At 45.2% G+C, this 109,293-nt stretch overlaps 1 protein-coding gene and 1 long non-coding RNA gene across 3 annotated transcripts; one reads left to right on the forward strand and one right to left on the reverse strand.

The window, feature by feature from the left end:
- Positions 1 to 5,359: 5,359 nt before the first annotated feature.
- On the forward strand, positions 5,360 to 8,681 carry LOC134346530 (uncharacterized). Its single transcript, XR_010017943.1, has 3 exons — positions 5,360 to 5,462; positions 6,512 to 6,534; positions 6,631 to 8,681. It is a non-coding gene; the product is annotated as an uncharacterized LOC134346530 (long non-coding RNA).
- A 197-nt stretch (positions 8,682 to 8,878) lies between these two features.
- On the reverse strand, positions 8,879 to 87,673 carry LOC134346520 (E3 ubiquitin-protein ligase TRIM39-like). Of its 2 annotated transcripts, XM_063047929.1 has the most exons (12): positions 86,923 to 87,673; positions 86,689 to 86,784; positions 82,661 to 82,894; positions 81,589 to 81,611; positions 81,383 to 81,501; positions 35,241 to 35,755; positions 35,029 to 35,124; positions 34,398 to 34,631; positions 32,320 to 32,342; positions 32,114 to 32,232; positions 22,536 to 23,097; positions 8,879 to 20,671 (listed from the first exon to the last, which is right to left on the reverse strand). In XM_063047929.1, exons 1-11 carry the CDS (start codon positions 87,331 to 87,333, stop codon positions 22,565 to 22,567), a joined length of 2,403 nt encoding a protein of 800 aa, XP_062903999.1. In that variant the 5' UTR covers positions 87,334 to 87,673; the 3' UTR covers positions 8,879 to 20,671; positions 22,536 to 22,564. The 2 variants fall into 2 exon arrangements, with proteins under 2 accessions (XP_062903999.1, XP_062903998.1); XM_063047928.1 differs by lacking the exon at positions 8,879 to 20,671 and having other exon boundaries at positions 21,342 to 23,097.
- Between the last annotated feature and the right edge of the window lie 21,620 nt (positions 87,674 to 109,293).

Consider the following 109,293-nt stretch of genomic DNA (forward strand, 5'->3'; position numbering starts at 1 on the left):
AGTGAACTTTGACAGTGTCAATAGTATCGGGGACAACCCGGGCTACACAGGGCATAAACAAACAAACCAACAGAGCATCCGACCCACAGCGCACAATGTGAATCACACACCAATCCCACAATCAGTGTCAAATTCATGCTTTTCTAAGACAACACTAACCCACAATGTCCACTGCTATTCACATTACACAAACAGACAATGCCAAAAGATACACCGTTATTAAAGTCAAATAAGGCAAACAACAGATGCAAGGCTTTACCAGGAGTTGGACAAATCGTACTCTGACCATGCAATACCTCAATTAATCTGGTCACTGAATTTAAAAGAACCATCAAGAGAATCACTGTTTGGAAGTCTAAGCAAAACCAGTAGGCTTAATAGCAGTAAATGTAATATTTTAGGATTTGCGGAAAACATAAGGACTATGGGGTATCCACCACTAAATAATAATAATAATCAGCATTAGTCTCGGCCCAAATTTAAAAAAAGAATCAACTGCATTCACCATTGATGTTTTCAGAGAAGCACAATCTGTCTGTTGTCGTGATTGGTGGCGAAAGCATCAGTAATTTTCTGGATGTCAAGTGCCTGGTCCTCCGGCTGTCTATGGCCAACAGGGCCAAGTTGCTGTTCCGAGCATCGCCGCTGCTATTCTTTAGGTAGTTTCTGGGGTGTCTGAGGCAAGGGAAACTCCGTTTGCATGAGGCAGATGTCACAGGTAGAGTCAGTGATATGCAGATTAGTTTGTATAAATCTATTAATGCATCGCGGTAGGGTCTCATTAGAACTAGAAATTCCACTGTGTCATTCATTGTCTGTCCTTGCTTTTGTTTTGTTTCCAGCAGACGCCGAACCCGATGTAGCTCTGCAGTCGGGTTCACTTCAGTCACTCCGTAGTATTAGGCCACTGGCCAAAGACAATTGTTGTCTAGGAAGAGCTTGTGTTTGGGACTCAATGCTGAGAATCCAGTCAGAACACCCCCTATCTCAATTGAGAACCGTCTTTTCATTTCAGTCAGAAGTCTGTCTGTAACCGGATAGAAACAGTGCTTGCGAAGGTCATCAGAGGATGTGACAGGTGTACGTTCAGTTTGGGCCTCAACAGCAAAATCAAGTAGGAAGTAGGGTGGCTGGGCCTGTCTCCTTTCATGTGGTCTGCTCTGTATACCGGCCTTGACGCACAGGTCACTGCAGGTACAGCAGGCAGTGAAGAAAGCTAATGGCATATTGGCCTTCATAACAAGGGGAGTTGAGTATAGGAGCAAAGAGGTCCTTCTGAAGTTGTACAGGGCCCTGGTGAGACCACACCTGGAGTATGGTGTGCAGTTTTGGTCTCCAAATTTGAGGAAGGACATTCTTGCTATTGAGGGAGTGCGACATAGGTTCACGAGGTTAATTCCCAGGGTGGCGGGACTGTCAGATGTTGAAAGATTGGATACACTGGAATTTAGAAGGACGAGAGGGGATCTGATTGAAACATACAAGATTTTTAAGGGATTGGACACGCTAGAGGCAGGAAACATGTTCCCAATGTTGGGGGAGTCCAGAACCAGAGGCCACAATTTAAGAATAAGGGTAGGCCATTTAGAACGGAGTTGAGGAAAAACTTTTTCACCCAGAGAGTTGTGGATCTGTGGAATGCTCTGCCTCCGAAGGCAGTGGAGGCCAATTCTCGGGATGCTTCCAAGAAAGAGTTAGATAGAGCTCTTAAAGTCAAGGGATATGAGGAGAAGGCAGGAACGGGGTACTGATTGTGGATGATCAGCCATGATCACAGTGAATGGCAGTGCTGGCTCAAAGGGCCGAATGGCCTACTCCTGCACCTATTGTCTATTGTCCCTAGCTCTTGTCTGAATTTCACTCCATGATTCCTCTCCCCGTTTTGCTGAGAGTGCATCGATAACAGACTGAGCCAAGTCCACAGCGGATGAAAGCTCCAAACTGAGAGATTGTAGCTGGTCTGATATGAACTTGGTGACTCGGAATAAATCCTCAAACAGAGTGAGAAGTAAAGCAAACTGCTCGCCAATCAGTCCATTTACAGCTCTGACCTCCGTTTTCTTCCATGCATTTGGTTGACCCATAATATCCTGTAGTGTAGCTAGAATGGCAGGGAGTGATTTCCCTGTAGCCCACAAGCTGTATACTGCCATGCCCAGCATGTATCTGACAATTTCTTCAACTCCACAGGCTGTGCAGTTGATTCCAGTTTTCTCTGTTTCTTCATGAAAGGATCGTGGGCAACAGAGTTTGAAAAGAAGTTGTAAAGCAGCTGCACAGTTTCAAAAAACTCACCCGCTTGTTGTACATTGCTCACAACATCCACTAAAACAAGGTTAAGTCTGTGAGCATGGCAGTGTGTATATAATGCCTGTGGGACCGCTTTCCTGAACCTCTCTTGCACCGCTTTATTGCACCCGGGCATCACTGCCACCCCGTTATAACACTGACCTATACACACGTTCGTATCAATAACACACTGGGCGAGTGTCTGTTCAATGCTTTTAAGAAGCGACTCTGCGTCCAACCCTTCTGCTGGAGTGAAGTGCAAGAATTCTTCAAGCACTGTTTCATTATTCAAAAACCACACCACCACTGATACTTGCTCCTTTTTACTCAAGTCTTTACTTTCACCCACCATGATGGCAAAATGTCCAGCCTCCTTGATTTCTGCACTTATTTGACGTCTGACCATATCTGCCTTAATACCCATAATTTCATTTGGATATCATGATGGGTGTTTTTTGCATTTCCAGGATTGTCCTCTATTTTTTTAGCTACAGTCTTATCAAACTGTCCATTACACTGAGCAACTCAATAAAGTTTCCCCTATCGCCAGATCCATCATCCTCCTGGTGTTCTCGCTGGGCAATGCCTTGGCACGCGGTATAGCATAGAGACTCAACGTCTGCTCTCATATACTCACGATTTTCTTGGACAATCTTTGCATGTCCTTTACCAAGCATATTTCCCAATCTTGAACCGTCTTGCTTTCTCAATCTGAATTCGGCCCATGCCTCCATAGCAAACTTATGAGCTGCACTTACATGGTGGGTTTTGAAAGCTGTTGTAGCTTTCCGCCAACTGCGGTAACTGGTGACAGTGAAGCTCAGAATGGAACCCATGTCCTCCACACAGGAAATGCCTGTATGCGAAGCAGAATGTAGTATCTTTCGTGATCGAATATTCCAGCCAGGAGTACAGGTCAAACCAGCCGCGAATAAAACTCCTATGCTGATTGCCGAACTGTTGCTAGCAGCGAAGCGTACTTTTTCAATGCTAGCCGACCGGGTTCTTCCTCAGGCTGCTGGCTAACATCGCTGACAGTATTCCCACTCGCACTAAGAGCAGCTTCATCCACGTTCTCTTCTGAATCCCGCTCCATTTCTTGTTCCTTTACTTCGCCCTCACACTCCTTCGATGAACTGCTGTCGTCCTCATCCCCACTTACTCCTTTCTGCATGTCACTTTCAATTACGACATGCTGAGGCTGAGACACCACTGATTCCTCTGGATGGGGTCGTTTTCTCACTAAAAAGCGATCCATTTTTCATGTCGCCAAAATAATGCACGTTCCAGGCCGATGCCAGCTTGTGAAAGCACAATGTGTGTGTGTGACATCTGTTAGACGTGCGAGACCATGGATCTGCACCTGGATCCTGCACAATGTATGTATACTATCAATCTCTCGCATGAGTGAGAGTGAGTGACATCATCACCTTAAGTGATCTTAGGTCAGCTTAACTGATCTGAGTGAGGACAGCAACGGCAAGACATTGACAACGAACGAATAAGCAGAAGTGTAGAGTGGATCTGACCTTAGACCAGCACAGACTTTATAACTTTATTGCTGTTTCACTCGGGAGAAGATGGCGGCACGACGACAGCGCTCACGGCCTCTCCGGTGATGAATATCTGTTATCTGTCAAGTAGGGGGCCGTGCACAATCCTGATTTGATGGGAGACAGACGTGAGTGCATAGCGGAACATCTGGAAAACTTCTGAAATACCTGCTTTGCTACCGCTGCTACTGTGTGGTAACCGGAATCTCCGGAGCGGAAGGCCCCGAAATCCTCGGCTTTGTGTGTTTCAGCGGCCGGGGAGAAGTCAAAGGCGCTCTGCAGAGGATGGCACTCCGGAGGCTGTATCGGAGAGGTTGCTCGGAAGCTCGGAGTTTTCGGACAGATGGACTCAGGGTTGGCTGGGGTCGGCTGCTTCCAAGGTATCGGCAAGTTGATGGTGTCTGGAGGTTTATGGCAGGGAGTTTCTCCCTTTTGCCGCCTGCTATCGGGGACTCGGGAGTCGATCAACTCGGAACTTTGAGTCTATATTTTTACTGTGCCTGTGGACTGTTCTTCATCAAATTATGGTATTGTTTTGCACTGCTGTAACTATATGGTATAATTATGTGGTTTTGTCAGTGTTAGTCTTTGGTCTGTCTTGTTTTCTGTGGTATCACGCTGGAGAAACATTGTATTATTTCTTAATGCATGTATGCATTTCTTAATGCAAAAGAGGACTGAGTGTTCTCATAATCCAGACCAACTGAAGAAACAAGCTGTATTCAAAACTATACAGAGAAAGCAGCTGCAATTTGTATGTCAAATTTCAGTTAATTTCTTGGTGGTGCTATTGTAATTTCTGCTGGTGCTATAGCACCAGCTCGCACCACCTCAGCGCCGCCACTGTTATTGTCTGATTCCTTCACTCTCTGCTTCCCAGGACCGGGTTAAATCTGCATTCGAATCACTCACAGAAAAGAAATCCGACTTCGAGGAAATGGAGCGGCAACAGAAAGAGAAGATTTCCGGAGTACGGATGAGGATTTCCTGGGCAGAATTTCCAATATTGTTGTGTAGTTTTGTTCCCTTTAATGCAGAATAGCAGGGTAATGCAGCTCCAGTGGCCTGGGTTCGATCCTGACCTCTGCTGCTGTCTGCGTAGAGTTTGCATGTTCTACTTGAGAATATGGTGGGCCAACAATGCCAAGAAATCCAGAATGAATGTTTAATTTGCTACTGCAATTAACCCTGTGAAGGTGGGTGGTCTGTGAATCAGGTGGGAACTGAAGGATCAGTGTGGAAGAATGGGTTTCAAGGAAAGTGAGGGAATGGGATTGAAGCTCTGAGAAACAGCATAAAATCATTGGGCTGAATGGTCACCTTCCATGTCATAAACAAGTACTTTACAGCCAAATAATAAACTAGTCTCTCCTTTCGTTTGTCAGGAACAGTCACACAGTATTCAGTCCCACATCACATCCCAGTTTGATGAACTGTGCCAGATTCTCACTGAGAAAGAGCAGCGCTTACTCAGAGATCTCAGGGAAGAGGTGGAGAGGGTTCTGAATCCAATGAAGAACAATCTTCGAGAGATTCAAGAGAATTTAAATTCTATCCAGAAGGAAATCTCCAAGTTACAGGAACAGATGGATCAACATCAGATGGATCTTGTTCCTCAAGGTGAGAGATCTCAGTTAAGTTCTGTAAAAGTGCACAGTGTTAAATGATGTATTTAAAATCAAAGTGGTATTTACAAATACTGTAGTTGTAATCTGATTTTTATTATAATTGTAAATTGATTTAAACCTGACATGCTTTGACTGTTCAGGGCTGTTGTCCCCAAACTGGCCTCCCACAACATCTGTACGTCACAGGACAGTCTGCAACCTTCTCGGGAGTGAGTTACTCTGATCAGAGCACTGAGCTGGTGATCGTTTCTGCGATTCCCACAAATAATATCCCCGATACTCAGAGTAACATCCAGCTACTGTGAGTGTGTCTGGTGCGGTGGGTGTGAGGGTCTCTCTGTTAATCAGTGGGAACTGAGATTGAATTGCAGAATGTGACCCACACGTCAGATTTACCATCAAGATAGGTTTGTATCAGATTTGTTGTTTTAGAAAAAATTGCACTATCTGTTTTCCTTTACAGATATATTCTTCATTGGATTATATCCCATTTTACATCACAGTCAGGTCTTTCAGTCCAGTCCCTCCTAACAATTTCCCTGTTTCACAAGCCTCCTCCCACCGACTCACCACACCCAGCAACAGTGACCCCAACTCCATGGTCCCTCCTGTGTTTATCCAGCTTCCCCATTACATTCAATCTCTGCTGTTGCACGTTAACCACTCTTGTGACAGTGAGTTCCACGCGCTCTTCACTACATTTCCAGCAGAGATACGCTCTCCACCCACACCCAATCCAATCCACCACAAATACTAAATTCCATTATCTGATCCTCCCCAACATCATACCAGATAAAAATGCACAGCCTGCCCAGTCTTTCCCATCAGTTCCATCCTGTCAGTTATGGGATAATTTTCATAAACATTCCTTGAACTTTCTCCCAGATTCTGTGTCCCTTGTTGCTCTGTTCTGTTTCTCCGTGTGTGTCAGTGACAGTGAGCTGGGAAATGGGAATTTTCAGCAGCTTGTAATAACCTGGGCCAAATTCCTGCTGTTGGGATGCAGTCAGTCAACTGTTATCTGTGTTTTATTTATTTCAGGAGGAAATTCATCGCAAGAGGAGGTAGGACATGGTCTTTACTGAAACACGGTGTGGATTTGTGAAATAGTTCAAATATCACTGGTGTTCAGTTTATAACCAGCTGTGTAATATTTACAGGATTAGTGAAGATGAACAACTGCTGTCAGTGACACATGGCACCCTACCTGTTGAAAAATTCGATCACCCCTTTTTGCTGAACACCATGTTGAGAGATATGTTTGATACAATTAAGCGAGGTAAACAATTACAGTTTCCTTTCTCCTTGTTTGTGAACAATTTTACGTGATACTTACTTGCAAAGACTGTCTGTAACTCTGGGTGAAGGCATCACTGTCACATGGTCAGCCGGAGATGTCCGACCCCTGAACACACCAGCAAAGGGGCACGATACAACCAATACACAGGACTGTTATATAATCCATTGAATCCTGAACCAATCCACACCGCACAAACACACCAAGATATCGCTGGGAAATAAAATCTGGCATCCGTTGGGTGATCAGTATTGTCAGAAAAATACTCCCGAATCTTTCAGAGAAGGAAATCTGCACCATTCACCCTGTCTGACCTGTCCGTGACTGCAGACTCTGATTGACTCAGGTCTGCCCCTGCTGGACTCGCGAGTCTCACTATTATCAAACCCCCACATTGAAACATTGTCAGACTGAGTCCGGACACACCAACCACCATTGACCTCGGTCAAGATTTCATCTCGGGAGAAGCTCAGACATCATAACCAGCCTGGCAAAGCTCCCTCACATACATACACAGAACTATTGGCAGATTATGGTCAAAGCCTCAATAATGAGTCCAAGTGAGAGGAGGAAGTACCTCATGACCTGCCCATCTCTTCCCGCTATTTCCCCACCTCCTTCCATTTATTCCAAGGTCTATTGTCCTCTCCTGTCAGATACCTTCTTCTTTAGACTTTCGTCTCTTCCACCAATCCCATCTCAGTTTCTTATATCATTTCCTATCATCCCCGTCCCCCCTCCATCTGCCTTCTCCCTCATCTGGACTCACTGATCGCCCTTCAGCTTTGCCTCATCCCCCTCCCTCACCACCTTATTCTTCATCCTGTTGCCTTGCTTTCCAGTCTGGGTGAAGGGTCTCAGCCCAAAGTGTTCATTTCCCTCCGTAAACTTTTCGTGACTCAAGGTGGTCTGGCATTTTGTGTGTGTGTGTGTGTGGTTGGCAAGATTCCGGTTGTGAATGAACCCAGTGACTGAGACTCCAGAGCCACCAGGATAGAGAGTTCCAAAGATTCACACCCCTCTGCGCGAAGAAAGTTCTCCTCTTCTCAATCCGAATTGACATGTTTCTTATTCTGAGTGTCTGAGCCCGGTCCTAGACTCTTCAGCGTAGGGAAACATTCTCCCTGCATCCAGCCCGTAGAGCCTTGTTAAAAATCTATAACTTTCCATGGAATTAATCTACAGTGCCTATAAAAAGTCTCCAACCCCCTTGGAAGTGTTCATGCTTTATAGTTTTACCCCACTGAATTAAAGGAGAATTAATTTGGGGTTTTTGATACCGATTAACAGAATATAAGCCTCTTCATGTCAAAATGAAAACAAATCTCTACAAAGTGATTTCAATTAATTACAAATATAAAACAGAAAATAATTGATTGCATAAGTATTCAAGTCAGTATTTAGTAGATGCACCTTTGGCAGCAATTACAGCCTTGAGTCTGTGTGGATAAGTATCTATCAGTTTTGCACATCTGAAACTGAAAATTTTCCCCATTCTTTACAAAACTGCTCGTGCTCTGTCAGACTGCATGGGGATAGTGAGTGAACAGCCCTTTTCGAGTCCAGCCACACATTGCCAATTGGATTGAGGTCTGGACTCTAACTTGGCCACTCCAGGACATTCACTTTGCTGTTTTTAAGCCATTCCTGTGAGCTTTTGCTTTATGCTTGGGGTCATTTTCTTGCTGGAAAACAAATCTTCTTTCAAGTCGCAGTTCTCTCACAGACTGCATCAATTCCTCAATTCCCCGTCACCTCCACCTCCCAGTAATGTCTCCCCGATGTGAATCCCTCCGATTCCCGCACACAACCCCAGTCTGTGAACCTCTTCCCGGTGTCAGGGAGATTCCACTGGGTCCCGGTCCATCTCACACTCTTCCGATCCTCAGACAACTCGGGCCGCGGATGCGCCGTTTCCACATCCACAGTGACAGAGACTGGGGTGGGTTGGGAGGGGTGAAGCAAAGAATTAGCGTCCCCGAAAATCGGGGGGGAGACTCGGGCCGTGCGGTCCCAAGACCGGGGGTGGGGATGGGGGCGGAGGGAGAGCCCGCTGGGACTCAGGTACAGTCTTTGTCCCCCATTACTTCCTGACCAGTATAATTTTCCAGTGGTCCACTATCAACTCTCACCTCCCTTTTATTTATATACCTGAAAAAACTTTTAGTTTGCGATCATGTTTCATCTTTTCCCATCTTATGGCTTTTTGGATTTTAAAAACATCCGAATCATCCAACTTACCACTCACTTTTGTTACCTTACATGCCCTTTCCTTGGCTTTTATGCAGTCCTTAACTTCCCTTGTCTGCCACGGTTGGCTCGCCCTGCTATCTGAGAACTACTTCTGTGGGACATATCTCTCCTGCGCCTTCTCCCCATTACTGTTGATGCCATGTCCAAGCAAGATCCTGTCAAGCTCTGCCTTAAATACCCCCAAGGATCTGTCCTCCACAGCTGCCTGTGGTAATAAATTCCACAAATTCCCCACCCTTTGGCTAAAGAAATCAGAATCAGGTTTATTATCACCGGGGTGGGTTGTGAAATTTGTTTGTTCACAGTGGCTCTGTTTTAAATGGGCGCCGTTCTATCTGAGGCTGTGCCCTCTTAGCCTTGACTCTCTCACCATGGGAAACATCCTTTCCACATCAACTCTGTCTGAGCCGTTCAACATATGAAAGGTTTCAATGTCATCCCGCCCCACCATACTTCTAAATTCCAGCAAGTACAGACCCAGAGCTATCAAATGTTCCTCAGATGATAACCCTTTCGTTCACGGAGTCATCCTTGTGAACTTGCTTTGGACTTTCTCCAATGGCAGCATATCTTTTCTAAGATGAGGGGCCAAAACCTGTTCACATTATTCAAGGTGAGGCCTCACCAGTGCCTTATAAAGCCTCAGCATCACATCCCTGTTCTTGTATTCTAGACCACTTCAAATGAATGCTAACATTGCATTTGCCCTCCTCACCATCGACTCTGCCTGCAAGTTAACCTGTAGGGTGTTCTGCAAAATGACTCCCATCTCAGATGCAAGACTTGCATCTCATATTTTTGGATTTTCTCCCCTTTTAGAAACTAGTCTGCACATTTATTTCTACTACCAAAATGTATGACAATGCATTTCCCACCATTGTATTTCATTTGCCACTTTCTTCCCCCATTCTCCTAATCTGTCCAAGTCCTTCTGCAGCCTGTCCTCAACACTACCTGCCCCTCCACTGATCTTGAAATAAGTAATGAACTCACCTGCTTACCTTGCCTCCACCTGTTCTCGCTGAAGCCCTGTTGAGCCAAAGCCTTTCCACTCTGACTCAAGACTACACCAACGACGACCGCTCTGGTGATGAACACTCTGCTGGGCGGGACCTCTCTTTTATAGAGACTGGGATTCTAAAGCTCTTCGCCGGACCTGTGTGGGACGGCTTCTGTTGTGTCTGTTCAATACTAACATCAAATAATATTCAGAACTGAAGTTCACGAAGGTACGTTCACAGCCACGAAGCCAGTCACAGCTCTTCCAGCAGCCTGTTACTTGCAGGCCACAGTCTCAATTCAGCATAATGACAAGTTAACCTAGAGGAGCAGTGAGCTGAACAATGGCCCGTCCCTCGCCTCTGGCCCAGACACGTTGATTGTGATTTTCATCCAATTTATTGCCTCGTCTTGAATGCAAACCAATTCAATCTTTTTTAAGCATTTCTTCGGCGGTTGAACGGGGCATGACTACGCAAGTGCATGAACGTCGGACCATGAGGCAACGGGAGAGTTAAAAAGTGAGCAGATTAACTGAGCAGGTGTCGTCGCAGCGGGAGACCGAGTAGGAAGGCTTTGGCTCGACAGGCTTTGGCGAGCAGAGGCTGAGGACGAGCTTCACTCCAAGTGAGGTAAGGCCAGGTAAGTTCCTTTAATTAATTTAATTCCCTTAAGAGTAGGTAATGGAGGCAGCAGTTAGGGCAGTTGAGTGCTCCGTTTGCAGTATGTGGGAAGTCGGGGTGAGCACAATTGTCCCTGATGACTACACATGTAAAAGGTGCATCCAGCTGCAGCTCCTGACAAACCGAGTTAGGGAACTGGAGCTGGAGCTGGATGAACTTCAGATCATTCGGGAGGCAGAGGCAGAAATAAACAGGAGCTACAGGGAGATAGTCACCCCTAAGAGTCAAGAGACAGGTAGCTGCGTGACTGCCAGAAGAGAGAAGGGGAATAGACAGAATGAGCAGAGCACCCCTGTGGACGTTCCCACCAATAATAAGTATATCATTTTGGATACTGTTGATGGGGACGACCTACCAGGGACAAGTTGCAGTGGTTGCGTCTCTGGCACCGAGACTGGGCCCTCAGCTCAGAAGGGAAGGAGGGAAAAGAGGAGAGCAGTAGTGATAGGGGATTCAATAGTTAGGGGGACAGATAAGAAGTTCTGTGGAAGGGTTCGAGAATCCCGGATGGTCTGTTGCCTCCCCGGTGCCAAGGTCTGCGATATCTCGGATCGAGTTCTCAGTATTCTCAAGAGGGAGGGTGAGCAGCCGGATGTGGTGGTCCACGTAGGGACCAATGACGTGGGTAGGAGGTCCTGAAAGGTGAGTTCAGGGAGTTAGGTACTAAGTTCAAGGACAGGACCTCCAGGATAGCAATCTCAGGATTGCTACCAATGCCACGTGCAGGCGGGTTTGGAAATAGTAAGATAGCACAGAACAACACGTGGCTGAAGACATGGTGCAGGAGGGAGGGCCTCAGATTTATAGATAATTGGTTGGACTTCAGGCGAGACGAGGCGAGAGTTACCGGCAAGACAAGGCAAGGCTTCAGGCAATGCAACGCGAGACAAGAACTTCAAGGCAAGGCGAGAGCTACCGGCAAGACGAGGCAAGGCTTCAGGCAAGGAAACAGAAGGCAGGGGAAGGGATATGAGGAGTAAGGACAAGAACAATCCAGCACCCCGCCCTGGTCTCTGGAGGTATTTATGCAGCCAGCCCCAATGAGAAAGAGCTGTCTCAATTAGTGCTCAAACAGGAACAGAAACAGGGTAGACAGGAAAACCTGGAGTAAGGGTCGATGGATCGGACCATGATCCGGAATGCGGACTTCATGGATTGGACCATGACACCAGGACCTTCAAGAAAAGCTGCCTCAAAAAGGGGACATCAATCACCCACGACCCCCATCACCCAGGACATGCCCACTTCTCCTTGGTACCATCAGGGTTGAGGTACAGGAGCCTGAAGACACACACTCAACAATTCAAGAATAGCTTCTTCCTCTCTGTCATCAGATTTCTGAATGGGTATCAAACCCATGAACACTACCTCACTGTTTCTTTTTCTTCTTTTTTTCACTACTTATTTTTTAAAAACTTTATTTTCAAAATTTTCAAAAAAAAAAGATCAATGAAAACATACCAGCTCACACATGTATAAAAAAGAAATAAGCAAAAAAATAAGACATAACATTAGAGGGATGCCTATTGTACAAAGTGCTCAGAAATACTAAACATTAAATCTCAAATGAGGGCCGTGAGAAATCAGCTGGGGGAAAGTTGCTCATCCGCCGCCGGCCTCATCCAGGTAGGCAAGAAATGGATCCCAGATAGCCAAAAACTTTTTAATTGAATTGGTTCTCAAGAACCTAAGTTTCTCCATCTGTAGGACTGAGATAATATCAGCCATCCATCTCCGAAAGGAAGGGGGAGAAGGTGATTTCCATTCCATCAAGATAAGTCTTTTGGCAACAATCATCCCCAGCATAAGAAACTGTTGTATGGCTGCAGGGAAACAAATTGTCATGGTCCGGACCGTGAAGTCCGCATACCAGTTCATGGTCCGGTCCGTGGATTCAGGACTCCGGGTCTTCCAGCTGTCCTTGTCATGGTCTGGATCGGGGGTCCCTTTAAATTTACTTTGTTTATGTTACGATCCGGATCGTTGACTCCCTGTTTCCCTTTGGTTCACTGTTTTCCCGTGTCCCTCAGACTTGGTGATTGGAGGCAATTTACTCTTGGCTGAACCGGTAGTTTATTGTCCCTGGTTTCAGTCGTTCAGCGCGTAAGTGTTTGCAATGTCACCAAAGGTACGGCATGCCAATGTCATCTGGCTGGAGCAAGCCTAGTCTCCGCCCGAAGCGAGTGCCGGTAATTCACCTTTCTTCACCGGAGCAACCCTGTCAGGTTACCTCGCCAAAGCGAGCCTGGTTGCTCTCCTGGTTTCAAACTATAAACTCAATTTAATGAACCTCACAAGATGTATCTTGCATTTGGATCCACCCTTGCTCCCAATGACCACCCCCCCCCCATTGTGACAGTCCCTTGTTGGAGTTAATCATAGACACCTGATTCCCATCTTGGGGCTTGGAATATAAATAGCCTTGGGGTTGAGTGTGAGCTGCTGGTTTGTTTTGCCAAGATCCCTTGGGAGCAACCTGCTGGTGGAAGGTTAGAGCAGCCAATTGCCATCTTTAGGCCATGTTGGGGGACCATCCCCTCATGGACCCTAGCTGTCGGTAGTCGGAGCTGTCTTTGCGGTATGAATTCGGCTGTTTCCTGGGCCAGCTGAATGGTTGCCAGCCACTCCGAGCTAGGTAGGGATCTGCTGTTTCCGTAGCCAGCTGAGGTTGCTGGCCGAACTGAGACTCGGTGCTTCCCCGGAGCAGAGATAGAACTGTCTGTCGTTCTTTGGTGTTTGTCTCTTCTTGTCCTTGCCTCCGTGTGGTAAGCCAGGCTGTTTTGCCGTTGCCCTGCGGGGAGATCTGTCTTGTCTAGAACTCGCCTCTGTTGGGTAAGTCCGGCCGTTCTGCTGTTACCTGAAGGAGGGACCTGTCCCACCTTGCTGTGGAGATGAAGTTGAGACCCGGCTTGTCTTAGGATGAGTCACGGCTCTATGTCTATGTTCTGTCCTGTCTCATGTTGGTGTCGTGTTAAAGATGAGTCCCGGCTCGTCGAAGGATAAGTCCCGGCTCTATGTTGATGTTGGGTTCCCAGTCTGTCTCAGAGCTCCAAGAACCCAAGCCTCAAAGATCCCGCAGCCAAGTTCCAGGACCCCAAGCCTCGAGGATCCCGCAGCCAAGCTCCAAGAACCCTAGCCTCGAGGATCCCAAGGCAAGCTCCAAGAACCCAAGCCTCAAGGATCCCAAGTCAAGCTTCAAGGACCCGAGCCTCGAGGATCCCAAGTCAAGCTCCAAGGACCCGAGCCTTGAGGATCCCAAGCCAAGCTTCAAGAACCCGAGCCTCGAGGATCCCAAGCCAAGCTCCAAGAACCCGAGCCTCGAGGATCCCAAGCCTCCAAGCTCACGACCCAAGGCTCCAGCCTGCAGCCAAGCTCAAGACCCAAGATCCCAGCCTGCAGCCAATCTCAAGACCCAAGACCCAAGCCTGCAGCCAGTCTCAAGACCCAAGACCCCAGCCTCAAGCCTCAAGACCCCAGCCTGTCTCCAAGTTCAGGCCTCTAGACCCCAGCCATGTCCTGTCCTGCAGCCATGTCATGTCTTTGCCTGGTTCTGGGGTCCGAGCCCGAGGCAAGACCCAGGTTCTGGGTCCTTGTCCAGTCTCAGGCTCGGAGTCGAAGCCTTAGTCCATGGTTTCTCGTCCTGGTCCCGCTTTCCCTAGCCTAAGTCTGCACTCTTGTCCCTGCTCCTGGTCTGAATCCTGTCACGTCCCTACTCCAGTCAAGTCCTGTTCCTTGTACTTCAGTGTTTGTGTCTCGAATTTGGATCCGTTCCCAGCACTCCACTGTAACACAAATAGTAGATTGCGAGCAGCCAAATATAGCGAGACCAGCTTCCAAGGGGAAGGATCTTTTATAGGCCTTTGAGTACCAGTCGAATATTTTGGACCAAAATCCAGTCAGTAATGGGTAAAACCAAAAGGTGTGTGACAACGTGGCTTCCATCCCTTGGCATCTATCACACATTGGCGAGACAGAAGGGTAAATCCTGTGCAATCTAAGTTTAGAGTAATGGAGACGGTGGACAACTTTAAACTGGATCAGTTGGTGCCTGCGGTTAACAGAGCAAGTCTGTGTCATAGGCTTATCCCAGGCAGCTTCAGATAATTCAGTACCCAACTCTTCCTCTAGGTGTTTCTAATCTTCACAGTCGATGCTACAGTGCAATTATCAAATAAATGTACAAACTTAGAAACGAGATGCCTGGAGTCAGGAGGGTTCTTTAAAATATCAAAAAAACATATGTATCCCTGGAAGGATTTCAAAATTACAAATCTTAAATTGAATGTAGTGTCTAATTTGCAAATAACGAAAACAAGTGCAAATGGGGCAGCTCAAATTTCTCTTTCAGCAGACTAAATGTTGCAAACCGTCCCTCTATGCACAGGTCTTCAATAGAAACTAGACCCTTCTCCCTCCAAGCTTTGGATGTTTTATCTGACCATGAGGGTAGAAAGGAGTGATTCAAACAGATTGGTGTTTGTACAGAGGTCTCTGGTAAATTCAGAACGCTCCTAATCTGATTTAGAATTCTGACGGAATTTTTCAAAACAAACCTCAAACTTCTTGAAGTCCCAGGCCTCTCTAACTTGGAGAACAGCATGGCTGGCAAGGAGGAATTGACAACAGAGTTGAACACCATACATAGCCACAAGGGAGCCCCAGGGGCTAGGTTATTCGGAGCCCCCTGTTGCCAAAAAATTAAAGCCCTAGCATTGACAGCCCAATAATAGTGTCTAAATACAGGTAATCCCAGTCCTCCTTCAGACTTGGGCTTTTGTAAATGAATTTTTGAAATCCTGTGAATCTTATAATTCCAGATATAAGACAATATTATGGAGTCCAACTCTTTAAAGAAGGCTGATGTGAGAAAAATGGGGAGATTTTGAGAAAGATAGAGAAACCTAGGAAGGGAAACAATTTTAATTGAATTTATACGACCAATCATGGATAGAGGTAGGGTTTTCCAACTTTCTATATTCTGTTTAAGTTTTGAAATAAACTCCGCGAATTTTAATTTGAATATTAATTTAGGATCTTTGGAGATTGCCAAACCAAGATTAGTAAAGTGATCTTTAACTACTTTGAACGGGGCACTTTCCAAAAAACCCCGCATGTAGTTGTTGGAGAGGGGCACAAAGTCACTTTTTGTCCAATTGGTTGAGCATCCCTATAGTCTGCCAAAAGAGGTGATTAAATCTAAAAGAAGAGGGACTGACTTTTCTGAGTTTTGTAAGTAGAGTATCACATCATCAGCATATAAACTAATAACTGTTTCAATACCTGCCACTTTCAAACCCACAATATTTGGGTGACTTCTTATTTTTAGGGCAAGGGGCTCTACCGCGATGGAAAAAAGGGCCAGCGAGAGAGGGCACCCCTGCTGGACGGAACGGTGTAGGGGAAACAGAGTTGAATTGTCATCATTAGTTATAATAGAACACAATTGGGCTGGCGTATATCAGTTTTACCCAAGATACAAATGACTCACCGAACCCAAACCTGTAACAGTGTTATAATCAAACATGTAAGGCCACTCAATCTGGTCAAAAGCCTTTTGTGCATCAAGGGATAAAATTGCTGCCCCAGTAGCTTTCCCATGATCAGCATATATAGTATTAAGGAGGCATCTGACTTTGGGAAAAGAGAACCTACCTGGGACAAATCCTGTCTGATCAGGATGAATGATAGATGACAAATAATTATTTAGTCAGTTAGCCAGCATTTTAGTAATCACCTTCCTATCAAAATTCTGGAGTGCAATGGGCCTATAGCTGGCCGGGTCTGTTTGCTCTTTACCTTTCTTCAAAATGAGGGAAATGTTAGCCTCGTACAATGTCCTAGGCAAGGCTTTATCTCTCTTAGAGCAAGATATCATTCTGAGGAGAAGTGGGGCAAGGATATCACAGAATTTCTTATAAAATTCACAGCCAAATCCATCCGGCCCAGCAGCCTTGCCAGACGGAAATGACTTAATTGCAGAAGTTATTTCTTCCAATGTGAAGTCAGAATCTAAGTCCTCCCTAGCAGCATCACTAAGTCTGGGCATTACAAGAGAATCAAAGAAGTCATTCAAGTCAGATTGAGTGGCATTGCATTTAGAGGTGTAGAGTTCGCTGTAAAATTCTTTAAAACAGTCATTTATCTCCTTGGGGTTAGTTAACAGGGTACCCGGCCTCGATCTAATGCAATGAATTGACCTTAGGGCCTGGGCGCCCCTGAGCTGCCGTGCCAGGTGCCCCCAAGGCTTGTCCCCCATTTCGAAATTCTTTTGTCTTTATTTTAAGAGGAGGTTATATATCTGACTACCCAAGATACTACTTACTCATACTTAAACTTTATTATTTTATAATCTTCAGAGGGTTTCGAAGCCTGGTATGTCGCTTCGAGGGTTGGGAGAGTATTCTCAATCTCTAATAATCGCCCTTCTCTCTCCCTCTTAGCAGCAGATTCATATGAAATTATATACCCACAAATTACAACTATTAATGTCTCCCAGAGTGTGGAATCTGACACCTCACCATTATCGTTAATTTCTATAAAATCTTTTAATCTGGTGGTTATAATATACTATAAATTTCTCATCGGCGAGTAGGGAGGGGTTAAAATGCCAGGAATAGATTCATTTGGAAAGGGAGAGATTCAGGGACATTGTCAAGGGGCTATGGTCAGAAATGAATCTATTATGATATTTTGTATTGGTAACACGAGATATTAAATGAGAATCAACCAAAAAACAGTCTATTCTACTATAAGATTTGTGAACTTGAGAATAATAAGAATAGTCCTTGTCGGTGGGACGTTGAACTCGCCAAGTATCTACTAAATTCCTAGATCTAATCAAATTATTTAGGACCTGCACTGACAAGATATTTGAGGGCGGGCGGGAGGACAATCTATCTAAATATGGGTCCAGGTAGCAATTCAAATCACTGCCGATTATTATATTTGAATTACTGGCATCCAGAAGTAAATCAAAAGCTTTCCTAAAAAAAATTTGCCTCGTCTGTGTTTGGACCATAAATATTAAGGAAGGTTAGCGGAAACAAATTAATGGTGCCAGAGATCATAATAAACCTGCCGAGAGGAGCTGTGGTCATGGAAGTGAGCTGAAATGGAATATTTTTCCTAAAGAGGATAGCCACACCACGGGCATGAGATGCAAATGGTGACTGGTAAACCTACGATATCCAGCTAGACCTCAATCTGCGTTGCTCAGTTACTTTGATAGGGGTTTCCTGTAGAAAATTCACATCTGCAAATAGAGATTTCAGATATCTAAAAACTTTATCCCTCTTAACAACATGACCAAGGCCCTTAACATTCCACGAGACTATTGTAATATCTTTACCAGCCCCCCCCCAGCTCTTTTCTACAGCCTCTGCATATGAGAATTAAAAAGAGATTATTAGAGTTGAGCACAAACATAGTAAACGATGCAGAATGGCTGGCAGCCTCATAAAAACACAACATACACAAAAAATAACATGTTAGCTTCAAGCTGGCTATTTTGTCTCATTAGCTCTGAATACTTAACTTCAAGCTCTTGCACGTGTGTTTCAAGGTCACTGGCGGTTAGTTCTTGATTAGCCACACGGGCTGGCAAGTCAGCCTGGGAGGCCACAAGCGCCTCTAACTTGGTCTCAAAAACATCAAAGCGGTCGTTAATGCCACGCAGAACTGACTGAGAAATCTCCTGACTTAGTTCATTGCACATGGTGTAAGTTTTATCCGGTGGTATCTCAGACGCGGAGAAGTGCTTTACCGACCCATTGTTAGCATTAACTTCGATAGTTTCGCAGTCGGCGGTCTTGGCTCTATTTGCCTTTGGCATTGTCAAACTTTTCCAGACACTTAGAGGAAATGGTATACTTGGTGTGCGTTTGTCCAGTGTTACGTACCCCGTAACTGGGTTGCCAAACCAGCAGAAATGGATCACTCAGTTGGAGTCTGGAGTACTCGAACTAAGAAAGTTTTATTAAAGAAACAAGCAACACAGTAATCGAAAGGATAATAAATGCAACAATTCAACAATGATAACCACACATGTGCACAGAATTAAGATAACAGCATCAATCAAGCTCTATCGTTGTCTAGGGGTAAATGACCAATTTCAAAATGACTCAAAGTTCAGTCCAGTTTGTAGTTCAGTTCGCAGTAATCGTTGCCATGGCGATGGACAAGGTGGGGGAAGAGAGACAGAATAGGAACAACTGATCATTCAGAACACTGCTTCACTCACAGACCAGCGGGATGGCTCACAGACAGCTTTTGGGCAGGTCCTCGGTGATGTCACCTGAGGTCACCGACTGTGACCCCTCCTCCAGATGCGGTCGATCCTCTGCAGTGAACCCGGCACCCAGGCAAGGGCGGACACACACCGGGTTCCCGCTGATCGTACCTTTCCACCCTTGTCGTTGTCCGGTACTTCTCACCCACTCGTGAGAAGCGCACCGCTTCCAGGGTCTCGTTACCTCGGGTGGCGTGTGTCTTAGCGAACCTGTCCCTTTTTATCCCCCTGCTGGGATATCGCCTGTCCATCACTTCAAACAGTTCAGGGTTCAAAGGGGGGAGCCGCTCCAGACAGCTCTTCCTCCCACATCCCTTCATTACACATCTCCAGACGCTGCTCCATTGTTCCTTATCTCTCCTTCCCCTGAGGGCAGGTGGCAGACCAACTGCTGATGCCACTGATGCTAGCCCAGGCCAGCAAACATCTTAATTTTATGTGTATTCTCGTAACACCAGTTACCAAGTAGAAAAACTTTAAAGGAACTGCTCTTGGCTCTCGCGCAGGAGGACTTAAACCTAAAAAAAAACAAATACTGGAGCGTGTGGAGGCAACCGACAGGGAGTTCACGGACAGTATGACCCTGCTGACGACGAACATTGAAAAACTGACTCACTCTGTCGCATTAATAAGGCACCTTGTTAAATGTATAAAATGTCTGCATCAGTGTTGTCTTGTATTTCCATACAATGTTACATTAGGCTGTTACACGTCTATTGTCAGAGAAGTACTTGCATAAATAGGTAAACCACCTTCATACAAGCAAGGACAGAAAACAGGGCAAAGGGAGTATACTTATTTATTCAGTAAGCTATGGGTCAAAGTATTTGGTGAGTACATTTCTAACCCTTCTGGCTTCAGTCTCGTTGCCGTCTGTTCTGAAATTGTTAGGTGGTGGCGTTCAAGAAAACAATGAACATCAGTTCCGGCACATCATGACAGAGTTTTTAAATAGTCAAAAAAGCTCACTTTACAATTTAACTCTCACGCCGTTCACACCGACTGCGCGTTATAACAGCTTGTGCAGTACGAAGCAGAAGCAGAAAAAGCATTGTTGTTCTGGTGTTGGCATGACAGCGTTTTTAAATCTCTCCGTTTACCCCGTACACACTACAACGGATATTAGGCATTTTCAGATTTATTCACTCTGGAGACCGTTTCTGAAAATCTCCGTTTTTGGGGGATGAAAACTCTGTTTCAGTGTGGACAGAAGGTCAAAACGAAGAGAAAAAGCTTTGTTTTCAAAATTATCCGGAGTAGTGTGGACGTACCATTAGTTCAGACATACACTGTCGGCCTACAAATGAATAAAACACGGTATAATAGTAATTTTATCAAGGCCTCGGAGAGGAGCACTGACCAAACTCGTCTAATCCATACGCATGCGCACTAGCGCCCCCTTCGCTACTTATTTAATTTTATATATTTATATACTTCTCACTGTAATTCAGATTGTATTATCGTGTATTGCAATGTTGAGTGCATAGCAACAAATTTCACGACATATGCCGGTGATATCAAACCTGATTTCGATTCTGATTCTGATTTTCATCCAATTTATTGCCTCATCCTGAATGCAAAACAATCCAAACTTTTTGACCAACCTCCAATTCGAGACCTTGCAAAAGTTCATGTAGACAACATTCACTGTCTTGCCTTCATTAATTTTCTTTGTAAACTTCCTGAAAAAAAACCCACAAGATTGATTAGACATGACTTACCACGCACAAAGCCATGCTAACTATCCCTAATCAGTCCGACTTCCGAATACTTGCATATCCAGTTCCTTAGAATATGGGTACTTTCCCAGTACTGATGTCAGACTCACCGCCCTATATTTTCCTCATTTATTTTCAGAGCATTCCTAAATAACAGAACAGCATTTGCTATCTCCACAATAGGTCTATGGTGGAAGCGAGCTCATTGTCTCTCCATTCGGTGTGAATCACCTGGACAATACAAATACTTATGTCAGGATGCTGGTTATTGACCACAGCTCCACGTTTCACACCATCATTCCAACAGTTCTGATCAAAAAAGCTCCAGAAACTGGGCCTCTTCTCTCCCTCTGCAATTGAATCTCAACTCCCAAACTGGAAGACCACAATCTGTGTGGAATGGAAACAACGTCTCCACCTCACTGACAATCAACACTGGTGCACCTCAGGGATGTGTGCTTTGCCCTCTGTTCTACAGACTCTACAGCCCCTGACAATGGCTACTCTCTCTACAGCCCCTGACAATGGCTACTCTCTCTACAGCCCCTGACAATGGCTACTCTCTCTACAGCCCCTGACAATGGCTACTCTCTCTACAGCCCCTGACAATGGCTACTCTCTCTACAGCCCCTGACAATGGCTACTCTCTCTACAGCCCCTGACAATGGCTACTCTCTCTACAGCCCCTGACAATGGCTACTCTCTCTACAGCCCCTGACAATGGCTACTCTCTCTACAGCCCCTGACAATGGCTACTCTCTCTACAGCCCCTGACAATGGCTAGGCAAGGCTCAAATGCCATCTATAAATTTGCAGCTAATACGATTGTTGGCAGAATTTCAGACGGTGATGACAGGGCGTACAGGAGTGAGATATACCAGCTCATTGAGTGGTGATGCAGCGACAACCTTGCACTCAACATCAGTAAAACCAAAGAACCGATTGTGATCTTCAGAAAGGGTAAGACGAGGGAAGACACACCAGTCCTCATAGAGGGATCAGAAGTGGAGACAGTGAGCAATTACAAGTTCCTGTTTGTCAATATCTCTGAGGATCAGCCTGGACCCAATGTATCGATGCAGCTACGAAGAAGGCACTGTAGTGGTTATATTTCATTAGGAGGTTGAGAAGAGTTGGTACGTCACCAAACACACTTGAAAATTTCTGCAGGTGTATTGTGGAGAGCATTCACACTGCCTGCATCACTGCTACTACACAAGATAGAAATAAGCTGCACAGGGTTATAAACTTAGTCAGCTCCATCATCCAGGTCATGCCTTGTTCTCATTGTTACCATCAGGAAGGAGTTACAGAAACTCAACAATTAAGCAACAGCTTCTTCCCCTCAGCCAAACGATTTCTGAATGAACATTGAATAAACGACCACTAGCTCACTACTTTTTATTCCAGTTTTGCACTAATTATTTAATTTTACTTTTTAATATATATAATTACCAGAATTAGGTTTTTTCTCTATCATTATGTATTCCATTGCTCTGCTGGCGCAAAGTCAACAAATGTCACGACTTCTGCTGGTTATATTAAACCTCATTCTGAGCCACATTCAACATGTCCCACCTCCCGGAGGTTCAGCTTGACTTCCTTCTACCAGTCAGCACCCCCGCCACTTGTCCCTATTCTCCCGGCTCAGTGCCGGTGGACTGCAGGAGCCGGGGAGCTCAGGTCCCGCCGCCCGCGGCTGCTGCTGAATCCGCAGTGTTTCCGTTCCGATGACGGATTCGGTGAATGAGTGAAAATTTTAATGGATCGATAATTCTCAAACTCTGTTTATTTCACTCTCCGCACATTTATATTTACACTGACTTACTCCTGTCGCCGGACCCGGACCCGACCTGTTTACAGTCCCGGAGCGGAACCGGAGCAGATTCTCAGCCACTGGTTTTCATCCCAAGTCCAAAACAAAGGATAAAGTTTCCCCGTGAATTCACTCCCAGTGAAGGTGTGGAGATGGGACTTGGTCTCCGCGTTGTAGAATGAAACTGTTCCGGACTCGTAACTGAGATAAACTCCCACCCTCCCGGGGATGGGACCGGCGAAGAGACGGTCTTCAGGGCGGGTGAGAATCCACATCTCGTCATCACGCCGTGCGATGCTCCAGAATCCGGTCTCCGGACTCGGTGTGACCCGTGTCTTCCTCTCCACAGACTCTGCGGCGACTCCCAGATCCCACCACCGATTCCCCGTCACCTCCACCTCCCAGTAATGTCTCCCCGATGTGAATCCCTCCGATCCCAGCACACAACGCGAGACAGTGAACCTCTTCCCGGTGTCAGGGAGATTCCTCCGGGTCCAGGTCCATCTCACACTCTTCCGATCCTCAGACACCTCGAGCGCCGGATGCACCGTCTCCACATCCAGGGTGACAGAGACTGGGGGGAGAAGCAGAGAATTAGAGAGTCCCCGAGGATCGGGGTGAGACTTGGACACTCGCTGGGCCTCAGGCACAGTCGGGTGGCCGACAGTAATCGTACACGAGGTTTTACCCGACTAGAACGGATGGACAACTAGTATCTTCCCGATCAACACACATCAAAGTTGCTGGTGAACGCAACAGGCCAGGTAGCATCTCTAGGAAGAGGTACAGTCGACGTTTCGGGCCGAGACCCTTCCTAGTCCTGACGAAGGGTCTCGGCCCGAGACGTCGAATGTACCTCTTCCTAGAGATGCTGCCTGGCCCGCTGTGTTCACCAGCAACTTTGATGTGTGTTGCTTGAATTTCCAGCCTTTGCAGAATTCCTCGTGTTTGAGTATCTTCCTGAGGTTTTCCCTCTGGGATAAAGAACGGAGTTTTCCCGATCAACATACACAAAATTTTGTAGGAACTTAACAGATCCAGCAGCATGTGTGGAGGGATGTGGCCGGCCCCGATTCAAGTCTAGATCTTTCCTCAAGAATGGAAGGAAAGGGGGGGGGGGGCGGGATGACCAGTAAAAACTGGTGTGGGTAGGCGCTGGGACAACAACTGGATCCAGATGGGGATGGGGGGAGTGAATACTGGAGGGGTTTGAACAGGAGGTCAGAGAGCCTCTTTGGCCCAACACTTTTGTACCAACCAACTTGCTTTAATGACCGAGTCCCATTTGCTTGGCATCATACTGGTTTGTGCGAGGTCATTACAACTTGCATCCACTTTTGGAGTTTAGAGTTAAATTCCAGTGCTGTCTGGAAGGAGTTTTCTACATTCCGCACTTCCCCCGTGACTGCGTGGGTTTCCCCCAGATGTTCTGGTTTCCTACAAAGGTGTACCGGTTACTAGGTTAATTGATTATTGTAAATTTTCTTGTGATGAGGCTAATGATAAATACTTGAGTTGCTCTACCCACCTCTGCAGCTTCTTCTGGCAACTTCTTCAGTTCCAGAGAGAAGGTCCCAGCCTGTCCCGCCTCTCCTTATAACCCAAGCTCTCCAGCTTCAGTAACATCCTTGTAAATCTGTATACACCCTCTCCAGGTGAATTACATCTCTCTTATAGCAAGATGACCAGAACTGTACACACTGCTCCAAATGTGGCCGGACCAACGTCTTGTACACACGGAACAGGAAGTCCCAGCTCCTGTACTCAGTATTCTGACCGATAAAGGTAAGCACTGTAAACTGTGTCACGGTTTTGAAGGAACGATGTACCTGTGCCACTTGGTCTCTCCATTGGACAACATTCTCCAGAGTGGTACAATTGCTGTGTAAGTCCTGTCCTGGTTTGTTTTCCCAAAATACAACACCCCACATTTCCCTGAATTAAACTTCTCCTGCCATTCCTCGGCCCACGGGCCCAGTTGATCAAGGGCCCGTTGTAAACTTAGATAATCCTCTTCACTGTCCACTGTACCACGAATTTTAGTGTCATTCATAAACCTACCAAATATGTCACCTACATTCTCATCCAAATTATTCAAATGAATGACAAACAACTGCGGACCCAGCAGCAATGCCTGCAGGTCACAGGCCTCCAGTCCACTGTGTTTAAGATTCACTTGGATGGTCAATTCAATAGACAAGGCACAGAAGGAGTGTCACCTAATTTCAGCCAATGGGATGAGTGTAGATGGTCAGCACACAGGTGATGGGTTGAAAGGCCCATTTCTGTACTGTACGAAGATTTTTCTGTGACTTTATATGAACTGAATGACTGAGACCCCACAGTTCTCTGGTGCAAAGAATTCCAAAGATGCACCATCTTCTCGAGGGTATAACTACCCTGAGGTACTAACCACTGACCCTCGACTCCTCAGACAGGGGAAGCATCCTCCCTGCATCCTGTTTGTTGGGCCTGGAAAGGTATTTGTGTTTCACTGCGATCTCCTTTCAATCTTCTAAACGGGGAACAGAGAACATAAACAGTATACCATAGGCACAGACCAATGTGACAGTGACTGATCGATCCCGGCATCAATTCCTCTTCTATGTCGGATATCCAAAACCTCCATCCCTCGATCTTTCAAAAATTTCTCTCCCTCCACCTTAACTCTATCCAATAATCAGGCCTCACACAAACTGCTGGAGGAAGTCAGTGGGTCAAGCAGCATCTGTAGAGGAAAGGGACTGTCGACGTTTCAAGTCAAAACCCTACATCAGGACTGAGAGTGGAGAGGGGAGATGGCAGGTATACAGAGGACAAGGGGAGTGATGAGACAGGAGTGACTGTGGACTGAGGAGTGGTGAAAAATGGTGGACAGGTTACCCCAGGTCGGGGAGGGGTGGGGGAGTCTGGTATCCAGTTGGGGGACACCGGGAGATGAATGACAAATGGAGATTGACACAGAGAAACAAGTGAGAGGACGATGGAGAGAGGTTGCAGGATTCGGTGATGGAGAGCGTGAGAAAGTGGAAAACAGAAAACCAAAGGCTGCCTGTTTTATAGACAATAGGTGCAGGAGTTGGCCATTTGTCCCTTCAAGCCAGCACCACCATTCACTGTGATCATGGCTGATCATCCACAATCAGTATCCAGTTCCTGCCTTCTCCCCATAACCTTTCATTCCGCTATCTTTAAGAGCTCTATCCATCTCTTTCTTGAAAGCATCCAGAGACTTGGCCTCCACTGCCTTCTGGGGCAGAGCATTCCACATTCCAGCTGCAGAAGGAGCTGTACAGCTGTATGCAACACACATCAAAGTTACTGGTGAACACAGCAGGCCAGGCAGCATCTGTAGGAAGAGGTGCAGTCGACGTTTCAGGCCGAGACCCTTCGTCAGGACTAACTGAAGGAAGAGTGAGTAAGGGATTTGAAAGTTGGAGGGGGAGGGGGAGATCCAAAATGATAGGAGAAGACAGGAGGGGGAGGGATAGAGCCAAGAGCTGGACAGGTGATAGGCAAAAGGGGATACGAGAGGATCATGGGACAGGAGGTCCGGGAAGAAAGACAAGGGGGGAGGGGGACCCAGAGGATGGGCAAGGGGTATATTCAGAGGGACAGAGGGAGAAAAAGGAGAGTGAGAGAAAGAATGCGTGCATAAAAATAAGTAACAGATGGGGTACGAGGGGCAGGTGGGGCCTTACTTCTCTAACTTCCGCTAAGGCCCCACCTCCCCCTCGTACCCCATCTGTTACTCATTTTTATGCGCACATTCTTTCTCTCACTCTCCTTTTTCTCCCTCTGTCCCTCTGAATATACCCCTTGCCCATCCTCTGGGTCCCCCTCCCCCCTTGTCTTTCTTCCCGGACCTCCCGTCCCATGATCCTCTCGTATCCCCTTTTGCCTATCACCTGTCCAGCTCTTGGCTCCATCCCTCCCCCTCCTGTCTTCTCCTGTCATTTTGGATCTCCCCCTCCCCCTCCCCCTCCAACTTTCAAATCCCTTACTCACTCTTCCTTCAGTTAGTCCTGACGAAGGGTCTCGGCCTAAAACGTCGACTGCACCTCTTCCTACAGATGCTGCCTGGCCTGCTGCGTTCACCAGCAACTTTGATATGTGTTGCTTGCATTTCCAGCATCTGCAGAATTCCTGTTGTACAGCTGTATTATGTAATCTTCTCAGTAACGGAGGTGATAATGGGAAGCATTCGGGGACAGATGAATGGCAGATGGAACCAGACCCACATGGGAGAGGAGTGGAAAGCCTGTGAGTGAACAGTGTTTCTGGCCAGGAAATACCGGCTACCAATGAGTGAATTTGAATGGATCAAGGACAGTGGAAGCAGACAGAACAATTGTCTTTGCTCTTGCCATCAAGTGGAAGGAGATCAAGGCTGCCATAAAAATCTGTCCTCCATTTTGAGAACTTAAGTTTCTTTGCTTAATAAGTGTTTGAGAGTAGACTCACTGCTTCAGGTAAACTGCTGGGCTAAGGCTCATTTCCGAATAAGAAGTTATTGCTGATATGTTCTTTGGCCGGACGTTTGTAACTGCTGGGGTCTGTATCTGTTCTGCATGATTCGTGATGGTTACTGAAGAGAACAAACAGCCATAAACTACCAGTTGTCATTTGCTGGCGAGAGGGCAAAGAATGAATGCTGGTTGGAGTAGAACCAATACGAAAGTGTTAAAGGGCAGTCACATGACCCACAGCCAATAACACTGAAATGCAACATTTGAAATTGTAAGAAGTGAATACAAAAGCAGGCGATTCGAGTGTGCTGACTACATTGACTCTCTGAGAGCCACCATTTTGGATTTGAAATGCCTCACTGATGTTGAGATTCAAAACAGGACTATGAGGAACACAGGGCCAGCAGAGACTCTTTTTTTTTTACTGGGATTACCTTTTCTATTCTGTGACTGTTCATGGAGGATCTGGAAAACTCAGTAGGTGAGCCCACAGGTAATCGGTTGTGCACATTCACATGTGCTTTCGTGGAGACAATAAAGGTACTTGTTCTGAATTAGATTCTTTCTGTGCCTCCCTGATCATTATTACTAAGGGGAAGATCCATGTAGCATTGTGTATAGATGGAAATACAAGGTGGAGGGGATGAAGATGGGTGACGAGGATCACTCTGTTCTCTTGCCCCACAGTCCCTCATTAGAACCCGGGATGAATTTGCAGAGACACTGGCAGACATATTTGCTTGACAATTCACCACAGGTGAGCTGCTGAAAGACTGGAGGATGGCTCAGGTGGTGCCTTTGGTTAGGAAAGACGAGATGAGCAAGCCGGGGAACTCCATGCTGCTGAGCCTAATATCAGTAGTGATAAAGTTTCTGAAAGGCAGGATTGACAGCTCTTGGAAAGGCAAGGACAGTCAGCGCGGCATTGTGCATGAAAAAAATCATGGCTCACAAATCTGATTAAGTATAGCAGAAAACTGGATCAAAATATTCACTCTAAAGACAGTACTGTAGCAATTTTTTGTTCAGGAAATGTGGGATTTAAGAGGAGGATTCTAGGCCTGTGGACAATTTTGATAAGCTGAAGGTTGAGGAACTCCAATCTTCTGAGTCATTTCACTGCATTAATGCAACAGGGAAACAAAAAGGTCCGTCTTTGCAATGAAAGTTACTTATCAATTGGTTTTACACGGACTGGTGACACATGGAGCCTAATCTGCAGCACAACCAGCAACTGTAGCAATGGCTCAAGCATAATTGAAAAGGCACTTAACTATAAATCAGTCATATGACATGTAAAGATGTTGATTATTTTAAACAGCTACTGGAATATCAAAAGAAACAGAGTAAAGCATTTGTTAATATAGTCACAGTTAGAGAAAGGGTTCAGGACACAAATTATTTCATAGCAGAACTTACTACACAGAAAAGAAAAAGTCACACAGTTGCTGAGAACCTAATAATGCCAACATGTAAAACTATTGTGGGTAAAATGCTAGGACAAGATACAGTACGAGAAATTGAAAATGTTTCACTCTCGAACAGTCGACGTATTGATGACATGTCACATGATACTGAAAAGGTTTTGTGTGATAAACTGAAAAACAACATCTTCTCTATCCAGGTTGATAAGTCTACAGATTTCACCAATAAATGTCATGTTGTAGCATTTGTAAGATTTGTAAATGATGGTGATATTCAAGAATATAGAAACATAGAAACATAGAAAATAGGTGCAGGAGTAGGCCATTCGGCCCTTCGAGCCTGCACCGCCATTTATTATGATCATGGCTGATCATCCAACTCAGAACCCAGCCTTCCCTCCATACCCCCTGACCCCTGTAGCCACAAGGGCCATATCTAACTTCCTTTTAAACATAGCTAATGAACTGGCCTCAACAGTTTGCTGTGGCAGAGAATTCCACAGATTCACCACTCTCTGTGTGAAGAAGTTTTTCCTAACCTCGGTCCTAAAAGGCTTCCCCTCTATCCTCAAACTGTGACCCCTCGTTCTAGACCTCCCCAACATCGGGAACAATCTTCCTGCATCTAGCCTGTCCAATCCCTTTAGGATCTTATACGTTTCAATCAGATCCCCCCTCAATCTTCTAAATTCCAACGAGTACAAGCCCAGTTCATCCAGTCTTTCTTCATATGAAAGACCTGCCATCCCAGGAATCAATCTGGTGAACCTTCTTTGTACTCCCTCTATGGCAAAGATGTCTTTCCTCAGATTAGGGGACCAAAACTGCACACAATACTCCAGGTGTGGTCTCACCAAGGCCTTGTACAACTGCAGTAGTACCTCCCTGCTCCTGTACTCGAATCCTCTCGCTATAAATGCCAGCATACCGTTCGCCTTTTTCACCGCCTGCTGTACCTGCATGCCCACTTTCAATGACTGGTGTATAATGACACCCAGGTCTCGTTGCACCTCCCCTTTTCCTAATCGGCCACCATTCAGATAATAATCTGTTTTCCTATTTTTGCCACCAAAGTGGATAACTTCACATTTATCCACATTAAATTGCATCTGCCATGAGTTTGCCCACTCACCCAACCTATCCAAGTCACCCTGCATCCTCTTAGCATCCTCCTCACTGCTAACACTGCCACCCAGCTTCGTGTCATCCGCAAACTTGGAGATGCTGCATTTAATTCCCTCATCCAAGTCATTAATATATATTGTAAACAACTGGGGTCCCAGCACTGAGCCTTGCGGTACCCCACTAGTCACCGCCTGCCATTCTGAAAAGGTCCCGTTTATTCCCACTCTTTGCTTCCTGTCTGCTAACCAATTCTCCACCCACACCAATACCTTACCCCCAATACCGTGTGCTTTAAGTTTGCACACTAATCTCCTATGTGGGACCTTGTCAAAAGCCTTTTGAAAATCCAAATATACCACATCCACTGGTTCTCCCCTATCCACTCTACTAGTTACATCCTCAAAAAATTCTATGAGATTCGTCAGACATGATTTTCCTTTCACAAATCCATGCTGACTTTGTCCGATCATTTCACCGCTTTCCAAATGTGCTGTTATCACATCCTTGTTATCAATGTTTTCTATTGCAAAGAGCTGCCTGAAACAAGCAGAGCCCTAGAAATATCTACATGTTTTGTTTCATAACTGAAAGCAAAAGTCTGTCTTGGAGGAGCTTTGTAGACATCTGCGCTGATGGTGACCATCAATGGTTGGCTCCATGAGAAGTTTTGTTTCTCCTGTTAAAGAAAATCCTGACGTAGTCACAACACATTGCTCTCATCACAGAGAGATGCTGATGTCAAAAACTCTTGGTGATGAAATGAAAAAAGTTCTGGCTGATGCGACAAAACTGGTTGACTTTATCAAACAAAGACCAGTTCACTCGAGAATGTTTAAAAAACTGTGAAAACCTGGACAAAGTGCACATACAGAAATCTGGTGGCTTGGCAGAGGAAGAGTTCTCAACAGGGTATTTGAGCTGAAAGGTGAATTGCAGGAGTACTATCAAGAAAATAGTAGGCCAGATTTTGCTGAGTGCTTTGAAGATGAAGAATGGCTGCACAAACTAGCCTGCTTAACAGACATTTTTCATCATACGAACCGGTTGAACAAGCCTCCGCAAGGCCATGGAGAAAATGTTTTGACTTCAAGTGACCGGATTCGTTGGTTTCAAAGAAAACTGAATCTTTGGAACAATCATGTTGCAAAAGGAAAGCTTGAAATGTTTCCACTGCTACTTGGACTTGAGAGTGAGGAAGGATATCAAAAAGTCTCAAGCCCTATAAAAAAAAACCACCTCGAAGAATTCCAGAACAAGTTATTTAACAGAAATTTATTATGTTTGCCTCATGAGTTTTTATAATTTATGAAAGGGAAAGGAAGAGATTAATTTCAAGAAACTGAAGCTAATCTTAGCTACCTGTTTTTTTCCCCCAAGAATAGTTGGCTACAAATTGATTCTCTACTTAATACTGACAATTATTTTTAGATTATTATATCCACAACTTACTGATCAAGTTAACCTACCATGAGCTGTAGATATAATATTTTTACATAGGGGTTCCTTGAGACCTGAAAATTATTTCAAGGGTTATTCCAGGGCATAATGGTGAGAAAGGCTGATCTTATCTGAGTCTGTTCCCTCTGGTCCTTGACTCACCCACAAAATGAAATATCCTCCCTACATTGACTCTATCCAGACCCTTCAATATTCAATAGGTTTCAGTGCAATCCTCCCTCACTATTCTAAACTCCAGTGAGTGCAGGCTTAGAGCCATCAAACACTCCTCATATGTTAACCCTTTCATTTCTGGGATAAATTTTGTGAACCTCCTCTGGACCCTCTCCAATGCCAGCACATCCTTTCTCAGTTATCCAAGTGCAGCCAGACCAATGTCTTATAAAGCCCCTGCTTTTATGTTCCACCCCTCTCAAAATGAATGCTAACATTGCATTTGTCCTCCTTACCAACTCATCAGCAAGTTAACCTTTAGGGAGTCTTCCACAAGGTCTCCCAAATCCCTTGCACCCTACCTTTTGAATTTTCTCCCCATTTAGAAAGTATTCTACACATTTCTTCTTTCGACCAAAGTGCATCATCATACCCCTACCTGCACGATTTTCCATATGGCATTTTTCCCAATCCTCCGACTTTCTACTAATTTTTGCTATGTTGTATGCCCTCTCTATTGCTTTTATGCTGTCCTTCTTTTCCCTTGTCGGCCATGATTGCCTCATCGTCCCTTTAGTAAACATCTTTTTCTTTGAGATTTATCTAAACCGCGCCTTCCGAATTGCTTCCAGAAACGGTATGCTTTGCTGCTCTGCTGTCATCCGTGCCAGTATCCACTTCCAATCAACTTTGCCATCTCCTTTTTCATGCCTCTGTAATTCCCTTTAGTCCACTGTAATACTGACACCTCTGGTTTTATGTTATCCCTCTCAAACTGCAGAGTCAATTATATCACTGGTCCCCTAAGGGTTCCTTTTCCTTAAGCTCTCTGAACAATTGCACAACACCAAATCCATAATAGCTACTAGCGGGCTCAACCACAAGCTGCTCTAAAAAGTCACCTCATTGGCATTCTGCAATTGTGTATCATAAAGGACAAATGAATCCTCGTAAGTTTTACCTTGATTAACGACATCAAGTGTTTCTCTCAATGCTGTTTTCAACAAATAGTGGTGTTGGAATCTTTCAACTGGTAGGGCTCCATCTGTCACTGATAATTCCTGGAAGTCATCACTAATCCTGTAAATATTAAACCGATGGTCACATTCTGCAATTTTGAATTGTTTCACAACTCCATGGAGGGTTTCAGTAAAGAGTGTGCCCTACCTCCTCTTCCGACAAGCTTCCTCCTGGAATAAATAAAACACAGATCTGAGAAGACTTAGGCTTACTGTCAACATCCTGAATTTCATCCAAGTCATTACAAGGTGTTGCAAGTTCCCACTCCCTCAGTCACTCGCACACACAAAACAGTTCAGAACCACAGAGAAAACTACAAAGAATGTTTCTGAAAATTATGCCACAAATGAAAGGATGCAACTGACAGGAAAGGCTGGACAGGATGTGTATTTTTATCTGGATATGATGGCAGGATGATAAGATGGAGGAATTTAAGCTGAGTGAAGGATTAATGTGGGTGCTGTTGGAGAAACCATTTCTATTTATGGAGAGAACTTAAATTAAACATAAAATGCCAGGTTGTTTAGCAAGAGAACGTGGAACTCACAGCCACAAGAGTGGTTCAAGTGGAACAGCAGAGATTGAACGATTGAACAATGGCACCTAACGGCGACTCTTTACTTGCATCTTCGAAAACAGTCTTATTTCCATCTTTAATATCTATGACACATGGTTTTAACAGCAATGGCAGGAACGTCCTCCCACTCCGCTGGCACCTCATGAAAATGTTGTGACAACACATCCACATTTTCTGACTTCCCAGCCAATATTTAAGGCTGAAATTATGAGCAGGCCTCCACCAGCAAGTGATGATCTGTGCATCCAGTTCGCTGAGGTCAGAATATAAGTCAGTAGATTGTTGTCAGTTTTCACCTTGAACAGTACAGAGTCACTTAACTTATCCACCACTGTCCATTCCAATGCCAGAAACTTCAACTTGTGTGCAGGGCAGTTTCATTCAAATGCTGACAGACTCGTGGTAATGAAAGCAACAGGGCTCAGCCCTTTACCTTCGTCTTGATATAGAACACCACCTAATCCCTCCCGGCTGACGTCTGTGTGCAGTACATACAGCAGTTGGAAGATTGCAAAGGCAGGCACAGGTGCTTTAGTCAGTTCACACTTTGCATCCCATCTTTCCTCCAATAGCTCCAAAGGACTTGCTTTCTTCTCCTTTTGTTCTCCTCCCTTTATAGACAATAGACAATAGGTGCAGGAGTAGGCCATTCGGCCCTTTGAGCCAGCACCGCCATTCACTGTGATCATGGCTGATCATCCACAATCAGTATCCAGTTCCTGCCTTATCCCCATAACCTTTGACTCCGCTATCATTAAGAGCTCTATCCATCTCTTTCTTGAAAGCATCCAGAGACTTGGCCTCCACAGCCTTCTGGGGCAGAGAATTCCATATATCCACCACTCTCTGGGTGAAAAAGTTTTTCCTCAACTCCGTTCTAAATGGCCTAAGGGAGGGTAACCATTCAGAAATTGATTCAAAGGATGGCCTACTCTGGAGTAGTCTTTCACACATCTCTGGTACTACCCACAGAAACCAGGTTCACTCACATTCATGGGACTTGACCATGTGGTTACTGACTCTATCTTGGACAGTAGACAATAGGTGCAGGAGTAGGCTATTCAGCCCTTCGAGCCAGCACCACCATTCACTGTGATCATGGCTGATCATCCACAATCAGTACCCTTTTCCTGCCTTCACCTTCTCCTTAGGCACCAGGTCTCTGCCCTTTACCTTGGTCTTGATATAGAACACCACCTAATCCCTCCTAGCTGACGTCTGCATGCAGTACATACAGCATCTGGGGGGTTGATGGTATAGATGGTAAGTTTGATGTGTGGGTCACATTCTGAAATTCAGCCTCAGTTCCCACTGATCGACACAACCAACACACCAGACACACTCACAGCCTGTGACTGTAACTGGGTGTTACTCTGAGTATCGGGGGTATTATACATGAGAATCATAGAAACGATCACCAGCTTAGTGCTCTGATCAGAGTAACTCATTCCCAAGAAGGTTGCAGACTGTCCTGTGATGTACAGATGTTGTGGGAGGCCGGTTTGAGGATAACAACAATATGGAACAGTCAGGACATCTGTCTGGTTTAAATCAGATTACAACTACAATATTTGTAAAGACCACATTGACTCAAAATACATTATTCTGTCACTGTGCACATTTACAGAAACCGACTCAAAACTCTCACCATGAGAAATATCAGGTTTTCTTGTTGATCCATCTGTTCCTGTAACTTGGAGATTTTCTGCTGTATAGAATTTAAATTCTCTTCAATCTCTCGAAGATTTTTCTCCATTGGATTTAGAATCCTCTCCTCTTCTTCCTTGAGATCTCGGAGTGTGTGCTGCTCTTTCTCAGTGATAATCCGGCGCAGTTCAGCAAACTGGGATGTGATGTGGGACTGAAGTATGTGTGACTGTTCCTGTCAAATGAAAGGAGAGGCTAGTTTATTATTTGACCGTAAAGTATTTCCTTCTGACATGGAAAGTGACCATTCAGTCCATTAAATTATATGCGAATTCACAGAGCTTCAATCCCACTCCCTCACTTTCCCTGAAACCGATTGTTCCTCACTGACCCATTCATTTACACTTGATTCACAGACCACCCGCCTTCACAGGGTTAATTAAAGGAGCGAATTAAACATTCAGCTAGGATTTCTTGGCAATGTCGGCCCATCGAGTTCACAAGGAGTACATGCAAACTCCACACAGAAGCACAAAAGGCCAGAATCGAAAATAATCACCAAAGCTGCTATTCTGCAGTAAAGGGAACAAAACTACACAACAACATTGGAAATTCTCCTCTGGAAGCCTCACCCGAACTCCGGAAATCTTCTCTTTCTGTTGCCGCTCCATTTCCTCCAGCTCGGATTCCTTTTCTGTGAGAGAGTCTAACGCAGATTTAACCCGGTCCTGGGAAGCAGAGTGAAGGAATTAGACAATAAAGATGCAATGCCGAAGTCACCCGGGGATAGAAAATAAATATGTATTGAAAAACACATCAGGTGATCAAAATCGATTTGTTTTACCCTATATACTTCAACAGCTTCTTCAATCGGCAGGAAGCGGTGCTCTCGGTGTTCCCGCGTATCTCTACAGATCAGACAGAGCAGTTTCTTGTCGTTTTCACAAAACAGCTTCAGTTCTTCCTCGTGTTTCTCGCAGTGAGGTTTACTTTCCTTCCCTTTCGGATTCAGGTTTAGTTTTCGAGCTTTCTCAGACAGATTTGCTAAAGCCCGATTGGCCCTGAGGGTGCGGTCCGCAAACTCCTCTCTACATTCCGGGCAGGAGTTTCTCTCCCAACACCGTGTGATACAGGAGCGGCAGAAGTTGTGTCCACAGTCCAGTATAACCGGATCGGTGAAGAAATCCAGGCAGATGGGACAAATTACCTCGTCGGTCCAACTCTCGACCTGTGCTTTCGAAGCCATTTTAACTCCCGGTACTTCCTGGTTCGGGATCCTTTCGGGGAGCCGCTGAACGCCTGCAGTACCGCGATTGTCCTCTAGGGGCGCCGAAGTGTCGGGGAATGATCGTTCTGTTCCTACAAGTGTTCAAAGGGGCCATTTCCACAACAAGGTGGGATCAGGAGCACATTAAACAGGTGGGAACATAACTAACGCCTCAGCCATGGACAGTCCCATGCCCGGCTGCAAAAAGAGGGGCGTTGGGCATGGGTTTATCAACCCTGTCCTGTAAAACCCCAGTGTGACAGATACGTCAACCGAATCCCCAAAGGCCCTGGGATAGGAAGGACCTTCGCCTGGAAGATGATTGGTCTCCTGGTGTAAGGAGGAGCCAGAGGGCCGATCGGCGTTCGGCCCAGGACGGAGGCCTCTGGCGAGCTGCTGTTGGCAGCCTGTGCCCCAGCAGGCGTGATTGGCATAGGAAGATGCAGAACATAAGTGATGCCGGAGAGAAGAGCCTGGTTCAGTCTGAAGCAGGAAAGAAAGGGACAAGTTCTGAAAATAGAGACACTGGACACTGCAGATGCTGGAATCTCGAGCAAGAATCGAGATGCTGGAGGAACTGAGCGTGAGTTAACCCGAAATGTCGATTTTACATTTCCCTCCACAGATGCTGCCTATCCGCTGAGTTCCTCCAGCAGCTCGTTTAATTTTTATTGAGGTCTAAAGAGAGCCAGACTGGAGTTTAAAACCGTGGTTGAGTAAACATTTAAAGCAACTGTTAAATTAGTTCATGCCATAAAACTGGGGGTGTGGAGAGAATATTCTGCTGTGAGGAGACAGATGCAGTTGTGATGATGACTTGTGGCTGCAGGAAAAAGCACATATACGTCACAGGGTAGAAAGTATTCGGTTTTTCAGTGAAGATCTGATTTCCACTGCCGTTCATATGAAGAGGCTTCCTCACTTCACTCTGTCCGTCCCGGCTCCAATGGCAGGTCCGGTCTCCCTCAATCTGGACACACCCAACAAGTTGATTTTTAAAAATCATAACAAACTTTATTTAGCATAAAATATTCACAAATATAAACTGTGTAATGCCTTTAGCCAATGAATTTACATTCAGAGTCAATGTGGTACTTAGTGCTCCTTTACATTCATTGAAACCGATCGGATGGTTGCTGCTCATGTGACCCCCAGGGTGGTTCACTACGACAATAACAGAGAGACTTCCTCAGCCAACCCGGCCTCTCCCTGTCCAGTAGCAGAGGAACCCTGTCCCATCAATGCGTCCCTCAGCACGTACTCTGCAGCATGGAAGGTGCCAGTCGTTCCACTCCTCTGCAGCAGGTGCTCCCATCCTCTCATATATCATGGGATCGGGGCGTTTTGTCTGCTGCTGCCTCCTAAACCCGTCACCTGCTTCTGGGTGACGGAAGCAGCACCGCAGAGGCTGAAGGCCAAGGGAGAAGGCGCCGCAAAGGTCGGGCATGGTCACCTGTGCCATCCAGTGACAGTGGAAGCAAAGGCTGCAAATCACGGAAAGCAAGGGAGGATGAAGTTCTTATGATTGTCACTACTTCCCGGCTGGATTTTCCATTCACAGGCTTTTTCGATACCAGGCCATGATATAACCACGCAGTATACTCTCCACCACACATAGAAACATAGAAACATAGAAAATAGGTGCAGGAGTGGCCATTCGGCCCTTCGAGCCTGCACCGCCATTTATTACGATCATGGCTGATCATCCAGCTCAGAACCCCGCCCCAGCCTTCCCTCCATACTCCCTGACCCCCATAGCCACAAGGGCCATATCTAACTCCCTCTTAAATATAGCCAATGAACTGGCTTCAACTGTTTCCTGTGGCAGAGAATTCCACAGATTCACCACTCTCTGTGTGAAGAAGTTTTTCCTAATCTTGGTGCTAAAAGGCTTCCCCTTTATCCTCAAACTGTGGCCCCTCGTGGTCCATCTGAGGAAGTTTGAGGTTTTAGATGTCTTGCGGAATCTTCACAAACTTTTGAGGAAGTAGAGTTACAGCCATGCTTTCATCGCAATCGCACTGGTGTCCCAGGCCCCGGACAGATGCTCTGAAATGATAACACGGAGGAATTTCAGGTTGCCGACCCTCTCCACCTCTGATCTCCCGAGGAGGACTGGCTCATGAACCTCCTGAAGTCACTGATCAGCTCCTTGCTCTTGCTGACATTGAATGAGAGGTTGTTATTGTGACAAGGCTCAGCCAGATTTTCACCCTCCCTCCTGTATGCAGATTGGTCACCACCTTTAATGCGGCCAACAGCTGTGGTGTCGTCAACAAATGTAAACACGGCATTGGAGCTGTGCTGATCCTCACAGTCACAGGTATCCAAAGAGTAGAATGGAGGGGTGGGGAGATAGGCACACCGCCTTTTGGTGACCTGTGCTGATGGAGACTGTGGAGGAGATGGTTGCTGCCAGTCTGAGATGACTGGGTGAAGGCTTGGATGCGGAGGGGAATCAGTGGAAATGGCATCAGCACAGTGAAGGGGAGTTTGTCAGGTGAGGGACTGAACTGCCTCCCCTTGATTCGATTCTCCATGTTCTTCGGAGCCGTGGATCGACTGAACTGAGGGAGCACAGAGGTGCTGGTGAATAAATAGAGGTGTAGATTAGGAGGGTGAAAATATGGGGAAGTATAAATAAATGGTCAGCACAGAGATGATGGGCTGAAGGGACTGTTCCTGCTCCTATTGCTTTATGTTCTGTCCTGTAGTGAAATATAAACAACTGTCAGGCAAACAACTTTCTCAGTGAGATGGGGACTTCGATGCAACATGATATGGCGAGGTGTCGAGTACAATGGGATTACTGACACAGCTGCATGAAAACTTCCTGACTTCACCCCGTGCAGACCTGTTGTGCTGTCAGGTCCTGCTCTGCCGAATTAGATGCAGAGAGACAGACAATATGAACCGAGGCCCTTCGGCCCAACACGTCCCTGCAATCCGTGCTGTTTTCCTGAACACATCCCATTTACCGACATTTTGCCATCATTCCTCTAAATATTTCCTATCTAGCACTTATCGATGTTGTAATTTGGTGTCTTTAAAATGCTTTAATTAGACCCACCTCCACCCTTCCCTCTGGCAGCTCATTCCACAAACTCACCACACTTTCCCCTCACCTGAAACCTCTTTCCACGGGGTTTAGACTCCGTGACCCTTGGAAAAGGATTGTAACCATCCACCTTATCTGTGTATTTTGTAAACCTCAATAAGCTCAGCTCTCAGCCTCATTCGCTCCAGGGAAAACAGTCCAGGCTGATCCAGTTTCTCCTCATCACTTCAGGAGTAGTTCTGACAACACAAGACTGAAATATTTCTGCACCATTTCCAGCTTCATGTTATCCTTGCTATCACCAGGTAACCAGAATTGTGTACAATACTCTGAGCCTTTTCACCAATCTCTTGTACAGTTGTACCATGTCATGACAACTCTTGCACTTAATACACTGATTGATGAAGACAACGGTATCAAGCTCCTTCTTCACCACTTTGCCTCCCTACAGTGGTGCTAGCAAGTCTGTGAACCCTGTAGAATTGTCTATATTTCTGCTTAAGTATGGGCTAAAGTGTGAGCAGATCTTCACAAAGTCCTAAAACGACATTAAGAGAACCCAATTAAATAAATAACACAAAAAATTATACTTGTTCATTTATTTATTGAGAGAAATGATCCAATATTACATGTATTTGTTGGAAAAGGTACGCAAACCTTTGCTTTCAATAACTGGTGTGACTCCCTTGTACAGTAATAACTTCAACCAAACATTTCTGCTAATTGTTGATCAGTCCTGCAAATCAGCTTGGAGGAATTTTAGGCCATTCCTCCTTGCAAAACTGCTCAATTCTGGAATGTTTGTGGGCTTCCTGGCATGAACTGCTTGCTTCAGGTCCTTCCACAACATTTCCCTTGGATTAAGGTCAGGTCTTCGACTCAGCCATTCCAAAAATTATCTTTCTTGTTAAACCATTCTGTTGTTGATTTAGTCTTCTCTTTTGGGTGATTGAATTCTTGCATTATCCAACTTCTATTAAGTTTCAGGTGACAGACTGAGACCCTGACATTCTCCTGTAAAATGTCTTGAATTCATTGTTCTCTTAATGATTGCAAGCTGAGTCATCAAAGTAGTCCCAAACCATGATGCTCCTTCCACCATGCTTCACTGTTGGTATGAGGTTTTGGTGTTGCTGTGCAGTATCCTTTTCCCTCCAAACGTAGCAATGTGCTTTTCTCCCCAAAAGTGGTAAGTTTTTTACTCAGAGAGTGGTGAGTGCCTGGAATGGGCTGCCGGCAATGATGGTGGAGGCGGATACGCAAGGGTCTTTTAAGAGATAGGTACATGGAGCTTAGTAAAATAGAGGACTATGGGTAAACCTAGTAATTTCTAAGGTAGCGACATGTGCCGCACAACGCTGTGGGCCGAAGGGCCTGTATTGTGCTGTAGGATTTCTATGATTCTATGTTTTGCCTCATCTGTACACAGAACATTGTCCCAGAAGCATTGTGGAACGTCCAGGTGGTCTTTGGCAGACTTCAGACATGCAGCAACTTCTTTTTCTGTGGACTTTCCTCTGTGGTGTCCTTCCATGAACACCAGGCTTGTTCAGTGTTTCTCTTATAGTGGACACATGAATAGAGTCTTCAGCAAGTTCCAGAGATTTCTGCAGGTCTTTTGCCAATACCGTACTGAGTTTCCTCCATTTCTAGACAATTTCTCTTACTGTGGACTGATGAACACTCAGGTCTTCAGAAATGCTTTTGTAGCCTTTTCCTGCTTCATGCATCTCTATATTTCTTCTTCTGAGGCCGTCTCAGAGTTGTTTTGATTGAGGCATGGTGAACATAAACAGATCATTCTTGAGAAGAGCAGGCCCTGTCAGTAACCTGACTTTGTGTGTCTTTTTTATAGGGCAGGGCAATTCTACAACCCACAGCTCATCTCATTTCATTGAATGGAACAACTGACTCTGAATGGTTTTTGTCGAAGGCATTAGCCCAGAAGTTCACATACTTTTTCCAACAAATGCATGTAATGTTGGAACTTTTTTCTAAATAAATAAATGAACAAGTATCATGTTTTTGTGTTATTTATTTAATTGGGTTCAGTTTATCTAATTTTAGGACTTGCAGGAAAAAATGATCACATTTTAGGTCATATATATGCAGTAATAAAGACAATTCTGCACGGTTCACAAACTTTCTAGCAGCACTGTACATCTTCACTCTGGCAATAAAATACTTGTTTCCATCAGTATCTGTGTTCTTCAACTCTCCCCAGGGCACTGCCATTCACTGGCTTAACTTCCCAAACTTGTCTGAGTTGAATTCCTTCTGTGGTTCCTTGTCCACTTTCCCAGTTGATCTAAACGTAATTCTGTTGTTACCATCTTCACTGCCCACCACACCTCCAATGTTGGTGTCATCTGCAAGTTTACTGATCAGCTCACCCACATTCTCATCCAGATCATTCGTTCTCTATGTATCAGAAGATAAAGGAAATAAGTTTATGTGATTGATTATTTGATAATTAGATGAACACGATTGCAGCAAGACTTCTATTCAAATCCACCTCCACTTGCAGCTTTTCTTCATTTTCTCTGTGGAAAATGTTTCCTTTCAGCTCTTCTTAAATATTTTTCTGCTCTCACCTCACATCCACAAAATTACTCACCATGGCACCAAACTCTCATGCAAATCATTAATATAAATGACAAATAATAGGGACCCAGTATCGATCCCCGTAGCACACCACTTATCACAGGCCTCCACGTTATGTCTCTCCCGCTCGCTGGAAAATGGAGTCACCTCTTTCTTCCTTATTAGGGAGGGAGAGAGCCTGCAGAATGTTGAATTACCGGCTGAACAATATAGTCTTGTGGGTCACTGCAGGTCTGTGTGTTTGCTATTGCCTTGATCACGCTTAAGTGCCGGTAGAGGGTGCGTTTTTTTGCCGGTGGGGGGAGGGGGGATTGTTGCTCACTGCCGCTTACGCGAGGGAGGGAGGGAGTTGGGGGGATTTGGGGTTCTAACATTGAACTCGTTCATTCTTGGGGCACTCATCTGTTTTCCTGGATGGTTACAAAGGAAAAGCATTTCAGGTTGTGTATTGCATACATTTCTCTGACATTAAATGTAACTTTGAACCTTTGAACCATCTGCAAAGCAATCCTCCACTACCACCCTCTGCCTCCTACCACAAGCAAATGTTTCATCCAGTTAACACACAAAATGCTGACGGAGCTCAGCAGGCCAGGCAGCAGCTATCAAAAAATGTACAGTTGATGTTTCAGACCAAGAACCTTCTCTGGTCAGGTATCTACAGGTTGCTTGTGAAACCATTCCAGACCACACTTCACAAAGTCTACCCTGTCCAATCGATCAGCACTTTGTCTGTCCCAGTCACTAGTCTCTGACCATTACAAACCTGATATTCCAACAGCATTCTCCCTACACATGGGCTCTTCTGATTCTCACTGACATTTGGCATCCTATAGTACAATCCCAGCAAAGTAACCATCTCCATATTTCTAACTCCTACCAATATACTCTCACTGGCCGTTCCCCACAAGGATCTCTCTAAGTGCTGTGGTGATGTTCTCCCTAATCAACATCACAACTCCCCCTCCTCTCTGACCTCCACTTCTGTCACGTCCTTTGCATCTGTAGCACAGTGAGGTGGTTTTGATCTTCAATGGGACAGCAGGTGCGAGGGGCTGAACAGCCTCCTCTTGCTGCTATTTCTGATGTTCAGAGCAGTGAACAGACTGAACTGAGGGAGGATAGAAGGGGTCGGGGAATGAATAGAGGTGTAGAACAGGAGGGTGGTCCCAAGTAAACAGACACCTGGCAAGTGAGTGGCTTTAAAACTGAGTTTGTAAAGGTTCAGGATCAGCCTGTCCTTGTTAGAGTGAATGGCGAGACTGGAGGGATGAGGGAACCCTGGCTGACGAGGGTCATTGAGGCTCTGGTCAGGATGGAGATGTGTATCAGATTAAAGCACCTGGGGTCAGATGAATCCCTCAAGGAGTAAAAGGGATGCAGAAAAAAACTGAGAAGGGAAAAATATCAGGAGGCCAAAAGGGAGTGTGAGCTAGCTTTAGCAGGTAAGATGAAGGAGATTCTACAAATGATTCTACGAGTCTCTGAATCAGAGAGGGTAACGAGTGAGGTATAATGTCCCTTGAAGGATCAGTGTGGTCATCTATGTGTGGAGACACAGCAGATGGGTGAGGTCTGAAATAAATACTTCTCATCTGTATTTACTGTGGAGAAGGTGATGGAAGCTGGGGAATTCAGGGAGGAGAATACGAATGTCCTGAAACATACCGACATTACAAGGGAGGCTGGCCAGCTTAAATACATAAAGCTGAATAAATCCCAGGGTCTGACCCAGTGCATTCTCTGTCATGGTGGGAATCCAGGGAAGAAATTGCTGTGTCCCTGTCTGTGATATTTCAAACACTGAACACAGAGCAGTACAGCACAGGAACAGGCCATTCTGGCCACGCTGTCTATGCTGACCATGATGTCACCACGTTTGCCTGCAAATCATCCATTTCCTCCATTCCCTGTCTGTTCATTCCCCTGTTTAAATGTCTGTTCAACATCACGATCGTATCTGCTTCCACCACTCCCCATCCCGGCTGCGCATTCCAGGAAGATACCACTCATTGTGTCCGAAAACATTCCTTGCACATCCCGGTTCAACTTTGACCCACTTACTTTAAAGCTTTACGTAGTGTCCATGGGGAGATGTTTGTTGTTAGTAACCAACAAGAAATGTCATATGCTGAGGCAGTAAAGAAAGTTGATAAAGAGCACAGGATAAGTAAAGAAAAGATTGGAAGGATGGGGGGTCAGCGCATTCCGTGTGCTCCAACTGTGGTTCCTTCAGACATGTTGTTGATGACTAAAGAGTCTTTTTCGGCGTTTGTTGTTGATGTACTGGTCGGGGCTAAAACTACAACCAAGAGGTCGGATATGATTAAAGTATTTGTTGGAGCTGCAGAGAGATTGCTTGATATGAAACAGGCTTTACCGGAAACATTACGTGAGTATATGACAGACAAATAATCACTGAATACTTCCCAGTTGTTGGGGTTAGAGAGTATGGAGGAGCTTTATGTGGATGAAGAGGCTGATAATTAGTATCTGGGTGTTTTTAATATGACAATGGAATGCAAGAAGTTTAATTGCAAATGGTCAAGAATTAATAAGATTTGTTGTAACTTTTAAAGATAAGCCTGATTTGATCTGTAAACAGGAGACATGGTTAAAGCCTCATTTGGATTTTGTGATCCCTGGATATGATAGTTTGAGAGCTGTCAGAATGGGTAAATCTGGTGGAGGGTGTGCAACTTTCATAAAAACAGGACTCCAGTTTAGAAGACTTGATTTTAAATCTAAACTTGAAATTGTGGCTGTGGAGGATTGGAGCTCTTGTGGTCAAACAGCTTTGATTAACTTTTATAATCCACGTATTATGATGATGTTATCAGATTTTGATGGAACTATGAATAAGGTAAGATCCCCAGTAATCTGGGTTGGAGATTTCAATGCCCATAATCCTCTATGGACTAGTAGTGAAAGTAACGATATTAATGGAGAGGTAGTAGAGGAGTTTAAAGATAAATACAACATGGTACTTCTAAACGAAGGAAGGCCTACAAGATTGAATATTGTAAAGAATACTTGTAGTCACTTAGACTTATCAATCACTTCCTCAAACTTAGCCAGGGTTGGGGAATGGGATGTTATGGACAGATACACACTAGGAAGTGATCACTATCCTATATTATGTAGATTTGGTAGAAATTTGGTCGCAGAAGTTGAGGAGAATGCTGCGACGTATAATTATTCTTTTGCCCGTTGGGTCCCTGAGAAAGTTATGGATATCATTGAAGAGATTGATAGCGAGGGTTCCATAGACGATTGGAAAAATCCCTCTGTTCTATAATTCATAAAGTTGCTCAGTTGACTATTCCGCTACATAATGTTCCTAAGGCTCGAGCATTGGTTCCGTGGTGGAATAAAAATTGTGATATAGCAGTAAGAAACAGAAATAGAGCTTACAGGAAGTTAAGAAAGAACCCAGTGTTAGATAATGTTATCGAGTATAAAAAGGAAAGCAGTATCAAGGAGAGGAATTAAAAATGCAAAGAGGGATAGTTGGAGAAGATGCTATGGAACCCTGGGCCCTGAGACACCTATAAAGCAGCTATGGACGATCATTCACAGAATGTCAAGGCTTGTACTCGTTGGAATTTAGAAGATTGAGGGGGGATCTGATTGAAACGTATAAGATCCTAAAGGGATTGGACAGGCTAGATGCAGGAAGATTGTTCCCGATGTTGGGGAAGTCCAGAACGAGGGGTCACAATTTGAGGATAGAGGGGAAGCCTTTTAGGACCGAGATTAGGAAAAACTTCTTCACACAGAGAGTGGTGAATCTGTGGAATTCTCTGCCACAGGAAGCTGTTGAGGCCAGCTCATTGGCTATATTCAAGAGGGAGTTAGATATGGCCCTTGTGGCTACGGGGGTCAGGGGGTATGGAGGGAAGGCTGGGGCAGGGTTCTGAGTTGGATGATCAGCCATGATCATAATAAATGGCGGTGCAGGCTCGAAGGGCCGAATGGCCTACTCCTGCACCTATTTTCTATGTTTTCTATGCTTTTTCTATGATATATAGGAAACCATCTATCCCAGCTTTACTGGAAGCAGATATTGAAGCTGTAATCAATAAGCTGATATGTTTGTAGAGGTGTTCCAAGCGTTACACAGTTCTGTAGAGTTAGGTGATTTGAGAAAGGAAACTATGTTAAAGGAAAGTTGGAAATTGGACAAGAGTTTGGATGATAATAGCTCCATAAATTTGTTTTTCTCCCTTCAGGAATTGCAGGAAGCTGTCCAATCAGGTTCAATCATTTCTCCTGGTAGGGATGGACTGTGTTATGAATTGCTTAAGCATTAGGAGACTTGGTATTAATAGAAATGCTAGCTTTGTTTAATTCAGTGTGGAAGGAAGGAAAGTTACCAGTAGAATGGAAGCATGTTGTGGTAGTTCCAGTTTTAAAACCAGGTAAGGACGCGTCGAGTCCTAACTCGTATCGGCCTATAGCTTTAACATCAGTGCTTTGTAAAAGTATGGAATTAATGGTCACCAATGGACTTGTTTAGTTTTTTTAGGAAATAAGGGACATTTTGCTGCCTATCAAAATGGTATTAGAAATGAAAGATCAACAATGGAATCTGTTGCCCTTTTAGATCATGATATTAAAAAGCGTTTCAAAATAGAGAAGTAATGGTAAGAGTATTTCTAGATATTGAAAGAGCATATGACTCAGTATGGTAGGACGGTTTATTAATTAAACTCTATGATGTGGGAATTAGAGGTAGAATGTTTAATTGGATCAAAGATTTTCTAAAGGAAAGGACAATTCAAGTAAGAATAGGCGGAACAAGCTCCAAGTGAGTTAAGATAGGTAATGGTACCCCTCAAGGAAGTGTCATTAGTCCAGTTCTTTTTAATATCATGATAAATGATATCTTTGATCAGGTAGGGACAGGATTTGGCAAATCGTTGTTTGCAGACGATGGTGCAATCTGGAAAATAGGAAGAAACGTCAAGTATATATTAAAGCAGGTATAAAAGGCTTTAAGATCAGTTGAAAACTGGGCTAATAAATGGGGTTTCAGGATTTCTGCTTCTAAGTCAAAATATATGATTTCTGGCTTTAGAAGGAAGATTCCTGATTGTGAATTGTCTCTATATAATTCTCCATTAGAAAAAGACAAGATATTCAAGATTTTAGGTGTCTGGTTTCATGAAAGACTTAAAAACGTTTGTACTTGGAGGGATCATATAGATAAAACAATTGGAAAGTGTGAGAAAGTTTTAAACGTTATGAGAAGTATTGCTAGATGTGACTGGGGAGCAGGGCGGGACACTATGTAATTAATATATCTAGCTATGATTAGATCAGTTCTTGATTATGGTTGTATTGCTTATGGTTCCGCTGCTACGGCAGTGCTTGAAAAATTAGACACTGTGCAGTCCAAAGCACTTAGACTCTGTTGTGGAGCTTTTAGAACATCAGTCCCGGCATTATGTGTGGAGATGGGAGAAGTGCCTCTACGTTTAAGATGAGTTCAGTTAGGCCTGCAGTCTTAGGCAAAACTAAATGGATTCAATCACAACTGTCCACCAAAGTGTCTTTCGCAGGGGAAGTCGGAGCGCCAAAGTAACATTAAAATATATCCATTTTTAGATGTAGTTAATAACTGGGCTGTGGAATTGAAACTGACTGAGGAAGACATAGCTGACCAAATTTATTTGCCACCCGTTCTGTTTTGGCTTTTGCCGGAACCACAAGTAGACCTATTCCTCCTTTTTCAGCGCCAAGGAAGCAATTTCCCAGCATCGATTGTAAATGAATATTTAAATAATAGATGGAGATCTTATCTGAAGATTTTTACTGATGGCTCAGTGGACCCAGAGAGCAGTAGGGCAGGATTTGGGATGTATGTGTCTCAACTTGGAATAAAGATTGGTCACCGGGTTTCAAATGGTGTTTCTGTCTTTGCAGTGTGTTGTGATAATGTCAGGATTTTCTTTAACAGGAGAAACAAAACTTCTCATGGAGCCAACCATTGATGGTCGCCATCAGCGCAGGTGTCTACAAAGCTCCTCCAAGACAGACTTTTGCTTTCAGTTATGAAACAAAACATGTAGATATTTCTAGGGCTCTGCTTGTTTCAGGCAGCTCTTTGCAATAGAAAACGTATTCTTGAATATCACCATTATTTACAAACCTTACAAATGCTACAGCATGACATTTATTGGTGAAATCTGTAGACTTATCAACCTGGATAGAGAAGATGTTGTTTTTCAGTTTATCACACAAAACCTTTTCAGTATCATGTGACATATCATCAATACGTCGACTGTTCGAGAGTGAAACATTTTCAATTTCTTGTACTGTATCTTGTCCTAGCATTTTACCCACAATAGTTTTACATGTTGGCATTATTAGGTTCTCAGCAACTATGTGACTTTTTCTTTTCTGGGTAATAAGTTCTACTACGAAATAATTTGTGTCCTGAACCCTTTCTCTAACTGTGACTATATTGACAAATGCTTTACTCCGTTTCTTTTGATATTCCAGTAGCCGTTTAAAATGATCAACATCTTTACATGTCATATGACTGATTTATAGTTAAGTGCCTTTTCAATTATGCTTGAGCCATTGCTACAGTTGCTGGTTGTGCCGCAGATTAGGCTCCATGTGTCACCAGTCCGTGTAAAACCAATTGATAAGTAACTTTCATTGCAAAGATGGACCTTTTCAAAGATTCAAACATTCAAAGAACTTTATTGTCATTCTAACCATACATCAGCTCTGCAGGGCAGAATGAGATAGCGTTTCTCAGGGGCAGTGCAATCATAACATAACAAACGCAACACTAAATAATAACCATAACAATAAATAGTAAAACACAACAGCCACATGTCAGTTAAAATCTCTAAGTGTCCAGTGCAAGTTAAAAGTGTCCAAAGCAGAGTCAGGTGGAGCAGCTATTTAGCAGTCTGACTGCCTGTGGGAGGAAGCTGTTTAGTAGCCTTGTGGTTTTAGTTTTGATACTCCTGTAACGTTTGCCTGATGGCAGAAGAACAAACAGTTCATGGAGAGGGTGTGAGGGGTCTTTAATGATGTACCGTGTCTTCTGGAGGCATCAACTCTGAACGAGGTCTTGAACAGAAGGTAACCTTCTCTGCTCCCCTAACCACCCTCTGCAAGGCTTTTTTGTCCACAGCACTGCAGCTGGAGTACCAGGTTGTGATGCAAAAGGTCAGCACACTCTCAACCACGCTTCTGTAGAATGTAGTTAAGATGTTAGTGGGGAGTGATGCTTGTTTAAGCTTCCTCAAAAACTGCAATCTCTGCTGGGCCCGTTTCACAATCCCAGTGGTGTTCCTGGACCAGGTGAGATTGTCCGAGATGTGCACCCCAAGGAACTTGATGTTTTCCACTCTCTCCACTGCAGAGCCGCTGATGCTGAGGGGTGTGTGCTCAGGCTCAGACTGTCTGAAATCGACGATCATCTCCTTGGTTTTGGTGACATTAAGCATCAAGTTGTTATCCCTGCACCAGCTCTCTAGGTGTTTGACCTCCTCCCTGTACATAGTTTTATCATTTTTGCTGATGAGCCCCACCACTGTGGTACCCTTTGCAAGTTTAATGATCAGGTTCTCCTTGAATCTGGTTGCACAGTCATGTGTTAGCAGTGTAAACAGCAATGGGCTAAGCACACAGCCTTGTGGGGATCCAGTGCTCAGTGTGATGGAGTCAGAGATGTTACTGCCAACACGGACTGACTGTGGTCTCTCTGTCAAGAAATCCAGAATCCAGCGACACATGGCAGTGCTAAGGCCAAGCAGCGACAGTTTCTCCACTAGTCTCTGTGGGATGACGGTATTGAACGCTGAACTGAAATCAATGTACAGGATTCTGGCATAAGTGTCTGTGTTGTCCAAGCGAGAGAGAACTGTGTGCAGTGTGGTGGATATTGCATCCTCCGTAGAGCGATTTGGACGATAAGCAAACTGTAGAGGATCCAGCGATGAGGGGAGGCTGGCTGTGATATGAGGCTTGACAAGCCGTTCAAAACGTTTTGTGTTCCTGTTGCATTAGTGCAGTGAAATGACTCAGAAGATTGTACTTCCTCATCTTTCAGCTTATCAAAATTGTCCATAGGCCTAGATTCCTCCTCTTCAATCTCACATTTCCTCAACAAAAAATTACCATAGTACTGTCTTTAGAGTGAAAATTTTGATCAAGTTTTCTGCTATACTTAATCAGATTTGTGAGCCATGATTTTTTTTCATGCACAATGCCGTGCTGACTGTCCTGGCTTTTCCAAGTGCTGTCAATCCTGTCTTTCAGAAACTTTATCACTACTGATATTCGGCTCAGCAGCCTGGAGTTCCCCGGCTTGCTCATCCGTTCCCCCCTAACCAAAGGCACCACCTGAGCCACCCTCCAGTTTTCCAGCAACTCACCTGTGGTGAATTGTCAAGCAAATATGTCTGCCAGCTTCTCTGCAAATTCATCCCACGTTCTAATGAGGGACTGTGGGGCAAGACAACAAAGAGATCCTCGTCACCCATCTTCATCCCCTCCACCTTGTATTTCCAATCTATGCACAGTGTTACATGGATCTTCCCCTTAGTAATAATGATCAGGGAGGCACAGAAAGAATCTGTAATTCGCAACAAGTACCTTTATTGCCTGCACGAAAGCACATGTGAATGTACACAACCAATTATCTGTGTGCTCACCCGCTGAGTTTTCCAGATCCTCCATGAACAGTCACAGAATAGAAGTCTCTGCTGGCCCTGTGTTCCTCATAGTCATGTTTTGAATCTTAACATCAGTGGGGCATTTCAAATCCACGATGGTGGCTCTCAGAGAGTCAATGTAGCCTGCACACTCGAATCGTCTGCTTTTGTACTCACTCCTTACCAATTCAAATGTTGCAATTCAGTGTTATTGGCTGTGGGTCATGTGACTGACCTTTAACACATTCGTATTGGTTCTACTCCAACCAGCATTCAGTCTTTGCCCTCTCGCCAGCAAATGACAACTGGTAATTTATGGCTCTTTGTTCTCTTCAGTAACCATCAGGAATCGTGCAGAACAGATACAGACCCCAGCAGTTACAAACATCCAGCCAAAGAACATATCAGAAATAACTTCTTATTCGGAATGAGCCTTAGTCCAGCAGTTTACCTGAAGCATTGAGTCTACTTCAAAACACTTATCAAGCAAAGCAACTTGTTCTCAAAATGGAGGACAGATTTTTATGGCAGCCTTGATCTCCTTCCACCTCATGGCAAGAGCAAAGACAATTGGTCTGTCTGCTTCCAATGTCCTTGCTTCATTCAAATTCACTCATTTGTAGCCTGTAGTTCCTTCTGGCCAAAAACACTGTTCACTCACAGGTTTTCCACCCATCTCCCATGTGGATCTGGTTCCATCTGCCATTCATATCTCCCTGAATGTTTCCCATTATCACCTCTGTTACTGAGAAGATTACAAATTACAGCTGTACAGCTCCTTCTGCAGCTGCACAGGGCCCTGGTGAGACCACACCTGGAGTACCGTGTGCAGTTTTGGTCTCCAAATTTGAGGAAGGGCATTCTTGCTATTGAGGGAGTGCAGCGTAATTCCCGGGATGGCGGGACTGTCATATGTTGAAAGATTGGAGCGACTGGGGTTGTATACTCTGGAATTTAGAAGGCTGAGAGGGGATCGTATTGAAACATATAAGATTATTAGGGGATTGGACATGCTGGAGGCAGGAAACCTGTTCACGCTGATGGGTGAGTCCAGAACCAGAGGCCACAGTTTAAGAATAAGGGGCAGGCCCTTTGGAATGGAGTTGAGGAAAAACCTTTTCACCCAGAGAGTGGTGGAATGTGGAATGCTCTGCCTCAGAAGGCTGTGGAGGCCAAGTCTCTGGATGTTTTCAAGAAAGAGATGGATAGAGTTCTTAAAGATAGCGGAATCAAAGGTTATTGGGATCAGGCAGGAACTGGATACTGATTGTGGATGATCAGCAATGATCACAGTGAATGGTGGTGCTGGCTTGAAGGGATGAATGGCCTACTCCTGCACCTATTGTCTATAAAACAAGGCAGCCTTTGGTTTTCTGTTTTCCACTTTCTCACTCTCTCCATCACCCAATCCTGCAACCTCGCTCCATCTTCCTCCCACTTGTTTCTCTCTGTCAGTCTCCATCTGTCATCCACCTCTCGGTGTCCCCCAATTGGAGACCAGACTTCCCCACCCTTCCCCGACCTGGGGCAACCTGCCCACCATTTTTCACCACTCCTCAGTCCACAGTCACTCCTGTCTCATCACTCCCCTTGTCCTCTGTATACCGGGCATCTCCCCTCTCCACTCTCAGTCCTGATGTAGGGTTTTGACATGAAACGTCGACAGTCCCTCTCCCCGACAGATACTGCTCGACCCACTGACTTCCTCCAGCAGTTTGTGTGAGGCCTGATTATTGGATAGAGTTAAGGTGGAGGGAGAGAAATGGAGATCGAGAGATGGAGGTTTTGGATATCTGACATAGAAGAGGAGTTGATGCCGAAATCGATCAGTCACTGTCACACTGAATGGAGGGCCTGTTCCTATGCTATATCTTCTCTGTTCCCTGTTTAGAAGAATGAGAGGAGATCTCAGGGAAACACAAATATCTTTCCAGGCTCAACAGACAGGATGCAGGGAGGATGTTTCCCCTGTCGAGCAGTCGAGGGTCAGTGGTCACTACCTCAGGGTGGTTATACCCTCGAGAGGATGGTGTATCTTTGGAATCCTTTGCACTAGACTGGTCAAAGAACACTGAGGCTGTCTACAAGAAGGGTCAGAGCCGTCTCTATTTCCTGAGGAGACTGATGTCCTTTAACATCTGCCGGATGATGCTGAGGATGTTCTACGAGTCTGTGGTGGCCAGTGCTATCATGTTTGCTGTTGTGTGCTGGGGCAGCAGGCTGAGGGTGGCAGACACCAACAGAATCAACAAACTCATTCGTAAGGCCAGTGATGTTGTGGGGATGGAACTGGACTCTCTCACAGTGGTGTCTGAAAAGAGGATGCTGTCTAAGTTGCATGCCATCTTGGTCAATGTCTCCCATCCACTACATAATGTACTGGGTGGGCACAGGAATACATTCAGCCAGAGACTCATTCCACCGAGATGCAACACAGAGCGTCATAGGAAGTCATTCTTGCCTGTGGCCATCAAACTTTACAACTCCTCCCTTGGAGGGTCAGACACCCTGAGCCGATAGGCTGGTCCTAGACTTATTTCATAATTTACTTGCATAATTTACATATTACTATTTAACTATTTATGGTTCTATTACTATTTATTATTTATGGTGCAACTGTAACGAAAACCAATTTCCCCCGGGATCAATAAAGTATGACTATTACTGCTACTATTACCAGAGGGCTGTGGGGTCTCACTCATTCAGTTCATTTAAAGTCACAGAATCATCTTTGTACAGTACAGAAATGGGCCTTTGAATCCATCACCTGCTGATCTATTACCTATCTACACTCATCCATTTCGCTGGTATTAGGTGACACTCCTTCTGTGCCTTGTCCATTGAAATGACCATCCAAGTGAATCTTAAACACCGTGGACTGGAGGCCTGTGACCTGCAGGCGTCGCTGCTGGGTCCGCAGTTGTCTGTTATTCATTTTAATGATTTGGATGAGAATGTAGATGACATATTTGGTAGGTTTATGAATGACACTAAAATTCGTGGTATAGTGGACAGTGAAGAGGATTATCTAAGTTTGATCAACTGGGCCAGTGGGCCGAGGAATGGCGGGTGGGGTTTAATTCAGGGAAATGTGGGGTGTTGTACTTTGGGAAAACAAACCAGGATGGGACTTACACAGCAATTGTACCACTCTGGAGAATGTTGTCCAATGGAGAGACCAAGTGGCACAGGTACATCGTTCCTTCAAAACCGTGACACAGTTTACAGTGCTTACCTTTATCAGTCAGAATACTGAGTACAGCAGCTGGGACTTCCTGTTCCGTGCGTACAAGACGTTGGTCCGGCCACATTTGGAGCCGTGTGTACAGTTCTGCTCACCTTGCTATAAGAGGGATGTAACTCACCTGGAGAGGGTGTAAGCAGATTTACAAGGATGTTACGGAGGCTGGAGAGCTTGGATTATAAGGAGAGGCTGGACAGGCTGGGACCTTCTCTCTGGAACTGAAGAGGTTGCCAGAAGAAGCTGTCGAGGTGGGTAGAGCAACCCAAGTATTTATCATTAGCCTAATCACAAGACAATTTACAATAATCAATTAACCTAGTAATCGGTACACCTTTGGAGGAAACCAGAGCATCTGGGGGAAACCCATGCAGTCACGGGGGGTCGGGAGGGGGGAGATGTAGAAAACTCCTTCCAGACAGCACCGGAATTTAACTCTAAACTCCAAAAGTGGATGCAAGTTTGGAAGGACAAACTCCAAGGCACAGTACAAAGTAAATGGCAGGATACTTTGTAGTGTGGAGGAGCAGAGGGATCTCGGGGTACATGTCCACAGATCCCTGAAAGTTGCCTCACAGGTGGATAGGGTAGTTACAAAAGCTTATGGGGTGTTGGCTTTCATAAGTCGAGGGATAGAGTTTAAGTGTCGCGATGCAATGATGCAGCTCTATAAAACTCTGGTTAGGCCACAATTGGAGTACTGTGTCCAGTTCTGGTTGCCTCACTATAGGAAGGATGTGGAAGCATTGGAAAGGGTACAGAGGAGATTTACCAGGATGCTGCCTGGTTTAGAGAGTATGCATTATAATCATAGATTAAGGGAGCTAGGGCTTTACTCTTTAGAGAAGGAGGATGAGAGGAGACATGATAGAGGTGTACAAGATAATAAGAGGAATAGATAGAGTGGATAGCCAGCGCCTCTTCCCCAGGGCACCACTGCTCAATACAAGAGGACCTTATGGCTAAAGGGATCAGGGAAGGCTGGTGCAGGGTTCTGAGTTGGATGATCAGCCATGATCATACTGAATGGTGGTGCAGGCTCAAAGGGCCGAATGTTTCTCTGACCTGGCTTTAAGGTACGGGGTGGGAAGTTCAAGGGGGATATTAGAGGAAGGTTTTTTACTCAGAGAGTGGTTGGTGTGTGGAGTGCACTGCCTGAGTCAGTGGTGGAGGCAGATACACTAGTGAAGTTTAAGAGACTACTAGACAGGTATATGGAGGAATCTAAGGTGGGGGCTTATATGGGAGGCAGGGTTTGAGGGTTGGCACAACATTGTGGGCCAAAGGGCCTGTACTGTGCTGTACTATTCTATGTTCTAGGTTCTATGTTCTAAGTTGTAATGACCTCGCGCAAACCAGTATGAGGCCAAGCAAATGGGACTATGTCATTAAAGCAAGTTGGTTGGCACAAACGTGTTGGGCCGAAGAGGCTCTCTGACCTCCTGTTTAAACTCCTCCAATATTCACTCAGCCCATCCCCATCTGGATCCAGTTGTTGTCCCAGCGCCTACCAACACCGGTTTTCACTGGTCATCTCCCCTCTTTCCTTCCATTCCTGAGGAAAGATCTGGACTTGAATCGGGGCCCGGCCACTTCCCTCCACACATACTGCTCGATCCGTTAAGATCCTACAGAATTTTGTTTATGTTGATCGGGGAAACTCCGTTCTTTATCCCAGAGGGAAAACCTCGGGAAGATACTCAAACACAAGGAATTATGCAGATGCTGGAAATTCAAGCTACTCACATCAAAGTTGCTGGTGAACGCAGCAGGCTCGGACTGACGAAGGGTCTCGGTCCGAAACGTCGACTGTACCTCTTCCTAGAGATGCTGCCTGGCCTGCTGCGTTCACCAGCAACTTTGATGTGTGTTGCTCGGGATGAAACTAGTCGTCCATCGATTCTAGTTGGCCCTTTCACTGTGACCGCGCTGCCCGAGTCTCCCCCCGATCCCCGAGGTCTCTCTAATTCTCTGCTTCTCCCCCCAGTCTCTGTCACCCTGGATGTGGAAACGGCGAGTCCGCGGCTCGAGGTGTCTGAGGATCGGAAGAGTGTGAGACTGACCGGGCCCCGGAGGAATCTCCCTGACACCGGGAAGAGGTTCACAGACCGGGTTTGTGTGCTGGGATCGGAGGGATTCACATCGGGGAGACATTACTGGGAGGTGGAGGTGACGGGGAATCGGTGGTGGGATCTGGGAGTCGCTGCAGAGTCTGTGGAGAAGAAAAGACGGGTCACACCGAGTCCGGAGACCGGATTCTGGAGCATCGCACGGCGTGATGACGAGATGTGGATTCTCACCGCCCCTGAAGCCCGTCTCCCTGCCGGTCCCATCCCCGGGAGGGTGGGAGTTTATCTCCGTTACGAGTCCGGGACAGTTTCATTTTACAACGCGGCGACCAAGTCCCATCTCCACACCTTCACTGGGAATAAATTCACGGAGAGACTTTATCCTTTGTTTTGGATTTGGGATGAAAACCAGTGGCTGAGAATCTGCTCCGGTTCCGCTCCGGGTCTGTATACGGATCGGGTCCCGGGACCGGCGTCAGGAGTAAGTCAGTGAATATAAATGCGCGGAGAGTGAAATAAACACAGTTTGAGAATGATCGATCCATTAATTTTCACTCGTTCACCGCATCCGTCATCGGAACGGAAACACTGCGGATTCAGCAGCAGCCGCGGGCGGCGGGTCCTGAGCTCCCCGGCTCCTGCAGTCCACCGGCACTGAGCCGGCAGAAGGGGGACAAGTGGCGGGGCTGATGACTGGTAGAAGGAAGTCAAGGTGAACCTCAGGAAGGTGGGACATGTTGAATGTGGATCAGAATGAGGTTTAATATAACCAGCAGAAGCTGTGAAATTTGTTGACTTTCCGCCAGCAGAGCAATGGAATGCGTAATGATGGAGAAAAAAACTAATTCTGGTAAGGAGATATATTAAATAGTCAAATTAAATAATTAGAGCAAAAATAGAAATAAAAAGTAGTGAGCTAGTGTTCATGGATTCAATGTTCATTCAGAAATCGTTTGGCTGAGGGGAAGAAGCTGTTCCTTAATTGTTGAGTTTCTGTAACTCCTTCCTGATGGTAACAATGAGAACAAGGCATGACCTGGGTGATGGAGCTGACTAAGTTTATGCAGTAACCCCGTGCAGCTTACTTCTATCTTGTGTAGTAGCAGTGATGCAGGCAGTGTGAATGCTCTCCACAATACACATGCAGAAATTTTCAAGTGTGTTTGGTGACATACCAGCTCTTCTCAAACTCCTAATGAATTATAAATATAAATTAGGAATGCGATGAGGTGGAGGATAATGCGTGGCTGAGGGATTGGAGCAGGGGGCAGGGATTCAAGTTTTTGGATCATTGGGACCTCTACTGGTGCAGGCGTGACCTGTACAAAAAGGACGGGTTACACTTAAATCCTAGGGGGACCAATATCCTGGCAGGGAGATTAGCGGGGGCTACTGAGGTGACTTCAAACTAGAAAGGTTGGGGGGGTGGGAATCAAATTAAAGAGGCTAGGCGTGAGGAGGTTAGTTCACAACAGAGGGATGGGAACCAGTGCAGAGAGACAGAGGGGTGTAAAGTGAGCGTAGAAGCAAAAAGTACAAAGGAGAAAAGTAAAAGTGGCAGGCCGACAAATCCAGGGCAAGCATTAAAAAGGGCTAAGAGAGTTGTAAAAGAGCGCCTGAAGGCTTTATGTGTCAATGCAAGGAGCATTCGTAATAAGGTGGATGAATTGAAAGTGCAGATTGTTATTAATGATTATGATATAGTTGGGATCACAGAGACATGGCTCCAGGGTGACCAGGGATGGGAGCTCAACGTTCAGGGATATTCAATATTCAGGAGGGATAGACATGAAGGAAGGGGAGGTGGGGTGGCGTTGCTGGTTAAAAAAGAGATTAACGCAATAGAAAGGAAGGACATAAGCCGGGAAGATGTGGAATCGATATGGGTAGAGCTGCGTAACACTAAGGGGCAGAAGACGCTGGTGGGAGTTGTGTACAGGCCACCTAACAGTAGTAGTGAGGTCGGAGATGGTATTAAACAGGAAATTAGAAATGTGTGCAATAAAGGAACAGCAGTTATAATGGGTGACTTCAATCGACATGTAGACTGGGTGAACCAAATTGGTAAAGGTGCTGAGGAAGAGGATTTCTTGGAATGTATGCGGGATGGTTTTTTGAACCAACATGTCGAGGAACCAACGAGAGAGCAGGCTATTCTGGACTGGGTTTTGACAAATGAGGAAGGGTTAATTAGCGATCTTGTCGTGAGAGGCCCCTTGGGTAAGAGTGACCATAATATGGTGGAATTCTTCATTAACATGGAGAGTGACATAGTTAATTCAGAAACAAAGGTTCTGAACTTAAAGAGGGGTAACTTTGAAGGTATGAGACGTGAATTAGCTAAGATAGACTGGCAAATGACACTTAAAGGATTGACGGTGGATATGCAATGGCAAGCATTTAAAGGTTGCATGGATGAACTACAACAATTGTTCATCCCAGTTTGGCAAAAGAATAAATCAAGGAAGGTAGTGCACCCGTGGCTGACAAGAGAAATTAGGGATAGTATCAATTCCAAAGAAGTAGCATACAAATTAGCCAGAGAAAGTGGCTCACCTGAGGACTGGGAGAAATTCAGAGTTCAGCAGAGGAGGACAAAGGGCTTAATTAGGAAGGGGAAAAAAGATTATGAGAGAAAACTGGCAGAGAACATAAAAACGGACTGTAAAAGCTTTTATAGATATGTAAAAAGGAAAAGACTGATAAAGAAAAATGTAGGTCCCCTGCAGACAGAAACAGGTGAATTGATTATGGGGAGCAAGGACATGGCAGACCAATTGAATAATTACTTTGGTTCTGTCTTCACTAAGGAGGACATAAATAATCTTCCAGAAATAGTAAGGGACAGAGGGTCCAGTGAGATGGAGGAACTGAGTGAAATACATGTTAGTAGGGAAGTGGTGTTAGATAAATTGAAGGGATTGAAGGCAGATAAATCCCCAGGGCCAGATGGTCTGCATCCCAGAGTGCTTAAGGAAGTAGCCCAAGAAATAGTGGATGCATTAGTGATAATTTTTCAAAACTCGTTAGATTCTGGACTAGTTCCTGAGGATTGGAGGGTGGCTAATGTAACCCCACTTTTTAAAAAAGGAGGGAGAGAGAAACCGGGGAATTATAGGCCAGTTAGCCTAACGTCGGTGGTGGGGAAACTGCTGGAGTCAGTTATCAAGGATGTGATAACAGCACATTTGGAAAGCGGTGAAATGATTGGACAAAGTCAGCATGGATTTGTGAAAGGAAAATCATGTCTGACGAATCTCATAGAATTTTTTGAGGATGTAACTAGTAGAGTGGATAGGGGAGAACCAGTGGATGTGGTATATTTGGATTTTCAAAAGGCTTTTGACAAGGTCCCACACAGGAGATTGGTGTGGAAACTTAAAGCACACGGTATTGGGGGTAAGGTATTGGTGTGGGTGGAGAATTGGTTAGCAGACAGGAAGCAAAGAGTGGGAATAAATGGGACCTTTTCAGAATGGCAGGCGGTGACTAGTGGGGTACCGCAAGGCTCAGTGCTGGGACCCCAGTTGTTTACAATATATATTAATGACTTGGATGAGGGAATTAAATGCAGCATTTCCAAGTTTGCGGATGACACGAAGCTGGGTGGCAGTGTTAGCAGTGAGGAGGATGCTAAGAGGATGCAGGGTGACTTGGATAGGTTGGGTGAGTGGGCAAACTCATGGCAGATGCAATTTAATGTGGATAAATGTGAAGTTATCCACTTTGGTGGCAAAAATAGGAAAACAGATTATTATCTGAATGGTGGCCGATTAGGAAAAGGGGAGGTGCAACGAGACCTGGGTGTCATTATACACCAGTCATTGAAAGTGGGCATGCAGGTACAGCAGGCGGTGAAAAAGGCGAACGGTATGCTGGCATTTATAGCGAGAGGATTCGAGTACAGGAGCAGGGAGGTACTACTGCAGTTGTACAAGGCCTTGGTGAGACCACACCTGGAGTATTGTGTGCAGTTTTGGTCTCCTAATCTGAGGAAAGACATCTTTGCCATAGAGGGAGTACAAAGAAGGTTCACCAGATTGATTCCTGGGATGGCAGGTCTTTCATATGAAGAAAGACTGGATGAACTGGGCTTGTACTCGTTGGAATTTAGAAGATTGAGGGGGGATCTGAAGATCACAATCGGTTCTTTGGTTTTACTGACGTTGAGTGCAAGGTTGTCGCTGCATCACCACTCAATGAGCTGGTATATCTCACTCCTGTACGCCCTGTCATCACCGTCTGAAATTCTGCCAACAATTGTTGTATTAGCTGCAAATTTATAGATGGCATTTGAGCCTTGCCTAGCCATTGTCAGGGGCTGTAGAGAGAGTAGCCATTGTCAGGGGCTGTAGAGAGAGTAGCCATTGTCAGGGGCTGTAGAGAGAGTAGCCATTGTCAGGGGCTGTAGAGAGAGTAGCCATTGTCAGGGGCTGTAGAGAGAGTAGCCATTGTCAGGGGCTGTAGAGAGAGTAGCCATTGTCAGGGGCTGTAGAGTCTGTAGAACAGAGGGCAAAGCACACATCCCTGAGGTGCACCAGTGTTGATTGTCAGTGAGGTGGAGACGTTGTTTCCATTCCACACAGATTGTGGTCTTCCAGTTTGGGAGTTGAGATTCAATTGCAGAGGGAGAGAAGAGGCCCAGTTTCTGGATCTTTTTGATCAGAACTGTAGGAATGATGGTGTGAAACGTGGAGCTGTGGTCAATAACCAGCATCCTGACATAAGTATTTGTATTGTCCAGGTGATTCACACCGAATGGAGAGACAACCAGATCACTTCCACCATAGACCTATTGTGGAGATAGCAAATGCTGTTCTGTTGCTTCGGAATGCTCTGAAAATAAATGACGAAATTACAGGCCAGTGAGGTTGACATCAATACCGGGAAAGTTACCGGAAGGTATTCTAAGGGACTGGATATGCAAGTATTTGGAAGTCGGACTAATTAGGGGCAGTTGGTATGGTTTTGTGCATGGTAAGTCATGTCTAATCAATCTTGTAGTGATTTTTTCAGGACGTTTGCAAAGAAAATTAATGAAGGCAAGTCGGTGAATGTTGTCTACATGAACTTTTGCAAGGTCTCAAATTGGAGGTTGGTCAAAAAGGTTGGATAGTTTTGCATTCAAGATGAGGCAATAATTTGGATGAAAATCAGAATCAGAATCGAAATCAGGTTTGATATCACCGGTATATATCGTGAAATTTGTTGTTATGCACTCAACATTGCAATACACGATAATAAAATCTGAATTACAGTGAGAAGTATATAAATATATAAAGTTAAATTAAATAAGTAGCGAAGGGGGCGCTAGTGCGCATGCGTATGGATTAGACGAGTTTGGTCAGTGCTCCTCTCCGAGGCCTCGATAAAATTACTATTATACCGTGTTTTATTCATTCATAGGCCGACAGTGTATGTCTGAACTAAGGGTACGTCCACACTACGCCGGATAATTTTGAAAACGAAGCTTTTTCTCTTCGTTTTGACCTTCTGTCCACACTGAAACAGAGTTTTCATCCCCCGAAAACGGAGATTTTCAGAAACGGTCTCCAGAGTGAATAAATCTGAAAACGCCTAATATCCGTTGTACTGTGTACGGGGTAAACGGAGAGATTTAAAAACGCTGTCATGACAACACCACAACAACAATGCTTTTTCTGCTTCTGCTTCGTACTGCACAAGCTGTTATAACGCGCAGTCGGTGTGAACGGCGTGAGAGTTAAATTGTAAAGTGAGCTTTTTTGACTATTTAAAAACGCTGTCATGATGTGCCGGAACAGATGTTCATTGTTTTCTTGAACGCCACCACCTAACAATTTCAGAACAGACGGCAACGAGACTGAAGCCAGAAGGGTTAGAAATGTACTCACCAAATACTTTGACCCATAGCTTACTGAATAAATAAGTATACTCCCTTTGCCCTGTTTTCTGTCCTTGCTTGTATGAAGGTGGTTTACCTATTTATGCAAGTACTTCTCTGACAATAGATGTGTAACAGCCTAATGTAACATTGTATGGAAATATAAGACAACACTGATGCAGACGTTTTATACATTTAACAAGGTGCTTTATTAATGCAACAGAGTTAACAATGCTAACAATGGGTCGGTAAAGCACTTCTCCGCGTCTGAGATGCCGCCGGATTAAACCTACGCCATGTGCAAGGAATTAGGTCAGGAGATTTCTCAGTCAGTTCTGCGCGGCATTAGCGAACGCTTTAATGTTTTTGAGACCAAGACAGAGGCGCTTGTGGCCTCCCAGGCTGACTTGCCAGCCGTGTGGCTAATCAAGAACTAACCACCAGTGACCTTGAAACACGCGTGCAAGAGCTTGAAGTTAAGTATTCAGAGCTAATGAGACAAAATAGCCAGCTAGAAGCTAACGTGCATGACTTAGAGGCTCGTTCCCGGAGACATAATATTAAGATTGTAGGGATACAAGAAGGCGAGGAGGATGGTAAACCTACTGAACTTGTTTCCAGACTGATTCCCAAGTTGCTTGGGGTAGAGCATTTCCCGCATCCGGTTAAAGTCGATCGCGCGCATCACTCACTCTATCCTAATCCGGCTGCCGGCGAGAAACCGCGCACCGTTTTGGCACGTATCCATCACTTTCAAGTGAAAGAGCTGATCCTGCGCCGCAGCAGACTACGACCTATGGGGTACAAGGGAAATAAAGTCTTGATCTTCCCGGACTATACTAAAGAGGTGATGACTCAACGTCGTGCCTTTCGTGATGTACTGCAAACTCTGCGTGATGGAGGAATCAAGCAAACCCTGCGGTATCCGGCTAGACTCTATATTTATCATCAAGATGCAAGAGCGTCTAAAGAATATGACGACCCGATAGAAGCAGCACAATTCTTGGAAAGGAATAATGCACGAAAAAGGGAGTAGATATATTGACACTGTTTATTCAGCTTATATTTGTGCCGGTTTCCATATTGGAATATGGGGAAGAACTTGCTTGTTATATATAGTTTTGCAATGCCGTATGCCGCACTGGGATTTAATTGCAGAGAATGTTCTAAATACTTTTGTTATTATAAGGGTTAAATTTGAGTTGGTGTCATGAATGTTCAGCTTCAGTTGCAGACACTGCATAACTCTCCCAAGCGCTAATAGCATTTGTTTAACGGTATTATATAATTTGTGTTATAAATTTTCTCGGAGAGAAGGTTTGTGATAATTGTGTAATGTTAGTTACCTGCCCAGCAGCTCCTTTTGGGATGGAAATGGGGAACTATGTGTCTGGTTTAGGGAGACACGAAGGGGGGTGGGTTAGGGTGTGTGTTGTTTTTGTTCATGGCTCAGACATGGTTTTTTGTGTATGTTGTGTTTTTATGAGGCCGCAAGCCATTTTGCGTTGTTTACTATGTTTGTGCTCAACTCTAATAATCTCTTTTTAATTCTCATATGCAGAGGCCATGCGGTGGAAAACAGCTGGGGGGTAAAGATATTACAATAGTCTCGTGGAATGTTAAGGGCCTTGGTCATGTTGTTAAGAGGGATAAAGTTTTTAGACATCTCAAATCTCTATTTGCAGATGTGAATTTTCTACAGGAAACCCATATCAAAGTAACTGAGCAACGCAGATTGAGATCTTACTGGATATCACAGGTTTACCAGTCACCATTTACTTCTCATGCCCGTGGTATGGCTCTCCTCTTTAGGAAAAATATTCCATTTCAACTCACTTCCATGACCACAGATCCTCTCGGCAGGTTTATTATGATCTCTGGCACCATTAATTCGTTTCTGCTAACCTTCCTTAATATTTATGGTCCAAATAGAGACGAGGCAAATTTTTTTTAGGAAAGTTTTTGATTTACTTCCAGATGCCAGTAATTCAAATATAATAATCGGCGGTGACTTGAATTGCTACCTGGACCCATATTTAGACAGATTGTCCTCCCGCCCGTCCTCTAATATCTTGTCAGTGCACATCCTAACTAATCTGATTAGATCTGGGAATTTAGTAGATATTTGGCGAGTTCAAGATCCCACCGACAAGGACTATTCTTATTATTCTCATGTTCACAAATCTTATAGTAGAATAGACTATTTTTGGTTGATTCTCATTTAATATCTCGTGTTACCAATACAAAATATCATAATAGATTAATTTCTGACCATAGCCCCTTGACAATGTCCCTAAATCTCTTCCTTTCCAAATGAATCTATTCCTGGCATTTTAACCCCTCCCTACTCGCTGATAAGAAATTCATAGAATATTATCACCACCAGATTAAAAGATTTTATAGAAATTAACGATAACGGCGAGGTGTCAGATTCCACACTCTGGGAGACATTATAAGTTGTAATTCCTGGGTATATAATTTCATATGAATCCACTGCTAAGAGGGAGAGAGAAGGGCGATTATTAGAGATTGAGAATACTCTCCCAACCCTCGAAGCGACATACCAGGCTTCGAAACCCTCTGAAGTTTATAATAAAATAATGAAGCTTAAATATGAGTAAATTGTATCTTGGGTAGTCAGATATATAACCTCCTCTTAAAATTAAGACAAAAACATTTTGAAATGGGGGACAAGCCTAAGGGGTTGCTGGCTCGGCAGCTCAGGGGTGCCCAGGACCTGAGGTCAATTCATTGCATTAGATCGAGGGCGGGTACCCTGTTAACTAACCCCAAGGAGGTAAATGACTGTTTTAAAGAATTTTACAGTGAACTCTACACCTCTAAATGCAATGCCACTCAATGCAAGGTCAGGCTCAGTGCCAGGACCTAATGGAGTGCCGCATAAGGTGTTCAAGAAGTGTGAACAGCTGAGGAAATACTTGTGGAGATTGTTAAAGGTGGTGTGGAGACAAGGTGTTGTTCCTTTGTCATGGAGTGAGGCTGAAGGAGTGTACATCCCGAAGGAAGAGAATTCTTCTACATTGAATCAGTTCCAACCAATTTCACTCCTGAATGTAGAGGGGAAGATTATGTTTGGCATTCTGGCAGAAAGAATATCTTCATTTGTGATAGAGAATGGATTAGTAAATATATCTGTGCAGAAGGCAGGAATACCGGGCTTCCCAGGATGCCTTGAACATTCTAGTATGATATGGCATACCATCCAGGAGTCAAAAAGGTTGAGAAGAAATCTGGCTGTAGTTTGGCTTGATCTGGCAAATGCGTATGGTTCTGTTCCCCATGTCCTGATTGAGTTTGCGATGGAATTCCTATGGATTTCTGCTAAGGTGAGGAACTTTATTATGCAGTACTCCAACGATTTCCGGATGAAGTTTTCCACTCAGCAGTTTACAACTAGGTGGCAGAGCTTGGATGTTGGAATCCCAATGGGACGTTCAATTTCACCCATCCTTTTTGTGTTAGCCATGGAGGTTATTGTGAGGGCTGCAGAATCAGTGGGACCAGGTGTCGCACTTGATGGCGGAGAGGAGTTACCACCAATATGAGCGTTCATGGATGATCTTACACTTTTGGGTCCCAGCACGGAGGCAGTGGAAAATGTACTATCTAGGCTCGAGGAGCTAATGGATTGGGGAAAAATGAAGTTCAAGACCAAGAAGTCAAGGAGCCTTGTTCTTAGGAGAGGAAAGCTGGTTGACTTTCATTTCACCCTTTGTGGAGAGGAGATTCCATCCATTCAGGACCAACCAGTTAAGAGCCTCGGGCAATGGTACACAGAGGAGCTGAGAGACACCAAGAGGGTTCAAGAGACAGGAGAACAGATCAGCAGAGGTCTGATGTCTGTTGACGAGTGTGGCTTGCCTGGCAGGTTGAAGTTGTGGTGCTTGCAGTACAGACTGATACCACGGATAATGTGGCCACTAACTGTCTATGAAGTGGCAATGTCCCACGTAGAGGCAATGGAATGGAAGATCAACAAGTATGTGAGGAAGTGGCTTGGAGTACCGAGCAGCCTCACCAATGTTGCAATCCACAGTAGCCAGACAAAGCTTACCATCCCAGTGCAATCCCTTGTTGAGGAGGTTAAGGTAGCCAAGGTAAGATCATTCTTGATGCTTCGAGAGTCAGACCCTGTCATCAAGAACACCCAGCCGGATGTGAGATCAGGCAGGAAGTGGTCAGCCCGTGTTGCAGTTGATGAGGCAGAGTCCAGAATGAAGCACAAGGAGACAGTTGGGGCTATCCAGCTGAGCCGCCAGGGACTTGGATAGACAACCCACAAGTGGTGGTCATCTTCTACAGGTAAGGAGCGCCGTGAGCTTGTAACACAAGAAATACGAGAGGTAGAAGAGGAGAAGAGGTTAACTAAAACAGCTGGCCTGGCCAAACAAGGGGCTTGGACCTGGTGGGAAAGTGTTGAACAGCGACATCTATCTTGGAATGTTCTGTGGCAGATGGAACCGCTCCGCATTTCTTTTTTATGCAGAGCAGCGTACGATCTGCTCCCAACACCTGCCAACCTCAGCACCTGGTATGAAGATAAGACAGACAGGTGTGCTGCTTGTGGCGAGAACATATCTTGACTGCATGCAGAGTCAATCTTTCCAGCAGCATGTACACTTGGAGACATAACAACATTCTCAAAGTTGTAACAGAAGTGGTTGAGCAGAGAGTACTGCAGCACAACTTATCTCATGCCCCATGCTGCACAGAACATCGCACATCATTTGTGAAAGAAGGCTCCAAGTCAAGGGTGTACAGCATAGGCTCACGATCAAGCATACTTTCTTCAGCAAATGATTGGTGTGTCAAGGCTGACTTGGACGGGAACGGCAGTTTCCCGGAGCAAACAGCTTTCACAACATTGCGTCCAGATATAATCGTATGGTCTGACACCAGTAGAGAAGCGGTTATTGGTGAACTCACAGTCCCCTGGGAAGACAACATCGATGAAGCCCATGGGCGCAAGTTAACCAAATATGCAGAGTTAAGATCAGAGTACAGAGACAGAGGGTGGAAGGTCTTGTGCTATCCATTCGAAGTAGGCTGCCGTGGGTTTATTGTGTTCACTGTCCAAAAGTGGCTGAGTGACCTTGGCTTCACTAGAAGAGAGATCAAGTCAACCAGCAGGGCTGTAGCTGAGGCAGCAGAGAAAGGATCAGCATGGGTGTGGACCAAGTATGTCCAGAGGGGCAGATAGTCAGACAGTGCATACATATCTTGCAACGCCTTCAGTAGTTGCCTAGACACCTGAAGAGTAGACTATCTGTTGGATGGAAGTGACCAACAACTCTGATAGAGGCAGATGCCAAGTTTTTAAGCTCACCAGTGGGAGGTGGTTCTTTAGCACTGCTGGCCCACCACCTCGAAGGAGTCTTGATCATAAGCGGGCCAAAACTCCTGAAGACAGGTGGCAGATCAACTGATGATCCCACTGGTGATAGCACAGGACAGTTAACGTCTTAGTCCATGTGTATTTTGTAACTCAGATTGTGTTTACTTCACTCTCCGCACATTTATATTTACACTGACTTACTCCTGATGCGTCCCGGGACCCGACCCGTTTCTCAGCCACTAGTCCGAAGGTTTTCATCCCAGGTCCGAAGAAAGGATAAAGTTTCTCCGTGAAATTATTCGCAGTGGAGGTGTGGAGATGGGTCTTATTCTCCGCATTGTAAAATAAAACTGTCCCGGACTCGTAACTGAGATAAACTCCCACCCTCCTGGGGATGGGACCGGCAGGGAGACGGGACACAGGGGAGGTGAGAACCTTCATCTCGTCACCATCCTGCCGGATGGTCCAGAATCCGTCTCCGGACTCGGTGTGACCCCTCTCTTCCTCTCCACAGACTCTGCGGCGACCCCCAGACACCAGCGCCGATGCCCCATCACCTCCACCTCCCAGTAATGTCTCCCCGATGTGAATCCCTCCGATCCCATCATACAACCCCGGTCTGTGAACCTCTTCCTGGTGTCAGGGAGATTCCTCCGGGTCTCGGTCCGTCTCACAGTCTTCCGATCCTCATACACCTCGAGCCGCAGATTCGCCATTTCCACATCCAGGGTGGGGCGGTGGGGGGGGTGGTGCGGGAGAGAGAGCCCGCTGGGACTCAGGTACAGTCTTTGTCCCCATTACTACCTGACCAGCATCATTTTCCAGACGTTCAATATCAAATCTCACCTCCCTTTTATTTGTATAACTGAAAAAAACTTCTAGTTTGCGATCATGTTTCATCTTTTCCCATCTTATGGCTTTTTGGATTTTAAAACCTTCCCAATCATCCAACCCCACTCACTTTTGCTACCTTACATGCCCTTTCATTGGCTTTTATGCAGTCCTTAACTTCCCTTGTCATCCACGGTTGGCTCGCCCTGCTATCTGAGAACAACTTCTGTGGGACATATCTATCCTGCGCCTTCTCCCCATAACGGTTGATGCCATGTCCAAGCAAGATCCTGTCAAGCTCTGCCTTAAATACCCCCAAGGATCTGTCCTCCATGGCTGCCTGTGGTAATAAATTCCACAAATTCACCACCCTTTGGCTAAAGAAATCAGAATCAGGTTTATTATCACCGGCATCTGTTGTGAAATTTGTTTGTACACAGTGGCTCTGTTTTAAATGGGCGCCGTTCTATCTGAGGCTGTGCCCTCTTAGCCTTGACTCTCTCACCATGGGAAACATCCTTTCCACACCAACTCTGTCTGAGCCGTTCCAACATATGAAAGCTTTCAGTGTGATCCCGCCCCACCATACTTCTAATTTCCAGTGAGTACAGACCCAGAGCTATCAAAAGTTCCTCAGATGATAACCCTTTCGTTCACGGAATCATCCTTGTGAACTTGATTTGGACTTTCTCCAATGGCAGCATGTCTTTTCTAAGATGAGGGGCCAACCTGTTCACATTATTCAAGGTGAGGCCTCACCAGTGCCTAATAAAGCCTCAGCATCACATCCCTGTTCTTGTATTCTAGGCCTCTTCAAATGGATGCTAACATTACATTTGCCTTCCTCACCATCGACTCTGCCTGCAAGTTAACCTTTAGGGTGTTCTACACAAGGACTCCCATCTCAGATGCAAGACTTGCATCTCATATTTTTGGATTTTCTCCCCGTTTAGAAACTAGTCTACACATTTATTTCTACTACCAAAATGTATGACCATGCATTTCCCACCATTGTATTTCATTTGCCACTCTCTTCCCCATTCTCCTAATCTGTCCAAGTCCTTCTGCAGCCTGTCCTCAACACTACCTGCCCCTCCACCGATCTTGAAATAAGTAATGAACTCACCTACTTACCTTGCCTCCGCCTGTTCTCGCTGAAGCCCTGTCGAGCCAAAGCCTTTCCACTCTGACTCAAGACTACACCGATGACGACCGCTCCCATGATGAACACTCTGCTGGGCGGGACCTCTCTTTTATAGAGACTGGGATTCTAAAGCTCTTCGCCGGACCTGCGCAGGTTGGCTTCTGTTGTGTCTGCTCAATACTAACATCAAATAATATTCAGAACTGAAGTTCACGAAGGTACGTTCACAGCCACAAAGCCAGTCACAGCTCTTCCAGCAGCCTGTTACTTGCAGGCCACAATCTCAATTGAGCATAATGACAAGTTCACCTTGCAGATCAGTGAGCTGAACAATGGCCCATCCCTCGCCTCTGGCCCGGACACATTGACCAGAAGACCATAAAATACAGGAGAAGAATTAGGCCATTTGGCCCATTGAGTCTGTTCCACCATTTCATCATGCACGATCCATTTTCCTCTCAGCTCCAATCTCTTCCATTTATGTGCGGACTAATCAAGAATCTATCAACCTCTGCCTTAAATATACATAAAGACTTGGCCTGTGGCAACAAATTCCGAGATTCACCACTCATTACTAAAGAAATTCCTCCTCATCTCCATTCAAAATGGATGTCTCTCTATTCAGAGTCTGACTGATCTCGTCTTTGACTGCCTCACCATCCACTCTGTCAAGGCCTTTTAACATCTGATAGGTTTCGAGGAGATCCCATATCACCCGCTCGCCACATTCTCTCAATTCCAATGAATACAGATCCAGAACCATCAAACGCTCCTCATTTCATAAGACTTTCAATTCCAGAATCGTTTTCCAGAACCTCCTTTGAACTCTCTCCAACGTCAGCACATCCTCTCATACCAGACGGCATGCATTGAAGGTGAGAGGAGGTAGGTTCCAGGGGGATGTTTGGGGTAAGTTTTTTTTAACTCAGAGAGTCATAGATGCCTGGAATGTGCTGCCGACTATGGTGGTAGAGGTCAATACACCAGAGGCTTTTAAGAGACATTTGGATAGGCACATGGATGTAAGGAAGATCGGAGGATATGTACATGGTCGGAGGGATTAGTGTTTGTGTGTTGTTGATTTGCTTTTCGGCTGGTTCATTCTGGGCAAAATGACCAGTCCCTCTGTTGTACTGTTCTGTATTCTCCCCTTTCTCAGATAAAGGGACTGAAAACTGCTGCGAATACTCCGTGAGGCCTCACTGGTGCGTTTTATAGCCTCAACATTACATCCTTTTATATTCTAGTCTTCTTGAAACGAATGCTAACATTCCATTATCCTTCATCACCCCCGACTCGACCTGCAAATTAACCCTCAGGGAATACTGCACAAGTGCCCGTGCACTTCAGAGTTTTGAATTTTCTCTCCATTTAGAAAATCGTCAATGTTTTAATTTCTTCTGCCAAAATGCATGACGAGACACTCCAACACTTTATTCCATCTGCCACTTATTTGCCCATTCTCCTTATCTGCCTAAATTCTTCTGTAGCTCGCCTTCTTCCTCAGAACTACAACCACTCCACCTATCTTTGTATCGTACGCAGAGTGGGCCACGAGTCCGTCATGGCACAGTCGTGTATTGGTTGGCACAGCAATTTACAGTGCCAGTTACCCCGATTCATTTCCCACTGCTGGTTACAAGGTGTTTCTTGGTTCTTCCCATGACCACGTGGGTTTCTTCCAGGTTCTCTGGTTCACTCCCACAGTCTAAAAACGTACTGGCTGTAAGTTAATTGCTCATTGTACATTGTCCTGTGATCAGGCTTAGGACGAAATCCAGCAGTGTGACTCGAAGGACCAATTCCAGGCTGTATCTCATTAAGCTTCTCAGATAGAATTCAGGAGAAAGGATAACACTTCTCTAGGAATTCACTGGCACAATCAGGTGAAAACACGGGACTGAAATACACTGAGCAATAAACAGAGAGGCAGATGATAGGTGGAGCACAATGAGACACGGGTGGCAGCAATACAGGTAATGGTGAGAAACAGATGAGAGACGGAGTACTTTATAATACTCCAGAGTAGAGCAGGAGTGGGGACAGGAGCACATGGCAATACAAAACCACAGACTGACAGCCACGGGGAAACACACAAAAAGACAGAGTTCAACTGGAGGTACTGACACCTTATTTGTAAATGCATCAATATTATACATCCGCAGAGATACTGACATCCAGGAACTTGAACCGGTGTTCAGTATCTGGTGTCAGTTTGACCCATCCCTTCCTCTGCTGTGGGAGATTTCAAGATTTCAGCAATTATCTTGGTAGTGGTGTACATCCCACCACAGGCCAGTGTAAAACAGGCTCTGGGTGAACTAAGCAATGTGGATGACGAAATTGGAGGCGAAATTGGATGCATATCAACTCTGGCAATGTTTGCAAGCCATTGCTTCCTACAAAGCGAAACCTAACACCATGCTTGGCAGTGATGGTCACTCCCAGGTGAGCTCAACACCTTTTATTTGCTTTGAAAAGGAGAATAAAACGGCAGTCAGGAGGATCCCTACAGTACCTGCTGACCTCTTAACCTCTGTCTCAGAGGCTGACGTCAGGCTGTCTATCAGGAGCGAGAATCCTCGCAAGCTGACAGGCCTCGATGGAGTACCTGGTACGGCTCTGAGAACCTGTGCCAACCAACTGGTGGGTCTTCAAAAACATCTTCAATCTCTCATTGCTATAGTCAGAAGTTGACACCTGCTTTAAAAGGGCAAGAATCATACCAGTTCCTAAGACCACCAGGGTCTTAATGTCTGTCATCCAGTAGCACTCAAATCTACAGTGATGAAGTGCTTCGAGAGGTTGTTTACAGTTAGAATCAACTCCTGCTTCAACAAGGATCGGGACCCACTGCAATTTGCCTATCTCCACAATAGGATTACAGTGAATAGTCATAGTCATAGTCATACTTTATTGATCCCAGGGGGAAATTGGTTTTCATTACAGTTGCACCATAAATAATAAATAGTAATAGAACCATCAATAGATAAATAGTAATATGTAAATTATGCCAGTAAATTATGAAATAAGTCCAGGACCAGCCTATTGGCACAGGGTGTATGACCTTCCAAGGAAGGAGTTGTAAAGTTTGATGGCCACAGGCAGGAATGACTTCCTATGAAGCTCTGTGCTGCATCTTGGAGGAATGAGTCTCTGGCTGAATGTACTCCTGTGCCCACCCAGTACATTATAGAAACATAGAAACATAGAAAATAGGTGCAGGAGTAGGCCATTCGGCCCTTCGAGCCTGCACTGCCATTTATTATGATCATGGCTGATCATCCAACTCAGAACCCCGCCCCAGCCTTCCCTCCATACCCCCTGATCCCCGTAGCCACAAGGGCCATATCTAACTCCCTCTTAAATATAGCCAATGAACTGGCCTCAACTGTTTCCTGTGGCAGAGAATTCCACAGATTCACCACTCTCTGTGTGAAGAAGTTTTTCCTAATCTCAGTCCTAAAAGGCTTCCCCTTTATCCTCAAACTGTGACCCCTTGTTCTGGACTTCCCCAACATCGGGAACAATCTTCCTGCATCTAGCCTGTCCAATCCCTTTAGGATCTTATACGTTTCAATCAGATCCCTCCTCAATCTTCTAAATTCCAATGAGTACAAGCCCAGTTCATCCAGTCTTTCTTCATATGAAAGTCCTGCCATCCCAGGAATCAATCTGGTGAACCTTCTTTGTACTCCCTCTATGGCAAGGATGTCTTTCCTCAGATTAGGGGACCAAAACTGCACACAATACTCCAGGTGTGGTCTCACCAAGGCCTTGTACAACTGCAGTAGTACCTCCCTGCTCCTGTACTCGAATTCTCTCGCTATAAATGCCAGCATACCATTCACCTTTTTCACCGCCTGCTGTACCTGCATGCCCACTTTCAATGACTGGTGTATAATGACACCCAGGTCTCGTTGCACCTCCCCTTTTCCTAATCGGCCACCATTCAGATAATAATCTGTTTTCCTATTTTTGCCACCAAAGTGGATAACTTCACATTTATCCACATTAAATTGCATCTGCCATGAATTTGCCCACTCACCCAACCTATCCAAGTCACTCTGCATCCTCTTAGCATCCTCCTCACAGCTAACACTGCCACCCAGCTTCGTGTCATCCGCAAACTTGGAGATGCTGCATTTAATTCCCTCATCCAAGTCATTAATATATATTGTAAACAACTGGGAGATATTGACCAAGATAGCATGCAACTTAGACAGCATCCTCTTTTCAGACACCACCGTCAGAGAGTCCAGTTCCATCGCCACAACATCACTGGCCTTACGAATAAGTTTGTTGATTCTGTTGGTGTCTGCTACCCTCAACCTGCTGCCCCAGCACACAACCGCAAACATGATAGCACTGGCCACCACAGACTCGTAGAACATCCTCAGCATCGTCCGGCAAATGTTAAAGGACCTCAGTCTCCTCAGGAAATAGAGACGGCTCTGACCCTTCTTGTAGACAGCCTCAGTATTCTTAGACCAGTCCAATTTATTGTCAATTTGTATCCTCAGGTATTTGTAATCCTCCACCATGTCCACACTGACCCCCTGGATGGAAACAGGGGTCACCGGTACCTTAGCTCTCCTCAGGTCTACCACCAGCTCCTTAGTCTTTTTCACATTAAGCTGCAGATAATTCTGCTCACACCATGTGACAAAGTCCCTACCGTAGCCCTGTACTAGGGAATGCCATCTCATTGGCTCTTCACATGGCCTTGGATTACTTGGACAATAATATTTATGTCAGGCTGCTGTTTATTGACTGCAGCTCAGCAATTAACACAATCATTCTACAGTTCTGATTTTAAAAAAAGTTCCAAAATCTGGGGCTCTGTACCTTTCTCTGCCACTGGATCCTCGACTTTCTCACCCGAAGACTAGTCTGTACGAATCAGAAATAACATCTCCACCTCTTCGGTAATCAACACTGGTGGACCTCAGGGATGTGTGCTTAGCCACTGCTATACCCTCTCTCCACCCATGACTGTGTGGCTAGACACAGCTCACGTGCCATCTCTAAATTTGCAGATGACACAACTATTTTAGCACTATTTGTGATGAACCAATCCTCACAGAGGGATCAGAGGTGGAAATAATATGCAATTTCAAGTTCTTGGGTGTCAACATCTCTGAAGATCTATCCTGGGCCCAACATATTGATACAGCTACAAAGAAGGCACAACATTGGCTATACTTCATTTGGAGATTGAGGAGATTTGGTATGACACCAAAGGCACCAGTAAATTTCTATAGATGGACCAAGGAGAAAATTCTAACCGGCTGCATCACCATCTGCTCTGGGGGTGGGACACTGCATAGCACCAAAATAAGCTGCAGAAAGTTGTAAACTTACTAGCTCCATCACGGGTATTTGGCTCCCCAGCATCCTGGACCTTCAAGAAACGCTGCCTGAAAAAGGGGGCATCCATCACTCACGACCCCCATCACCCAAAACATGCCCACTTCTCCTTGGTACCATCAGGGTGAGGTACAGGAGCCTGAAGACACACACTCAACAATTCAAGAATTGCTTCTTCCTCTCTGTCATCAGATTTCTGAATGGGTATCAAACCCAATAACACTACCTCACTACTATCTTTTTCTCAATACTTATTGAATTTAACTTTATATATTTATATACTTCTCACTGTAATTCAGATTTTATCATGTACTGCAATGTTGAGTGCATATCAACAAATTTCACGACATAAGCAGGTGGTATCAAACCTGATTTTCATCCAATTTATTGCCTCATCCTGAATGCAAAACAATCCAGCCTTTTTGACCAACCTCCAATTCGAGACCTTGCAAAAGTTCATGGAGACAACATTCACTGCCTTGCCTTCATTAATTTTCTTTGTAAACTTCCTAAAAAAAACCTACAAGAATGATTAGACATGACTTACCACGCACAAATCCATGCTAACTATCCCTAAACCGTCCCTGTCTTCCAAATACTTGCATATCCAGTCCCTTAGAATACCTTCCAGTAACTTTCTCACTACTGAGGTCAGGCTCACTGGCCTATATTTTCCTCATTTATTTTCAGAGCATTCTGAAACAACAGAACAGCATTTGCTATCTCCACAATAGGTCTATGGTGGAAGCGATCTCATTGTCTCTCCATGCGGCGTGAATCACCTGGACAATACAAATACTTATGTCAGGATGCTGGTTATTGACTACAGCTCCACGTTTAACACCATCATTCCTACAGTTCTGATCAAAAAGCTCCAGAAACTGGGCCTCGTATCTCCCTCTGCAATTGGATCCTCAACTCCCAAACAAGAAGACCACAATCTGTGCTGAAATGCCACCTATAAATTTGCAGCTAATACAACCATTCTTGGCAGAATTTCAGATGGTGATGCAACGGCGTACAGGAGTGAGATATACCAGCTCATTGAGTGGTGATGCAGCAACAACCTTGCACTCAACATCAGTAAAACCAAAGAACCGACTGTGGACTTCAGAAAGGGTAAGACGAGGGAAGACACACCAGTCCTCATAGAGGGATCAGAAGTGGAGACAGTGAGCAATTACAAGTTCCTGTTTGTCAATATCTCTGAGGATCAGCCTGGACCCAATGTATCGATGCAGCTACGAAGAAGGCACTGTAGTGGTTATATTTCATTAGGAGTTTGAGAAGAGTTGGTACGTCACCAAACACACTTGAAAATTTATGCGGTGTATTGTGGAGAGCATTCACACTGGCTGCATCACTGGCTGCTATGGTGGGGTGGGGGCTACTGCACAAGATCAAAGTAAGCTGCAGAGGGTTATAAACTCCATCACCCAGGTCATGCCTTGTTCTCATTGTTACCACCAGGAAGGAGGGACAGAAACTCAACAATTAAGCAACAGCTTCTTCCCCTCAGCCAAACGATTTCTGAATGAACATTGAATAAACGACCACTAGCTCACTACTTTTTATTCCAGTTTTGCACTAATTATTTAATTTCACTATTTAATATATATAATTACCAGAATTAGGTTTTTTCTCTATCATTACGCATTCCATTGCTCTGCTGGCGCAAAGTCAACAAATGTCACGACTTCTGCTGGTTATATTAAACCTCATTCTGATCCACATTCAACATGTCCCACCTCCCTGAGGTTCAGCTTGACTTCCTTCTACCAGTCAGCACCCCCGTCACTTGTCCCCCCTCTCCCGGCTCAGTGCCGGTGGACTGCAGGAGCCGGGGAGCTCAGGACCCGCCACCCGCGGCTGCTGCTGAATCCGCGGTGTTTCTGTTCCGTTGACGGATGCGGTGAACGAGTAAAAATTAATGGATCGATAATTCTCAAATGGTGTTTATTTCACTCTCCGCACATTTATATTTACACTGACTTACTCCTGACGCCGGTCCCGGACCCAACCCATTTACAGACCCGGAGCGGAACCAGAGCAGATTCTCAGCCACTGGTTTTCATCCCAAGTCCAAAACAAAGGATAAAGTTTCTCCGTGAATTTGTTCCCAGTGAAGGTGTGGAGATGGGACTTGGTCTCCGCGTTGTAAAATGAAACTGTGCCGGACTCGTAACTGAGATAAACTCCCACCTTCCCGGGGATGGGATCGGCAGGGAGACGGGGTTCTGGGCAGGTGAGAACCTTCATCTCGTCATCAATCCGCCCGATGGTCCAGAATCCGGTCTCCGGACTCGCTCCGACCCATCTCTTCCTCTGCACAGACTCTGCGGCAACACCGAGACTCCAGTACCGATTCCCCGTCACCTCCACCTCCCAGTAATGTCTCCCCGATGTGAATCCCTCCGATCCCAGCACACAACCCCAGACTGTGAACCTCTTCCTGGTGTCAGGGAGAATCCTCCGGGTCCAGGTCCATCTCACACTCTTCCGATCCTCAGACACCTCGAGCTTCGGATGCGCCGTTTCCACATCCAGGGTGACAGAGACTGGGGGGAGAGGAAGAGAATTAGAGAGTCCCCGGGGATCGGGGTGAGACTTGGCCACCCACTGGGGCTCAGTCAGAGTCGGGTGGCCGACAGTAATCGAACACAGGATTTTACCCGACTACAACGGATAGCCAACCAGTATCTTCCCGAGGTTTTTCCTCTGGGATAAAGAGCGGAGTTTTCCCGATCAGCACACACAAAATTCTGCAGGAAATTAACGGATTGAGCAGCATGTGTGGAGGGAAGTGGCCAGGACCCGATTCAATTCCAGATCTTTCCTCAAGAATGGAAGGAAAGAGGGGAGATGTCCAGTAAAAACCGGTGTGGGTAGGCGCTGGGACAGCAACTGGATCCAGATGGGGATGGGGCGAGTGAATATTGGAGGAGTTTAAACAGGAGGTCAGAGAGCCTCTTCGGCCCAACACGTTTGTGCCAACCAATTTGCTTTAATGACATAGTCCCATTTGCTTGGCATCATACCGGTTTGTGCGAGGTCATTACAACTTGCATCCACTCTTGGAGTTTGGAGTTAAATTCCGGTGCTGTCTGGAGGGAGTTTTCTACGTCCCTTCCCCCACCCTCGTGACTGCGTGGGTTTCCCCCAGATGCTCTGGTTTCCTCCAAAGATGTACTGGTTACTAGGTTAATTGATTATTGTAAATTGTCTTGTGATTAGGCTGATGATAAATACTTGGGTTACTCTACCCACCCCGACAGCTTCTTCTGGCAACCTCTTCAGTTCCAGAGAGAATGTCCCAGCCTGGTCCAGCCTCTCCTTATAAACCAAGCTCTCCAGCCTCCGTAACATCCTTGTAAATCTGTCTACACCCTCTCCAGGTGAGTTACATCCCTCTTATAGCAAGGTGACCAGAACTGTACACACTGCTCCAAATGTGGCCAGACCAACGTCTTGTACACACGGAACAGGAAGTCCCAGCTCCTGTACTCAGTATTCTGACCAATAAAGGTAAGCACGCTAAACTGTGTCACGGTTTTGAAGGAACTATGTACCTGTGCCACTTGGTCTTTCCATTGGACAACTTCCTTCAGAGTTGTGCAATTGCTGTGTATTTCCTGTCCTGGTTTGTTTTGCAAAAATACAACATCCTACATTTCCCTGAGTTAATCTCCCACTGGCCCAGCTGATCAAGTGCCCATTGTAAACTTAGATAACCCTCTTTACTGTCCACTGTACCACGAATTTTAGTATCATTCATAAACCTACCAAAAATGTCACCTACATCCCATCCAAATCATTAAAATGAATAACAAACAACTGCGGACCCAGCAGCAACGCCTGCAGGTCACAGGCCTCCAGTCCACTGTGCTTAAGATTCACTTGGACGGTCATTTCAATCGACAAGGCACAGAAGGAGTGTCACCAAATATCAGCCAATGCGATGAGTGTAGATGGGTAAATAGGTCAGCACACAGGTGATGGGTTGAAAGGCCCATTTCTGTACTGTACGAAGATGACTCTGTGACTTTAAATGAACTGAATGACTGGGACACCACACCCCTCTGATGCAGAGAATTCCAAAGATACACCTTCCTCTCAAGGGTATAACCACCCTGAGGTAGTGACCACTGACCCTCGACTCCTCAGACAGGAAAACATCCTCCCTGCATCCTGTCTGTTGAGCCTGGGAAGAATTTTGTGTTTCCCTGAGATCTCCTCTCATTCTTCGAAACAGGGGACAGAGAACATAGAGCAGTACGGCGCCAAAACAGGCCCTCCTTTCAATGTGACAGTGACTGATCGATTCCGGCATCAATTCCTCTTCTATTTCAGATCCCCAATACCTCCATCCCTCGATATTTCAAAAATTTCTCTCCCTCCACCTTAAATATATCCAATAATCAGGCCTCACACAAACTGCTGGAGGAACTTAGTGGGTTGAGCTGCATCCGTTGAGGAAAGGAACTGTCGACGTTTCATGTCAAAACCCTACATCAGGACAGAGAGTGGAGAGGGGAGATGGCCGGTATACAGAGGAGAAGAGGAGTGATGAGGCAGGAGTGACTGTGGACTGAGGAGTGGTGAAAAATGGTGGGCAGGTTGCCCCAGGTCGGGGAAGGGTGAGGGAGTCTGGTCTCCAGTTGGGGGACACCGGGAGATGAATGACAGATGGAGATTGACACAGAGAAACAAGTGAGAGGACGATGGAGCGAGGTTGCAGGATTGGGTTGTGGAGAGCGTGAGAAAGTGAAAAACAGGAATCCAAAGGCTGCCTTGTTTTGTAATCTTCTCAGTAATGGAGGTGATCATGGGAACCATTCGGGGAGAGATGGAACCAGAACCGGATGGGAGAGGGGTGGAAAGCCTGTGAGTGAACAGTGTTTCTGGCCAGGAGGAACTACAGGCTACAAATGAGTGAATTTGAATGAATCAAGGACAGTGGAAGCAGACAGACAGTCTTTGCTCTTGCCATGAGGTAGAAGGAGATCAAGGCTGCCATATAAATCTGTCCTCCATTTTGAGAACTTAAGTTGTTTTGCTTTGAAAGTAGACTTAATGCATGAAGATCCATGTAGCAGTGTGTATAGATGGAACTACAAGGTGGAGGGGATGAAGATGGGTGATGAGGATCTCTTGCCTATGATCCCAGCCCCACAGTCCCTCATTAGAACACGGGATGAATTTGCAGAGACCCTGGCAGACATATTTGCCTGACAATTCACCACAGGTTGAGTTGCTGGAAGACTAGACGGTGGCTCAGGTGGTGCCCTTGGTTAGGAAGTATGGGATGAGCAAGCCGGGGAACTCCATGCTGCTGAGCCTAATATCAGTAGTGATGATGTTTCTGAAAGACAGGTTTGACTGCACCTGGAAAGGCAAGGACAGTCAGCGTGGCTCACAAATCTGATTAAGTATAGCAGAAAACTGGATCAAAATCTTCACTCTAAAGACAGCACTGTGGCAATTTTTGATGAGGAAATGTGAGATTGAAGAGGAGGATTCTAGGCCAATGGACAGTCTTGATAAGCTGAAGGATGAGAAATTACAATCTTCTGAGTCATTTCACTGCACTAATGCAACAGGGTCACAAAAAGGTCCGTCTTTGCAATGAAAGCTACTTATCAATTGGTTTTACACGGACTGGTGACACATGGAGCCTAATCTGCGGCATAACCAGCAACTGTAGCAATAGCTCAAGCATCATTGAAAAGGCACTTAACTATAAATCAGTCATATGACATGTAAAAGACTTGATTCTTTTAAATGGCTACTGGAATATCAAAAGAAACAGAGTAAAGATTTTGTTAATAAAGTCACAGTCAGATAAAGGGTTCAGGACACAGATTTTTTAGTAGCAGAACTTATTACACAGAAAATGGTTAACTTTATTAAACAAAGACCAGTTCACTGGAGAATGTTTTAAAAAAACTGTGTGAAAACCTGGACAAACTGCACATACAGAAATCTGGTGACTCAGCAGAGGAAGAGTTCTCAACAGGGTACTTGAGCTGAAAGGTGAATTGCAGGAGTACTATCAAGAAAGTTGTAGGCCAGATTTTGCTGAGTACTTTGAAGATGAAGAATGGCTGCAGAAACTAGCCTACCTAGCAGACATTTTTCATCATACGAACTAGTTGAACAAGTCTCTGCAAGGCCATGGAGAAAATGTTTTGACTTCAAGTGACAAGATTCTTGGATTTTAAACAAAAGAGAATCTTTGGAAAAATCATATTGCAAAAGTAAATCATGAAATGTTTCCACTGAAGCTTTGACTTGAGAGTGAGGAAGGATATCAAAAAGTCTCAAGGCTTATAAAAAGTACCACCACAAAGAATTGCAGAATGAGTTATTAACAGAAATTTATTATGTTTGCCTTTTGATTTTTTTAAACTTATGAAAGGGAAAGAAAGAGATTAATTTCAAGAAACTGAAGCTAATCTTAACTACCTGTTTTTTTTCCAAGAATGGTTGGCTACAAATTGATTCTCTACTTAAAACAATACTGAATTATTTTTGGATTATTAGAACTACAACTTACTAATCAAGTTAACCTACCATGAGCTGTAGATATAATATTTTTTACACAGGGGTTCCTTGAGACCTGAAAATTATTTCAAGGGTTCCTCCAGGGCAAAATGGTGAGAACGGCTACCCTTGTCTAAGTCTGTGCCCTCTGGTCCTTGAAACATCCTCCCTACATTGACTCTATCCAGACCGTTCAATATTCAATAGGTTTCAGTACACTCCCCCCTCACTCTTCTAAACTCCAGTGAGTACAGGCTTAGAGCCATCAAACACTCCTCATATGTTAACCCTTTCATTTCTGGGATCTTTCTTGTGAACCTCCTCTGGCCCCTCTCCAATGCCAGCACATCCTTTCTTAGTCATGGGGCTCAAACCTGCTCACGATAGTCCAAGTGCAGCGAGACTAATGTCTTATAAAGCACCTGCTTTTATATTCCATCCCTCTGAAAATGAATGCTAATATTCAGACTCAGACTTTCTACTAACTTTTACTATGTTGTATGCCCTCTCTTTTGCTTTTATGCTGTCCTTCATTTCCCTTGTTGGCCATGATTGTCTCATTGTCCCTTTGGTAAACTTCTTTTTTAATTTGGGATTTATCTAAATTGCACCTTCCAAATTGCTTCCAGAAACTTCAGCCTTTGCTGCATTGCAGTCATCCCTGCCAGTATCCACTTCCAATCAACTTTGCCATCTCCTCTTGATGCCTCTGTAATTCCCTTTAGTTCACTGTAATACTGACACATCTGGCTTTATCTTATCCCTCTCATACTGGAGGGTCAATTATATCACTGGCCCCTAAGGGTTCATTTTCCTTAAGCTCTCTGAACAATTGCACAACACCAAATCCGTAATAGCTACTAGCGGGCTCAACCACAAGCTGCTCTAAAAAGCCACCTCATTGGCATTCTGCAATTGTGTATCATAAAGAAGGGCAAATGAATCTTCGTAACTTTTACCTTGAATAACGGCATCAAGTGTTTCTCTCAATGCTGTTTTCAACAAATAGGGGTGATAGAATCTTTCAACTGGTAGGGCTCCATCTGTCACTGACAATTCATGGACATCGTCACTAATCCTGTAAATATTAAACCGCTGGTCACATTCTGCAATTTTGAATTGTTTCACAACTCCATAGAGGGTTTCAGTAAAGAGCGTGTCCTACCTCCTCTCCCGACAAGCTTCCTCCTGGAATAAATGAAAGACAAATCTGTGAAGACAGGTTCACTGTCCACATCCTGAATTTCATCCAAGTCATTACAAGGTGTTGCAAGTTCCCACTCCTCAGTCACTCACACACACAAACAGTTCAGAACCACAGGGAAAACTACAAAGAATGTTTCTGAAAGTTATACCACAAATGAACGGATGCAACTGACAGGAAAGGCTGAGCAGGTTGTGTATTTTTATCTGGATATGATGACAGGATGATAAGATGGAGGAATTTAAGATGAGTGATGGATTAGATTGGGCGCTGTTGGAGAAACCATCTCTATTTATGGAGAGACCTTAAATTAAACATAAAATGCCATGTGGTTTAGCAAGAGAACGTGGAATTCACAGGCACAGGAGTGGTAGAAGTGGAACAGCAGAGATTGAATGTAATGGGGAAGCTGCATAAACACATGAGGGACCATGGAGTTTGGGACACTGTTGCTGGGCGTGGTGAGGAGGTGGGAGGAGGTTTGTTAAACAGGGAAATTGATAGGAGAGAATGGACTGAAAGACCTGTCTATGATGTAAATTGGGATATAATCCAATGAATAATATATCTGAAAAGGAAAACAGATGGTGCAAAATTTTCTAAAACAGTGAATCTTATACAATCTGAATATAGATGGTAAATCTGATGTGTGGGTCACAATCTGCAATTCAACCTCAGTTCCCACTGATCAACAGAGAGACCCTCACACCCACCACACCAGACACACTCACAGTTTGTGAATGTAACTGGTTGTTACTCTAAGTATCAGGGATAATATACATGGGAATCACAGAAACGATCACTAGCTCAGTGCTCTGATCAGAGTAACTCATTCCCGAGAAGGTTGCAGACTGTCCTGTGATGTGCAGATGTTGTGAGAGGCCGGTTTGAGGATAACAACAATCTGGAACAGTCAGGACATCTGTCTGGTTTAAATCAGTTTGCAACTACAATATTTGTAAAGACCACATTGATTCAAAATACATTATTCTATCACTGTGCACGTCTGCAGAAACCAACTCAAATCTCTCACCATGAGAAATATCACATTTTCTTGCTGATCCATCTGTTTCTGTAACTTGGAGATTTCCTGCTGGATAGAATCTAAATTCTCTTGAATCTCTCGAAGATTGTTCTCCAATGGATTTAGAATCCTCTCCTCTTCTTCCCTGAGATCTCGGAGTGTGTGCTGCTCTTTCTCGGTGATAATCCGGCGCAGTTCAGCAAACTGGGATGTGATGTGGGACTGAACGCTTCGTGACTGTTCCTGTCAAATGAAAGGAGAGGCTAGTTTATTATTTGGCCGTAAAGTATTTCCTCCTGACATGGAAAGTGGCCATTCAGTCCATTAAATTATATGTGGGTTCACAGAGCTTCAATCCCACTCCCTCACTTTCCCGGAAACCGATTGTTCCACACTGACCCATTCATTTACACTTGATTCACAGACCACCCACACAGGGTTAATTAAAGGAGCGAATTAAACATTAAACCAGGATTTCTTGGCAATGTCGGCCCATCGAGGTCACAAGGAGTACATGCAAACTCCCCACAGACAGCACAGAACTGTTTGTTCTTCTGCCATGTGCACCTGAACTCGAGGGGGAGCAATATCCTTGCAGGTAGGTTTGCTAGCATGGTTCGGAAGGGTTTAAACTAATTTGCGAGGGGGATGGGACCCAGAGCAATAGAGCAGTGAAAGAAGTGCATGGAGTAAAGCCAGATCTAACATACAGAGAGGCTTTGAGGAAAGAGAAACAGAATAAATGGTGTAAAGACAGTAAGGTAGAAGGGCTGAAATGTGTGTACTTCAATGCAAGAAGCATCAGGAACAAAGGTGATGAACTGAGAGCTTGGATACATACATGGAATTATGATGTAGTGGCCATTACAGAGACTTGGCTGGCACCAGGGCAGGAATGGATTCTCAATATTCCTGGATTTCAGTGCTTTAAAAGGGATAGAGAGGGCAGAAAAAGGGGTGGAGGGGTGGCATTACTGGTCAGGGATACTATTACAGCTACAGAAAGGGTGGGTAATGTAGCAGGATCCTCTTTTGAGTCAATATGGGTGGAAGTCAGGAACAGGAAGGGAGCAGTTACTCTACTGGGGGTATTCAATAGGTCCCATGGTAGCAGCAGAGATACAGAGGAGCAGATTGGGAGGCAGATTTTGGAAAGGTGCAAAAATAACAGGGTTGTTATCATGGGTGACTTTAACTTCCCTAATATTGATTGGCACCTGATTATTTCCAAGGGTTTAGATGGGGCAGAATTTGTTAAGTGTGTCCAGGATGGATTCCTGTCACAGTATGTGGACTGGCCGACCACGGAGGATGCCATACTAGATCTAGTACTAGGTAATGAACCGGGTCAGGTCACAGATCTCTCAGTGGGTGAGCATCTGGGGGACAGTGACCACCGCTCCCTGGCCTTTATAATTATCATGGAGAAGGATAGAATCAAAGAGGACAGGAAAATTTTTAATTGGGGAAAGGCAAATTATGAGGCTATAAGGCTAGATCTTGCGGTTGTGAATTGGGATGATGTTTTTGCAGGGAAATGTACTATGGACATGTGGTCAATGTTTAGAGTTCACTTGCGGGATGTAAGGGATAAATCTGTCCAGTGAGGAAGATAAAGAATGGTAGGGTGAAGGAAACATGGGTGACAAGTGAGGTGGAAAATCTAGTCAGGAGGAAGAAGGTAGCATACATGAGGTTTAGGAAGCAAGGATTAGGTGGGTCTATTGAGGAATATAGGGAAGCAAGAAAGGAGCTTAAGAAGGGGCTGAGAAGAGCAAGAAGGGGGCATGAGAAGGCCTTGGCGAGTCGGGTAAAGGAAAACCCCAAGGCATTCTTCAATTATGTGAAGAAAAAAAGGATGATGGGAGTGAAGGTAGGACTGATTAGAGATAAAGGTGGGAAGATGTGCCTGGAGGCTGTGGAAGTGAGCGAGGTCCTCAATGAATACTTCTCTTTGGTATTCACCAATGAGAGGGAACTTGATGACGGTGAGGACAATATGAGTGAGGTAGATGTTCTGGAGCATGCTGATCTTATGGAGAGGAGGTGTTGGAGTTGTTAAATTACATTAGGACAGATAAGTCCCCGGGGCCTGACGGAATATTCCCCAGGCTGCTCCACGAGGCGAGAGAAGAGATTGCTGAGCCTCTGGCTAGGATCTTTATGTCCTCGTTGTCCACGGGAATGGTACCGGAGGATTGGAGGGAGGCGAATGTTGTTCCCTTGTTCAAAAAAGGTAGTAGGGATAGTCCGGGTAATTATAGACCAGTGAGCCTTACGTCTGTGGTGGGAAAGCTGTTGGAAAAGATTCTTAGAGATAGGATCTATAGGCATTTAGAGAATCATGGTCTGATCAGGGACAGTCAGCATGGCTTTGTGAAGGGCAGATCGTGTCTAACAAGCCTGATAGAGTTCTTTGAGGAGGTGACCAGGCATATAGATGAGGGTAGTGCAGTGGATGTGATCTATATAGATTTTTGTAAGGCATTTGACAAGGTTCCACACGGTAGGCTTATTCAGAAAGTTAGAAGGCATGGGATCCAGGGAAGTTTAGCCAGGTGGTTTCAGAATTGGCTTGCCTGCAGAAGGCAGAGGGTGGTGGTGGAGGGAGTACATTCAGATTGGAGGATTGTGACTAGTGGTGTCCCACAAGGATCTGTTCTGGGACCTCTACTTTTCGTGATTTTTATTAACGACCTGGATGTGGGGGTAGAAGGGTGGGTTGGCAAGTTTGCAGATGACATAAAGGTTGGTGGTGTTGTAGATAATGTAAAGGATTGTTAAAGATTGCAGAGAGACATTGATAGGATGCAGATGTGGGCTGAGAAGTGGCAGATGGAGTTCAACCCGGAGAAGTGTGAGGTGGTACACTTTGGAAGGACAAACTCTGACGCAAAGTACAAAGTAAATGGTAGGATACTTGGTAGTGTGGAGGAGCAGAGGGATCTCGGGGTACATGTCCACAGGTCCCTGAAAGTTGCCTCACAGGTGGATAGGGTAGTTAAGAAAGCTTATGGGGTGTTAGCTATCACAAGTCGAGGGATAGAGTTTAAGAGTCGCGATGTAATGATGCAGCTCTATAAAACTCTGGTTAGGCCACACTTAGAGTATTGTGTCCAGTTCTGGTCACCTCACTATAGGAAGGATGTGGAAGCATTGGAAAGGGTACAGAGGAGATTTACCAGGATGCTGCCTGGTTTAGAAAGTATGCATTATGATCAGAGATGAAGGGAGCTAGGGCTTTACTCTTTGGAGAGAAGGAGGATGAGAGGAGACATGATAGAGGTGTACAAGATAATAAGAGGAATAGATAGAGTGGATAGCCAGCGCCTCTTCCCCAGGGCACCACTGCTCAATACAAGAGGACACGGCTTTAAGGTAAGGGGTGGGAGGTTCAAGGGGGATATTAGAGGAAGGTTTTTTACTCAGAGAGTGGTTGGTGCGTGGAATGCACTGCCTGAGTCAGTGGTGGAGGCAGATACACTAGTGAAGTTTAAGAGACTACTAGACAGGTATATGGAGGAATCTCAGGTGGGGGCTTATATGGGAGGCAGGGTTTGAAGGTCAGCACAACATTGTGGGCCGAAGGGCCTGTACTGTGCTGTACTATTCTATATTCCATGTTAAACGTTACAGGAGCATCAAACCTAAAACCACAAGGCTACTAAACAGCTTCCTCCCACAGGCAGTCAGACTGCTAAATAGCTGCTCCACCTGACTCTGCTTTGGACACTTTTAACTTGCACTGGACATTTATAACTGATTTTAACTGACATGTGGCTGTTGTGTTTTACTATTTATTGTTATATTTATTATTTAGTGTTGCGTCTGTTATGTTATGATTGCACTGCCCCTGAGAAACGCTCTCTCATTCTGCCCTGCAGAGCTGATGTATGGTTAGAATGACAATAAAGTTTTTTGAATCTTTTGAATCTTTGAAAAAAAGGCCAGGATCGAAAATAATCACCAAATCTGATATTCTGCAGTAAAGGGAACAAAACTACACAACATCGGAAATTCTCCCCAAGAAGCCTCACCCGAACTCCGGAAATCTTCTCTTTCTGTTGCCGCTCTATTTCCTCCAGCTCGGATTTCTTTTCTGTGAGAGATTCTACCGCAGATTTAACCCGGTCCTGGGAAGCAGAGAGTGAAGGAATTAGACAATAAAGATGCAGTAACGATTCGGGCCAGTTTATTGTCATATACAACAGGGGTTAGAAAATAAATATGCAACGAAAAAACATCAGGTGATCAAAATCGATTTGTTTTACCCTATAGACATCAGCAGCTTCTTTAATCGTCTGGAAGCGGTGCTCTCTGTGTTCCTGGGAAGCTACACAGATCACACAGATCAGTTTCTTGTCGTTTTCACAAAACAGCTTCAGTTCTTCCTCGTGTTCCTTGCAGTGAAGTTTACTTTCCTTCTCTTTCGGATTCAAGTTTAGTTTTCGAGCTTTCTCAGACAGATTTGCTAAGGCCCGATTGACTTTCAGGGTGCGGTTCCCAGACTCCTCTCTACATTCCGGGCAGGAGTTTCTCTCCTCCCTTTCCCAACACCGTGTGATGCAGGAGCGGCAGAAGTTATGTCCACAGTCCAGTATAACCGGATCGGTGAAGAAATCCAGGCAGATGGGACAAATTACCTCGTCAGTCCAACTTTCCACTTGTCCTTTCGAAGCCATTTTAACTCCCGCTACTTCCTGGTTCAGGATCCTTCCGTGGAGCCGCTGAACGCCTGCAGTACCGCGATTGTCCTCTAGGGGCGCTGAAGTGTCTGAGAATGATCGTTCTGTTCCTACAAGTGTTCAAAGGGGCCGTTTCCACAACAAGGTGGGATCAGGAGCACATTAAACAGGTGGGAACATAACTAACGCCTCAGCCGTGGACAGTCCCATGCCCGGCTGCGAAAAGAGGAGTATTGGGCATGGGTTTATCTACCCGTCCCGGAAAACTCCAGTGTGACAGATACGTCAACTAAATCCCCAAAGGCCGTACCCATGGGATAGGAAGGACCTTCGCCTGGAAGATGATTGGTCGCCTGGTGTAAGGAGGAGCCAGAGGGCCGATCGGCGTTCGGCCCAGGAAGGAGGCCTCGGGCGAGCTGCTATCAATTTTCTATTGAATGGATGTTATATGTCACAGGGCGGAAAGCATTCGGTTTTTCAGTGAAGGTCTGATTTCCACTGCCGTTCATATGAAGAGGCTTCCTCACTTCACTGTCCGTCCCGGCTCCAATGGCAGGTCCGGTCTCCCTCACTCTGGACACACCCAACGAGCTGATTTTTCAAAATCATAACAGACTTTATTTACCATTAAAATAGTCGCAAATATAAACTGTGTAATGCCTTTACCCAATTAATTTACGTTCAAAGTCAATGCGGTACATAGTGTTCTTTTACATTCATTGAAACTGATCGGACAGTTGCCGCTCATGTGGCCCCCGGGGTGTTTCACTACTACAATAATAGAGAGACTTCCTCACCGAACCCGGCCTCTTCCTGTCCAGTAGCAGAGGAACTCTATACCTTCAATGCGTCCCATCAGCACGTACTCTGCAGCCTGGAAGGTGTCAGTCGTTCCACTCCTCTGCCGCAGTGGGTCCCATCCTTTCATAAACCATGGCATCGGGGCGTTTTGTCTGCTGCTGCCTCCTAAACCCGTCACCCGCTGCTGGGTGACGGAAGCAGCACCGCAGAGGCTGAAGGCCAGGGGAGAAGGCGGCGCAAGGTCGGACATGGTCACCTGTGCCGTCCAGTGACAGTGGAAGCAAAGGCTGCAAATCACGGAAAGCAAGGGAGGATGAAGTCCTCATGATTGTCACTACTTCCCGGCTGGATTTTCCATTCCCAGGCTTTTTCCATACCAGGCCATGATATAACCACGCAGTATACTCTCCACCACACATCTGAGGAAGTTTGAGGTTTTAGATGTCTTGCGGAATCTTCACAAACTCTTGAGGAAGTAGAGTTACAGCCATGCTTTCATCGCAATCGCACTGGTGTCCCAGGCCCCGGACTGATGCTCTGAAATGATAACACGGAGGAATTTAAGGTTGCCGACCCTCTCCACCTCTGATCCCCCGAGGCGGACTGGCTCATGAACCTCCTGAAGTCACTGATCAGTTCCTTGCTCTTGCTGACATTGAATGAGAGGTTGTTATTGTGACAAGGCTCAGCCAGATTTTCACCCTCCCTCCTGTATGCAGATTCGTCATCACCTTTAATGCGGCCAACAGCAGTGGTATCGTCAACAAATGTGGAATCGATATGGGTAGAGCTGCGTAACACTAAGGGGCAGAAGACGCTGCTGGGAGTTGTGTACAGGCCACCTAACAGTAGTAGTGAGGTCGGAGATGGTATTAAACAGGAAATTAGAAATGTGTGCAATAAAGGAACAGCAGTTATAATGGGTGACTTCAATCTACATGTAGACTGGGTGAACCAAATTGGTAAAGGTGCTGAGGAAGAGGATTTCTTGGAATGTATGCGGGATGGTTTTTTGAACCAACATGTCGAGGAACCGACTAGAGAGCAGGCTATTCTGGACTGGGTTTTGAGCAATGAGGAAGGGTTAATTAGCGATCTTGTCGTGAGAGGCCCCTTGGGTAAGAGTGACCGTAATATGGTGGAATTCTTCATTAACATGGAGAGTGACGTAGTTAATTCAGAAACAAAGGTTCTGAACTTAAAGAGGGGTAACTTTGAAGGTATGAGACATGAATTAGCTAAGATAGACTGGCAAATGACACTTCAAGGATTGACGGTGGATATGCAATGGCAGGCATTTAAAGGTTGCATGGATGAACTACAACAATTGTTCATCCCAGTTTGGCAAAAGAATAAATCAAGGAAGGTAGTGCACCCGTGGCTGACAAGAGAAATTAGGGATAGTATCAATTCCAAAGAAGTAGCATACAAATTAGCCAGAGAAAGTGGCTCACCTGAGGACTGGGAGAAATTCAGAGTTCAGCAGAGGAGGACAAAGGGCTTAATTAGGAAGGGGAAAAAAGATTATGAGAGAAAACTAGCAGAGAACATAAAAACGGACTGTAAAAGCTTTTATAGATATGTAAAAAGGAAAAGACTGATAAAGACAAATGTAGGTCCCCTGCAAACAGAAACAGGTGAATTGATTATGGGGAGCAAGGACATGGCAGACCAATTGAATAATTACGTTGGTTCTGTCTTCACTAAGGAGGACATAAATAATCTTCCAGAAATAGTAAGGGACAGAGGGTCCAGTGAGATGGAGGAACTGAGCGAAATACATGTTAGTAGGGAAGTGGTGTTAGGTAAATTGAAGGGATTGAAGGCAGATAAATCCCCAGGGCCAGATGGTCTGCATCCCAGAGTGCTTAAGGAAGTGGCCCAAGAAATAGTGGATGCATTAGTGATAATTTTTCAAAACTCGTTAGATTCTGGACTAGTTCCTGAGGATTGGAGGGTGGCTAATGTAACCCCACTTTTTAAAAAAGGAGGGAGAGAGAAACCGGGGAATTATAGGCCGGTTAGCCTAACGTCGGTGGTGGGGAAACTGCTGGAGTCAGTTATCAAGGATGTGATAACAGCACATTTGGAAAGCGGTGAAATGATCGGACAAAGTCAGCATGGATTTGTGAAAGGAAAATCATGTCTGACGAATCTCATAGAATTTTTTGAGGATGTAACTAGTAGAGTGGATAGGGGAGAACCAGTGGATGTGGTATATTTGGATTTTCAAAAGGCTTTTGACAAGGTCCCACACAGGAGATTAGTGTGCAAACTTAAAGCACATGGTATTGGGGGTAAGGTATTGGTGTGGGTGGAGAATTGGTTAGCAGACAGGAAGCAAAGAGTGGGAATAAACGGGACCTTTTCAGAATGGCAGGCGGTGACTAGTGGGGTACCGCAAGGCTCAGTGCTGGGACCCCAGTTGTTTACAATATATATTAATGACTTGGATGAGGGAATTAAATGCAGCATCTCCAAGTTTGCGGATGACACGAAGCTGGGTGGCAGTGTTAGCAGTGAGGAGGATGCTAAGAGGATGCAGGGTGACTTGGATAGGTTGGGTGAGTGGGCAAACTCATGGCAGATGCAATTTAATGTGGATAAATGTGAAGTTATCCACTTTGGTGGCAAAAATAGGAAAACAGATTATTATCTGAATGGTGGCCGATTAGGAAAAGGGGATGTGCAACGAGACCTGGGTGTCATTATACACCAGTCATTGAAAGTGGGCATGCAGGTACAGCAGGCGGTGAAAAAGGCGAACGGTATGCTGGCATTTATAGCGAGAGGATTCGAGTACAGGAGCAGGGAGGTACTACTGCAGTTGTACAAGGCCTTGGTGAGACCACACCTGGAGTATTGTGTGCAGTTTTGGTCCCCTAATCTGAGGAAAGACATCCTTGCCATAGAGGGAGTACAAAGAAGGTTCACCAGATTGATTCTTGGGATGGCAGGTCTTTCATATGAAGAAAGACTGGATGAACTGGGCTTGTACTCGTTGGAATTTAGAAGATTGAGGGGGGATCTGATTGAAACGTATAAGATCCTAAAGGGATTGGACAGGCTAGATGCGGGAAGATTGTTCCCGATGTTGGGGAGGTCTAGAACGAGGGGTCACAGTTTGAGGATAGAGGGGAAGCCTTTTAGGACCGAGGTTAGGAAAAACTTCTTCACACAGAGAGTGGTGAATCTGTGGAATTCTCTGCCACAGCAAACTGTTGAGGCCAGTTCATTAGCTATGTTTAAAAGGAAGTTAGATATGGCCCTTGTGGCTACAGGGGTCAGGGGGTATGGAGGGAAGGCTGGGTTCTGAGTTGGATGATCAGCCATGATCATAATAAATGGCGGTGCAGGCTCGAAGGGCCGAATGGCCTACTCCTGCACCTATTTTCTATGTTTCTATGTTTCTAAATGTAAACACGGCATTGGAGCTGTGCTGATCCTCACAGTCACAGGTATCCAAAGAGTAGAGTGGAGGGGTGGGGAGATAGGCACACTGCCCTGGGGTGACCTGTGCTGATGGAGACTGTGGAGATGTTGCTGCCAATCTGAGATGACTGGGTGGAGGTTTGGATGCGGAGCGGAGTCAGTGGAAATGGCATCAGCACAGTGAAGGGGAGTTTGTCAGGTGAGGGGCTGAACTGCCTCCCCTTGATTCGATTCTCCATGTTCTTCAGAGCCGTGGATCGACTGAACTGAGGGAGCGTAGAAGGTGCTAGCGAATAAATAGAGGTGTAGACTAGGAGGGTGAAAATATGGGGAAGTATAAATAAATGGTCAGCACAGAGATGTTGGGCTGAAGGGACTGTTCCTGCTCCTATTGCTTTATGTTCTGTCCTGTGGTGAAATATAAACAACTTTCTCAGTGAGATGGGGACTTCGATGCAACATGATATGGCGAGGTGTCGAGTACACTGGGATTACTGACACAGCTGCATGAAAACTTCCTGACTTCACCCCGTGCAGACCTGTTGTGCTGTCAGGTCCTGCTCTGCCGAATTAGATGCAGAGAGACAGACAGTATGGACCGAGGCCCTTCGGCCCAACACGTCCCTGCAATCCGAGCTGTTTTCCTGAACACATCCCATTTACCGACATTTTGCCCTCATCCCTCCAAACATCTCCTATCAAGCACATCAATATTATAATTTGGTGTCTTTAAAATGCTTTAATTAGACCCACCTCCACCCTTCCCTCTGGCAGCTCATTCCACAAACTCACCACACTTTCCCCTCACCTGAAACCTCTTTCCACGGGGTTTAGACTCCGTGACCCTTGGAATAGGATTGTAACCATCCACCTTATCTGTGTATTTTGTAAACCTCAATAAGCTCAGCTCTCAGCCTCATTCGCTCCAGGGAAAACAGTCCAGGCTGATCCAGTTTCTCCTCATCACTTCAGGAGTAGTTCTGACAACACCAGTCTGAAATATTTCTGCACCATTTCCAGCTTCATGTTATCCTTGCTATCACCAGGTAGCCAAAATTGTGTACAATACTCTGAGCATTTTCACCAATCTCTTGTACAGTTGTACCATCTCATGACAACTCTTGCACTTAACACTCTGATTGATGAAGACAAGGGTATCAAACTCCTTCTTCACCACTTTGCCTCCCTACAGCGGTGCTAACAAGTTTGTGAACCCTGTAGAATTTCTGCTTAAGTATGGGCTAAAGTGTGAGCAGATCATCACACAAGTCCTAAACTACATAAAGAGAACCCAATTAAATTAATAACACAAAAATTATACTTGTTCATTCATTTATTGAGAGAAATGATCCAATATTAAATGTATTTGTTGGAAAAGGTACGCAAACCTTTGCTTTCAGTAACTGGTGTGACCCCCTTGTACAGTAATAACTTCAACCAAACATTTCTGCTAATTGTTGATCAGTCATGCACATCAGCTCGGAGGAATTTTAGGCCATTCCTCCTTGCAAAACTGCTCAACTCTGGGATGTTTGTGAGCTTCCTGGCATGAACTGCTTACTTCAGGTCTTTCCACAACATTTCTCTTGGATTAAGGTCAGGACTTTGACTTGACCACTCCAAAACATGATTTTTCTTGTTAAACCATTCTGTTATTGATTTAGTCTTGTCTTTTGGTGATTGAATTGTTGCATTATCCAACTTCTATTAAGCTTCAGGTGACAGACTGCTACCCTGACATTCTCGTGTAAAATGTCTTGAATTCATTGTTCTCTTAATGATTGCAAGCTGAGTCATCAAAGCAGCCCCAAACCATGATGCTCCTTCCACCATGCTTCACTGTTGGTATGAGGTTTTGGTGTTGCTGTGCAGTATCCTTTTCCCTCCAAACGTAGCAATGTGCTTTTCTCCCCAAAAGTGGTAAGTTTTTTACTCAGAGAGTGGTGAGTGCCTGGAATGGGCTGCCGGCAATGATGGTGGAGGTGGATACGCTAGGGTCTTTTAAGAGATAGGTACATGGAGCTTAGTAAAATAGAGGACTATGGGTAAACCTAGTAATTTCTAAGGTAGGGACATGTGCCGCACAACTCTGTGGGCCGAAGGGCCTATATTGTGCTGTAGGATTTCTATGATTCTATGTTTTGCCTCATCTGTACACAGAACATTGTCCCAGAAGCATTGTGGAACGTCCAGGTGGTCTTTGGCAGACTTCAGACATCCAGCAACTTCTTTTTCTGTGGACTTTCCTCTGTGGTGTCCTTCCATGAACACCAGGCTTGTTCAGTGTTTCTCTTACAGTGGACACATGAATAGAGTCTTTAGCAAGTTCCAGAGATTTCTGCAGGTCTTTTGCTGATACCGTACTGAGTTTCCTCCATTTCTAGACAAATTCTCTTACTGTGGACTGATGAACACTCAGGTCTTCAGAAATGCTTTTGTAGCCTTTTCCAGCTTCGTGCGTCTCTATATTCCTTCTTCTGAGGCCATCTCAGAGTTATTTTGATTAAGGCATGGTGTACATAAACAGATCATTCTTGAGAAGAGCAGGCTCTGTCAGTAACCTGACTTTGTGTGTCTTTTTTATAGGGCAGGGCAATTCTACAACCCACAGCTCATCTCATCTCATTGAATGGAACAACTGACTCCAAATGGTTTTTGTAGAAGGCATTAGCCCAGAATGTCACATACTTTTTCCAACAAATACATGTAATGTTGGATCTTTTTTTCTCAATAAATAAATGAACAAGTATCATGTTATTGTGTTATTTATTTAATTGGGCTCTCATTATCTAATTTTAGGACTTGCATGAAGAAATGATCACATTTTTGGTCATACGTATGCAGAAATAGAGACAATTCTACAAGGTTCACAAACTTTCTAGCAGCACTGTACATCTTCATTCCGGCAATAAAATACGTGTTTCCATCAGTATCTGTGTTCTTCAACTCTCCCCAGGGCCCTGCCATTCACTGGCTTAACTTCCCAAACTTGTCTGAGTTGAATTCCTTCTGTGGTTCCTTGTCCACTTTCCCAGTTGATCTAAACGTAATTCTACATTCTGTTGTTACCATCTTCACTGCCCACCACACCTACAATGTTGGTGTCATCTGCAAGTTTACTGATCAGCTCACCCACATTCTCATCCAGATCATTCGTTCTCTATGTATCAGAAGATAAAGGAAATAAGTTTAGGTGATTGATTATTTGATAATTAGATGAACACGATTACAGCAAGACTTCAATTCAAATCCACCTCCACTTGCAGCTTGTTTTCATTTTGTCTGTGGAAAATGTTTCCTTTCAGCTCTTCTTAAATATTTTTCTGCTCTCACTTCACATCCACAAAATTACTCACTATGGCACCAAACTCTCATGCAAATTATTAATATAAATGACAAATAATGGGGACCCAGTATCGATCCCCGTAGCACACCACTTATCACAGGCCTCCACGTTATGTCTCTCCCGCTCGCTGGAAAATGGAGTCACCTCTTTCTTCCTTATTAGGGAGGGAGAGAGCCTGCAGAATGTTGAATTACCGGCTGAACAATATAGTCTTTGTGGGTCACTGCAGGTCTGTGTGTTTGCTATTGCCTTGATCACGCTTAAGTGCGGGTAGCGGGTGCGTTTTTTTGCCGGTGGGGGGAGGGGGGATTGTTGCTCACTGCCGCTTACGCGAGGGAGGGAGGGAGTTGGGGGATTTGGGGGTTCTAACATTTAACCCCTTCACTCTTGGAGCACTCCTCTGTTTTCGTGGATGGTTACAAAGGAAAAGCATTTCAGGTTGTGTATTGTATGCATTTCTCCGACATTAAACGTAACTTTGAACCTTTGAAACATTTGCAAAGCAATCCTCCACTACCACCCTCTGCCTCCTACCACAAGCAAATGTTTCATCCAGTTAACACACAAAATGCTGACGGAGCTCAGCAGGCCAGGCAGCAGCTATCAAAAAATGTACAGTTCATGTTTCAGGCCAAGAACCTTCTCTGGTCAGGTATCTACAGGTTGCTTGTGAAACCATTCCAGACCACACTTCACAAAGTCTACCCTGTCCAATCGATCAGTACTTTGTCTGTCCCAGTCACTAGTCTCTGACCATTACAACCCTGATATTCCAACAGCATTCTCCGTACACATGGGCTCTTCTGATTCTCACTGACATTTTGGATCCTATAGTACAATCCCAACAAAGTGACCATCTCCATATTTCTAACTCCTACCAATATACTCTCACTGGCCGTTCCCCACAAGGATCTCTCTAAGTGCTGTGGTGATGTTCTCCCTAATCAACATCACAACTCCCCCTCCTCTCTGACCTCCACTTCTGTCACGTCCTTTGCATCTGTGGCACAGTGAGGTGGTTTTGATCTTCAATGGGACAGCAGGTGTGTGGGGCTGAACAGCCTCCTCTTGCTGCTATTTCTGATGTTCAGAGCTGTGAACAGACTGAACTGAGGGAGGATAGAAGGGGTCGGGGAATGAATAGAGGTGTAGAACAGGAGGGTGGTCCCAAGTAAACAGACACCTGGCAAGTGAGCGGCTTTAAAACTGAGTTTGTAAAGGTTCAGGATCAGCCTGTCCTTGTCAGAGTGAATGGCGAGACTGTAGGGATGAGGGAACCCTGGCTGACGAGGGTTATTGAGGCTCTGGTAAGGATGGAGTTGTGTGTCAGATGAAAGCAGCTGGGATCAGATGAATCCCTCAAGGAGCAGAAGGGATGCAGAAAAACACTGAGGAGGGAAAAATATCAGGAGGCCAAAAGGGAGTTTGAGCTAGCTTTAGCAGGTAAGATGAAGGAGATTCTACAAATGATTCTACGAGTCTCTGAATCAAAGAGGGTAAGGAGTGAGGTATTATGTCCCTTGAAGGATCAGGGTGGTCATCTCTGTGTGGAGACACAGCAGATGGGTGAGGTCTGAAATAAATACTTCTCATCTGTATTTACTGTGGAGAAGGTGATGGAGCTGGGGAATTTAGGGAGGAGAATATGAATGTCCTAAAACATACCGACATTAGAAAGGAGGCTGGCCAGCTTAAACACATAAAGCTGAATAAATCCCAGGGTCTGACCCAGTGCATTCTCTGTCATGGTGGGAATCCAGGGAAAAAATTGCTGTGTCCCTGGCTGTGATATTTCAAACACTGAACACAGAACAGTACAGCACAGGAACAGGCCATTCTGGCCACGCTGTCTATGCTGACCATGATGTCACCCCGTTTGCCTGCAAATCATCCATTTCCTCCATTCCCTGTCTGTTCATTTCCCTGTTTAAATGTCTGTTTAACATCATGATCGTATCTGCTTCCACCACTCCCCAGCCCGGCCGCGCATTCCAGGAAGATACCACTCATTGTGTCCAAAAACATTCCTTGAACATCCCGGTTCAACTTTGACGATCTTACTTTAAAGCTTTACCCTTCACGTCGTGTCCTCAGGGAGATTAGACTGACTGAGACTGTCTCATAATTAGAAGAATAAGAGATGGTCTCACTGGCACAGACACAGTCTCACTGCGTATTGACAGGGTAGAGGCAGGAATGATGTTTCCCCTGGATGGGGTGTGGAACCAGGGGTCACAGACTCACAATCAGAGGTCGCCTAAGCAGGACTGAGATGAGGAAGAATTTCCTCTCCCAGTGTGCGGTGAGTATTTGGAATTCTTTACAAAAGATTTCTGGATTTAAGGGGAACAGTGATGATGGGATGGTGCAGGAAATTGGCACTGAGGTCAATGATCAGCCATGTTCTGAGTGAAGGGCAGAGCAGGAGCAAGGGGCCGAATGGCCACTCCTGCTCCTATTTCTCATTTTCTTCAAACACAAATCGATCTTTGTGTCGTTTAATTTTTTTGTCTTCAGTCTGTTGGATTACACAGGGGAGCGGTAACCAATGCACTCTGTGTAGAGCATCCTCTGTACCCCGTATTGACTGTATTCACTCCACTGTCTCCAATGCATGTAACAGTATGCAGAGTTTGTTGTATTCATTGTTTTGTATCCAGTGAGAAACACGTCTGTGGAAGCGCCCGGGATACTTTACTGCATTTACACAGCGACTGTACTTGAATACCAGTTGTTGTTGTTGACTGCTGCGTCCACAACTGCTGAACATAGAACATTGGACAATACAGCTCAGGAACAGGCCATTCGGCCCACAGGTCTGTGCTGAACATCTGCAAGTTCAATTTCATCCCATCTGCCTGTACATGGTCCAGAACCCTCCATTCCCTGTCTGTTCATGTGTCTGTCTAAATATCACTGAAATGTTGTTGTTGTATCTGTTTCCACTACCTCCCCTGACAGCGCGTTCCAGGCACCGACCATTCTCCGTGTAAAACAAACTTGTCTCAATCTCCTTTAAACCTTCTCTTCTCCTTATATTTACTCCCTGTTGTATTTGACATTCTCACACTGAGGATAAATAGGCTCCGACTGTCTATCATGTGTCAGTTGTTGTTGTTGACTATTTCCTCGACAGCTGCTGAAGCACCGTGTTCCCAGATTTCTGCAGCCTGTGATTCCCTCAGTCTGTAATGCCCCCTCCCTGGTAAGGAGAGGGGGTGTGGACCAGAGTAATTCTCCACAACTCCTGCTGGACAGTGGGGAGCAGCGAGTGTGCACTTGACATCTGTTGGCAGAATCCGTCCCGACTGGGTGAAAGCAGAGTGTGAGAGCGAATAACTGGAGCAAATCCGCCACCTGCTGGCCGCACCGGGAAATGCACCTTCTCCAGCCGTCTCCTCGAATTGGCTTGAGAGCAAAGTATAAAATGCCCGCTTAAGTCTCTGTGTCTGTGTGACCACGTAGCGGCGTTCAGAGGATGTGAGTATTTTATCAAGGCAAAGCAGATGCAGGTTGTTAGTAACCAACAAGAAATGTCATATGCTGAGGCAGTAAAGAAAGTTGATAAAGAGCACAGGATAAGTAAAGAAAAGATTGGAAGGATGGGGAGTCAGCGCATTCCGTGGGCTCCAACTATGGTTCCTTCAGACATGCTGTTGATGACTAAAGAGTCTTTTTTGGCGTTTGTTGTTGATGTATTGGTCGGGGCTAAAACTACAACCAAGAGGTCGGAAACGATAAAAGAAGTACGATAAAAGGAGCTGCAGAGAGATTCCTGGATATGAAACAGGCTTTACCGGAAACATTACATGAGTATATGACAGACAAATAATCTCTGAATACTTCCCAGTTGTCGGGGTTAGAGAGTATGGAGGAGCTTTATGTGGATGAAAAGTCCGATAATTAGTATTTGGATGTTTTTAATATGACAATGGAATGCAAGAAGTTTAATTGCAAATAGTCAAGAATTAATAAGATTTGTTGGAACTTTTAAAGACAAGCCTGATTTGATCTGTATACAGGAGACATGGTTAAAGCCTCATTTAGATTTTGTAATCCCTAGATATGATAGTTTGAGAGCTGATAGAACGGGTAAATCTGGTGGAGGGTGTGCAACTTTCCTAAGAACAGGACTCCAGTTTAGAAGTCTTGATTTTAAATCTAACCTTGAATTTGTGACCGTGGAGGTTTGGAGCTCTCGAGGTCAAACAGCTTCGATTAACTTTTATAATCCATGTAATATGATGATGTTATCAGATTTTGATGGAACTATGAATAAGGTAAGATCCCCGGTAATCTGTGTTGGAGATTTCAATGCCCATAATCCTATATGGACTAGTAGTAAAAGTAAAGATATTAATGGAGAGGTAGTAGAGGAGTTTAAAGATAAATACAACATGGTTCTTCTAAACGAAGGAAGGCCTACAAGATTGAATATTGTAAAGAATACTTGTAGTCACTTAGACTTATCAATCACTTCCTCAAACTTAGCCAGTGTTGGGGAATGGGATGTTATAGACAGATACACACTGGGAAGTGATCACTATCCTATATTATGTAGATTTGCTAGAAATTTGATGGTAGAAGTTGAGTAGAATGCTGTGACGTATAATTATTCTTTTGCCTGTTGGGTCCCTGAGAAAGTTGTGGATATCATTGAAGAGATTGATACAGAGGAGTCCATAGACGATTGGAATTAAAAATGCAAAGAGGGATAGTTGGAGAAGATGTTATGGAACCCTGGGCCCTGAGACACCTATAAAGCAGCTATTGACGATCATTCACAGAATGTCAAGGATATATAGGAAACCATCTATCCCAGCTTTGCTGGAAGCAGATATTGAAGCTGTAACCAATAAGGAAAAGGCTGATATGTTTGTAGAGGTGTTCCAAGCGTTACACAGTTCTGGAGAGTTAGGTGATTTGAGAAAGGAAATTATGTCAAAGGAAAGTTGGAAATTGGACAGGAGTTTGGATGATAATAGCTCCATAAATTTGTTTTCTGCCCTTCAGGAATTGCAGGAATCTGTCCAATCAGGTTCAAACAGTTCTCTGGTAGGGATGGACTGTGTTATGAATTGCTTAAGCATTTAGATGACTCAGTATTAATAGAAATGCTAGCATTGTTTAATTCAGTGTGGAAGGAAGCAAAATTACCAGTAGAATGGAAGCATGCGGTGGTAGTTCCAGTTTTAAAGCCAGGTAAAGACGCGTCGAGTCCTAACTCGTATCGGCCTCTGGCTTTAACATCAGTGCTTTGTAAAACTATGGAACGAATGGTCACCAATGGACTTGTTTATTTTTTTAGAAAATAAGGGACATTTTGCTGCCTATCCAAATGGTTTTAGAACTGGAAGATCAACAATGGAAGCTGTTGCCCTTTCAGATCATGATATTAAAAAGCGTTTCAAAATAGAGAAGCAATGGTAAGTGTATTTCTAGATATTGAAAGAGCATATGACTCACTATAGAAGGATGGTTTATTAATTAAACTCTATGATGCGGGAATTAGAGGTAGAATGTTTAATTGGATCAAAGATTTTCTAAAGGAAAGGACAATTCAAGAAAGAATAGGCGGAACAAGCTCCAAGTGAGTTAAAATAGGTAATGGTACCCCTCAAGGAAGTGTCATTAGTCCAGTTCTTTTTAATATCATGATAAATGATATCTTTGATCAGGTAGCGACAGGATTTGGCAAATCGTTGTTTGCAGACGATGATGCAATCTGGAAAAGAGGAGGAAACGACAACTATATATTAAAGCAGGTACAAAGGCTTTAAGATCAGTTGAAAACTGGCCAGATAAATGGGGTTTCAGGAATTATGCTTCTAAGTCCAAATATATGATTTTTGGCTTTAGAAGGAAGATTCCTGATTGTGAATTGTGTCTATATAATTCTCCATTAGAAAAAGACAAGATATTCAAGTTTTTAGGTGTCTGGTTTCATGAAAGACTTAAAAACGTTTGTACTTGGAGGGATCATATAGATAAAACAATTGGAAAGTGTGAGAAAGTTTTAAACGTTATGAGAAGTATTGCTAGATGTGACTGGGGAGCAGGGCAGCACACTATGTAATTAATAGATCTAGCTATGATTAGATCAGTTCTTGATTAAGGTTGTATTGCTTATGGTTCTGCTGCTACGGCGGTGCCAGAAAAATTAGACACTGTGCAGTGCAAAGCACTTAGACTCTGTTGTGGAGCTTTTAGAACAACATCAGTCCCTGTGTTATGTGTGGAGATGGGAGAAGTGCCTCTACGTTTGAGACGAGTTCAGTTGGGCCTGCAGTCTTGGGCAAAACTAAATGGCTTCAATCACAGCTGTCCATCAAAATGTCTTTTGCAGGGGAAGTCGGAACGCCAAAGTAAAATTAAAAGGTAGCCATTTTTAGATGTGGTTAATAACTGGGCTATGAAATTGAAACTGATTGAGGAAGACATAGCTGACCAAATTTGCTTGCCACCCGTTCCTTTTTGGCTCTTGCCAGAACCAGAAGTAGACCTATTCCTCCTTCTTCAGCCTCAAGGAAGCAGAGCAATTTCAACAGCATCGATCATAAATGAATATTTAAATAATAAATGGGGATCTTATCTGAAGATTTTTACTGATGGCTCAGCGGACCCAGAGAGCAGTAGGGCAGGATTTGGGATGTATGTGTCTCAACTTGGAGCTAAGATTGGTCACCGGGTTTCAGATGGTGTTCTGTCTTTGCAACAGAATTATCAGCAATCCTCTGGGCCTTATGGTGGATAGAAGACTCTCAACCACGTAGGGTTATCATCTGTTCGGATTCTGCTGCTGCCATAGAGTCTATAAAAGGGAATTAATCAGAAGCTCATCCTGACATAGTTATTGAGATTCTCTTAGTGTTGTTTAGAGTAGGGAAGATGGGTTGTGCAGTCGGATTTTCATGGATACCTGGGCATGCTGGGGTGGAGGGTAATTAAATTGTGGATGGCATTGCAAAAGAAAAAAACCCTTTTAACTAAAGCTACAACATTCTTCAAATCCTTCCTCATCCTTCATTCTTCAGTCCTGACGAAGAGTTCCGGCCCGAAACGTCGACTCATCGTTTCTGACTGATGCTGCCCGACCTGCTGAGTTCATCCAGCGTACTGAAAGTGTTGACTTAAATGTATTTTGGTTTTCTATTAAATCTTTGTTTGACCACCAGGAGAACCAACATATGATTGAAGAATCTATTATTCAGTTTATACGTGCGACTTGTTTCTATTCGGGAATCTGAGTTTCTTGAAATTATATAAGTAATTATACATCCTGCGGAGGGCAGTAATACGTCTAGATGCGACTACACAGGAGCGGGGAGAGGGGAGAGGAGAGAGGGCAGAGGGGGCAGAGAGGGAGACGGGGAGGGGGGAGAGGGGAAGAGAGAGGAGGAGGGGAGAGGGGGAGAGGGGGGAGGGGGAAGTAGGAGAGGGGAGAGGGGAAGGGGAGGGGAAGGGAAGGGGAGAGGGGAGAGGGAAGATGGGAGAGGGAAGAGGGGGAGGGGAGAGGGGAGGGGAGGGGGAGTGGGGAGAGGGGAGAGGGGGAGGGGGAGAGGGGAGGGGGAGAGGGGAGGGGGAGAGGGGAGGGGGAGGAGAGAGGGGAGAGGGGGAGAGGGGGGAGAGAGGAGGGGGAGAGGGGATTGGTGAGTTTTGATAACTTTCCTGTGTTTGAAGTGAAGATGGGTGTGGAAGCTGGGGAATTTGTTGAATTTTCAAACATCTACATTTCCGTCCTATCTGATGTACTGCTGCTTTGTAAAACCGTCGTTCATCGTTGTTCATATCCTGAATTCAGTGCTCTGCCAATCCTGATGATAGATGTAAGAAAATTCAATCTACGGATAGGGATACCGAACAGCCTGAATATCTCCGTCGCGATTCCCATCCCCTTTTCACTCTCCACCTCATCTCCTTGCCTGTCCATCGCCACCTTTTGGTGCTCCTCCGCCTTATTATTTTTTTCCATGGCCTTCTGTCCTCTTCTATCAGACTCCCTGTTCTCCAGCCCTATATCTCCTTCACTAAATAACTTGGCAGCGCTCTGCCCTCTCGGTTTCTATCACCTCGTGTTTCTTTCGCCCCTCCCCACACACCTTTTAACTCTATTCCTCATCCTGCCAAAGGGTCTCGGCGCGAACTGTCTACTGGACTCAGCCTGGCCTGCTGAGTTCCTCCAGTATTTTGTGTGAGTGGCTCGGATAGCCAGCATCTGCAGATTTTCTCTTGTTTGAGCCTGAATATCTGCGCAGCTTCGCGACGCAATACCGCCACCCGCTGCTGTAAACTGTAACTTTCAGCTGGAGCAAATTCAAAGTGAATTTATTACCAAAGTACGCATCTGTCAAGATGCAGGACAATGAAATTCATTTTCTTAGCAGCGTTTACAGCAAATATAATCGAATTTTGTGAAGATAACCGTAAACTAAAACAAGCAATCAATGTGCAAAAGGGGAAAATTTCTGCAAATAGGCATCGAATAATAGAGCACTACAGCACAGAAACAAACCCTTCGGCCCATCTGTGCCAAACTCTTATTCTGTCTCGTCCCATCAAACTGCACCTGGACAATAGCGCACCCATGCATGTACTTATCCAAACTTAAACATTGAAATTGAACAACTTCTGCAAGAATCTTCTTCTGCACTTGCACCACTCTCTCAGTGACACGTTCCCCCTTGATATTTCATCCTTCACCCTTAAGCTCTGAACTCTACTTGTAGTCTGATTCAAACACAGTGGGAAAGCCTGCATGTATTTCCCCTGTATATACTGTACCACTCATAATTGTGTATATCTCTATCAAATCGTTCCTCATTCACCTAAGCTCCAGGGAATTATGCCTATAACTCAGGTCCTCGACGTCCTTGTGAAGTTTCCCTGTACTCTTTCAATTTTACCGACATCTTTCCTGCAGGAAGGTGACCGGAACTGCACACAATACTACAAATTAGTCCTCACCTATGTTTTGTCCCTCTGTCGTACTGCACTCCTCAGTGCACTAACATTCACCGTGTAAATCCTACCCTGGGTTGTCCTCCACAATGTGCAGCACCTCACTTATCTGGGTTAAGTTCCATCTGCCACTTTCAGCCCATCTGTCCGGCTGGTCCAAAATCCAGCTGAATGCTTGGAAAGTCTGCCTGGTTGTCCACTACGCTCCAAACTTGTCATCTGCAAATTTGCTGATTCCGTTTACCAGAGTATCATCCAAATCGTTGAAATTGAAGACAAACAAATGTCCCAGCATCGATCCCTGCAGCACCCCACCGGTCACAGGCGTCCTGTCAGAGACGCAACCAAACGAAAAGAAATAAATTGTGCCGTCCTTGAAAGCTGGTCTGTCACTCGTGGAATTAGTTCAGAGTTGTGGTGAGTGAAGTTATCCGCGCTGAATCAGGAGGCAGGGTAAATTTATCATCAAAATATGAAGAACAGGAGTAAGAATTTATTTTTACGCAACGTGAACATTGACAGCCGGACCAACATTGTCTGCCCACTAACTGTCCTTGAAAAGGTTGAAATGAGCGACCTCAGCTGCTGCAATCCGTGTGCCGTCATGCACTTAAATCACTTCCTTAACAATGACATAAAATGGTCAGTATTCTATTAGTAGATGAAGTGATTGGATAATGAACCACTGTCATTAATTAGTGCAATTTACTATCCCAACTTCTACACCAAGTCAAAGTGAAAAGCACCATCGACCCATCAGCTTGCTGCCTCTCCTGTCCCTTTCCCTCGGAATCCTGGATTGTGCTGCTGTCACCGCTCCTCCCAGGTCGGTGAAGGTATCTAACATCGGAATCTGTTCACTCCCTCTGCTCCAATTTCCCTTCACCCCAGAAAACAGGTCCAGCTGATTAATAGATTGGCCGTTCCTTCATGATCGTGGAGTCCAAATCTCGCTGCCTGGCAACAATTTGGGAACTCCTTTACTATACAGCAAATGTTCATCTCCTGGCGATGCCGAGATTCTGTAAACAATAAATTTTTGGCTCAGTTCCAGTCGAGAGTTGCAGCATTTTGTGCCTGTTCTGCTGTACCCGTTTTCACCAGCAGGAGGCGACCCTGCACCATGAAACTGACATTTTACGGTCAACACACATCAAAGTTGCTGGTGAACGCAGCAGGCCAGGGAGCATCTCTCGGAAGAGGTACAGTCGACGTTTCAGGCCGAGATCCTTCGTCAGGACGAACTGAAGGAAGAGCTAGTAAGAGATTTGAAAGTAGGAGGGGAGGGGGAGATCCAAATTGATAAGAGAGAACAGGAATGGGAGGGATGGAGCCAAGAGCTGGACAGGTGATCGGCAAAGGAGATATGAGAGGATCATGGGACAGGAGGCCCAGGGAGAAAGACAAGGGGGGGGGGGATCCCAGAGGATGGGCGAGGGGTATAGTCAGAGGGACAGAGGGAGAAAAAGGAGAGTGAGAGAAAGAATGTGTGTATATAAATAAATAATGGATGGGGTACGAGGGGGAGGTGATTCATTAGCTGGACTGTGAACCTCTTCCCGGTGTCAGGGAGATTCCTACAGGTCTCGGTCCGTCTCACAATCTTCCGGTCCTCAGACACCTCGAGCCCCGGATTCGCTGTTTCTACAACCAGGGTGACAGAGACTGTGGTGGGGCGGGGGGGGGGGGGGGGAAGAAGCAGAGAATTAGCGCCCCCGAAAATCGGAGGGAGACACGGGCAGCGCGGTCCCATTACCGGGGGGGTGTGGGGAGAGCCCGCTGGGACTCAGGTACCATTACTACCTGACCAGCATCATTTTCCAGTGATCCAATATCAACTCTCACCTCCCTTTCATTTATGCAACTGAAAAAAAATTTAGTATCCTCCTTATATTATTGGCTAGTTTGCGAACATATTTAATCTTTTCCCATCTTATGCCTTTTTGCATTTTAAAAACTTCCCAATCATCCAACCCCACTCACTTTTGCTACCTTACATGCCCTTTCCTTGGCTTTCATGCCGTCCTTAACTTCCCTTGTCTGCCACGGTTGGCTCGCCCTGCTATCTGAGAACTACTTCTGTGGGACATATCTCTCCTGCGCCTTCTCCCCATAACTGTTGATGCCATGTCCAAGCAAGATCCTGTCAAGCTCTGCCTTAAATACCCCCAAGGATCTGTCCTCCACAGCTGCCTGTGGTAATAACTTCTACAAATTCCCCACCCTTTGGCTAAAGAAATCAGAATCAGGTTTATTATCACCGGGGTGGGTTGTGAAATTTGCTTGTACACAGTGGCTCTGTTTTAAATGGGCGCCGTTCTATCTGAGGCTGTGCCCTCTTAGCCTTGACTCTCTCACCATGGGAAACATCCTTTCCACATCAACTCTGTCTGAGCCGTTCAATATATGAAAGGTTTCAATGTCATCCCGCCCCACCATACTTCTAAATTCCAGCGAGTACAGACCCAGAGCTATCAAATGTTCCTCATATGATAACCCTTTCATTCACGGAGTCATCCTTGTGAACTTGCTTTGGACTCTCTCCAATGGCAGCATGTCTTTTCTAAGATGAGGGGCCAAAACCTGTTCACATTATTCAAGGTGAGGCCTCACCAGTGCCTTATAAAGCCTCAGTATCACATCCCTGCTCTTGTATTCTAGACCACTTCAAATGAATGCTAACATTGCATTTGCCCTCCTCTCCATCGACTCTGCCTGCAAGTGTCATAGTCCGGTCCGTGAAGTCCGTATTCCGGTTCACAGTCCAGTCCATCGACCCTTGCTCCAGGTTTTCCTATCTAACCTGTTTCTGTCGTGTTGAGCTCTAATTGAGGCAGCTGATGCTAGTTGGGGCTGGCTGCATAAATATCTCCAGAGACCAGGATTGTTCTTGTCCTTACTCCTTGGATCCCTTCCTCTGCCTTCTGTTTCCTCACCTGAAGCCCTGCCTTCTCTTGCCAGTAACTCTCACCTCGTCTGAAGGTCTGTCTCACCTTGCTTTGCCAGTAGCCTTGCCTTGTCTTGCTGTCTGGTTCTGGAGCCACCCTGTACCTCGCTCCTTTCCTGTCCCTCGCCTCCGCCCAGGTAAGCCAGGCCGTCTTGTCATTACCTGCGGTTGGTTCTGTCCCTCCCTGTCCCTTGCCTCTGTCGGGTGGTGACCCGTGCCCTGCCCAGGTGGAGCCCAGCCTCGCCTCAGGTCTCGGGCCTCGTGCTTCCAGCCTGAAGACTCCAGCCTCGTCCTGCCTGCCTGCCAAGCCTCGTCCTTGCCTAGTTCTGGGGTCCGAGCCAGAGGCAAGACCCAGGTACTGGGTCCTTGTCCAGTCTGTGGCTCGGAGTCCAAGCCCGGGCTCCTAGCTCTCTTGTTCAGTCCTGTTCCAGGTTCCTGATTTTCCTGTCCATGTCCTTGCCATCGCCCTGTATCCTAGTCCTGTTCCTAGTACTTCAGTGTCTGTGTCTTGAACTTGAGTCCGTTCCCAGCCACCACCTTATGACAGCAAGTTAATCTTTAGGGTGTTCTACACAAGGACTCCCATCTCAGATACAAGACTTGCATCTCATATTCTTGGATTTTCTCCCCGTTTAGAAAATAGTCTGCACATTTATTTCTACTACCAAAATGTATGACCGTGCATTTCCCACCATTGTATTTCATTTGCCACTCTCTTCCCCATTCTCCTAATCTGTCCAAGTCCTTCTGCAGCCTGTCCTCAACACTACCTGCCCCTCCACTGGTCTTGAAATAAGTAATGAACTCACCTGCTTACCTTGCCTCCGCCTGTTCTCACTGAAGCCCTGTCGAGCCAACGCCTTTCCACTCTGACTCAAGACTACTCCGATGACGACCGTTCCGGTGATGAACACTCTGCTGGGCGGGACCTCTCTTTTATAGAGACTGGGATTCTAAAGCTCTTCGCCGGACGGCTTCTGTTGTGTCTGCTCAATACTAACATCAAATAATATTCAGAACTGAAGTTCACGAAGGTACGTTCACAGCCACGAAGCCAGTCACAGCTCTTCCAGCAGCCTGTTACTGGCAGGCCACAGTCTCAATTCAGCATAATCACAAGTTCACCTTGCAGAGCACTGAGCTGAACAATGGCCCGTCCCTCACCTCTGGCCCGGACACATTGACCAGAAGACCATAAAATACAGGAGAAGAATTAGGCCATTTGGCCCATTGAGTCTGTTCCACCATTTCATCATGCACGATCCATTTTCCTCTCAGCTCCAATCTCTTCCCTTTATGTGCTGACTAATCAAGAATCTATCAACCTCTGCCTTAAATATACATAAAGATTTTGCCTCCACAGCTGCCTGTGGCAACAAATTCCGAGATTAACCACTCATTGCCTAAAGAAATTCCCCCTCGTCTCCATTCAAAATGGACGTCCCTCTATTCTGAGTCTGACTCCTCTTGTCTTTGACTGCCTCACCATCCACTCTACCAAGGCCTTTTAACATTCGGAAGGTTTCGAGGAGATCCCACCTCACCCCCTCACCACATTCTCTCAATTCCAATGAATACAGATCCAGAGTCATCAAACGCTCCTCATTTCATAAGCCTTTCAATTCCAGAATAGTTTTCCAGAACCTCCTTTGAAATGTCTCCAACGTGAGCACATCCTCTCATACCAGAGGGCATGCATTGAAGGTGAGAGGAGGTAGGTTCCAGGGGGATGTTTGGGGTGAGTTTTTTTTTTAACTCAGAGAGTCATAGATGCCTGGGATGTGCTGCCTACCATGGTGGTAGAAGCCAACACACCAGAGGCTTTTTAGAGACGTTTGGATAGGCACATGGATGTAAGGAAGATCGGAGGATATGGACATGGTTGGAGGGATAAGTGTTTGTGTGTTTTTGATTTCCTTTTCAGCTGGTTCACACAACATTGTAGGCCAAATGACCAGTCCCTCTGTTGTACTGTTCTGTATTCTCCCCTTTCTTAGATAAGGGACCAAAAACTGCTGCGAATACTCCGTGAGGCCTCACTGGTGTGTTATATAGCCTCAACGTTACATCCTTTTATATTCTAGTCTTCTTGAAACGAATGCTAACATTCCATTATCCTTCATCACCCCCGACTCGAATTGCAAATTAACCTTCAGGGAATACTGCACAAGTGCCCGTGCACTTTAGAGTTTTGAATTTTCTCTCCATTTAGAAAATAGTCTATGTTTTAACTTCTTCTGCCAAAATGCATGATGAGACACTCCAACACTTTATTCCATCTGCCACTTATTTGCCGATTCTCCTAATCTGCCTAAGTTATTCTGTAGCTCCCCTTCTTCCTCAGAACTACAACCCCTCCACCTATCTTCGTATCGTACGCAGACTGGGCCACGAGTCCGTCATGGCACAGTTGTGTATTGGTTGGCACAGCACTTTACAGTGCCAGTTACCCCGATTCATTTCCCGCTGCTGG

The sequence above is a fragment of the Mobula hypostoma genome, chromosome 5, assembly GCF_963921235.1.
Source record: "Mobula hypostoma chromosome 5, sMobHyp1.1, whole genome shotgun sequence".
NCBI classification, from domain to species: Eukaryota; Metazoa; Chordata; class Chondrichthyes; order Myliobatiformes; family Myliobatidae; genus Mobula; species Mobula hypostoma.

What these genes read in the sequence shown, in the direction of transcription:
- LOC134346520 (XM_063047929.1), bottom strand. Translation starts at nt 87,333, where the DNA reads ATGGCTTCGAAAGGACAAGTGGAAAGTTGGACTGACGAGGTAATTTGT. An exon ending in AGAAGATTTCCGGAGTTCGG is followed by an intron (nt 82,895 to 86,688) that starts GTGAGGCTTCTT and finishes TTCATTTGACAG; the next exon opens with GAACAGTCACGAAGCGTTCA. An exon ending in GAAGCTTGTCGGGAGAGGAG is followed by an intron (nt 81,502 to 81,588) that starts GTAGGACACGCT and finishes TAATATTTACAG; the next exon opens with GATTAGTGACGATGTCCATG.